Source organism: Triticum aestivum, chromosome 5B (assembly GCF_018294505.1).
Source record: "Triticum aestivum cultivar Chinese Spring chromosome 5B, IWGSC CS RefSeq v2.1, whole genome shotgun sequence".
Classification (NCBI taxonomy): Eukaryota; Viridiplantae; Streptophyta; class Magnoliopsida; order Poales; family Poaceae; genus Triticum; species Triticum aestivum.
In genome coordinates this window covers 152,254,972-152,399,150 of record NC_057807.1, presented here as the reverse complement: position 1 = coordinate 152,399,150, position 144,179 = coordinate 152,254,972, and positions in this window count along the sequence as shown.

Genomic DNA, 144,179 nt, shown 5'->3' with positions numbered 1-144,179 from the left:
AATTAAACACAACTCTGAAGATTGGGGTTCCGGCGATGGTAAGGAGCCAGGTATGACACCTAAGTTCGATTGTGCTAAATCTTTTATGGATACCGATGCTTTTCGTGGATTTAGCTCTAAGTATGGACTTGACTCTGAGATAGTAGCTACTTTCTGTGAATATTTTTCTACTCATGTTGATCTCCCTAAAGAGAAGTGGTTTAAATATAATCCTCCTGTTGAAGTGAAAGTAGTTGCACCTATTTCAGTCGAAGAAAAGACTATTACCTATAGTGATCCTATTGTTCCTACTACTTATGTTGAAAAACCTCCTTTTCCTGTTAGGATAAAGGATCATGCTAAGACTTCGACTGTTGTTCGTAAGAGTAATACTAGGACTTATACACCTCATGAGCAAATTAATGTTGAACCTAGTATTGATATGGTTAAAGATCTCTTGGATGAGGACTTAGATGGGCATGTTATTTCTTTCTTGGGTTAGACTACTAATATTGCTAGACCTGATACTAAGAAACGTAGACCTGTCGTAGGCATGCCTGTTATTTCTGTTAAAATAGGCGATCATTGTTATCATGGATTATGTGATATGGGTGCTAGTGCTCATGCGATACCTTATGAACTATATATAGAAATTATGCACGACATTGCACCCGTTGAATTAGTAGACATTGATGTTACTATTAAGCTTGCTAATAGGGATACCATTAAACCTATTGGGATTATTAGAGATGTCGAAGTTTTGTGCGGGAAGGTTAAATACCCTGCCGATTTTCTTGTTCTTGGTTCCTGACAAGATGATTTTTGTCCCATTATTTTTGGTAGACCCTTCTTGAATACAGCTAGTGCTAAGATTAATTGTGAAAATAATATTGTCACTATTGGCATAGATGGTATGTCTCATGAGTTTAATTTCGCTAAGTTTAGTAGACAACCTCATGAAAGGGAACCACCTAGTAATGATGAAATTATTGGTCTTGCTTCCATTGATGTTCATCCAACTAATCCGTTAGAAAAATATTTTCTAGACCATGAAAACGATATGTTTATGAAGGAAAGGGAGGAAATAGATGAAGTGTTCCTTAAACAGGAACCTATGCTGAAACATAACCTTCCCGTTGAAATTCTTGGGGATCCCCTCCACCCAAGGGTGATCCCGTGTTTGAACTTAAACCCTTAGCTGATAATCTTATAAGCTTATCTTGATGAGAAAGAAATATATCATGTTATTATTAGTGCTAACCTTTCAGAGAAAGAAGAAGAAAGATTATTGAAAACTCTGAAGAAGCACCGAGCAGCTATTGGATATACTCTGGGTGATATTAAGGGCGTTAGTCCCACTTTATGTCAACACAAAATTATATTGGAGGACGATGCCTGCTACGTCTTGAGCTTGCGTTGGTTTTCCTCGAAGAGGAGAGGGTGATGCAGCAAAGTGTAGCGTAAGTATTTCCCTCGGTTTTGAGAACCAAGGTATCAATCCAGTAGGAGGCTCCTCAAAAGTCCCACGCACCTACACAAACAAACTGAGAACTCGCAACCAATGCAATAAATGGGTTGTCAATCCCTTCACGGCCACTTGCGAAAGTGAGATCTAATAAAGATAGTATGATAAGATAGATATATTTTTGGTATTTTATAAGATAGATGCAAAAACTAAAAAAGCAAATAAAGTAGATGGAAAGCAAATATGATAAGAGATAGACCCGGGGGCCATAGGTTTCACTAGAGGCTTCTCTCAAGATAGCATAAATATTACGGTGGGTGAAAAAATTACTGTCGAGCAATTGATAGAAAAGCGCATAGTTATGAGATTATGTAGGCATGATCATGTATATAGGCATCACGTCCATAACAAGTAGACTGACTCCTGCCTGCATCTACTACTATTACTCCACACATCGACGGCTATCCAGCATGCATCTAGAGAATTAAGTTCATAAGAACAGAGTAACGCATTAAGCAAGAAGACATGATGTAGAGGGATAAACACATGCAATATGATATAAACCCCATCTTGTTATCCTCGATGGCAACAATATAATACGTGTCTTACAACCCTTTCTGTCACTGGGTAAGAACACCGCAAGATTGAACCCAAAGATAAGCACTTCTCCCATGGCAAGAAAGACCAATCTAGTAGGCCAAACCAAACTGATAATTCGAAGAGACTTGCAAAGATAACTCAATCATACATAAAAGAATTCATAGAAGATTCAAATGTTATTTATAGATAAACTTGATCATAAACCCACAATTCATCAGATCTCGACAAACACACCGCAAAAAGAGTTTACATCGAATAGATCTCCACAAGAGAGGGGGAGAACATTGTATTGAGATCCAAAAAGAGAGAAGAAGCCATCTAGCTAATAACTATGGACCCGTAGGTCTGTGGTAAACTACTCACAACTCATCGGAGGGGCAAGGATGTTGATGTAGAGGCCCTCCGTGGTTGCTTCCCCCTCCGACAGATTGCCGGCAAGGGATCCAAGATGGGATCTTGTGGATACAGAAGGTTACGGCGGTGGAAATTGTGTTTCGTGGTGCTCCTAGATGTTTTCGGGGTACGTAGGTATATATAGGAGGAAGAAGTACGTCGGTGGCCGCCCGAGGGGCCCACAAGATAGGGGCGCACCCTACAGAGGGGGGGCGCCCTCCTATCTCGTGGGGCCCTCGGAGGCTTCTTGACTTGCACTCCAAGCTCTCCGGATCAGATTTGTTCCAAAAATAATGCTCCCGAAGGTTTTATTCCGTTTGGACTCCGTTTGATATTCCTTTTCTTCGAAATACTGAAATAGGCAAAAAAACAGCAATATGGGCTGGGTCTCCGGTTAGTAGGTTAGTCCCAAAAATGATATAAATGTGTAAAATAAAGCCCATAAACATCCAAAAGGGGTAATATAATACTCCGGCCATTCCTTGATATAAGGTGTATAGATTTTTGAAAAAAAATCCAAAATATTAGGTGTATTGCATTGCAACACTTGTTTGGATAATTTTTTTAGGATTTGATTACAGTTCCTTATATCATGCAAGCTCCTCTATTTTCTCATGTCAATTAGTCAGGTGTAAACTTACCCAAAACTTGTGAAATTTTGCCTTGACGTGCGTTCTTTAATTTTCGTGCCAAAAACTATACACCCTACATTTAGGAACGGAGGGAGTAGCATGGAATAATGAAAAATTATAGATACGTTGGAGACGTATCAAGCATCCCCAAGCTTAATTCCTGCTCGTCCTCGAGTAGGTAAATGATAAAAAAGAAATTTTTCATGTGGAATGCGACCTGGAATAATTCATAATGTAATTTTCTTTATTGTGGCATGAATGTTCAGATCCAAATGAATACAAAATAAAAGTTCATATTGACATAAGAAATAGTAATACTTCAAGCATACTAATCAAAGTAATCATGTCTTCTCAAAATAACATGGCTAAAGAAAGTTATCCCTACAAAATCATATAGTCTGGCTATGCTCTATATTCATCACACAAAGTATTTAATCATGCACAACCCCGATGACTAGCTAAGCAATTGTTTCATACTTTAATAATCTCAAACTTTTTCAACTTTCACGCAATACATGAGCGTGAGCCATGGACATAGCACTATATGTGGAATAGAATGGTGGTTGTGGAGAAGACAAAAAGGAGAAGATAGTCTCACATCAACTAGGCGTATCAATGGGCTATGGAGATGCCCAGTAATAGATATCAATGTGAGTGAGTAGGGATTCCCATGCAACAGATGCACTAGAGCTATAAATATATGAAAGCTCAATAAAAGAAACTAAGTGGAGTGCATCCAACTTGCTCGCTCACGAAGACCTAGGGCACTTTTGAGGAAGCCCATCATTGGAATATACAAGCCAAGTTCTATAATGAAAAATTCCCACTAGTATATGAAAGTGACAACATATGAGACTCTCTATCATGAAGATCATGGTGCTATTTTGAAGCACAAGTGTGGAAAAAGAGATAGTAGCATTGTCCCTTCTCTCTTTTTCTCTCATTTTTTCTGTTTCTTTTTTTTCTTTGGCCTTCTTTTTCCTTTTTTTCTCTTTTTTTCTTTCTGTAAAGTCTGAAGTCTCATCCCGACTTGTGGGGGAATCATAGTCTTCATCATCCTTTCCTCACTAGGACAATGCTCTAATAATGAAGATCATCACACTTTTATGGATTCACAACTCAAATCTAGAACAAGATATGACTCTATATGAATGCCTCCGGCGGTGTACCGGGATAGCAATGAATCAAGAGCGAAATGTATGAAAATTATGAAGGTGGCCTTGCCACAAATACGATGTCAACTATATGATCATGCAAAAAGCAATATGACTAAAGTAATGCATGTGATATGAACGGAACGGTGGAAAGTTGCATGGCAATATATCTCGGAATGGCTATGGAAATGCCATAATAGGTAGGTATGGTAGCTGTTGTGAGGAAGGTAGATGGTGGGTGTATGGCACCGGTGAAAGTTGCGCGGTGCAAGAGAGGCTAGCAATGGTGGAAGGGTGAAACGGCGCCTATAATCCATGGACTCAAGATTAATCAAAAGAACTCATATACTTGTTGCAAAAATTTAGAAGTCATCAAAAACCAAAGTACTACGCGCATGCTCCTAGGGGGATAGATTGGTAGGAAAGACCATTGCTCGTCCCCGACCGCCACCTATAAGGAAGACAATCAATAAATAAAATTGTGCTCCAACTTCATCACAAAGCAGTTCACCATACGTGCTTGTTACGGGAATCACAAGCTTCAAAACAAGCATTCTTTAAATTCATAATCACCCAACTAGCATGACTTTAATATCACTACCTCCATATCTCAAAACAATTATCAAGCATCAAATTGATCATAGCATCCAATTCACTTTCTATGATAGTTTTTATTATAACCAACTTGGATGCTCATCATTCTAAGACCAACTTTATGATCATAGCAAATACCATGCTGTTCTAAAAGACTCTCAAAATGATATAAGTGAAGCATGAGAGACTAGCAATTTCTTCAAAATTAAGACACCACCGTGCTCTAAAAGATATAAGTGAAGCACTAGAGCAAAAACTATCAAGCTCAACAGATATAAGTGAAGCACATAGAGTATTCTAGCAAATTCTAATCAAATAGGCTTCTCCCAAAAGGTGTGTACAGCAAGGATGATTGTGGTAAACTAAAAATCAAATACTAATATAATACACGACGCTCCAAGCAAAACACATATCATGTAGCAAATAAAAATATAGCTCCAACTAAAGTTACCAATGAACGAAGACGAAAGAGGGGGTGCCTTCCCAGGGCATCCCCAAGCTTAGGCTTTTGGCTATTCTTGAATATCTTGGGGTGCCATGGGCATCCCCAATCTTAGGCTCTTGCCACCCTTTATTCCATAGTCCATAAAAGCTTTACCCAAAACTTGGAAACTTCACAACACAAAACTCAACAGGAAATCTTATAAGCTCTGTTAGTGAAAGAAAACAAAACCACCACATAAGGTACTACAATGAACTCATTATTTATTTATATTGGTGTTAAACCTACTGTATTCCAACTTCTTTATGGTTTATAAACTAATTTACTAGCCATAGATGCATTGAAATAAGCAAACAACACACAAAAAACAGAATCTGTCAAAATCAGAACAGTCTGTAGCAATCCGTAACTGACGCAAACTTCTGGAACTCTAAAAATCCTACCAAAATAGGAAGTCCTGGAAAATTTGTTTCTGAACAGAAGAAAAAAGAATCAACGCAAAATCACGTTCCTGTGATTTAACAAAATTATATTCATGCGAGCAAAGTTTCTGTTTTTCAGCAGAATCAAATCAACTATCATCGTAGGTTATCCTATAGGTTCTACTTGGCACAAACACTAATTAAAAGATAAAAACACATCTATACAGAAGGTAGATGCAAGATTTATTACTAAACAGGAGCAAAAACAAAAAAAATATAAATAAAAATTGGGTTGCCTCCCAACTAGCGATATCGTTTAACGCCCCTAGCTAGGCATAAAAACAAAGATAGATCTAACGAGTGCCATCTTTGGCACTAAATTCAAAGTAGCACGCATGATAGATTCATAAGGTAATTTGACTTTCTTTCTTGGAAAGTGCTCCATGCCTTTCTTTAATGGAAATTGGAATCTAATATTCCCTTCCTTCATATCAATATTCGCACCAATCGTTCTAAGGAAAGGTCTACCAAGACTAATAGGGCAAGAAAGATTGCAATCTATATCAAGAACAATAAAATCTACGGGCACCAAATTTCTATTTGCAATAACAAGGACATCATTGATCCTTCCCATAGGCTTTTTAATGGTGGAATCCTCAAGGTGCAAATTTAAAGAGCAATCGTCAAGATCATGGAAACCTAGAATATCACATAAAGTTTTCGGAATCGCGGAAACACTAGCACCCAAATCACACAAAGGAAAACACTCATAATCTTTAACTCTAATCTTTATAGTAGGTTCCCACTCATCATTAAGTTTTCTAGGTATAGAAACTTCCAAATTAAGTTTTTCATTATAAGATTGCATCAAGGCATCAACAATATGTTTGGTAAAAGCTTTATTTTGACTATAAGCATGAGGAGAATTAACCACAGATTGCAACAAGGAAATACAACCTTTGAAAGAGCCATTATCATCATCAAATTCCTTGAAATCTGAGATAGTAAGTTCAATATTATTAGAAGTAGAGGATTCTTCAATCTCACTTCTACCAATTTTTGCATCAAGATCTAAAGACTCCGAATTTTTGGGATGCCTTCTAGGCAAAGTTGATTCATCCTCACTCCCATAATCATCAAAATTCGTATTGCAAAACATAGATCTAATTGGAGACGCATCAATAACTTTAAGATCCTCATCATTATTTTCACGGAGACTAGAAGAACACACTTTTATAAAGCTTTCTCTTTTAGCACGCAATCTAGCGGTTCTTTCCTTGCACTCGTCAATGGAAATTCTCATTACTTTGAGAGACTCATTGATATCATGCTTAGGAGAAGAAGATCCAAGTTTAAGAGAATTAACATCAAGCGAAAGTCTATCAATGTTCCTAGCCAAATCATGAACTTTGAGCAATTTTTCTTCAAGCAAAGCATTAAAATTCTTTTGAGAAATCATAAATTCTTTCACACTAGTCTCAAAATCAGAGGGCATCTTATTAAAATTACCATAAGAATTATTGTAGGAATTTCCATAATTCTTAGAGGGATTACTAGGGAACGGTCTAGCATTAAAATTTCCTCTAAAAGCATTGTTTCCAAAACTGTTCCTACCAACAAAATTCACATCCATAGACTCATTATTATTCTCAATCAAGGAAGACAAAGGCATATCATTGGGATCAAGAGGAGTATTTTCAGTAGCAAACATCTTCATAAGTTCATCCATCTTTCCACTCAAAACATTAATTTCTTCTATAGCATGCACTTTTTTACTAGAAGATCTTTCGGTGTGCCATTGAGAATTATTAGCCATAATATTATCAAGCAATTTTGTAGCATCTCCTAACATAATTTCCATAAACGTGCCTCCCGCGGCCAAATCTATCAGATTTCTAGAAGCAAAGTTCAAACTGGCATAAAATTTTTGTATGATCATCCATAAATTCAAACCATGAGTAGGGCAATTGCGAAGCATCAATTTCATTCTTTCCCAGGATTGGGCCACATGCTCATGATAAAGTTGTTTAAAATGCATCAAATCATTCCTAAGAGTGATGATCTTAGCGGGAGGAAAATACTTAGAGATAAAAGCATCTTTGCACTTGTTCCAAGAATCAATACTATTTTTAGGCAAAGACGAAAACCAAACTTTAGCACGATCTCTAAGTGAAAACGGAAATAACTTCAATTTGACAATATTGTTATCTGTATCTTTCTTCTTTTGCATATCACACAAATCAACAAAATTGTTTAGATGAGTAGCGGCATCTTCACTAGGATGCCCGGCAAATTTATCTTTCATAACAAGATTCAGCAAAGCGGTATTGATTTCACAAGAGCCAACATCATTAAGAGGAGCAATCGGAGTACTAAGGAAATCATTGTTATTGGTATTCGAAAAGTCACACAACTTGGTATTATCTTGTGCCATGGCAACAAGTAATCCAACACACAAGCAAACAGAAAAAAGGCAAGCGAAAGAGAGAGGAGGAGATTGGGAAAGAGATGGCAAATAAAATGGCAAGGGTGAAGTGGGGGAGAGGAAAACGAGAGGCAAATGGAAAATAATGTAAATGCGAGGGAGATGGGTTTGTGATGGGTACTTGGTATGTCTTGACTTGAGGGAAGACTTCCCCCGCAACGGCGCCAGAAATCCTTCTTGCTACGTCTTGAGCTTGCGTTGGTTTTCCTCGAAGAGGAGAGGGTGATGCAACAAAGTGTAGCGTAAGTATTTCCCTCAGTTTTGAGAACCAAGGTATCAATCCAGTAGGAGGCTCCTCAAAAGTACCATGCACCCACACAAATAAACTAAGAACTCGCAACCAACGCAATAAAGGGGTTGTCAATCCCTTCACGGCCACTTGCGAAAGTGAGATCTAATAAAGATAGTATGATAAGATAGATATATTTTTGGTATTTTATAAGATATATGCAAAAATTAAAGATGCAAATAAAGTAGATGGAAAGCAAATATGATAAGAGCTAGACCCGGGGGCCATAGGTTTCACTAGAGGCTTCTCTCAAGATAGCATAAATATTACGGTGGGTGAACAAATTACTGTCGAGCAATTGATAGAAAAGCACATAGTTATGAGATTATCTAGGCATGATCATGTATATAGGCATCACGTTCATAACAAGTATACCGACTCCTGCCTGCATCTACTACTATTACTCCACACATCGACCGCTATCCAGCATGCATCTAGAGTATTAAGTTCATAAGAACAGAGTAACGCATTAAGCAAGAAGACATGATGCAGAGGGATAAACACATGCAATATGATATAAACCCCATCTTGTTATCCTCGATGGCAACAATACAATACGTGTCTTGCAACCCTTTCTGTCACTGGGTAAGAACACTGCAAGATTGAACCCAAAGCTAAGCACTTCTCCCATGGCAAGAAAGACCAATCTAGTAGGCCAAACCAAACTGATAATTCGAAGAGACTTGCAATGATAACTCAATCATACATAAAAGAATTCAGAGAAGATTCAAATATTATTCATAGATAAACTTGATCATAAACCCACAATTCATCGGATCTCGACAAACACACCGCAAAAAGAGTTTACATCGAATAGATCTCCACAAGAGAGGGGGAGAACATTGTATTGAGATCCAAAAAGAGAGAAGAAGCCATCTAGCTAATAACTATGGACCCGTAGGTCTGTGGTAAACTACTCACAACTCATCGGAGGGGCAAGGATGTTGATGTAGAGGCCCTCTGTGGTTGCTTCCCCCTCCGGCAGATTGACGGCAAGTGCTCCAAGATGGGATCTCACGGATACAGAAGGTTACGGTGGTGGAAATTGTGTTTCGTGGTGCTTCTGGATGTTTTCGGGGTACGTAGGTATATATAGGAGGAAGAAGTACGTCGGTGGCCGCTCGAGGGGCCCACGAGACAGGGGGCGCGCCCTACAGGGGGGCGCCCTCCTATCTCGTGGGGCCCTTGGAGGTTTCTTGACTTGCACTCCAAGCTCTCCGGATCAGATTTGTTCCAAAAATAACGCTCCCGAAGGTTTCATTCCGTTTGGACTCCATTTGATATTCTTTTTCTTCGAAATACTGAAATAGGTAAAAAAACAGCAATATGGCCTGGGCCTCCAGTTAGTAGGTTAGTCCCAAAAATGATATAAATGTGTAAAATAAAGCCCATAAACATCCAAAAGAGGTAATATAATAGCATGGAACAATCAAAAATTATAGATACGTTGGAGACGTATCAATGCCAAACCAGTTAGAGATCCTCAAAGACGATTAAATCCCAAGATGAAAGAAGTGGTAAGAAAGGAGATACTAAAGCTCCTTGAGGTAGGTATTATTTATCCCGTTGCTAATAGTGAATGGGTAAGTCCTGTCCATTGTGTTCCTGAAAAGGGAGGTATTACCGTTGTTCCTAATGATAAAGATGAATTGACCCTGCAAAGAATTATTACAGGTTATAGGATGGTAATTGATTTCCGTAAGTTAAATAAAGCTACTAAGAAAGATCATTACCCTTTACCTTTTATTGATCAAATGCTAGAAAGACTATCCAAACACACACATTTCTGCTTTCTAGATGGTTATTCTGGTTTTTCTCAAATACCTGTGTCGGTGAAGGATCAATCTAAAACTACTTTTACTTGCCTTTTGGTACTTTTGCTTATAGACGTATGCCTTTTGGTTTATGTAATGCACCTGCTACCTTTCAAAGATGCATGATGGCTATATTCTCTGATTTTTGTGAAAAGATTTGTGAGGTATTCATGGATGACTTTTCCGTTTATGGATCCTCTTTTGATGATTGTTTGAGCAACCTTGATGGAGTTTTGCAGAGATCAAAGACACTAGTCTCGCCCTGAATTGGGAAAAGTGTCACTTTATGGTTAATGAAGGCATTGTCTTGGGGCACAAGATCTCCGAGAGAGGTATTGAAGTTGATAAAGCCAAAGTTGATGCTATTAAAAAGATTCCATGTCCCAAGGACCTAAAAGGTATAAGGAGTTTCCTTGGTCACGCCGGTTTTTATAGGAGGTTCATTAAGGACTTTTCTAAAATCTCTAGGCCTCTAACTAATTTATTGCAAAAAGATATTCCTTTTGTCTTTGATGATGATTGTGTAGAAGCATTTGAAGTACTTAAGAAAGCTTTGATCACTGCACCTATTGTTCAGCCGCCTGATTGGAATTTACCTTTTGAAATTATGTGCGATGCAAGTGATTATGTTGTAGGTGCTGTTCTAGGGCAAAGAGTCGATAAGAAATTGAATGTTATCCAGAATGCTAGTAAGCCTCTTGATACTGCCCAGAGAAATTATGCGACTACTGAAATAGAGTACTTAGCAGTTGTGTTTGCATGTGATAAGTTTAGACCTTATATTGTTGATTCCAAAGTTACTATTCACACTGATCATGCTGCTATTAAATATCTTATGGAAAAGAAAGATGCTAAGCCTAGACTCATTAGATGGGTTCTCTTGCTCCAAGAATTTGACTTGCATATTATTGATAGAAAGGGAGTGGTACGTCTCCAACGTATCTACTTTTCCAAACACTTTTGCCCTTGTTTTGGACTCTAACTTGCATGATTTGAATGAAACTAACCTGGACTGACACTGTTTTCAGCAGAACTGCCATGATGTTGTTTTATGTGTAGAAAAGAAAAGTTCTCGGAATGTCCTGGAAACCCACAGAGGCACTTTTTGGAATTAATAAGAATTTTTGGCGAAAGAATCAATGCCAGGGGGCCCACAGGCTGTCCACGAGACAGGGGGCGCCCCCCCTAGGGCGCAGCCTCCTATCTCGTGGGCCCCCTGGACCTCCACCGACCTCAACTCCAACTCCATATATTCACGTTCGGGGAGAAAAAAATCAGAGAGAAAGTTTCATCGCGTTTTACGACACGGAGCCGCCGCCAAGCCCTAATCTCTCTCGGGAGGGCTGATCTGGAGTCCGTTCGGGGCTCCGGAGAGGGGGATTCGTCACTGTCGTCATCATCAGCCATCCTCCATCACCAATTTCATGATGCTCACCTCCGTGCGTGAGTAATTCCATCGTATGCTTGCTGGACAGTGATGGGCCGGTGAGAAGAGGTTATTTGATATTAGCTCACTTGATGAATAGAGAACCCAAGCCTATGAGCATGCCAAGATTTTCAAAGAAAAAGTCAAACGCTGGCATGATAAGAGGATACAAAAGCATGAGTTTAATGTAGGAGATTATGTTTTATTATTCAACTCTCGTTTAAGATTTTTTGCAGGAAAACTTCTCTAAAAATGGGAAGATCCCTACGTTATCGAGGAGGTCTATCGTTCTGGTGCCATAAAAATCAACAACTTCGAAGGCACAAATCCGAATGTGGTAAACGGTCAAATAATTAAACACTATATTTCAGGTAATCTTATCAATGTTGAAACCAATATTATTGAAACCATAACCCCTGAGGAATACATAAGGGACACTTTCCAGAACGTTGTGGACTCCGAAAAGGTATAGGTATGTGGTACGGTAAGTAAACCGACTCCAAAACAACTCCAATGGCAATTTTTATCAGTTTTGGAATACTTAAGAATTTTAGGAAGAAAGAAGTAGTTTGAAAGGGACACGAGGCCCCCACGAGAGTGGAGGGTGCGTCCCCCTGTAGGGCGCGCCCCCCTGTCTCGTGGGCACCTCGTGTGCCTCCCAGACTCCGTTTTCTTGCACATTACGTATTTTGGTCGGTTAAAATTCATTATGTATACTCCCGAAGGTTTTGACCACCATATCACGCAAATATCCATTGTTTTCATTTCAAGCTGTTCCTGTTGCAGAATAGAGCAAGATGTCGTCCCAAGATTTGGAGGGGGAGAGCTACATGGTTGATTATATCGCAAACCCAAAAGCATATGGGGATGTGGAACATTATGGCTGGACCGCGGAGGAAGAAGAAGACTATCATCCAAAGGGGAAGGAGGATACAAGCTCCGATGAAGAGGACGATCCACTACCTCAACCTGGTGATATGCATGTGGAGTTCAAGAAGTCAGGCCTCCCTAAGGTCCAATCTATCCCACCACGTTTTTTGGAGGACAACAAGGCAGCACTATGCAAAAAGATAATGAAACTTGAGCTTGAGAATGAGGATCCGAGGGAGGAAAATTTTAGCCTCAGACACAAGCTAGAGAAGAAAAAGGCAACAACTCCACCATCACCACCTCCGAGGACATAATCACATGGGTATGGGCACTCCCCTTGGCAACTGCCAAGCTTGGGGGAGGTGCCCCGGTATTGTATCACCATCACACTCCTATCTTTACCGTTTTATTTAGTTCGATCCTTTTAGTAGTATCTTGATCTAGTAGATTCAAGTTTTGATATCAAGTAGTTTTGAGTTTTGCATTGTGATCTCTTTTTGTAATTGAGTCCTTGAGTTATCTATAATAAAGATTAGTGTTGACTCAAGGGATGTGCTATGTTGCTATGATCTTTAGAAAGTAGAAAGAATAAAAGAGTTCATATTGATCTTATGGATAGTGATAACTTCACACGTAGAAAGTATGAGGCATAAAAATTGTTGAGAGTTGACGAACGTAGCCTTCGTCATCGTTGCAATTAATAGGAAGTGATAAGGAAAGAGGGGTTCACATACAAATACATTATCTTGGACACCTTGTATAATTGTGAAGCACTCATTAAGTATGACATGCTAAAAGAGTTGATGTTGGACAAGGAAGACAACGTAATGGTTTATGTTTTCCGACATCTCAGTTAAAGTATATTGTCATTGACCTTCCAAACATGTTGAGCTTTCCTTTCCCCCTCATGCTAGCCAAATTCCTTGCACCAAGTAGAGATACTACTTGTGCTTCCAAATACCCTTAAACCCAGTTTTGCCATGACAGTCCACCATACCTACCTATGGATTGAATAAGATCCTTCAAGTAAGTTGTCATCGGTGCAAGCAATAAAAATTGCTCTCTAAATATTTATGACTTATTAGTGCAGAGAAAATAAGCTTTGTACGAACTTGTTGTGGAAGTAATAAAAGCGACGGGCTGCATAATAAAGGTCCACATACAAGGGGCAATATAAAGTGACGTTCTTTTGCATTAAGATTTTGTGCATCAACCCTAAACGCGCATGACAACCTCTGCTTCTAGGGCCTATCTTTTACTTTATGTTTTTACTTTATGCTTGAGTCGAGGTGATCCTCACCTTTCCCTTTTTCATTCTATCCTCTGGCAAGCTCTTCGTGTTTGAAAGATCATGATATATATATCCAATTGGATGTAAGTTAGCATGGGCTATTATTGTTGACATCACCTAAAGGTGAATACGCTGGGAGGCAACACAATAAGCCCCTATCTTTCTCAGTGTCCGGCTAAAACTCTATAACCACAAGTACTGCGTGAGTGTTAGCAATTGTAGGATACTACGAGATAGTTGAGTATGTGAGCTTGCTGGAAAGCTCTATTATTGACTCTTTCTGATGTTACGATAAATTGCAATTGCTTCAGTGACTGAGATTATAGTTTCTTAGTTCCCAATGAAGTTCTTGAACCATACTTGACATTGTGAATTGCTTGTTACTTGAGCATAGGAAATCATATGCCAAAATCTATATATGTTGCTGTTATTAGAATGATCATGATGCCCTCATGTCCGTATTTTATTTTTATCGACACCTCTATCTCTAAACATGTGGACATATTTTTTGATTTCGGCTTCCGCTTGAGGACAAGCGAGGTCTAAGCTTGGGGGAGTTGATATGTCCATTTTGCATCATGCTTTTATATCAATATTAATTGCATTATGGGCTGGTATTACACATTATATCTCAATACTTATGGCTATTGTCTCTTATTTTACAAGGTTTACCATGAAGAGGGGGAATTTCGGCAGCTGGAACTCTGGCTGGAAAAGGAGCAAACGTTGGAAACCTATTCTGCACAGCTCCAAAAGTCCTGAAACTCCACGAAACAGCCTTTTGGAATTATTAAGAGTTTCTGAGCGAAAGAAATATGCCAGGGGGCCCACACCCTGTCCAGGAGACAGGGGCACCCCCCTATAGGGCACGCCCCCTATCTCCTGGGCCCCCTGGTGGGCCTCCGGCGACAATCTTCTGCTATATCATTGCTTTTACCCTCGAAAAAATCATGGGCAAGCTTACGGGACGATACTCCGCCACCACGAGGTGGAACCTTGGCGGAACCAATCTAGGGCTCTGGCGAAGCTGTTCTGTCGGGGACACTTCCCTCCGGGAGGGGGAAATCATCACCAACGTCATCACCAACGATCCTCTCATCGGGAGGGGGTCAATCTCCATCAACATCTTCACCAGCACCATCTCCTCTCAAAACCCTAATTCATCTCTTGTATCCAATCTTGTATCAAAACCACAAATTGGTACCTGTGGGTTGCTAGTAGTGTTGATTAATCCTTGTAGTTGATGCTAATTGGTTTACTAGGTGGAAGATCATATATGTTCAGATCCTTTATGCACATTATTACTCCTCTGATTATGAACATGAATATGCTTTGTGAGTAGTTACGTTTGTTCCTGAGTACATGGGTGGAGTCTTGCTATTAGTAGTCATGTGAATTTGGTATTCGTTCGATATTTTGATGAGATGTATGTTGTCTTCTCCTCTAGTGGTGTTATGTGAACATCGACTACATGACACTTCACCATTATTTGGGCCTAGAGGAAGGCATGGGGAAGTAATAAGTAGATGATGGGTTGCTAGAGTGACAGAAGCTTAAACCCTAGTTTATGCGTTGATTCGTTAGGGGCTGATATGGATCCATATGTTTAATGTTGTGGTTAGGTTTACCTTAATACTTCTTTTGTAGTTGCAGACGCTTGCAATAGGGGTTAATCATAAGTGGGATGCTTGTCCAAGTTAGGGCAGTAACCAAGTACCGGTCCACCCACATATCAAATTATCAAAGTACCGAACGCGGATCATATGAACGTGATGAAAACTAGCTTGACGATAATTCCCAATGTGTCCTCGGGAGCTCCTTTATCATTATTAGAAATTGTCTAGGCTTATCCTTTGCTACATAAAGGATTGGGCCACCTTGGTGAACTTTATTTACTTGTTGCTCGTTACCATTTATCTTATCACAAAACTATCTATCACCTACAATTTCAGTGCTTGTAGAGAAAACCTTACTGAAAACCGCTTATCACTTCCTTCTGCTCCTTGTTGGGTTCGACACTCTTACTTATCGAAAGGACTATGATTGATCCCCTACACTTGTGGGTCATCACGCCCGTCAAATTTCGTTCCATTTGGAGGTCGTTTGATGCCCCAACGGTTAACCGAGTTAACCCATAACACCCTTCTCTTTGCATCCTAGCTCCTCTTCACACAGCCCACCTAGCCCATCCAGAACCCCTCCATGCTCTCCGTCGTTGGATCACGATTGTGTGGGCGAAAACCGCACCTCATTTGGACTCTCCTAGCTCCTTCTACCTATAAATATGCCTCCCCCTTCCAAATTTGCGGATGAAACACTAGTCTCCTCCCCATCCCGCAGCCGGGCATGTCCGCCAGATGGCCGAACACGCCCGCCGCCGCGCCCGAACCAATGGGAGGCCGCCACGTCCCCCCCGCAGCTCTATCTCTCTCCTCCGCCACCGGCCCATCCAGGCCCATTGCCGGCCCGCCCCCGGGCCGACCGGGCCGTGCCCCCGCATCACCAGCCGCTCTCCACTGCCGGCGGCCCCGAGCCGCCTCGCCTCCCGCCGCCGCCGTGTGCCCCGCTGCCCGGTGCTACCTACCTCGCCGCAGTCGTAGCCCCGCCGCGCCTCCGACACCATACGCCGCACCGCCCGGCTCCCTCCACCCGCTGCCAGCGGACCCGACCCCGCCGCTGGGAGCCCGCCCTCCGCCGCCGCTCGCCGGTCCCGCCGACCTCGCCACCGGTGCGCCGTCGCCAACTCCGGCCGGATCAGGAGAAATCCAGCCCGGAACCTATAGGGTGGATGAGATCCACCACCATGCTGAACCAAACGCCCCGTCCCACTCCTCTTCGTCCGAGGACCTCTCCGTCCCATTTCTGCGAGGTGAATTTTGGCCAGGTCCCCAGAAAACTCATGATATGTGTGCATCTTTGATTGCTTGTAATTTTTTGCATGTTGCTCCGATTTGCATGTATGATATGTCAAAATGTTCATTGTGAGATGCTCCTCAATTCAGTCCACTGTGGCATGCTTGTTTGAGTTCTTGATCTCTAAATCTTGGTTGCAAAACTGCTAAGTAATATAATCTGCTGGAATCTGCTGATTGTCAACATCATTTGTCCATCTTGTGAGTGCCACAACTTTGTCCCTGTTGATACTATGACGATAATATTGATATGCAAATGTTCTGCTCTTCATTCTCTACACATTAGTGTGCTTTGCGTTCATTTTAGGGTGCATCTTGATATTTTAATCTCTGTTGCAAAAGTGCATGTTGCTGTAAACTACTGAAACCTGCTGTAACTTGCTGATTTGTCATTTTTGTTGCACTTTGTGTGTGCATCCTATGGGCATGATGTCTACATGTTTTAGGAGCTTATTTATACCATCCTAACATAGGTGCAATCCATGTATTTTTATATGCCCTGTAGTGAGTGCATAAAGCTTGTGAAGTGAGCCACTTGCTGTTAACTTTCTGTCCATGCTGAAACTGCTATATCATGTTGCCATGTTTGCTTGATGCTACCAATTAATCCATGCACCTTCTGGAGATGTTATAATTACATGTTTTGAAGTATGCTATGATTAATCTGTTCACATGCCATGCTTGCTAATTTTGGATGTCATATGCCTATGTTCCATGCTTGCAAAAATGCTATTATAATATTGCTGTTTTACACTTGCTGAAACTATTTCAACATTCAATTTTGTCTTGTTGGTTCCCACTGATCCATGAGTCATATGTATAAGATGCCATGGTGTTATTTTCTCTTTGTTCTATGTACATTGAATCCATGCCCCTGGTTGCTATGTTCACTTGCAATAGATTGTCACTTTCTTGCTCTCAAGTTGCCATCATATTAACTCTGATCATGCATATGCTGCTGTGTTATAAAGTTGCATTTTGCATTGATCATATTGGTTTAATATTGATGCATATGTACCTGAACCATTAATGATATTGACGTATGTTATCTGTACATGAAGTGCATGTCAATTTTGTGCTCATTTGCTTCCTGTAGCAGGTTATTTTGATGTTTGCCAAATGCCTACTTGCTGTTTTGGGAAGATTCTTGTTATGTCTTGTTTGCAGTGTATGCTTTGCACCATTGCTCCGTTTTGAGCATGCTCTATATGAAACTTGCTTGATTATGCATTTAGTTTCATCTTATCATGTAGCATCTATGTTTTGGGAGTGTCTGCTTGATGTTTAAATGTATTTTGCATCAATGCCAAGTTTGACTTGTTTTGCTCATATCTTTTAGGCCGTAGCTCTGAATTAAATGAACTTTATTTGGAACTTGACTAGAATTTCGTGTAGATCATCTTGGTGCATTTGACTTGCTATTTAACAACTTCAACTTAAGGTTTATTCAGTTCTGAACCAATTTCGAAATTTGCATATGAGGACTTACCGGATTAGTTGTATGTTGTTTCCGGCCTCATTTAAAATTGCTTTGATGTGTTGCTCTCGTATGCATCATCTCTTGCCAAGAGTAGCATCATATAGCCTTTGTCATGAATCATACTTGGTTGACCATCATATCATGTTTATGTGTTGTGTGTTTACATTGTTGTTTGCTTATTTCCGGTTGTGCTTCTTCTCGATAGTTCTTGTTTCGTTGCGGTCGTGAGGATTCGTTCGACTACGCTTGGTTCTTCTACGCCAATTCGTCTTCTTCATGGACTCGATCTTATTCCTAGTGGGATTTCAAGCAAGATGACCGTCACCCTGGATCTCACTACTATCATTTCTATGCTAGTTGCTTCGTTCTATCGCTATGTTGCGCTACCTATCACTTGTTTATCAAGCCTCCCAAGTTTCCATGTCGTCCTCTAACCTTTTTCACCCTTCGTAGCAAACCGTTGCTTGGCTATTTTACCGCTTTGCTCAGCCCCTCTTATAGCATTGTTAGTTGCAGGTGATGTCGAAGATTGCTCCATGCTGGACAGGATTATGTTGGGATATCACAATATCTATTATTTAATTAATGCATCTATATACTGGGTAAAGGGTGGAAGGCTCGGCCTTATGCCTGGTGTTTTGTTCCACTCTTGCCGCCTTAGTTTCCGTCATACTGGTGTTATGTTCCTTGATTTTGCGTTCCTTACACGGCCGGGTGTATGGGACCCCCTGCATAGTTCGCTTTGAATAAAACTCCTCCACCAAGGCCCAATCTTGGTTTGAACATTTGCCACCTAAGCCTTTTTTCCCTTGGGTTACGCAAACTCAAGGGTCATCTTTATTTTAACCCCCCCCCCCCCGGGCCAGTGCTCCTCTGAGTGTTGGTCCAAACTAGAGCCCTTTGTCGCGCCCCCTCGAGTAAACTTGAGGTCTGGTTTTAGTTGTATGGATTGATCATCCGTTGTGCCCTGAGAACGAGATATGTGCAGCTCCTATCGGGATTTGTCGGCACAGTAGGATGGTCTTGCTGGTCTTGTTTTACCATTGCCGAAATGTCTTATAACCGGGATTCCAAGACTGATCGGGTCTTCCTAGGAGAAGGAATATCCTTCGTTGGTCGTGAGAGCTTATAATGGGCTAAGTTGGGACACCCCTATAGGGTTTGATCTTTCGAAAGCCGTGCCCGCGGTTATGTGGCAGATGGGAGTTTTTAATATCCCGTTGTAGAGAACTTGACATCAAATTTGAATTAAAATACCCAACCGTGTATGTAACCGTGATGGTCTCTTTTTGAGTGGGTGGAGAAGTGAACACGGTTTGTGTTACGTTTCAACGTAAGTAGTTTCAGGATCCCTTCTTGATCACTTCTAGCTTCTCGACCGTTGTGTTGCTTCTCTTATCGCTCTTATTTGCGTATGTTAGCCACCATATATGCTTAGTCGCTGCGGCAACCTCACCACTTATCCTTTCCATACCCTTTAAGCTTTGCTAGTCTTGATACACATGGTAATGGGATTGCTGAGTCCTCGTGGCTCACAGATTACTACAACAACAGTTGCAGGTACAGGTTATGCGATGATCATGACGCGAGAGCGATGTTTACTTGTTTTGGAGTTCTTCTTCTGCTTCTTATTCAATCACGGGATAGGTTCCAGGTCGGCAGCCTGGGCTAGCAGGTTGGATGTCGTTTGAGTTTCTGTTTGTGTTTCATCCATAGTCGGATGATGCTCTTGTGTATGACATTGTTGTATCCGTGTGGCATTGTATGCCTCTTGTATGTATCCCCAACTATTATGTAATGGTATATATAATGATATCCACCTTGGAAAAGCATCTCCAATATGCGCTTCTATCCTTAGTGGGACCTTCGAGTTCCTTTAGGATAGGGTCGCATATTGGGCGTGACAAGTTGGTATCAGAGCCTCGACCGACCATAGGAGCCCCCCCTTGATTGATCGTAGTTGGCCATTGTCGAGTCTAGAAGAAAACTGTTTTCGGAGTCTAGTTGTATCAGAGAGTAGGAATTCTTTTTACTCCTCAGTCCCTTCGTCGCTCTGATGAGGAATCTTGACATAGGTGTTTTAAATTACTACTCTTCCCCTTCAAATTCTTCTTTAGGATCACACGGTTGGTTTTCTGAGCGTTGGTTCTCAGCTCTTTTTATCCGGTGCATTTCTCGTCAAGTTGACTCGAGCCTCTTCATCTTTGTCAAGTTCAATCCTTAGTTGTTTTCTTTTTCCCACCCGCCCACCCCTTTTCTTCTCGGAGCCGGAGTCCGTAATTGAGTATCCATCCTACTCGTGTGAAGCCTTTGCTTTCTTTCAACTGGTGTTTTCTCTTCAAGATATTCGTTGGTTCTCCCTTCCAGGTGCCTTCGTTTTTCCCGCCCAACCACCCTTTTTCTTCCCGGAGTCTGAGTCTCTTTTGATCATCAATTTCATTCGTCACTACAAGAAATATGTCAACTAGTGACCTTTTGTCAGTGACCCCGGAAGAATTAGTCATAGATCTATGACCATTTCAGACCAATTGGTCAAAAGCTGTTCGAGGGGCTCCAAACCCTAAACCATTGCGACCATTTTGGTCAGAAAGGTCATAATTTCCTTACACGAAAAGGTCACAAAGCAAACAGTGCTAGTCCGCTGCCTTATTTCTAGTTGTTAATGACCAATATAGATGGTCATAGCCTTGTAGATTGTGGTGAGTTGTGATGACTAGGCGCCATCTCATCAGTTTTGCCTATGTGTCATGTCCATGTGGCGGTTTTTGCCCTAGGTTGTGAAGCAACCTATATTTCTATTATTCCCAAAATTCCCAACAAATCTCATAAATTCTTTGGGTCATATCTTCATCAAATATGTAAAAACCTTCCATGCCTAGTTCAAAAATAATTCAAAAATATTCATTTTCCTATTCTGATCAGAGCAGCACTTTGTGAAGGAAGTACCACTTTGGCATGTCCAAATGGTATCCATTTTCTACAGTGCTTTCCTATGCCCAAATAACCATCCTCCACCAAATGCCAGCTCAATCCATTCATTATTTTGAGCCCAGCTTCAACATTCGTATTTATGTCCAGTGTGGTAGTTTGTAAAGCAAGTACCACCTAGGCTCCTCCTTTTGAGGTGAAAATTTGTGAAGACGGTCTTCTTAGTAATTGATCATCCTCAGCCAAAACTCACGCCCATTAGCCATGTGCATTTCCCGTACCGCAAATAAAACACTTGGCTGCTAATTCATGTTTGAGCATCGATCGGTCTCCTCGTGAGAATCTTATGTTGTGATTTTCTTCCTAGCACCTACCTGGGGAGTGCCCAACCGACTAGACATGCCTAGGCCGCCCAGAACACATGGAAACGCCACGGTCACGCGGTGACCACGCGGCGGGCATGCGAGCTTACGCGCTCTAGAGTTGGGGCCCTCGGCCACCGTCCAAACCTCGATGTCTCGCCATCAAACAATTTTGCAACAATTATTTGGGAGGTCCTTCACAAAAAAACCTCCTTTTGGGCACTCAAAAAATAAAAAATGGTTTTTTCGTCCAAAGAAAATGAAAACTTCCTTAGGCAACATTGTTTTCCATTCCAATATGCACCTTTGTGCACAATATGAGATCATTTGAACAAACTATGCCATGAATGTGGCCATAAGATTGATCATTTGGTTTGAAAGCCATTGATCTCCATACGTGATAGCTCATTTCTAATAACACTTTTTTAAAATAATTGCCGTATTACAAGTTCGTTATTTTTCCTGTGAACTTGGCCACATATAATGACACAATGCGAAGGTTTTCCAATTTTTTGATTTTTTTGTAATTTTTTACGCCCGTTTCGAAATGCGGTCAAAACGATGGGCTTGACCGTTCCTAGCTAGTGGTTGAATCTTGGTATTTTTTTAGTGTTTCTCTTATTAAAAAGATACTTTTGTACCTAGAAATGATTTTTGGAAAAAATAAAGAGCAAACTACAAGCAGCTATAGTTCAAATTTGACCCGCTTCCAGCTGAATCAGCGGAAATTTGTCTTTTTCACGAGAGGTGGATCAAAACTTTTTACACCCAACCATTTGGTCAATTGTGCATTAAATATGGCCTAGTATTTTATAAAATTGACTTGGTCCAATTTTGCAACAAATATATGGTAGTTCCTTCACAAAAAAAACCTCCTTTTGGGCACTCGAAAAATGGAAAATTGATTTTTCGTCCAAAGAAAATGAAAACTTACTTAGGCAACATTATTTGTCATTCCAATATGCACCCTTGTGCATAATATGAGATAATTTGAACGAACTATGCCATTCCAAAATGCACCCTTGTGCAAAAAACACAAGAGAAACAAATAGAAAAACACAACTACATAAGCTTGAAAAAGTATTTGATGTGCTCCACATGTGCTATGATTGTGAATTATAAAATTTATAAACATATCATTTTGGACACTCGAAAAATGATCCTCTTACAAAAAACTCATATCTTAGAACACTTTTTTTAATGATATTAATAATATTCAAAGTTTGTTATTTTTACTGAAAAGTAGTTCACACTTGGTGACACAATGCGAAGTTTTTTTATTTCCATATTTCTATAAATTTCTTAGGTAGTGAAATAACAGACATGATTCAAAATCTTATTCTCAATCGATTATGACCAATTTAAATGGTCTTAACATCATCAAAGGGGATACTCTATTCTGATTGGTCTAAAATCAGCTCACGCAGATCATGGCTTAAGCACCGTCGGATGCGCCTGGATCCAACGACAGCCCACACCCCCCTCATCGCTCTCACCCCCTCCCGAATCACCCCGTATCCCTCTCATCCTCGTCCACCCACGAAACCCTAGCCCCCTTCTCCCAATTGCCGCCGCCGCCCAGATCCAATCCAAGTCAGAGCCCCCGGCCTCCATCTCCATTCCCGCGCGCGTCGGCCACCTCCTTCCGGCAGAGCTCGACCCCCACCCCCCAAGCGCTGCTGCTCCACCCTCTCTCGCGCCCCTTGATCCCAGATCCCCATCTCCCTCCCTCCCTCCCTCGGATCTCGATCCGCCGCCGCCCACCATCGACAACCCTCACCATAGACGAGATCGAACTCCTCCCTCCCTCCCATTCTCCCCTAGCCTTATCCACTCCGAGCCAACCAACCACTCCAACCTTGGGATTTTGTCGCGCGGCGCCTCGTCTCGCCGGCTCGGCGATCACAGGCAGGAAGTCCACGGCCAGGATGGCGGCGTGCCCTGCCACGACCACGTACGCGCACGACACTCCGCGCCTCCCTTCCCTCTCCTGCGGTTCCTAACATATGCGCTCCTCTCCTCTCCTTGGGTGACATGCAGCGCTCGGGTGGGAGCAGCGCATGACGGAGGCCTCTGGAGGAGAAGCGGGAGGAGCCCGACCGTCCTCGTGCGCCCGACCCATGGCAGGAGCACCACGACGCATGCCTCGGAGCTGCTCCGCGCCCAGCTCGAGGAGCACGACATCGAGGTGATGCCCCATTCCGACCGCCCCTCCCCTGAATCCTCCCAGATTTGGTGCAGTGTCGACAGAAAATTTCTTCACCCCTCATGCTTGCTCGGGCCCCGGATCGGCGCGTTCCGTTGTGGGTGTGGTGCTAGGGCGCTAGATCTCATCCGTCGATGTCGCCTAGGTCGCACGACTTTGGTCGGAGAGCTGTGTCGTGGCCAGCCTGAGTTTTTTTCATGCATTGCAGGAGTTTTTTTCTTAATGGTTATGCATGTTTAGCTAGTTCTTGCAGCGAGGCATATTTGTGATGCTAGTTTAGATCGACGTCCATGGCAGGAGCGCGGTGCTTGCTCAACGTCCATGATGTCCACGCGTACGCATGCACGGTTTACCAAATACTGCTCTCAGGGGCAGCTGGTTTTCTGTTGTGCTTCCCCTCCATTTCAAACTAGCCTCGCCTCGTTGCTTGCTGACGGTGCGTGCTAGCTGCATGCATGTACATGCATCTTCTGGAATAGAGTGATTGGTTTGAATTCAAGTGCAGAATATAGGCAAATGGGTGCTAGCTGTACATATTAATTGCCTCCGTTCAGTGTTGATTTCGTCAGTGTACTACTGCTAGTGTCGATTGATGCATTGGCTTGAGTTTGATTTAGTCAGGCAGGTTTAGTAATTCATTTTTTTGATTAACTTGACATGGGTTTGATGAACTATGTAATACTCCCTTTGTCTCAAAATATAATACGTCTTTTGCTCTAAATATTATCCAGTACTATTGCCTACATGCTTCTAGCGACTGATGCTTTTAATTTTGCTTAGTTTTTATGCTTCAGATCGCTTCCTCCATGACACCCCGATCCGGGCAGCGGCAGCAGCGATGGCGTCGACAATCAAGTGTGCCTAACTCTGCATCTATAACTGGTCTGTCTTCTTTGGACGGTCAGTTGCTTCCTCCCCACATTGAAATCTCGACCCCTTTCTTGTTGATGGACTCGTTGACTGATTCGTACGTGCGCGGATGCAGGGTGCAGCTGCTCTACTACGTGCTACTCCGGACGGGTCACCTGGACAGATGTTCTGGTTGTTTTTGAGCTACTTCCACTTTTTTAGCCGATTTACTACTGGAGTATTTTGTAATGCAATGATGACTACTGCACTGCACCTATATTTGGCTAGATCACTTAGACTGGCTATTCTTCTGCTCTTTTGATGGCATATATATCAACTATCAAGCAATGAAGCAATGCTACCCTTTGCCTTGGCATGTGTGCAAACTGTGTGTTATGTATTTTGTTCTAGCGGTACTATATAAGCCTGCATGTACGGATGTGTATGCCAATGCCTGCATGAACAAAAACTTTAACAAGGTTCTGGTTGCTTTGATAGTACACTGTATGTTCTACATTATATTTCTATATCTATATAATTTAGTTTGAGAAAGTAACTTAAGGATGTGTATCCCTTTTTATAATTCCTCTACACTACTCAATCGCTATCTGCCTCTAATTATTATAGTGACATCACTTATGGGTACAATGCTGAATTCTTGATAACCTGCAGTAATCATCATATTTTTGCTATCTTATTTCTTCTATGTGATGCACATTGTTGGTCTTAATCCACCACCCGCGTTTGGCCACTGTAATATTTACATAGTATTTTTTTGATGTCCTAGTAGTAATGCCACTGTAGTATTTACATAGTAGTTTGTCTATTACTTGTATCCAGATTTTATATCCTGCCCTATGCCCTTGTCGACTTGCTTAGCTACATAATTGTTATGTCTTTCAATCTGGTATTGATGATTGTCAATGTATTCATGTATACCCTTCTAGTGTACCTTGTATGTGACCCTGCTGATTTGTATATCAATGCTTTGTTTCCAATAGATGTATGTTGATGCCTGATTCCTTAAAACTTCACTGTTGCAGTAGCATTTTTCCTTAGTGCATAGATGTATGAGCCGTCACTTATGATTGAAACCTTGCTCTCTTTCCCAGGAACCATCGTGGTCTGCATCACTACTAGGGCGTGTGTATCCGTGGTCAGCACACCAAGACTACCGGTAGGAGAGGGAAGACTGTTGGTGTCTCCAAGAAGCGATAAACTTCTTCACAAAGATCCCCACATAGCTTCACTACTACTGTGTTGGTCCATTTCCAGATTCTTAAGGAATGTTCTTGTTTAGACGATTACCTTGGATGATGCTTTTGCTTGGGGAGAGGCTCAAGAAGTTCAGGTATAAACTCCTCCCCCTCTCATTTGTTTTTGTTTCATACAGTTTGGTGGTTGATACATTACTGTGCAAGTTCTATGGTAGGTGAGTTCTTTTTGTTGCTGCAAGAATTGACACAATATGTCATGTGCAGGGAGCTTTGCATCCGAGTTTCAGCCATCCTCTACAGCAAGGAGCTCTCAACCAAAGGAGCAAGCAGCGCTGCTAGTTCCTTGAGGCCAGATCGAGTAAGATGGCGCACCATGGCGTGTGGTGGCGTATTTTGCTTCCGAGAACAATACTTTTTATTTTCAGTGAGATGTACTTGTCTAGTGCTTGGTAAAAAAATTGAAGGATGAAGTATCATGTACTGTCTATGTTGTAGTGAGCTGTAGTAGGAGTGTAATGAAATTTTATCTGCTGTTGTATGTGCTATTTTCCTGTAATGTGTTGTGTACATTTTACTTGAACAGTAAATTCTCCAGAAAAATGTTCTTACTGGACCTGATTGGGGCCACGTCCCAAATATACTTGTACTATTAAGATGCCATGGCCCAAAATAACCTGAGCTGACAAGCTATTCATAATAACTATAGGCAGGCCTCGACTCAAATAGAAAAGAGAAACGAAAAGGAAACGACTATGTGGAATGGTAAAGGCCCATGATAGAACAGGCCCAAAAACATTCAGGAAAAAAATCATAAATGGGCTGAATTGTTGGGCTAGGCCCATGTAGAAAAACGAATTGGACCGGGCTGAATCTTGTGCCACATCAGCTTGCCACGCTGGATGCCTACGTGGCCTGGGGAGGTTGCTAGTGACCAAAACGCCACAGTAGGAATATTTTGGTCGTAAACATTCACGACCTTCTCACAGAGAAGGTTGCTATAGTCAGTTAACGACCCTCAGCTTTTGACCTTCTGTTTTTTGTCACAAAAAGGTCACAAATGAAAAACAATGACCTTTCAGTGACCAATAGTCAAGGTCACAAGTTGACATATTTCTTGTAGTGCGTGCGGAGCCTCTTTAGTCTTTCGTCAATTGTTTGAACCGGTGAATTCTCGTCTTGTTTGACATTCTTCATCTATTTTTCTTCTCCGGTAGACTCAATTCAAGTTTTTCGGGTTGATCATATTCTTTTCCTTGGATCAAGTGTTTTCCCTGCTCGTTCGCCTCTCGCTATTTAATCATTCTGGAGTGCTCAAGACATGTCAGGAGATTCGTCTGTGTTCAAATTAATTCGAGGTTGTCACCTCATTCAAATATTTCAATTTTCCGGTGCATCATCTATCTCTTCTACAATCCTTTCCAACGGTGTTATCTTTTCAGCGGGCGCTAACCCACAGGTCTTTTCCCACGATCTTACCTGACTCTTCTAATTATTCCGGGGCTATTCCAAATTCTTTTTAGAGTTTGATGTAAGAATGAATTTCATCAGTCAGATGCCATCTCCAAGATCGCTTTCAAATTCTTTTCATCTTTGGTTCAACTTTTCCTCTTTTCATTCTTCCGGAGTGTCTCAACAATTTTTGGTGGTGTTCCTCGTCGCCATTCTCAACTTTTGAAGACCGAAGAAGAGTTTTTCCTCTAAATCTTGCCCGTTCTCTCAAAGATTCGTGGTTCTAGTTTCATGCTACCCTCTCGAATTATTCCATTTGTCAGATATTCCTTTTCTTACCCATCCGGAGTATATCAGGAGTTATTTTCCATTTCTTTTCACCAGAGGCCATCATTCTAGAAGAATTCTTTGTCCTCACATTTCAGCTATCGTTATCCAATTATCCCGACGCTTCATGATCTCTTTGTTCTTTTGCATCTAAATTCCCTCTAGCATATTTCTTCTTCTAATTCTTCCCGGTGATTCATTCTCTTTCATCAGTCATTTTCGAATTCTTATGGTGGTTCCTTCAGATTACTTTTCCTTTGACATCATATTAATTCATTCGGTCTTTTCAATTCCACCGGTGGTTCATGAAGACTTTCTCAAGTTTTGGGCTATATCACCCTTAATCCTTTTCAACAAGAATAAGTAGTATGCAAAATTCGGTTATAATCAATTAAATTTGATGAGGGTAAGCATAACGTAATTCTTATTCTTATTTCATAGTCGTCAAGTAATCCCTTCCTTCGGAGTTTGTTCTTGATGAATAATTTCTAGTTCCAAGTGTTTTCATCTTTTCATTTCCGGACTTCAAATTTTCCTCCGCCACTTCATCGGAACCTCCATCTAAATCACCGCAAGGCTCATCTTATTCTTTCATCCTTCATTCTATCTCATCATCCTTTTGTCACCGGATTTCTTCATGGTGGTTCTTCATGATTTAATTCATTCTTCAAGAGTTCATCAAGATTCTTGATGGAGGAGTTCAAGTATCTTTTCTTCTCGTGTATCGAAGTGCAAATAATTCTACGTATTCTTTTGTAGTGGAGTTTTGCATTTCTTGGTTCTTCTCAGCTATTCAGACATTGGTTGTGGTATAATTTCACCTCATGTTTTGAGTTGTTTTGATAAGTCCACAACAAGCTTATTCTTTCATTGTTGATTTTCTCAACAACTCCGTTCAATCCTTCCTTCTAAGTTCTTTTCATTCCATTCTTTCAATTCTTCCGGAGGCATTGCTTTGTTCATCTCATCAAGTGTCATCCCATCTTGTGAAGTTCATGTTCTATTCCTTCCATTTTCAGTCAGAGTGCTGCCCAAATTATTTTATTCATTCCTTTTCTATCCGGTTCTAACTGGAGTGGTTTCAGAGTCTGTCTTATTCCATGAGCTTTGATTCTCTTCATACTCATCATTCCTCTTTTCTTCCAGAGTTCTCTCGACTTTCTTATTCTTCTTTCTCCTGGTCTTATTTCACCCCTTCCTCTTTCTCTTCCGTCTTGTTCTTAAGATCTCGGGACGAGATCTCTTGTTAGTGGAGGAGAGTTGTACGCTCGAATCCGATGCGTCAGGTGTCTCCCAGTTATTTGCGTCATTGCCATGTCATTTGCTTGCGTGTTGCATTTTGCCATGTCATCATCTGCATTTCATCTGCATGTTTTTCAAAATTTGCATCCGTCTGGATCCTCCCAGTTCTATCCGTTGTCCGTTCTAAGCACAAACGCACTCACCTGCACCCGCGACACCTCCCAGTTCTTGTTTTGTGAGCCACCGAAAAATGTTCTCGGAATGGACCAAGATTTGCTGAGTGGCCTTGGTATATCACCGGTAGACCGCCCGTCAAATTTTGTTCCATTTGGAGGTCGTTTGATGCCCCAACGGTTAACCGAGTTAACCCAAAACCCCCTTCTCTTTGCAGCCTAGCTCCTCTTCACATAGCCCAACTAGCCCATCGAAAACCCCTCCATGCTCTCCGTCGTTGGATCACAATCGTGTGGGCAAAAATGAACCTCATTTAGACTCTCCTAGCTCCTTCTACATACAAATATGCCTCCCCCTACTAAATTTGACGATGAAACCCTAGTCTCCTCCCAATCACGCCGCCAGACATGTCCACCCGACGGCCGGACATGCCCGCTGCCGCGCCCGGACCTATCGGAGGCCGCCACGTCCCCCCGCGGCTCTCTCTCCCTCTCTTCCGCCGCCGCCCCGTCTAGGCCCATCCCCGGCCCGCCCCCGGGATGACCGGGCGCGCCCCCACGTCGCCCGAGATCCGCGCCGCCCGCCGCTCTCCGTCACCAGCGACCACCGCCTGCGCTCCGTGCGAGTCGCCTCGCCTCCCGCCGTCGTGTGCCCCGCCGCCCGGTGCCTCCTCCCTTGCCGGAGCGGTAGCCCCGCCACGCCTCATCCACCGTATGCCGCACCGCCCAGCTCCCTCCACCCGCCACCGGCGACTCGACACCGCCGCCAGGAGCCCGCCCTCCGCCGCCGTTCGCCGGTCCCGCTGACCTCGCCGCCGGTGCGCCGTCGCCAACTCCGGCCGGATCTGGCGAGATCCAGCCCGGAACCTGCAAGGTAGATGAGATCCACCACCATGCCAAACCAAATGCCCTGTCCTGCTCCGCTTCGTCCCGGGACCTCTCTGTCCCGTTTTTGCGAGGTGAATTTTGGCTGTCCCCAGAAAACTCATGATATGTGCGCATCTTTGATTGCTTGTAATTTCTTGCATGTCGCACCGATTTGCATGTATGATATGTCAAAATGTTCATTGTGAGATGCTCTTCATTTCATTCCACTGTGGCATTCTTGTTTGAGTTCATCTTCATGTCTAAATCTTCGTTGCAAAACTGCTAAGTAATATAATCTGCTGGAATATGCAGATTGTCAACATAATTTGTGCATCTTGTCAGTGCCACAACTTTGTCCCTGTTGATGCTATGATGATGATCTTGATATGCACATGTTCTGCTCTGCATTCTCTACATGTTGCTATGCTTTGCGTTCATGTTATTGTGCATCTTGATATTTTAATCCCTGTTGCAGAAGTGTATGTTACTGTTAACTACTGAAAACTATTGTAACTTGCTGATTTGTCATTTTTGTTGCATTTTGTGTGTGCATCCTATGGGCATGATGTCTACATGTTTTAGGAGCGTATTTATACCATATTTATAGTGGTGCAATCCATGTATTTTTATATTCCATGTAGTGACTGAATCAAGCTTGTGAAGTGGGCCATTTGCTGTTAATTCTATCAACGCTGAAACTGCTATATCATGTTGCCATGTTTGCTTGATGCTACCAATTAATCCATGCATCTTATGGAGATATTCCAATTACAAGTTCTGAAGAATGCTATGAGTACTCTGTTCACAGGCCATGCTTGCTAATTTTGGATGTCATATGCCTCTGTTCCGTGCTTGCAAACATGCTATCATAATGTTGATGTTTTACACTTGCTGAAACTGTTTCAACATTCAATCTTGTCTCGTTGGTTCCCACTAATCCATGAGTCATATGTATATGATTCCATGGTGTTATTTGCTATTTGTTCGGTGTACTTTGATTCCATGCCCCTGGTTGCTATGTTCACTAGCTGGTGCTTGTCTCTTTCTTGCTCTCACGTTGCCATCATATTAACTCTGCTCATGCATATGCTGCTGAGTTATAAAGTTGCATTTTGCATTGATCATATTGGTTTAATCCTGATGCCGATGAACCTGAACCTTTAATGATATTGAATTATGTTATCTTTACATGAATTGAATGTCAAGTTTGTGCTCATTTGCTTCCTGTAGCAGGTTATTTTGTTGTTTGCAAAATGCCTACTTGCTGTTTTGGGCAGATTGTTATGTCTTGTTTGGAGTGTATGCTTTGCACCATTTCTCCGTTTTGAGCGTGCTCTATATGAAACTTGCTTGATTATGCATGTAGTTTCATCTTATTATGTTGAATCCATGTTTTGAGAGTTTTTGCTTGATGTTTCAATGTATTTTGCATCAATGCCATGTTTGACTTGTTTTGCTCATATCTTCTAGGTCGTAACTCCGAATTAAATGAACTTTATATGGAACTTGACTAGAATTTCGTGTAGATCATCTTGGTGCATTTTAACTTGCTATTTAACAACTTAAACTTAAGGTTTATTCAGTTCTGGACCAATTTCGAAATTTGCATATGAGGACTTACCGGATTAGTTTTATGTTGTTTCCGGCCTCATTTAAACTTGCTTTGATGTGTTGCTCTTTTATGTATCACCTCTTGCCATGAGTAGCATCATATAGCCTTTGTCATGCATCATACTTTGTTGAGCATCATGTCATGTTTTATGTGTTGTGTGTTTACCTTGTTGTTTGCTTCTTTCCGGTTGTGCTTCTTCTCGATAGTTCCTGTTTCGTTGCGGTCATGAGGATTTGTTCGAATACGCTTGGTTCGTCTACGCCCGTTCGTATTCTTCCTGGACTCGATCTTCTTCCTAGCGGGATTTCAGGCAAGATGACAGTCACCCTGGATCTCACTACTATTATTGCTATTCTAGTTGCTTCATTCTATCGCTATGTTGCGCTACCTATCACTTGTTTATCAAGCCTTCCAAATTGCCATGTCATCCTCTAACCTTTTTCACCTTTCCTTACAAACCGTTGCTTGGCTATGTTACCGCTTTGCTCAGCTCCTCTTATAGCGTTGTTTGTTGCAAGTGAAGTCGAAGATTGCTCCACGTTGGACAGGATTATGTTGGGATATCACAATATCTCTTATATAATTAATGCATCTATATACTGGGTAAAAGGTGGAAGGCTCAGCCTTATGCCTAGTGTTTTGTTCCACTCCTGCCGCCTTAGTTTTCATCATACCGGTGTTATGTTCCTTCATTTTGCGTTCCTTGCGCGGTCGGGTGTATGGGACCCCCTTCACAGTTCGCTTTGAATAAAACTCCTCCAGCATGGCCCAATCTTGGTTTTAACATTTGCCACCTAAGCCTTTTTCCCTTGGGTTCTGCAGACTCAAGGGTCATCTTTATTTTAACCCCCCAGGCCAGTGCTCCTCTGAGTTTTAGTCCAAACTAGAGCCCATTGCAGCGCCCCCTCGAGGAAACTTGAGGTCCAGTTTTAGTTGTATGGATTGCTCATCCGTTGTGCCCTGAGAACGAGATATGTGCAGCTCCTATCGGGATTTGTCGGCACAGTTGGGTGGTCTTGCTGGTCTTGTTTTACCATTGCCGAAATGTCTTGTAACCGGGATTCCGAGACTGATCGGGTCTTCCCGGGAGAAGGAATATCCTTCTTTGGTCGTGAGAGCTTATAATGGGCTAAGTTGGGACACCCCTACAGGGTTTGATCTTTCGAAAGCCATGCCCGTGGTTATGTGGTAGATGGGAGTTTTTATTATCCAGTTGTAGAGAACTTGACATCAAATTCGAATTAAAATACCCAACCGTGTATGTAACCGTGATGGTCTCTTTTCGAGTGCTCGAGAAGTGAACACGGTTTGTGTTATGCTTGAATGTAAGTAGTTTCAGGATCCCTTCTTGATCACTTCTAGATTCTCAACAGTTGCCTTGCTTCTCTTCTCGCTCTTATTTGCGTATGTTAGCCACCATATATGCTTAGTCACTGCTGCAACCTCACCACTTATCATTTCCATACCCTTTAAGCTTTGCTAGTATTGATACCCATGGTAGTGGGTTTGCTGAGTCCTCGTGGCTCACAGATTACTACAACAACACTTACAAGTACAGGTAATGCGATGATCATGACGCGAGAGCGATGTTTACTTGTTTTGGAGTTCTTCTTCTGCTTCTTCTTCGATTAGGGGATAGGTTCCAGGTTGGCAGCCTAGGCTAGTAGGGTGGATGTCGTTTGAGTTTCTGTTTGTGTTTCATCCGTAGTTGGATGATGCTCTTGTGTATGACGTTGTTGTATCCGTGTGGCATTGTATGCCTCTTGTATGTATCCCCAACTATTATGTAATGGTATGATGTAATGATATCCACCTTGCAAAAGCATCTCCAATATGCGCTTATATCCTTAGTGGGACCTTCGAGTTCCTTTAGGATAGGGACGCATATTGGGCGTGACATGCGTCTCTTTGTCTCTTCGAGCTCGTTGTGCTAGGCTTAGGGGGGTCGCGAGTAGGCAAGCTGGGTAGGTTGAGATCTCCGCACGCACCCCAGAGTTCGAACCTCTTAAGGGTTTGGGGAACCCGTAATCTGACAGGGTGTAAGAAACTATGTTATGAATCCGCGCTATGATTACACCTTTCGTGTTAATTTATTCTCCTGTGCGGTCGTTTATTGTTTATATTTCTGAAGGTTGCCAGACGTCGGCTTCTGTCCCTATGTAAATTTTACAAGGGGTTCGTAAATTCATGGCCGCACTTTATCCAACTTCTTGGTCCGTAGAGGAGGCGTCCGCGAGGTGAACTAGGCGATCAGACTATGCGGCTTTATTAGCTTCACTTAGCCATAGGAGTCCATTGGTGGGGCTAAGTACTAACCCATGTTGCATTGTGCGGCCATCCGGATTATGGTGCCTTTGCAACACGGCTGGTCGAAGCCCAGGCCCTCGTGTGACACGGCAAGAATCGCTAACGATTTGTAGTATAACACTAAGTCACCGGGTCGCTGACCAGCTCTCGCTTATCATGATGGTCAGTTTTCGGCTTTCTCTACTGAGGTACTTAACCGGATGAACCAGAAATACAATCGCAGTAGTTCTCCCTTTACTACCTTAGCCGAACTGGCGGAACGTAAGGTGGTAAGCATAGGAGCCGGGCAACCCAACTGTATAGCAAAGACATGAATCGGAACTGATGCATATAATGCAATATCCGGGACGCCGAAGAGTTCCTTATAGGTGCTCAGACTTTAGAATGTGCAAGGCCAAAAACAGCCTTCGAAGTGAAGGTCGGGCTAAAGCACGTACGTCAATCAGAAGAAAGGAGGCAATACAGATGATAATATAACATAAGTACAGAACAAAGGTGGTGGTCATTTGCTTCCTTTATATCCTTATTAATGCATCAAGACGTGTTTAGACACATAATGCCATGAATATTGAGGTCATGCTACATGCCAAAAAATTTACGTAAGGGAAAGGTTTACACAGGGCCTTAAAGTAATGGTTTGAAGATCCCAATGGTGCACAACCGCATGTCTGCGTTGTTTCTCCTTAGTAGTGAATCCTTTGATAGGAGGATTAGATGGTTGTCTGGAAAGAAGAGAAAGAGGGCTCTAGGAGGGAGACCTCATGCAACCGTACAACTGGTATGTTTTCGAAAGAACCTGTAGTAATAGAGAGAGAGAGAGAGAGAAAGGTATATGATGTCCGAATAGGGTCGAATCATACTATGGACCTTTCCCGCAGTGTGCCTCCAGCATTGCCCAAGGTATTTTAAGTGCGTAGTTATGTACGCGCGGTACATATACCGCGGCCTTATGGGGCAGTCGGTGGAAGCAGAACTGCTATTCAAAGTCCAGGTCCACCGGGTTATCTCCATGAGGTGTGGACTGGACTCTTTTGGCAATGGCATTAGTCTTGATGGCCGATGAACTATTCGGCTTGATAAGGCTGCCATGCACCTCGGCTGCTAGGGCCGCGGTGTGCTCTTCAGTACGGAGGGAGCGCTCCATATTTCCATTAACTGTGATGACGCCATGCGGTCCGGGCATTTTAAGCTTCAAATAAGCATTGTGTGGGACCGCATTAAAACGGGTGAAGGCGGTTCATCCGAGCAGTGCATGATAGCCACTGTGGAAAGGGATGATTTCAAAGATCAGTTCTTCGCTAGGGAAGTTGTCTGGAGATCCGAATACCACTTCTATTGTTAATGAGCCCGTACAACGGGCCTCCACACTAGGTATCACTCCTTTAAAGGTAGTGTTACTAGGCTTGATTCTTGACAGGTCGATGCCCATTTTACGGAAGTGTCTTGATAGATCAAGTTAAGACTGCTGCCGCCATCCATGAGGACTCTAGTGAGATGGTATCCGTCGATGATAGGGTCAAGTACCAGGGCGGCCGAACCCCCGTGACGGATACTGGTTGGGTGATCCCTGCGATTAAAGGTGACCGAACAGGCTGACCATGGATTGAATTTTGAGGCGACAGGCTCTACGGCGTAAACGTCCCTTAGCGCGCGCTTGCGCTCTCTTTTGGGTATGTGAGTGACGTAGATCATGTTCACTATTTTCACTTCGGGGAGGGGGGGACTGTTTCTGACCCCCAATGTTCGGCTGACGGGGCTCATCGTCGTCCTTGCTAGGAGGTCCCTTCCCCTTGTGTTCTATATTAAACTTATCGGCCAGTTTAAAAACCCAGTAATTTCTATTTGTGTGGTTGGCAGGTGATACGTCTCCAACGTATTTATAATTTTTTATTGTTCCATGCTATTATATTATCTGTTTTTGATATTTAATGGGCTTTAATATGCTCTTTTATATGATTTTTGGGACTAACCTATTAACCTAGAGCCTAGTGCCAGTTTCTGTTTTTTCCTTGTTTTTGAGTTTTACAGAAAAGAAATACCAAACGGAGTCCAATTGACCTGCAAAATTTTGTGGCTTTTTTATGGACCAAAAGAAGCCCCTGCAGTAAAAGAGTTGGGCCAAAAGAGTCCCGAGCCATCCCCGAGGGTGGAGGGTGTGCCCTACCCCTGGGCGCGCCCCCTATCTCGTGGATGACTCAGAGACCACCCTGATGTGAGACCGATGCCAAAAATTCATATAAATAAATAAACCCTGAAAAGAAACCTAGATCATTAGTTCCACTACCGCAAGCCTTTGTAGCCACAAAAAACCAATCTAGACCCAGTTTCGGCACCCTACCAGAGGGGGGATCCATCATCGGTGGCCATCTTCATCATCCTGGTGCTCTCCATCACGAGGAGGGGGTAATTCACCCTTGGGGCTGAGGGTATGTACTAGTAGCTATGTGTTTGATCTCTCTCTCTCTCCCTCTCTCTCTCTCTCTCTCGTGTTGTCGAAATGGCACGATCATGATGTACAGCAAGCTTTGCTATTATAGTTGGACCTTATGATGTTTCTCCCCCTCTACTCTCTTGTAATGGATTGAGTTTTCCCTTTAAAGTTATCTTATCGGATTGAGTCTTTAAGGATTTGAGAACACATGATGTATGTCTTGCATGGGATACCCGTAGTGACAATAAGCTATTCTATTGATTACCTTGATGTATGTTTTGGTGATCAACTTGCGGGTTTCGTGACCTTGGGAATCTATGCATAGGGATTGCCATAGGTTTTCGTCTTGACTCTCTGGTAGAAACTTTAGGGCACTCTTTGAAGTTCTTTGTGTTGGTTGAATAGATGAACCTGAGATTGTGTGATGCATATCGTATAATCATACCCGTGGATACTTTAGGTGACATTGGACTATCTAGGTGACATTAGGGTTTTGGTTGACTTGTGTCTTAAGGTGTTATTTTACTACGAACTCTAGGGCTGTTTGTGACACTTATAGGAATAGCCCAATGGATTGATCGAAAAGAATAACTTTGAGGTGGTTCCGTACCCTAGAATGATCTTTTCGTTTGTTTTCCGCTATTAGTGACTTTGGAGTGACTCTTTGTTGCATGTTGAGGGATTTTTATATGATCTAATTATGTTATTATTGTTGAGAGAAATTGCACAAGGGAAAGAATGAGCCCTAGGCCTTGTTTCGAGGCATTGCAATACCATTTTCGCTCACTTTTGTTACTTGCTACCTTGTTGTTTTTATAATTTCAGATTACAAAAACCTATATCTACTATCCATATTGCACTTGTATCACCATCTCTTCGCCGAACTAGTGCACCTATACAATTTACCATTTTATTGGGTGTGTTGGGGACACAAGAGAATCTTTGTTATTTGGTTGCAAGGTTGTTTGAGAGAGACCATCTTCATCCTATGCCTCAAATGGATTGATAAACCTTAGGTCATCCATTTCAGGGAAATTTGCTACTGTCCTACAAACCTCTGCACTTGGTGGCCCAACAACGTCTACAAGAAGAAGGTTGTGTAGTAGACATCAAGCTCTTTTCTGGCGCCGTTGCCGGGGAGGTTAGCGCTTGAAGGTATATCTTTAGATCTTGCAATCGAATCTTTTAGTTTCTTGTTTTATCACTAGTTTAGTATATAAAAGAAAACTACAAAAATGGAATTGAGGGTGCCTCATATGCTTCATCTTTTTAATATCTTTCGTGAAAATAACGATTCCGGTAATTGTGCCAAAGTGTTAGAAGAAGAATGCAATAAAATGTTTGGAATACAACCTTTGAATGATGAGCATGATTGCAATGTTGTTAGTGTGAATTCCTTGAATATCCATGATGCTAATGATATGCAAAGCCCCAATCTTGGGGATGCTATGTTTGATGAAGATGATATATTTAGTCCCCCAAGTTTTGATGAGAATATTATTATGATGAAAGCATGCCTCCTATTTATGATGATTATATTGATGAAAGTGGGTTTGGAAGAGTGTCAACTTTAGTAAGCAATGATCCCAATATTTTGGAGGGTGTTGAATCTTATTGTGATAATTATGAAAGTGGATTTGGAGAGGTCATGAATTTATTTAGTGATGAATCCACTACTTCGGAAGAGGTACAAATTGATTATGAGAACAAAGTTTCTATCTATGATGATTATTGTGATGATATGTATGCTATAAAGAATAATGATAACCATGAAACATGTCATCTTGATTTTAATTTTCAATTGGATTATGCCTCACATGATAGTTATTTTGTTGAGTTTGCTCCCACTACTATTCATGAGAAGAAATTTGCTTATGTGTAGAATAATAAAAGTTCTATGCTTGTGCATCATGAAAATAATGCTTTATTTGATAGTTATGTTGTTGAATTCATACATGATGCTACTCAAAATTATCATGAGGGAGTAATATATGCTTGTAGGAATTGCAATAATATCAAGTTTAATCTCTATGTGTTGAAAATCTTGAAGATATGCTTGTTTTGCTTTCCTATGCTAGTTGATTTTTGTTCCCATAAGGTGTCTTCTAACAAAATCCCTATGCATAGGAAGTGGGTTAGACTTAAATGTGTTAGTCATATGCTTCATGATGCTCCCATTGTGTTCCAATTCTTATCTTCTATGTGAGCATCATTGAAATCATCATGCCTAGGTAAAAGGCATTAAAGAAAAGCGCTTGTTGGGAGACAACCCAATATTTACCCCTACTGTTTTTGTGTGTTCACATGATTAAGCTACTGTAGTAATCATGTTTTATAGCTTTTGTTTCAATAAAGTGCGAAGTAAGACCTTTCGGATAGCTTACGGTGATAGTTGTGTTGATCCTACTGAAATTCAAAAACTTTTGCACCCAGTAAATTAGTTTTGGTAATTCACAAAAACGTGTTTTGATATGATTCTTTTTACGATGGATTGGTACACAGATTGCTCAGGTTTTCCTAATTTCGTAGGATTTTTAGAGTTACAGAAGTATTCGAGAATTACAGATTACTACAGACTATTCTGTTTTTGACAGATTCAGTTTCTATGTGTTGTTTGCTTATTTTGATGAATCTATGAGTAGTATCGGAGGGTACGAACCATAGAGAAGTTGGAATACAGTAGATATTACACCAATATGAATTTATAATGAGTTCATAACAGTAGCAAGTTGGTGATTTTATTTTCTTATACTAACGGAGCTTACGAGTTTTCTGTTGAGTTTTGTGTTGTGAAGTTTTCAAGTTTTGGGTAAAGATTTGATGGACTATGGAATAAGGAGTGGCAACAGCCTAAGCTTGGGGATGCCCAAGGCACCCCAAGTTAAAATTCAAGGAAAAACAAAAGCCTAAGCTTGGGGATGCCCCGGATGGCATCCCCTCTTTCGTCTTCGTTCATTGGTAACTTTACTTGGAGCTATACTTTTATTCACCACATGATATGTGTTTTGCTTGGGGCGTCATTTTGTTTTATTTTGTTTTGCTTGCTGTTTAATTAATATCCCAAGATCTGAAATTCTTAAATGTTAGAGATTCTTAACGTAGTTACATAATTATTTGACTACTCATTGATCTTCACTTATATCTTTGGGAGTAGTTTGTCGTTTGCTCTAGTGCTTCACTTATATCCTTTTTAGAGCACGGTGGTGGTTTTATTTTGAAGAAACTAATGAACTCTCATGATTCACTTATATTATTTTGAGAGTCTATAAGAGCATGGTAATTTGCTTTGATTATAAATTTAGTCCTAATATGATGGGCATGGAAGAAGGATATAATAAAAACTTTCATATAAAGTGCATTGAATACTATGAGAAGTTTGATTCTTTATGTTTGTTTTGAGATATGAGGATGGTGATATTAGAGTCATGCTAGTAGAGTAGTTGTGAATTTGAGAGATACTTGTGTTAAAGTTTGTGATTCTCGTAGCATGCACGTATGGTGAACCGTTATGTGATGAAGTTGGAGCATGATTTATTTATTGATTGTCTTCCTTATGACTGGCGGTCGGGGACGAGTGATGGTCTTTTCTTACCAATCTATCCCCCTAGGAGCATGCACGTAGTACTTGTTTCGATAACTAATAGATTTTTGCAATAAGTATGTGAGTTCTTTATGACTAATGTTGAGTCCATGGATTATACGCACTCTCACCCTTCCACCATTGCTAGCCTCTCTAATACCGCACAACTTTCGCCGGTACCATAAACCCACCATTTACTTTCCTCAAAACAGCCACCATACCTACCTAATATTACATTTCCATAGCCATTCTGAGATATATTGCCATGCAACTTTCCATCGTTCGTTTATTATGACACGCTCCATCATTGTCATATTGCTTTGCATGATCATGTAGGTGACATTGTATTTGTGGCAAAGCCACCTTTCATAATTCTTTCATACAAGTCACTCATGATTCATTGCACATCCCGGTATACCGCCAGAGGCATTCATATAGAGTCATACTTTTTCCTAAGTACCGAGTTGTAATTCTTGAGTTGTAAGTAAATAAAAGTGTGATGATATTCATTATTAGAGCATTGTCCTAGTGAGGAAAGGATGCTGGAGACTATGATTCCCCCACAAGTCGGGATGAGACTCCAGACAAAAAATAAAAAAAATAAAAAAAAGAGGCCAAAAAAAGAGAAGGCCCAATAAAAAAAATGAAAAAACAAAAAAATGAGAGAAAATGAGAGAAAAAGAGAGAAGGGGCTATGCTACTATCCTTTTACCACACTTGTGCTTCAAAGCAGCACTATTATCTTCATGATAGAGAGTCTCCTATGTTATCACTTTCATATACTAGTGGGAAATTTTCATTATAGACCTTGTCTTCTATATTCCAATGATGGGCTTCCTCAAATTGCCCTAGGCATTCGTGAGCAAGCAAGTTGGATGCACACCCACTTAGTTTCCTTTTGAGCTTTCATACACTTATAGCTCTAGTGCATCCGTTGCATGGCAATCCCTACCCACTCACATTGATATATGTTGATGGGAATCTCCATAGCCCGTTGATATGCCTAGATGAAGGGAGAGTATCTTCTCCCTTTTTGTCCTCTCCACAACCACCATTCTATTCCACCTATAGTGCTATGACCATGGCTCACGCTCATGTATTGCGTGAAGATTGAAAAAGTTTGAGAACATCAAAAGTATGAAACAATGGCTTGGCTTGTCATCGGGGTTGTGCATGATTAAATACTTTATGTGATGAAGATAGAGCATAGCTAGACTATATGATTTTGTAGGGATAGCTTTCTTTGGCCATGTTATTTTGAAAAGACATGATTGCTTTGTTAGTATGCTTGAAGTATTATTATTTTTATGTCAATATTAAACTTTTGTTTTGAATCTTATGGATCTGAATATTCTTGCCACAATAGAGAAGATTACATGGATAAATATGTTAGGTAGCATTCCACATAAAAAATTCTGTTTTTTATCATTTACCTACTCGAGGACGAGCAGCAATTAAGCTTGGGGATGCTTGATACATCTCCAACGTATTTATAATTTTTGATTGTTCCATGCTATTATATTATCTGTTTTGGATGTTTAATGGGCTTTAGTATGCTGTTTTATATGATTTTTGGGACTAACCTATTAACCTAGAGCCCAGTGCCAGTTTTTGTTTTTTCCATGTTTTTTAGTTTTATAGAAAAGGAATACCAAACGGAGTCCAATTGACCTGCCAATTTGGGTGGAATTTTTAAGGACCAAAAGAAGCCCCCGAAGTAAAAGAGTTGGGCCAGAAGAGTCTCGAGCCATCCACGAGGGTGGAGGGCACACCCTACCCCCATGGGCACGCCCCCTATCTCGTGGATGACTCGGAGACCCCCTGACGTGAGACCGACGCCAAAAATCCTATAAATACTGAAACCCCTAAAAATAAACCTAGATCAGTTGTTCCGCCGCCGCAAGCCTCTGTAGCGACCAAAAATCAATCTAGACCCTGTTCCGGCACCCTGCCGGAGGGGGGATCCATCACCGGTGCCATTCATCATCCCGGTGCTCTCCATGACGAGGAGGGAGTAGTTCACCCTCAGGGCTGAGGGTATGTACCAGTAGATATGTTTTTGATCTCTCTCTCTCTCTCGTGTTCTTGATATGGCATGATCTTGATGTACTGCAAGCTTTGCTATTATAGTTGGATCTTATGATGGTTCTCCCCCTCTACTCTCTTGTAATGCATTGAGTTTTCCCTTTGAAGTTATCTTATCAGATTGAGTCTTTAAGGATTTGAGAACACTTGATGTATGTCTTGCGTGGGATACCCGTGGTGACAATGGGGTATTCTATTTATTCACTTGATGTATGTTTTGGTGATCAACTTGCAGGTTCCGTGTCCTTGGGAATCTATGCATAGGTGTTGGCACACGTTTTTGTCTTGACTCTCCGGTAGAAATTTTGGGGAACTCTTTGAAGTTCTTTGTGTTGGTTGAATAGATGAATCTGAGATTGTGTGATGCATATCATATAATCATACCCGTGGATACTTGAGGTGACATTGGTGTATCTGGGTGACATTAGTGTTTTGGTTGATTTGTGTCTTAAGGTGTTATTTTACTACGAACTCTAGGGCTGTTTGTGATACTTATAGGAATAGCCCAATGGATTGATCGAAAAGAATAACTTTGAGGTAGTTTCGTACCCTACAATGATCTCTTTGTTTGTTCTCCGCTATTAGTGAGTGACTCTTTTTTGCATTTTGAGGGATTGTTATATGATCTAATTATATTATTATTGTTGAGAGAACTTGTACTAGTGAAAGTATGAACCCTAGGCCTTGTTTCGAAGCATTGCAATACCGTTTTCTCTCACTTTTGTTACTTGCTACCTTGCTGTTTTTATAATTTTAGATTACAAAAAACATATATCTACTATCCATATTGCACTTGTATCACCATCTCTTCACCGAACTTGTGCTCCCATACAATTTACCACTGTATTGGGTGTGTTGGGAACACAAGAGACTCTTTGTTATTTGGTGGTAGGGTTGTTTGAGAGAGACCATCTTCATCCTAAGCCTCCCACAGATTGATAAACCTTAGGTCATCCATTTGTGGGAAATTTGCTACTATCCTACAAACCTATAAACTTGTCGGGGTGCCATGAATCTGACAGGTCCTCTCGAGGATTTTGTCCTAATTGGATGGACCATCACTGTTTCCTTTGAAAGGTTTTTTCCGCTGACCGGGTTTAGAACCACCGAATCCGGCGTTAACTGCCATGTCTTCTTTGTCGTCGTTGTTGTTTTTGGTGGTTGTTTTTATTGCAGTGTGGCCTGCTATTGCCGTCGCTGGCCTCAGAGGAGCCGGGGTCGCTGGAACTGTTGCTTCTATGAGCTAGCCCGCTATCCTCGCCTGCACAGAAGCGGGTCATAAGTGTTGTAAGGGTTGCCATGGTTTTCAGCTTTTCTAGTCTGAGGTGTTGGGCGAGCCATTAATCACGGATGTTGTGTTTAAAGGCCGCTAAGGCTTCAGCGTCTGGACAGTCCATGATTGGTTCCTTTTAATGAGGAACCGATTCCAAAGTTTGCGAGCTGACTCTCCGGGTAGCTGGACTATGTGACTTAGGTCATCAGAAACCGATGGTCGGACATAAGTGCCCTGAAAGTTGGCCCAGAATGTGTCATCTAAATCTTCCCAACTCCAAATGGAGTTCTCTCAGAGACTATTCAACCAGTGCCTTGCTGGTCCCTTCAACTTCGATGGGAGGTATCTAATGGGGTGGAGGTCATCTCTACGAGCCATGTGAATGTGGAGAAGAAATCCTCAATCCAGACGGCAGGGTTTCTTGTCCATCGTACTGTTCGATGTTTATGGGTTTAAACCCTTCCGGAAATTGGTGCAGAACCTCGATACTTGGCTACATCGCGATGGAGTTCGGATGACATCTGTGTTCGGTGCTAACCTCGAACTTGATGGTGTTCATTTCCCCAGGTTTGGTGGCCGTCATCTCATGCTGGTGCACGTCCTCTAGATCCGTAGATCGATTTGGTCTGGCCAGCTTTATTGGCCAGGTCCTGACATAACTCATAAGTCACTACAAAAAAAAGACACAACCGTGACATTTTGGGGCGAATGAACAAAAATTATGTCATACTTATGAAACTTCTATGACGATAATTGTGACAAAATCCGGTATCATCAAAATCGGCGGATCTCGGGTAGGGGGCCCCGAACTGTGTGTCTAGGTGGATGGTAACAGGAGACAAGGGACACGATGTTTTTACCCAGGTTCGGGCCCTCTCGATGGAGGTAAAACCCTACTCCTGCTTGATTGATATTGATGATATGGGTAGTACAAGAGTAGATCTACCACGAGATCAGAGAGGCTAAACCCTAGAAGCTAGCCTATGGTATGATTGTTGTTCGTCCTACGGACTAAAACCCTCCGGTTTATATAAGCACCAAAGAGGGTTAGGGTTACACAGAGTCGGTTACAATGGTAGGAGATCTACATATCCGTATCGCCAAGCTTGCCTTCCACGCCAAGGGAAGTCCCATCTGGACACGGGACGGAGTCTTCAATCTTATATCTTCATAGTCCAGGAGTCCGGCCGAAGATGATAGTTCGGCTATCCGGACACCCCCTAGTCCGGGACACCCTGAGTAGCCCCCGAACCAGGCATCAAGGGCGATGAGTTCGGCGCGTAGATTGTCTTCGGCATTGCAAGGCGGGGTCTTCTCCAAATCCTGTGTACCTGTTGAATAGCGTCCGGCTTCCTGTGAATACGGTGCTCCTCGGCTTCCACGCCCAATAATGGCCATCTTCCACATGTTGAACGAATGTGAAAAGCTAGGGTATCTTTACGTTTACCCCCCTAGCTGCGCAAATGAGCTGTCTATAAAAGAGACGAGGATCTAGATCCGAATCACACCATCCTCCCTTCGCGAGCATTCATCAGAGAGCATCTGACAAAAATCCATTCCATCATGGACAGTCGATGTGGCTCCTCCTCTCGCCCTCCCAGCCCTCAGCCTGGAGATTGGGAGAGATGTTCCTTCCCGCATAGTGGGCTGGTGGCACTCCAAACCAAGGGATTTCTTCCCCCAGCCTTCATGGTCCCGGTTCGAGCCGGACTCGCCACCTATAAGGGCGGAAAGCAAGCGGAGAGCGTCCCCAACCCCTCCAAAGGAGAGCGGGTATGCCTTGTCTCTTATTTGATAAGAGGGCTCGGATTTCCAATTCATCCGTTTCTCCGGGGGCTCCTAGAGTTCTATGGCCTCCAGTTGCACAATCTTACGCCTGCCTCCATTTTGCATATCGCGGGCTTCGTGGCCCTTTGCGAGCTGTTTTTGGGCATCGAGCCTCATTTTGCGCTGTGGAAGAAGCTGTTCTGTCTTGTGCCCCGTTCTCAAGAGGGGTCAATATATCAAGTGGGCGAAGCCGAACTATGGTGCATTGCCGGGACCGGATATCTATCCGGTACCCTGAAGAAGGCGTCTGAAGACTGGCCTTCGGCATGGTTTTATATAGAAGACGTCCCTCCGCCGGACCCTGTTCGGGTCGGCCTCCCTGAGTTTACTAATGCTCCTTTGAAGAAATGCCTAAGCTGGCATCCACGGAGCCCTCAGAGGGAAAACGACAGGGACGTCATTTACCTGATGAGCCGGATAAGGTTGTTGGCTCATTCTGGACTGACCATGATCGGAGTCATGGCCATATGCATTATGCGGGGGTGCAGCCGCTTCAGTATAGAGGCCACCCCATGCGGGATTTCAATGGAGAGGACGATGCCACCCACTGCGGCCGCAAGGGGCCTGGATCAGTCGCTGGTCTCACGAAGATCTTGTCCGCATTGTAGAAGGGAGAAGTGGAGGAATTCCTCTGCATCAATCTGCAGAGCGGATTTTCTATGAACAATCCTCCAAGATGGGAAAGTGGACATTCATATTTGCCTATCCGATCCATACTCCCATAGTCAAGTACCTCAATCTGTGATTTTGGCACAGGAACTGCGCCGGGCCGTAAAGGATATAACCAGCCCGCCTCCACAACCCGAGGATCGGGGACGGTTCCTCGATCCGACCTCCCAATAGGATCCGGGCATATCGGTGGAGCTGATCGACGGGGTATTTTACCAACTGAGCATCGATAATGCCTTGGTCGCCATTACGGCCGATTACCCCGGAATACTTCCCGCTTCGCAGGTAACTGAGACCGAAGTCCCAATACTTTGGAAATGGCCCATCCGTGCGTGTTTTTGACCACCGTATACTAATGGTGTTTCGCAGGGGGCGCCCTTGAGGCGGAGGGCCGAGCCCGCGGCGGCTAGCCAACAAGGGGCAACACGGCCCAGCAGGCTAAAAAGAGGTGCGGTCCGGATCGAAACTCCGGTGCAACGGTATGGCGTGTCACCTTACTCCCCGGCTTTATTCCCGGGAGGCATACTAATGTTCGTGCCTTTTCAGGAAGAAGAGCGCTCGCCGGACTGTATCCGGAGAGGTTGCCAATCAGTCCTCCGCTCGCCAGGCTCCAAAGCCAGGTCCATAAGTGGAGGCGAACATGGGGCGTGCGTCAGATATTCCTCCAACAGAGGATGCCGACAGGTTATCTGCCACCAATTCTGAGGTGGAGAGTGCCATGAATCATAGGCGCCGCCGGACAGCTCTTCGTGATGCGTGTTTCTCCCCAGAGGCATTGGATGCCTTTAGTTCGGGAGATGCGCACCTCCGTGCCACTCAAAATGGTCTAGCCAAAGCCAGGAGCAGTATGTAAAATACATACGGGTGAGAAGATTTGACTGTTATATATGCCAGTAGCCCCCGAGACTTGAAATAGTTAGAATAACTGATTTAAGGATCATTTGTTGTGCAGGGTCTTACCGAAAAGAATACCCAACTGTCCCAAGAGCTGGAGGAGTGCAAAGTCCAACTTGAGGCCGCACTAGCCGAAGCGGGGGAAGCCAAGGAGGCCCCCTCTGGGAATATATGCTTCAAAAGACAAGTAATTTGTGAAGTGCGGCATGTGTATAAGTCTGACAATAATATTGCAGATGGCGCCGGGATAGATCTGGACAAGCAACAGCTCATGTGCCGGTTAAAGGCGGCGAGAGTGTTCTTACAAGGGTGAGGCAGGAGAATAATAATCTCCAAGATGCAAACACCCAGCTGGGTGAGGAACTAAAGGATGTTCGTGCCCAGCTATCTGACTCCGTTAAGGAGAATCAGCGACTTCGACGCCGCATTTTTAGTAAGTGCTTGAACGAATTTTGAAAAAGAGTTCGCTGAGGAAGTTGTCTAACAGAGTTATGTCTGTAGGTATGCTCACAGGTCGTCCTGCAGAGGAGATGCCCGGTTCTACGGGTGATCTGCTTCCCGAGCTCTTGCAACTGCACGAACGAGTTCGGCAGGTGATGAAAGGCGTTGCCCAGGCCTTGTGGCCATCTGTCTCCCTGCCTGAAGGCCTTGGAGAGCTTGCAGAGAGGCTTCAGGGATCACGGTAGCGCTTCCGCTTATGGAAGATATCGGCCTGCCATCAAGGCGCAGGGAGGCCTGGGCCATGGTGAAGACGCGGTACACGAAGGCTGCAGACCCAAACCACATGGCCGAGGTCGGACTTGAGGGGCCCGATGGGAACGAGATCCCTGTGAGCTTAGTGTACGGCCAAGTAGAATTGGCCGCAAAGTATTCCCAATAGGACTGTAAACTAGGCAGCCTGCTGGATGGCATTGAAGAGGAATATGCCCAGTCAAGTTGACTATGTAATTTAAGATGACATGTAAAATGCCTTCTAGCCATATTGTAGATCGTTCGTCATACCGGACCTTTTTGCTTCAACCACTAGACCCAATAGTCCGGAGTGTGTCTGAATACCCTCGCGGTTATATAAGAACCGGGGCATGCATGGAGACCAGGCGTAGGGGTCATTAGTTCTTTATCAGACAAGTGCCCAACTAGTTATGTTATATTACATGGTTAGTAAGAAACATCTTCCAGGGAGAATAGTTCCGTTAGGGGTTCCTTTCCCTGGGACGCATGCCCTAAGGTGCATGTCCGGACTGCGAAAAAAGCAGAAAAACATCTGGGGGCAGATGAATAAATAGGTAAGAAATCGTCTTATACTTCACCGACCGAATATTCCCTTAAGAATGCTAGCTTTCGGCTTCACCCAGTCTAAGGAACACATCCGGCTGACCCGACAATAATAATCGCAGAGGCGCTCCCTTTACCGCCTAGCCGAACAATCGGGAACGTAGGGGTAAGCACAGGAGCCAGGTAACCCAGCTTGGCCAAAACATAAGTCATATCGATGCATATAATGGCGAATAAAAGGTACATGCGGAAGTGTGACACATGTGTTGGGCATGAAGCCCTTATAAATAAGCTTCTGTTAAAGAAGCCCCCAGGTATAATGAGCACGGATAGTGCGTTAAGTGTGTGTGAACAATGCACGGACCAGCTTTTAAAGGCTATAATAGAAAAAAAAGAAAGGGGGGAGAAGGAGAAAAAAAAAGACAGCAAATATGTAAAATATAGACGGAGGAAGGAGACGAACTCAGAATCCGGCGCTAGGCGTAGAATCTTCGGAGACGGGCTGTGTTCCATGGGTTCGGCTCGAGTCAGTTATCCGATGCATCTTGCAGACGGTACGCTCCACCGGTCAGGACTTGGTCGATGATAAAGGGACCTTCCCATTTGGCTTGAGTTTGTCCTTTTTCTTGTCCGGCAAGCGTAGAACTAATTCGCCAACATTGTAAGTTTTGGCCCGTACTTCTTTGCTTTGATATCTTCGAGCTTGCTGCTGACAGAATGCGAAAAGAGCTTTTGCCACGTCACGCTCCTCCTCCAATGCATCCAAACTGTCCTGCCGATCGAGCTCGGCTTCTCTTTCTTCGTACATGCGCACGCGAGGTGAGTCATGAATTATGTCACAGGGCAGAACTGCCTCCGCGCCGTATACCATAAAGAATGGTGTAAATCCGGTCGTGCGATTTGGAGTGGTCCGCAGCCCCCAGAGTACAGAGTCGAGCTCCTCTACCCAGTGCATGTTAGATTCCTTGAGGGACCGCACTAGTCTGGGTTTGATGCCGCTCATGATTAGACCATTTGCTCGCTCTACTTGACCGTTAGTTTGAGGGTGATAGACTGAAGCATAGTCGAGCTTGATGCCCATGTTTTTGCACCAGAGTTTGACCTCAACGGCCGTAAAGTTCGTGCCGTTATTAGTGATGATGCTATGGGGGACGCCTTAATGGTGTACGACCCCTGATATGAAGTCTATCACGGTCCGGATTCGGCCGTCTTAACAGGTTTGGCCTCTATCCATTTGGTGAATTTATCCACCATGACCAGAAGGTATTTTTGCTTGTGGGTTCCTCCTTTAAGGGGTCCAGCCATGTCAAGCCCCTAGACCGTGAAGGGCCAGGTTATGGGTATAGTTTTGAGGGCGGTGGGCGGCATGTGGCTTTGATTAGCAAATAGTTGGCAACCGACGCATCATTGGACTAAGTCCTGAGCATCTACCCGGGCCGTTGGCCAATAAAATCCTGTGTGGAAGGCCTTGCCTACAAGGGCCCGGGCTGCGGTGTGGTACCCGCCGAGTCCGGCATGAATTTCAACCAGAAGGTTCCGCCCTTCCTCTTCGAAGATACACCTTTGAAGGACTCCGGTTGTGCTTTTATTGTAAAGCTCTCTCTCATGGACCTTGTAGCCTTTAGATCGCCGCACTATGCAGCGGGCCTCGTTTTGGTCCTTGGGAAGTTCCTGCCTGGTTAGGTAGGCTAGGAATGGTTCCGTCCACGGGGCAATAACTGCCATTATTACGTGGGCTGAGGATGTTACTTCGTTGGCAGAACCGCCGATTGTGTCAGAATGTTCGGTGTCGGGCAGTGCGGTTGGGTCCAGATTATTATTTCCGGATTCCCCTACCGTAGTATGGATGGCTTGAACAGCCTCTCTAGGAAGATATTGGGGGGGGACGGCATCGCGCTTTGCACCAATGCGTGCCAATACGTCGGCTGCCTGGTTGTTATCCCGGGCTATATGGTGAAATTCGAGCCCCTCAAACTGAGCTGACATTTTTAGGACGGCGTTGCGATAAGCTGCCATTTTCGAATCCTTGGCATCAAAATCTCCATTTATTTGGGATATCACGAGGTTCGAATCCCCGCGCACCTCTAGGCGTTGAAGGCCCATGGAGACTGCCATCCGGAGGCCATGTAGAAGGGCCTCGTATTCGGCTGCGTTGTTGGAGTCCGTGTACATTATCTGGAGTATGTATTGAACCGTGTCTCTGGTTGGGGAGTTCAGGACGATGCCAGCCCCCAAACCAGCCAACATTTTAGAGCCGTCGAAGTGCATGATCCAGTTGGAATATGCGCCGTACTCTTTAGGGAGTTCGGCTTCAATCCATTCGGCAATGAAGTCGGCCAAAACTTGCGACTTAATAGCTCGCCGTGGCTTATAAGTTATGTCGAAATAGAGGAGCTCAATGGCCCATTTGGCAATCCGGCCCGTCGCGTAGCGGTTGTTTATAATGTCATTAAGAGGTACTTCGGAGGCTACTATTATCGAACACTCTTGAAAGTAGTGTCGCAGCTTCCGGGATGCCATGAACATCGTGTACGCTATCTTATGATAATGCGGGTACCGTGACTTGCATGGAGTCAGGGCAGTGGACACGTAGTAAACTGGTTTTTGAAGGGGGTACTTGTGCCTGTCCGTTTCTCGTTCGACAACGAGCACCGCGCTCACCACTTGATGAGTTGCCGCGATATATAATAGCATTGGTTCGCCTATGTTGGGCGCGGCCAGGACCGGGTTTGTTGCCAATATGGCTTTTATTTCTTCGAGTCCGGCCGTGGCGGCATCCGTCCACTCGAAGTGTTCGGTGCGTCGGAGGAGGCAATAAAGTGGTAATGCCTTTTCTCCTAAATGGGAGATAAAGCATCTTAAAGCCGCCACGCATCCCATCAATTTTTGTATTTATTTGAGGTCCTTTGGGGTATCCAATTGTGACAGAGCTCGGATCTTGGCTGAGTTTGCTTCAATTCCTCTACCGGATATAATGAAGCCCAAGAGCTTTCCGGCTGGTACGCCGAAAACACATTTTTCCTGGTTAAGCTTAATGTCATATGTTCGGAGATTGTCGAACGTGAGCCTCAAGTCGTCTACTAGAGTTTCGACGTGCTTGGTTTTGACGACCACATCGTCTATGTATGCCTCCACTGTTTTGCCAATCTGGTTTGCCAGACATGTCTAAATCATGTGCTGATATGTTCTGCCAGCATTTTTGAGCCCAAAGGGCATTGTGTTGAAGCAGAATGGGCCGTAAGGGGTGATGAATGTCGTTGCGGCCTGGTCGCGCTCTGGCATCTTAATTTGGTGGTAGCCGGAGTATGCGTCGAGGAAACACAATGAATCGTGTCCTGCGGTAGTGTCGATAATTTGATCGATGCGGGGGAGGGGGAAGGGATCCTTTGGGCAAGCCTTGTTGAGGTCTTTAAAATCAACGCATAGGCGCCAAGATTTGTCCTTCTTTGGTACCATCACCAGGTTTGCTAGCCAGTCCAGATGTTTTATATCTCTGATAAATCCGGCCTCCAATAATTTGCTAGTTCCTCTCCCATGGCCTGTCTCTTGGGTTCGGAAAAATGCCGAAAAGGCTTGAACAGCCAACCACGGAACGATGTGAGGTTCTGCAAACAAGTTAAACAAAGAAGGAGCAGGGAAAGTAATAGTCTCAAGGTGATGTTTATCAAAGTATAATTTATATTTGATTTCCCCATCGCGACTCTTAACAAGAAAGTCATGCGCTATCATACTCTTGTAATCTAAATAAGCATGGGGCAGCGTTGTTTCTTCTTTCTCCGCATGCCTAATAGGTATTTCAAAATGTTCAGCTAGGCGTGAAGCATAAATGCCTCCAAAGATGGGGCCCTTATTACGGTTCAGACTTAACCGTCTAGCAACAATCCACCCATACTAACAGAGTTATTGCGGTATAAAACATGGAGAAAAATAAAATATCAGGAATACTAAGGTTCCCACAGTTCCCGCGTCCAATCAAGCAACGACTAGCAAATAAGCCAAAGTAGCGTAAAACAAGATAATGTATGCTAGTGATCCTTGCATCAGAAACCTTCCTGGTTTATCCCACCGTGATAGTGTTAATAAAAGCTTCTACTTTGTTACGGTGGGGTTCATCTAAGGTGCCCTCAAAGGGTATTCTGCAAACCTCGCAGAATTCAGCTAATGTCATCTCTTTAACAACGTCATATAAATGAAACTCTACTGTTGGAGGTGATTTCTTAGGGAAAAAGTAGAAGTTTTGCACAAAAGTATTTGTGAGTAAGAGATACTGATGACATTGGTCGTGGAGGAAGTCGGTGAGGCCGGCGTTCTCAATCAATAAATAGAAATCCTCATAAATCCCGGCTCTCCTCAAGAAGTCATCGGAGGGCCATTCACACGGCCAGACCTTTGCGGTGCGAGGAAAATTAAATTTGGGCTTCTCCTCTTCTTCTTTTTGTTTTTCCTTGGAGCTTCGGCTCGACGAGCCTCTCAAAAGTCTCTTCACTATTTTTGAAACAATCTGAAAGTTTTAGTAACTTCAAATGAAAGTGAACCAACTTCAATAAGATTGATAGTGACAAATCCCACAAGTGCCTAGGGCCTATATCAAGCATTAGAATTACTTGGAACCATATAAATTTGACATGCAAGCTCAAGAAGAACATGGTCACCTATGCAACACAAATTTGCAATGAATAAAGCACTAGAACAAAAACTAATTGGACCAATGGAGGAGTCACATACCAAGGAACAATCTCCCCAAGCAGTTTTGCGAGAGGTGCTTTGAGCAAGGAGATCAAAAATCACAGCAACGGGGGCTGGAACTCGTGCTTGAGTTGGTTTTTCGCGTTTGTGTGAGGCAGAGGAAGAAGATGGGTGTAGGAATAAGTGGAGGAGGGCCACCATAGGCCCACGAGGCAGGGGGCGCGCTCGGGGGGAGGGCGCGCCCTCCACCCTCATGACCAGGTGGCAGCTCCCCTCGTGGTAATTTTTGCACAGTAAATTCTTAAATATTCCTGAAAAAATCATATTAAATTGGCATGGCATTCCGAGGACTTTTATTTTGGGGGTATTTTTATATTGCACGGATAAGTCAGGAAACAGACAGAAAAATACTATTTTACTTTATTTCTACTAAATAACAGAAAATATAAAGAGGGTACAGAAGGTTGTGCTTCTAGTTTCATTCATCTCGTGATCATCAAAATGAACCAACTGACAAGGTTGATCAAGTATTGTTAACAAACTCATTCCGAATAATCACGGAACCGGAGAAATTTCGAATGACACTAAGTTACCTCAACGGGGATATGAAAATCCCCAACAATAAGAATATCATACTTTTTCTTGACAATAGGGAGAGGAAATTCAAAACCTCCAAATATAATCAATGGAATTTTTCCAATAGAATTGATACTATAAACTTGAGGTTGTTTCCTCGGAAAATGTACCGTGTGCTCATTGCCATTAACATGAAAAGTGACATTGCCTTTGGTGCAATCAATAATAGCCCCTGCAGTATTAAGGAAAGGTCTTCCAAGAATAATAGATGTACTATCATCCTCGGGAATATCAAGAATAACAAAGTCCGTTAAAATAGTAACGTTTGCAACCACAACAAGCACATCCTCACAAATACTGACAGGTATAGCAGTTGATTTATCATCCATTTGCAAAGATATTTCAGTAGGTGTCAACTTATTCAAATCAAGTCTATGATATAAAGAGAGTGGCATAACACTAACACCGGCTCCAAGATCACATAAAGCGGTTTTAACATAACTTCTTTTAATGGAGCATGGTATAGTAGGCACTCCGGGATCTCCAAGTTTCTTTGGTATTCCACCCTTAAAAGTATAATTAGCAAGCATGGTGGAAATTTCAGCTTCAGGTATCTTTCTTTTATTAGTAATAATATCCTTCATATACTTAGCATAAGGATTCGTTTTGAGCACATCAGTTAATCGCATACGCAAAAAGATGGGTCTAATCATTTCAGCAAAGCGCTCAAAATCCTCATCATCCTTTTTCTTGGATGGTTTCGGAGAAAAAGGCGTGGGTTTCTGAACCCATGGTTCTCTTTCTTTACCATGTTTCCTAGCAACGAAGTCTCTTTTATCATAACGTTGATTCCTTGATTGTGGGTTATCAAGATCAACAGCAGGTTCAACTTCTACACCATTATCATTACTAGGTTGAGCATCAACATGAACATTATCGCTAGGTTCATGTTCATCACCTAATTGTGTTTCAACATCAGAAATAGAGATATCATTTGGATTCTCAGGTGGTTCAGCGATAGGTTCACTAGAAGTTTGCAAAGTCCTATCTTTTTTCTTTTTCTTCCTCTTAGAAGAACTAGGTACATCAATATTGTTTCTCTGAGAATCTTGCTCGATTCTCTTAGGGTGGCCTTCAGGATACAAATGTTCCTTAGTCATTCTACCAGTTCTAGTAGCCACTCTAATAGCAAAATCATTTTTCTTACTATTCATTTCATCAAGCACTTCTTTCTGAGCTTTAAGTACTTGTTCTACTTGAGTGGTAACCATAGAAGCATGTTTGCTAACAAGTTTAAGTCCACCTCTAATATCAGCCATATAATCACCCAAGCATTTAATCATAAAGGTATTCTGTTTTAATTGTCTACCAAAATAAGCATTAAAGTCATCTTGCTTAAACATAAAGTCATCAAACTCATCCAAGCACTGGCTAGCAATTTTAGTAGGAGGGACTTCAGCTTTATCATATCTATAGAAAGAATTTACCTTTACTACCTGTGTCGGGATATCGGGAGGTTCTTCATTAAAAAAGTAATTGAGATCATATACTTCTTCAACAGGCGGTAGATTAAGACCATGTATTTCTTCAATAGGAGGTAAATTCTTAACATCTTCAGCTTTAATACCTTTTTCTTTCATAGATTTCTTTGCCTCTTGCATATCTTCGGGACTGAGAAATAGAACACCTCTCTTCTTCGGAGTTTGTTTAGGAATAGGCTCAGTAATTGGCTCAGGAACTGGCTCAGGAGGTAGCTCGGGAGGTGCCCAATTATTTTCATTAGCGAACATATTATTCAATAGAATTTCAGCATCATCTGGTGTTCTTTCCCTGAAAAGAGAACCAACACAACTATCCAGGTAATCTCTGGAAGCATCAGTTAGTCCATTATAAAAGATATCAAATATTTCAAGTTTCTTAAGAGGGTGATCAGGCAAATCATTAAGTAACTTGAGAAGCCTCCCCCAAGCTTGTGGGAGCTCGCTTCTTCAATTTGCACAAAATTGTATATTTCCCTCAAAGCAGCTTGTTTCTTATGAGCAGGGAAATATTTAGCAGAGAAGTAATAAATAATATCCTGGGGACTTTGCACACAACCAGGATCAAGAGAATTATACCATATCTTAGCATCACCCTTTAATGAGAACGGAAATATCTTAAGTAAATAAATGTAGTGCGATCTCTCATTATTAGTAAACAGGGCAGCTATATCATTTAACTTAGTAAGATGTGCCACAACAGTTTCAGATTCATAGCCATAAAAAGGATCAGATTCAACTAAAGTAATTATATCTGGATCAACAGAAAAATCATAATAATCCTGATCAGGAACACAGATAGGTGAAGTAGCAAAAGCAGGGTCGGGTCTCATCCTATCTCTAAAAGATTCTTTACTCCATTTAACTAGCAACCTCTTAAGTTCACGTCTATCCTGGCAAGCAAGAATACCTGCAGAAGATTTAGCATCAAAAAGATAACCCTCAGGGATAGCACGCATAGGGTCATCATCACTAACTTCATCGTGTTCAGGTTCAATAATTTCTCTTTCTCTAGACCTAGCAATTTTCTCATCAAGAAATTCACCAAGTGGCACGGTAGTATCAAGCATAGAAGTAGTTTCATCATAAGTATCATGCATAGCAGAAGTGGCATCATCAATAACATGCGACATATCAGAATCAATAGCAGTAGCAGGTTTATGTGTCACAAACTTACTCATAACAGAAGGAGAATCTAGTGCAAGGCTAGATGGCAATCCCTTACCTCCCCTCGTAGTTGAGGGCAAACTAGTAGTTTGATCATCTTTCAAGTTCTTCATCGTGTCCAGCAGATATAAATCCCAAGTGACTCAAAGAATAGAGCTATACTCCCCGGCAACGGCGCCAGAAAAAGGTCTTGATAACCCATAAGTATAGGGGATCGCAACAGTTTTCGAGGGAAGAGTATTCAACCCAAATTTATTGATTCGACACAAGGGGCGCCAAAGAATATTCTCAAATATTAGCAGCTGAGTTGTCAATTCAACCACACCTGGAAACTTAGTATCTGCAGCAAAGTGTTTAGTAGCAAAGTAATATGATAGTGGTGGTAATGGTAACAAAAGTAAAGACATCAAAAGTAATGTTTTTGGTATTTTGTAGTGATTGTAACAATAGCAACGGAAAAGTAAATAAGCGAGAACCAGTATATGGAAAACTCGTAGGCACCGGATTAGTGATGGATAATTATGCCGGATGCGGTTCGTCATGTAACAGCCATAACATAGGGTGACACAGAACTAGCTCCAGTTCATCAATGTAATGTAGGCATTTATTCCGTATATGGTCATACGTGCTTATGGAAAAGAACTTGCATGACATCTTTTGTCCTACCCTCCCGTGGCAGTGGGGTCCTATTGGAAACTAAGGGATATTAAGGCCTCCTTTTAATAGAGAACCAGAACAAAGCATTAGCACATAGTGAATACATGAACTCCTCAAACTATGGTCAGCACCGGGAGTGGTCCCGATTATTGTCACTTCGGGGTTGCCGGATCATAACACATAGTAGGTGACTATAGACTTACAAGATAGGATCTAGAACACACATATATTCATGAAAACATAATAGGTTCAGATCTGAAATCATGGCACTGGGGCCCTAGTGACAAGCATTAAGCATAGCAAAGTCATAGCAACATCAATCTCAGAACATAATGGATACTAGGGATCAAACCCTAACAAAACTAACTCGATTACATGATAAATCTCATCCAACCCATCACCGTCCAGCAAGCCTACAATGCAATAACTCACGCACGGCAGTGAGCATCATGAAATTGGTGATGGAGGATCGTTGATGATGACGGCGACGAATCCCCCTCTCCGGAGCCCCGAACGGACTCCAGATCAGCCCTCCCAAGAGAGATTAGGGCTTGGCGGCGGCTCTGTATCGTAAAACGTGATGATTTCTTCTCTCCGATTTTTTCTCCCCGAAAGCCAATATATGGAGTTGGAGTTGGCGTCGGAGGGCCACCAGGGGGCCCACGAGGTAGGGGGCGCGCCCGGGGGGGGGGGGGGCCTCGCCCCCCACCCTCGTGAGCAGGGTGTGGCCCCCCTGGTCTTCCTCTTTTGCGAGGATTTTTCTTTATTTTTTCTAAGGTGTTCCGTGGAGTTTCAGGACATTCCGAGAATTTTTATTTTCTGCACAAAAAACAACACCATGGCAGTTCTGCTGAAAACAGCGTCAGTCCGGGTTAGTTCCATTCAAATCATACAAGTTAGAGTCCAAAAAAGGGCAAAAGAGTTTGGAAAAGTAGATACGATGGAGACGTATCACCCGCTCGCGGTTGACGGGAGCCAGCTCATCAAAGACGGCGTCCAATGGCATGAATGGATTCCGGTGACGGAGCCCTGAAAGGATTCGCCCAGCAATGGCAACGGCAACCCGCAACCCCTCCTTGTCCAGCTCCTCCCCCACCATCGCGCGAAGACGGCTCAGCTCCTCGGAGATATAGGTGAAGAAGGAAACCAGGTCAGGAAGCCGCAGCTCGTGGAAGTCGACCGGGTGGTTGAACGGGTTTAGCCCGATGGCTGGCATGGTCGCGCTGGCACGACGGTAGGTATCGCGCAGTCGCAACACGTGTGTGGCAACTTGGTTCACCAAGTGGCTGAGGCGATCCTGGACCTCGTCACGATCGGCCCGCTCGCGCTCCAGCCGCTCCCCTGACAGCCTATGGTATCTCCCACTTTCTGCAGCAAAACCGCCGATTCCTCGAGCATCTTTGTGGTGGACGCCTACCGCTTTTGAAGCTCTGTGAACTCCCGCACATAACGGAGGAGCATGGAACACCTCTCCTCCTTGAGCTCACGAAGCTCCACATCCTTGGCCCAGATCTCCGCATCCTTGGCCTGGAGCTCCTATGTCAGGCGCCTCACCTCGAACTCCGTGATCTGCTGCGCTGCCATGGCACCAGGTAGAAGCAATGGGGAGAGGATGCAAAGGGGGCAAAACCGCTGAAAGGCAATGCAATCTACGGCAAGGCAGAGGGAGCCAGCCGAGGAGCGGGGAATATTTTGGTTTTCACCATGGTAAAACACCAGTTGACAACTTCTCACATTAGGGAATAGTGGGTTTTACAGGCGAAGTCATCGTGACTAATTGCTGCCGCGCCTGCTCCCGTCAATCAAAAAATTAAAAATCCTGCGGCGCCTGCTCCCGTCAATCAAAAAATTAAAAATCCTGCCACGCCCAAACACCAGAGCAACATTGCCATGGATATTTAAATTTACCTGCCAGCAAGTAGATAAAAAAGGGGTGAAAAAACAAATGTGGCGGCGGCCTAGCTAATCGGTCGAACTAGCCCAACTAGCTAGCCACCGTGCTTCACTGATGTACTCGGCGGGAAAGGTTGTCTTTCGTGATTTGATGACTCATTTACTTGCTTCAGCGCTACGACCGAGGAGGACCCAGAAAACGCGCGGTAGGGCGTCCCACGTCAGGAAGAATATATGTGTGCACCACCCGGGAGGACCCTGAAACCACGCGGTAGGGTGTGCCACGTCTCGGCACAGAGGAAAAATCTGTGTGTAAAAATATACTATATCAGACGTAGTACCTATGGTTTGACCTCGGGACCCAGCCAGTCAGTCGAAAACACCCCACTAGCTACACGACTTCATCATGCTAACATGGCACGGAGGATAGGTGTGGTTAGCTCCGTCTCGACCAGCCACAACGTCTCTTGTTCTAGGCGATTCTTCTATTTTCCAACCTTTTTTTAGTTGTAATAACACCATGGTTAGCTAGCGCCGCTCTTTGTGTTTGCCCATGCAAAGGTTAGGCGATGGAGAGAAGAGAGAGATCACAGACCTGGGACCCACCAGTAAGTGAGTCAACGGTCATGCACGTGTTGACGAGACACTCCCTCTACTCTACTCAAAATCAAGTTATGGGACAAAGCCAACAACCGTTGTTGTTTCAGGCTATCGACTTATGCTTTGTAGCCCAGGTTGCCAGTTCGAATCTCGTCTTTCAGATTTGTTAATTTTAGGTCCAAAGTACAAATTTGATTAATGACAAGTGGGACCCCCGCGTGTTGTTCCGATATTTCAGCGTAGGGCGGTTTTTTTGAACAAACACTTTGCACGGTTAGACAAGTAACGAAATGAGTTACACGTATTTTGAAAGTTTATGAGCAAAAATGACAGTGGAATAGAATATCACATCCACCCCGCAGCTTAGATGCTACGATGATACAAGTTTTTACACCGTTGGAAGTGAGATCCAATGGCTTGGGGTAGGCTTTGTAATTATGCGCAATTTCCAAACTCTCCAAAGGTTTTTTTTGCAAATAAAACATTCAGGCCTCGTGTGTGCCACTGCATCTTGGATCCAATGGCTCCCTGTTCCTCATATTAGGTGCTCCCCGTAGCTTAATTACTCGCTACAGTGATATGAGCATCTAGGTCGTATGATCAGTGATCAGATGGCACATGTGTAGTACTTGTACTTTCCGTGCAATTCCCAAACTCTCTCAGTCGTATATTGCAGAAACATTCAAACCTCCTACTGTGGGCTGTTAGTTCTCCGTGAACTAGTATCACCATATTCTCCCATGCGGGAAAACACAAGGTGCTCTCGCAGCTTGGATGCTACGGTGATACGAGCTTTGAGGTTGTTTGATCTAAGATCCAATGGCATCTGAGCAGTATTTGTGCTTGTAAGCAGTGGCCGAACTCTTTGGGGGCTTTTCTACAAAAAACCATTCGAACCACCGAGGAGGTGTTGGGTCATAAATCCAACGGCTCCGAACAGCTTGTATCACCAAAGCATCTAAGGTGTGGTAGCACATGATATTCTTACATATAGGAGAATATGATGTCCTCCTTCATCTTAGATTGTACGGTGATACGAGCTTCAAGGTTGTTTCATGTGAGATCCAATGGCATCTGAGCAGTCTTTGTGCTTGTAAGTAGTGGCCGAACTCTTTGGGGGCTTTTCTGCCAAAAACCATTCGAACCACCGAGGAGGTGTTGGGTCACAAATCCAACGGCTCCGAAGAGCTTGTATCACGAAAGCGTCTAAGGTGTGGTAGCACATGATATTCTTACATACAGGAGAATATGATGTCCTCCTTCATCTTAGATGCTACGGTTATATGAGCTTCGAGGTCGTTGGATATGGGATCCAAGGGCATCTGAGTAGTTTTTGTACAAATTGTGTGCAATTCTCAAACTCATCAAGGTTTCCTGTAAAAATATTAAGACATCATGTGAGCTGCTATATCTCAGATCTACAAGCTCCAAGCAACTCGTATCGGCATATAGCATCTAAGGTATGGGGGCACATGATATTCTCCCGGGAGGAGGGGTGGGGGTGCACAACCAATCGGTGGTTGGGAGGGTGGGGACAAATATAATCTAAACAACCCTAAACAGAGCTTCACAATTTTATCTAAGGTCGAGGGGTTGACCCCCGACAATCATAGCTCCACCTAAACACAACATTTGCATGTACTGTAGTACTAGACTTAATATTCATGTTTCGGTTTCATGTTCATTTAAATAGTGAACTAAGGACCATGCATGTCTTACATTTTACTCCCTTCATTCCTAAATATTAGTCTTTTTAGAGATTTCAAATGGACTGGCACATATGGATGTATATAGACATATTTTAGAGTGTAGATTCACTCACTTTGCTCCGTATGTACTCACTTGTTGAAATCTCTAAAAGACTAATATTCAGGAATAGAAGGAGTATTTTTGAATTCGTGTCATACATGCATGGTTTGGAAAGATAGATGCACTATACTTATTGCATTATTGTTGTGTTCGTGTTTGTGTCTCTTTGTGTGTGTGGTCATATGCTTGATACATACAAAGTTTTGTCACCTCCATATTGTTCATCTTTTAAATTTAAATTTTCATGGAAAACCTTATTAGGGATACCATGAAATGTCAAATCCACGTTGAGATCACTATATCACAAACTCACTCTAATTCAACAACTTGTCATAAATCAATTACCATGTTGAGATTAGTATTTGCAAGGAAAATACGGGCATTGTAATACACATAGATTCTTTCGGCAATTTAAAAGGTTCCTTTCATATTCTCGAATGGTAGGACCCAACGGCGTACCAGCCAGACCTTGGCTTGTGTTGATCCTAAAAAAATAAAAAAAATAAAAAAAACCGAGCTCATGTCCTTTTGGTGGCATGCGTCGTATGCACATTAGGCAACCCCAACCAGTTGAGCCTCAGCGTTTCAAGTCAAAATATCTGGCGGCCAGAATTCCAGCCCTAGGAAATTCCTCTCATGTCCCGGGTCCATAATGACTACCGATGAACAACGGAGGGATGCTTTAGTAACTAGAAAACGTTACCTACCATGCCGAGCACGGTTCAGTTCCCTCGGTCGCCGCTTGCCAAGGTCACCCGTCAACTGCATTGCATAGTACTACTACTACTACACCAGGATGAGCACAGAATTGAGCTCGTTTGTTCGTGCCTAGTACTTGAGTTAATATATCAGGCAATGCACTGGTATTGAGCGATTATCCTTTTACTCTGCATATATAACTTGTCTGAAGTCTAACTAAGCAAAATGTCTGACCAAATCCTTTCTTAAGAAATACGACAGGACAGATGTATGGCTTGAAAATTTATTGCATGATGCAGGTTATGATATTGTTTCGAATCCTGGATCTTAAATTTCAGAAGATCCAAAAGTGACCATAAATTGTTGAAACTGAGCATAGTCACGTGATATGGTACAAATATTACTTCGTAATTTTTTTCTTCAATTTGAGACAAGCTGCTTATGACAAGTTGCACAAATGAAGAGCCAAGGTATTTTGGAACAAAGACCTGTCACGTTAAGGCGAACGCTTTCACTATTGAAACCGTGGGCGTTTACGTGCCGCCACTAGTCCTGCTTCTCATCGGCAGGTGCCGTCCGAGCAAGCGTGTGACTCGACGGGAGGCGTGCGAGCAGATCGCTGCGCCGGCTGACACAGAGGCATGCGAGTAGACCGTTGCGTCGACTGACACGTAGGCGTGTGAGCAGACCGCTATGCAGGCTCACCGGGAGGCGAGCCCTTTGACCGGGCTCTGCCACCCACCTTCGTCCCAACTTCTCCCACTTTTAATGTCACCGCCGCCTCAGTTTAAAATCAACCCGGCACTACCCGGTATTGCTACAATCTTCTCTCTTCCTCTCCGATTCTCCTGTCGTCTACCTCCAACTATCCTGACCTAAACATACGCCATGCCACATCACGATGGTCTGCCCTTAGTGTTCTAGTTTCCTGAGGAAGACACCCAGCCGGAGTCTCAAGAACATAAGGGCGCTTTGGGACGAGCTTGAACTGGCCTTGCGGGAAGACGTCGCGCCTGTCCCTACTCCCATTCCGGCTCCCGTCGCCTCGACTCCGCCAGCACCCATCCTCGTGGCATTGATGGGCTGGGAGCCGCACATTGTCGCCGAGCTTGATGCCACGGGGTTCCACAAGGTCCCCGACGACTTTCACGCCCCATGCACCTTCCAGCGCATGCGCCTACGCGTGCATTGACGCGCACGCCCGTGTCGGTGCCCGTGCACCTGGTAGCGCATGCGCCTGCGCGTGCACTAACATGCATGACCGTGCCGATGCCCGTGCACATGAATGTCTCCGCCGCGCCGTTGACAGCTCCTGTCCCCGCGCAGGTGCCGTCGACCGCTCCCTTGCACCAACGCCAGTCGCCTCCTCCCGCCAGTTGACTCGCTCCGAAGTTCAGAACATTTTGGCCTTCCTTGAAGCTAGGCCAACATCCAGGAGTACGCCAAGAACGGCGCAAGACGCCATTGTCATCGTCGGTCAGTGGCCCGACGGCACATAGAGCATGGCAGAGGAGCCGCTTCCCACTGCAAGACGCCCCCGCCGCCGCCGCGTAATCTAAATTTTCCATGAAAAACATTCGGATTGGGATGCTTAAAATCCGAATGTTTATCATTTCCGTGTATTTTATATCGGAGTCGGACTTAACAAAATCTATGGTTTGATCGATTGAATGTTCTGCTAGAGTCGTATCAAATTAAATATAAAACGTCATCAAGCCACATATATTCCTTGTCATCCATCGACCTGGACTGCTTCAATGTCGAGCGCTCAACACGTTTAGCGTACAGTTAATTTCATGCCAAAAATAGTGCTAATCACATAATAACACGCAAATAATATCCTACTTAATATCCGCATGCACTTAATATACTCCCTCCATTCCTAAATATAAGTATTTCTAGATATCTCAACTAGTGACCACATACGGAGTAAAATGAGTGAACCTACACTTTAAAATATGTCTATGTACATCCATATGTGGAAGTCCATTTGAAATCTCTAAAATGACTTACATTTAGGAAGGGAGGGAGTACTTCCAAATTAACGTGTGTTGCACGTACACACTGACTAGTGCTGCTAGTACGTGAAACTGGTGCCATAACTTGTGAATGCGTCCAGATATGGTCAACGACAACATCACCCGCAAGTTCTTCATGTTTGCCCGTGCGTCGAAACACAGAAGGGCAGGAGAGAGAGAGAGAGCATACATGGAACCCACCAGTAAGTGAAGTCGAATAGTACTAAAAATAAGATTACATCTTATCCATTAAATAGGTTGTGGTAATATAAAAACATTATGTGAACAAAGGGGGGTGCAACAAACATTGATGTTCTACGTATGTTGCCTATTGACGTGCGGCTTGAAGGCCCTGGTCGCATGTTCGATCCTCATCCTTTATTTTTTAATTTGTATATGGGTCCAAATTTGTTTCATGACATGTGGGCCCATCAGTGTGTAGTTTGTAGCACTTTAATTTGTGGGTCGAAATTTATTCCATTCCAAGTGGACTATCGGTGTGTAGTTTTGTAGCTTATTTATAATAATTGAAGGGAACAACAGAGTTTTTTTGCAATAATACCATGGTGCGACGTTGAAGGCGAGAAAGGACGTGCGAGAGAGTGATGAGTGAGCCAAAGGGAAATCAACTAGGGGAATTTCGGGGGTTGCAACGGTGTTTGGAGTAGTTGTGGGACGAATGCTACGAAAATATAATCTAAACCGGCCGGAATAAATGCCTACACAAATTAGTCCAAGGTTGGAGTGCCCCTCGCAATGTAAATAGCTCTGGCTTTGCGAGGGATGGAGTGGTAGCTTCAATGCATGGAAGATACGGCGTGAGAAATTAAGGTCAATCGAGAGACATATAGATAGAGAGACAAAGTGAGCGTGGTCCGACATTCATTGAACAGATGTATATGCTCTAGAGAGATATTGTCCGATTGACCTTTTGGCAAGGGTGAGGGTTGTAAGATAGAGCTTGAGAGATGATCCAGTCATAGACGTGTAGATATATTTTGTGCGTGGGAGGAAGCAAGGTCAATCGATCATATAGGGTCGTCGTGCGATCAAAAGAGTGAGACGGGTTGGAGAGAGTGATCTAGATAGACAATGTGCATGAGAGAGTATAAAATGTGAATAGGTCGAATTGGGCTCAAACATGGTGATATATCGTTTTTGTCCGAGAAAGAGGGAGGGCAATCGAGACATGCAAAGAGAGAGAGAGGGAGAGATTGAGCGAGCGTGGCCCGCCATGAGGTCGAAAGAGTGGGGGCGGCTTGGATGGAATGACCTAGATAGACAATATGCATGGGAGAGTGTAGAGTGTGTCGATCGAGGCTCGAACAGGGAGATATATGATTTTTGTGTGAAAGAAAACGAGGTTAAATGAGACTCAGATAAAGAGAGCGAGATTGAGCGAGTGTGTCCTACCGTGCGGAAGAAAGAGTGAGACAGTCTCGAGGGAGTGACCTAGATAAACAACGTGTGTGCGTGCGCACGAGAGGTTGGGGGGCTAGATAGGCAATGCATGTATTTAGCGCGAGAGGGTGAGAGGGAGAGGGGAGACAGAGATCTCGCCATGGGGTGCAATGGCGGGTGTGTGAGGTAAATACATTTGGTAACAGAGTGGGAAAAGGGGGTTGTGTAGTTGAGAGAGTTAGAGATCAAAACATGGAGAGAAAGAATGAACGAGTGTTGGAAACTGATAGCTTCCTAAGGTGGTTAGAAGAGGAAGATTGACCGATACATGAAGAATGTAGCGTGTGTGCGGCGGGGAGGGGGGCTAAAAACAACATTTGAATGTAGATATACGAGACCTAATATCAATGTTTCAATTCGGTGTACATTGTAAGATTTGAGCTGAGGACCATGCATATGGGTAATTATTTCGAATTCGTGCCATACTAGGTTTCGAAAGTTGATATGACTCGATTTGTTGTGCTATTTTGTACGTCATATGTTTGAATTCATCCAAAAGTTTTCTCACTACCATGGTGTTCATCATATACATATGAATTTGTATTAGAAAGTAGCGTGGATACAGTGAAATGCGAAATCCACGTTAGAATTGGAGATCGCTACGTGACATGCACTCTAATTCAAATAACTAATTATGTGACACACACTCTAATCCACATTAGCGTGGATACCGTTTCGATTTTTTTTTTCAAATAACTCCTCATTAATTAATTTATAGTACTCCCTCCGTTCACTTTTATAAGACCTTGAAGACATTTCAAACAATGTGCAAAACAGTTCATTTAAGTTGTATGAAACGACTTACAAAAGTGTACGGAGAGAGTATCTCGTTTTTAATGACTAATTATTGCAAGGAAAACATGGGCATGGTAATACATACAGATTCATTTGCAAATGAAATAAGATTCGTTTGCATTCTCACATGTAGGCGCACCAGGCAGACCAGGGTCGTGTCGTGGTGGTCGCGTGTGTCCGACAGACGCATAGCACCCAGCCACCCACCCCCTCCCTCCCTCCCCCTCCCCCCAAAAAAGGACGACAACAAAATAAGTTCGCGCTTCCATGTTCTAGATTGAAATATCTGGCGGCCCCAATTCCAGCCCTGCAAAATCTCCCTTCTCCACCGTCCCCTTCCGTGCGCAGATTGCTCAAATCCCTAATTCGCCGCCAACCCAAGCAAAGTTCGAATCACCCCTCGTCTCGTCTCTTTCCCCACCTCTATGCTGGACGATGACGACGAAGACGACAATCGCGCTTCACCACCACACCGGAGGTACCTCATCTATGCCCTCGTCCATCGCACCGGGTGGTCCACCGATAATATCGACTGCCGCAACCGACGTGCCTCACAGACACCGACTTCCACCGCATCAAGTGCGCTTCACCGACGCCGTCTCCCAGCTCACCGGGGCTACTTCACCAAGCACATCATCGCACCTCTGCCCCCCGAGGCCGTTGGGGCTTCACCAACGGTTTTGTCCACCGCATCATAGCGCTCTCCTGCCACTCAAGATCTGCATCCGTGCGCGGCCAGCCAATGTTAGCGCATCACCCTCAATGGCTCTGAAGTGACCCGCACTCTAGCTAGGCGAGCATGCCCAAACGCCGGCCCAAACTAGGTATCCACACATCACGCCCTTGTGCACTGTTCCGACGATGTTTGGATATCCTTTCACTGCTCTCTTAGCTTACACGCCTATGCAACTCTGACTTTAACTCTTATTTCTTCTGGAGATATCATCTGAAACTATCAAACCCATTTTTTAGCGAAGCATGACGGCGCTACGGGATCGGGTACACATCCTGCACACCCGTATAACCTTGTAAGTATCTTTCCTCCAGTACAACATCAAAGTCGATTCCTCTTATTTGATAAACCATTCGCCGTGTCAAAAATGCAGAGGGGGATGCAAGGAGCACAAGGCCTGCACATCCAAGCAAGTGGTAACATGGACTTGTACATGGAACATCCCAAGCGCAAGTAGAGCTACAGTGATCCTGTACAACGAGCTAGCGTAAGTCCCTACATTTCATTTAATTCTTACTGGCATTCGTGTATGATTTGTGTGTAGTGGCGGATCCACGAATTCAAGTTACAAGGGGCGAACATTTAACTTAAAAAATATGAAGGCACTTGCACTCTGGAAATCAACATAACTTGAGAAATGTGAAGCTACATGCACTTTGAAAACCAGCTAATGATCCAAAGTAGTTCAGATTATAAACACTAAATGATGCAAGCACCAAAAAACACAAAATGCAACATGGTGTACAAGGACTACAAACATGGTCTGTACCTACTTGAATTATTCGTTCTCTGGCTGAAAATATCGAAGTGTAATTGCACCGATAACCAGTGCGCTAACTGCATATCAATATATCTATCCTGCACAAGTATGCCAAGAGTTTCAAACAACAGATTAGAAAAGTAGAAAAGTATTTATGCTATGTTGTCATGATACGGGGACTTTTTGGTAGATGGCCTCGACGTTTCCTCAAGCTATGAAAATGCACTATAATTTGCTTATCATCAATGCCTGCAAATCTCTATGTCTCTCTCAACATAGCAGATCTCATTAGACACTAAATCCTTCTATGGGAGCTTGCAAAATGCTTGCATTAGATCCTTCATTAGACACTATATGTTCATCGCCAGGAGCATGTAAAATGTTTGCATCAAATCCTTCATTAGCAGTCTATTCATTAGACTCTTCAGGCTCAAGAACAACATGAGCTTGTATGTTTGCATCGGAAACTTGATTAGATACATCAGATCCAATCAGTTCGGTATTGATTGGGGGAGTTATAGAATAAGTAGAAATTGGTTTCATTTTCTGATAGATTCCCTACATACAAGCAGTTTTACAACACCGTCAGGTTTAACTATTGGCCATCAATTGAAGAGTTGAATTAGATATAGTCAGGGATGTGATGTACCTGCTCGTTGCGCATGCTACTCTTGCAAGCTGCGGCTGTCCGTTTGCGCAAGCTCGATGCCATGCCCATGATGTCACCGCTGCCTCTCATGCAGGCTAAACCCAGGGTTCGATCTTCATCTTCTTGTCCTTCCGTTCGCTTTTAGCCCGGCGACCGCCCTCCAATGAGGGCACGAGGAAGTGTTGTGTCGGTCTGTCCAGCGGCGGCTAGGTTAGGAGCGAACCAGACTTGAGGCTGGAGCGAATGAATTGGGATTTTTCCTGCAGTCGATCGATATCAGAGCCGCTCGTTTGGGCCGCGAGCCTACTATAGGTCCTGCCTTGCACTTATGTTATTGTCCCATCCAAATTGAAACATTTTTCTTCATTTTTTACATTGCCTGCTCGTGCGTTGGGACGAACAAAACTAGCCTGGGCCAACCTGGACGACTCAAACTAGGTGCACAATTTCCAGCCACCCGAGGTGGCCGTCCATACCAGCCCCTATGGTGGTGTCGCCCCTTTTCGCGTGTATGATTGGGGTAGTGAAAAATATTCCAGTGGCGCTTTTGATTTACCCACAGAATGGTTGAATTGCTTGTTTCTATGAACTGAGTTCGCCAATAATGTGAAGGATGCCAGTCTTTTCATCCTATTGTAGATTGCTTAGATCTCGATATGCCAAAAGTAATCGCATGAAATATACAGTAAAAGCCAGTGTAATGTGCATGGATACAACTAGTCTGACTACAGGTCCTCATATAAAATATCAAGGACGCACCATCTTACAAGATTAACCATTCGACTTACCAATGCAGTGTGGGAAGAAATAAGTATTGGGACTGCGTATCCAAGCAATTGATGCCATGGACTCCTTTGTACAACCTTGTAAGCAAAAAAGAAGTTGAAGTGTGCCTGTGAAAAGAACTACCATAAGTTCAGTTACTTGCTTCTCGGAATTATAGTTAGCCAGTATTGTAAAATTGTTCAATTATGTTGCTTGGCTTAATTTAGTTTGCTATTGATTACATAATGCCACAGCCTGTTAATCCTATTATAGACTGCGCCTATCTATGTGTTTGATACTTACTGTTAAGAATTACCTGTTTGCCTGAACTTAAATATCTAGTTGCTTGTTTAACTGCTTTTCTACTGCAACAACGGGTTACAATGATGTTAATAACTACTTTTCGGCATCCAATTGAAACTTTTTAATTCCTTGTTTGTTTTACTGGTTTGCTGTTATAACTCCCAATTGAGATGTTTTGCTAACTTCAACTTTTCTGAAACTAATCAGAACTTTAGTGGCAAAACATGTTAGCCCAAGATCAAAGAGCGAGGTCCCCATGGACGTTGTATCATCCAACAGCAGTGGCACCGGCCCAATCGTGCATTATGATTTGCCGACTGCTGATGCTCTAGAGGCTAAAGTAGTGGTAGAAAGAGATTCTGGTTCTGCACTTAGAGATGAAGTTGACATGTTGAGGAAGCAAACAGCACAATCACAAGCAGTACTCAAGACAACCATTAAATATTTGGTGGATTTCAAAGCGAAGCAAGCTGAGACTGACCACATTGTTAAAGTCCTGAAGGAAAAAAGGAAACTAAATTCCCACTTGGTAAATCATAGGTGAAATGTTCTTTCCATCGTTGAATAACCTTTGTGTTGTTTGTTCATGTAATCGATCAAACCATTTGTTTTAGAGATCATGTAATAATTGTTTTTTGTTTTTTGTTTTTTGGTTTGTAATTTTATTTTAGCACAAGTCTGATTTAATTGATAAGACTCGGAGACATTTCATTTTGATTGTTGCGCCAGACCTACAAATATGCCAATCGGGCTAAATGTGCATTCAGCAATAATAGTAATATAGATGTACCATAAGTGGCACGCATCGGAAAGGGCCAAGATGTTGTAGTAGCTTAGCTAAAAAAAGGATGTTGTTGTAGCAAAAAAAAGTACAGCGGCCTGGCTTATGTATGTTAGTTGATATTATTGATCCATATACAAGTGTTTATATGTCTGTTAGTTCTGTACATTCTTGGTTGATTGACTCGGTATTTGAATCTTGATACATGGCTTGTGTACATATCTAAATGGGAGTACACATTATGTTGCGTGTGACATTTGAGTTGGACATGAAGTGTTCCAAATATTTGAATTCACATTAAACTGGATTCTAGCTTCTGAATTTGAGTATCGACATTTGTAAACCATATTCATATATGACAGTGGAATACATCTTTTGTCGTCTTTTTGAAGATATATAAAAACACATAGAATGATTTATAAAGATTCGTATAGGAATACAAAATGGATTCGAATTTAGTTGCCAGCGTAAATGTGGATGCTTATTGTCCCAAAATTCGAAAGAAGCAGCAAAATGTCCACTCCCACGTCGGTTGCCCTAAGCCAAGTGTTTGGGAGATGGAAATTACTATCTACCCATTACAAGGACAATCCATCAGGCCGATTTCCACTAATCTAAATAGGGGTAGGTTAGTAACTTCAATTAGACGTGACACGACCGCCTCTGAGCCCATTCTAACACGGCGGGTGCCAAACATGGGCGGCAAAACAAATTTGGTTCAAGCTCATCTGAAAGACCTCTGTTTCTCCCTCCATTTCCCCATTCATACACGATGGGCGGCAAAACAAACTCGACTCGGCCGAAATCGATGTAGGCAAATATTTTCAATAGGGGCAGGTTTGTAACTTCACTCAGACGTGACACAACTGCCCTACCTGTCAACCCCGTTCATACATCGTGGGCGCCAACCATGGGCACCAACCACCCTCTCTTCGCTCGAAATGGCTCTGGGCAAATATTGGCGAGATGCGAGATTACTGTCCTATCCCCAACCGACGAGACGTCCAAATTTTAAACGGGGGCTAAGTTTGTAACTTTCCCATATTTCAGACATGTGCATCCGAAAAACATGGTTCCCCGTACCTCTCCCTCCATTTTCCCATTCATACACTGTCCGTGCTAGAATACCATCCCCACACCAGCCTCCGTACGCCAGCCCATCCATCGTCGTCGTCCCGCCGTCCTCCACCACATCCATCGCCACCGTCCTCCACCATGCCGGAGCGCCTACCAAGACCGCGTCCGAAAAACATGGTTCCCCGTACCCTCTTTTGCTAAAAAATATGCTTAGAGTTTCCCCCTTTTATGATCACTATACAATCAGAATACGTGCTTCGTGTCATAATAGCACTGCCCCACCCATCAAGCTAAACAAGTTTAGTTGTTCAAATATGAATCTGATATTATTAAAACAGAGTCGTTTAATTGGTCAGCTAAATGTTCCTAAATTATTTTCGAAAATGCATGTTCACCGCTCGGGTGTGTATCTCTAAAGGGTGCCCATGGTGGGCGGCCCACCCTGGGATTTTGGGTCGTCCCAGGGCCAGATTCCCCTCTGTTTTGCTGCATGCTTTTGATCTCTACTTGCCCCCAGCTGCCTGCCTCGCCGGCGACTTGCCGTCCCCGGACGGCATGACTCTAGGAGGAGACGCCGGACTAACAGGAGGTCAGGAGCCGCTCTCCCAATAGCGTCACCGTTGCCCGGGTGCGCCGCCGTGCCTACCTTCCTAGTCCTTTCAGGGCTCAGGCGTGCAGCACCCACTAAGCCAACCCGATTTATCCTGAGATATGTCCTCAACACTCAGTAGCCACTCCTCATCACCCATTTTCTAATTGATTCATTACTCATTAAGCAGGACTGTCATTAGGGTTTGTTGTGTTCTCAGTGCTACGTACACTTAATGGTTCAGATGTATTTCGGTAATCTTTAGTACCTGTAAAGGTCACAGGGTTTTCAAAATTCCGGCCCTCGAAGGAGACACTAGTTATTTTGGATTGTTGGTCGTAGTGACATTGACCCAGATTACTACTGCAAGCCAGATTTGTTGACAATTTTACTTGTCTTTCTTACTCATTCGATATAATATCCAGTTATTCACGTCGATTAGTTGCAAACGATAAGTGCTAGACAAACTTCTTGATTCAAATTTTGGACGGTCTCTTGCTGCGGTTACAATTCTGCATACTTGTCCTAGTAAGCTCACAAGTAAATGATTGATTCACTACATCAATGCTTGCCTTGTCATATTTGTTGTCAATATTCTTTTAGGGTGGACCACCCTGTTTCTAAATACTGGAACCGTAGACATGAGTGAATAGTATTTCTCTATGTGAGCTCTTCCATCATGTGTGGGCAACGAACACTGCATTGTATAGAAAGAAAGTGTCATTTCTAGCTTTTACACAGGCTTCGATCTTTTACATGGAATACAATCTTCCTACTTGCTTTGTGTCGCACTACCAACACTCCACCCTTGAAGCTAAACATTATGCCACTCATAATTCCCTAGTTTATTAGTTCAAATACGTATTCCATATGATTCTAATGTTCCTACTTCAGTTTTGAAATGTGTGTCTGCCTGTCATACATACATAAGGTGTATGTATTTCTGTGTGTGGTGTGGTCAGCACGGTTGGGGGTGAACTTTGCATATGCAGGGGTTTATAGGGAGACACTCTTCGAGTTGAATCCGCAATGCATTCCATAGATAATCTGACTACTTTTTATGTTTTCATGAATCCCAGATTCTGAACAGCATCATAATGATTATGACCTTGCGCGCATGAAAATAATAAAGCAGAACAATTCCATGGCTGTCAAACTTGGCATTAAGGGACTGAAATCAAGTCTGGGTGCAATGCAATGCAAACGCTCTCCACCTACAGATTCATGCTCAGAATATGATCCTAACAGTGATTCTGAGCTAGAGAGAGACCTAAGTCAATGTAGCTCCCTAGTGGAGGAGTCAGAGGAAGATGCCCTATCTTATTCACCCATCAAGGTGCTTGCTCTAACTTTCCAAGGTTACATTGGTCACACATATCTTGCAACTGATGCTTTGCATTGCTTCTACTTTGTTGAACTGCCATTAGCTTAGTTTACACATCGTGTATGTGAATATGCCCTGCCTATCCATTTTCTATACATATTCCATATGTCATCATACCATATGTCGGCGTCCTGGACTTGGGGGTATCCAGTCCTGCTAGCCTACGGCCCACCACGTGGCTCCATCAATGGCCTGGTACGGCCCAGCTTCAACAACAACACAGCAAGACCCTCGTGAGGGGCCAAGCCTCGCAAGCCGGACGACACCAAGACCCCCGAAGGAGTTGGCCTCCTCAGGAGGGCTCTTGGGGGCGGAGAGATCTATGCAGCTACCTCGTGAGGTTCAACTGACATGAGTCATGACAACCAAGGCCAGGCGGGCACCAAGCGGGCGCAGAGCGTAGGTTTCCTCCTCGGTGCAAGGAAGGCAAGCCATAGGTGTGGAGTCCCAAGGAATCAGCCAAAGGTTTCCATTCTAGTGCAACAAGACTAAGACCGCCAGGATGGAGGTCATCACCGAGCCCACCGCGGCGTCACAGCCAGAGGCTTTTCGCAGGCAAAGACTACTTTTGTCAGGTTAGACTATACTACTTGTCCCCTTTCAAATACCGCTGTTGTGGAATCCCTTCCCACTCATATTTGGGAGGTGGACCAAGGCACTATATATAGGGCTTATCCACCACCAAAGAGGGGGGTCAATTCCTTCGAAAGCAACACACCAGCTCAAGAACACCTCACCTCCTGAGGCTTGTTCGTCCCTGTACTAGTTCATCCATAGCCCCTCGAGGCAATCCACCACACCACACTAGAGTAGGGTGTTACACCACAACGGTGGCCCGAACTAGTATAAATCTTTGTGTCTTTGTGTCTCTATGAGCTCTTTGCGCTAGGCTAGGGAGGATTACGAGTAGGTAGGTTGGGCAGGTTGAGATCTCCGCACGCACCCCAGTGTTCGAACCTCTCACGGGTTGCCAGATCCCTAAATGCGACATTTGGGGCGCCAGGTAGGGGTGCGTCGGGTCCTCTCCTTCGTCGTTCGACTTGTCTCTGCTCCGACATCTCCATGGCCAATGCGCGTAGGGCTCGTGCTGAGCATCGGGCTGCGGTCGCTGCTCGCATTGCTTAGACGGCTCTGGTGGGTGACGGATGCGCACGCCGCACTCCTTCTCCGGTGGCCAACGCCGCCACAGGCCCTGCTGGCCACAAGCAGCAAGCTTTGTCACTGCACCTGTCGGTGCACCGTGATGGCCGCACCGCTACTCCATCGCTCACCCTGACAGCTTCGTCATCCCACGCGCGCCACAGCTAGGTGGACCCACAGGCTGCTCTATTCACGGCGTGGGAGCTCCTTCGCTACCGTCCCGTGGGTGACCTCTATGAGGAGTGGCTCGAGCGCATCGTCGAGCTCATCAGCGTCGCGCACGGGGGCTCCCACGGGCCGGCTCGCTCGCTGCCTCAGCAACCACCTGTAGAGGGCAACGTCACGCACGAGGCCCCTCCTCTGCCTCCAGCCCGGGGAGCCATCATCAACCCAAGTGGTACGGCTCCACGGCGTGACCCGTGGCGCCCGGCGCCAGCTCGGGACGACGTGTGCTGCTAGGTGGTCCAATGTCCCGAAGGAGAAGCGCACATGCTTCCAGCGCCCTAGCACCAGGCCCGCGAGCCTCCATAGGAAGTGGTGGTGCACGTGCATCAAGACTATGTTCCACCCCCTCGAAGACCTCCGGTGGCCACGATAGGATGTCGTGCGTTCACAGCAGACCTCCGCAACGTCGTCTGGCCGAGCAAATTCAAGACTGGCCTACCTCCACGCTACGACGGCACCACAGACCCCGCCGAGTTCCTACAGCTCTATGAGTTGAGCATCGAGGCGGTCAACGGCGACGAGAAGATCATGGCAAACTAGTTACCGATAGCCCTCAAGGATGGCGCACATTCTTGGCTCCTGAACTTGACCGAGGGGTTGGTTTCTTCCTGGGAGGAGATGCGCAGCCACTTCATTCCCAACTTCCAGGGCACTCGCGACTGTCTGTCGGCTGCTGGCGACCTGCGCCGCGTCAAGCAGCAACCTGGAGAGACCCTGCATAAATATATCCAGCATTTCAACAACGTCCGCCTCAAGATTCCCAAGGTGTCGGATGAGGCTATCATCTCTACATTCACTGATGGCATCCGTGATGTCAAGATGAAGGAAGAGAACGCCATCCACGAGGACCTCTGCACTGCTCTGGAGTTGTTCAACATGGCTAACAAGTGCGCGAGGGCTGAGGAGGGACCCCTCTCCCTCCTCGATCTCCCTGACGCCGATCCAGAAGACAAGAAGACCAAGACCAACGACACGAAGCGCAAGGGGCCGGCCGTGCTTGCGGTGGAACCAAATACCAAGCGCGGTTGCGACCACCCCGAGTCATCCAAGGGCAAGCGGCCATTCTGCCCCTTCCACAAACTCTACAGCCACAACACCAGCAACTGCCAGGAGCTCAGGGCTCTCTGCGACAGGTGCCTTGGTCGACGCCCTAAGCGTAACGATCGAGGCTACGCTCGTGGATGCGGCCGAGGCAGAGGTCGCTGGGACGGATGGGACCGCCATCAGAAGTGGTGCGAGCAGCCTCGTGAGGACCCGCTAGTAGGACCAGCCTCGCGAGGGCAACTGGAGGGAGCAGCCTCATGAGGATCGCCCTCAGGGCAATGCTGTCTTGCCTCCTCTGCCTCCACCGCCAAGAAGGAACAAAAATCACCACCAGGACGAGGGGGCTGGGGGCTTCCAAGAGCCACGAGCCATCGCCTGCATGTTGGCCATGCTTGAGGCAACTCGCCCTCTCAAGTGGTCCAAGTGCGCCATCACCTTCGACTCCTCAGACCTGCTCAAGTGCGCGGCCACCGCTGGCGCGCTCCCCATGCTCTGCTCCCCTGTCATTAGCAACGTAACCGTCACCAAGACTCTCCTTGATGGTGGAGCAGGGCTCAATGTTCTCTCTGTTCAGACATTCGACAAACTCCAAGTGCTGTACTGCCAGCTGCACCCCACAAGGCCATTCTCAGGAGTGACCGACGGATCGACACACCCAATCAGGTAGTTTCGCCTCCCGGTCACCTTCGGCGAGCGCAACAATTACCGCACCGAGCTCATCGACTTTGACGTCGCCGACATCCGCCTGCCCTACAACGCCATCCTTGGGTACCCAGCACTGGCCAAGTTCATGGCGGCCATGCACCACCGCTACAACATCCTCGGGATGCCAAGAAGTGGCGTCATCATCACGGTCACCTGTCAGGAGAAGGATGCGATGTGCTCCCTCGAGCGCGCCTTCCAGGCTGCAGTAGTTGAGAACCAAGAAGAGGACGACGGCGCCCTCCCTCCTGAGGTCGCCCCCAAGACAAAGAAGCTGCAACTGAGCCAGGGGTCTCGTGAGGAAGCATCACTTGAGGACGCAGCATTGGGCCTCGTGTCTCCAGAAGCGGCACCTTCACCCATCGCCTAGGGAGGCACGCCTGGCGCCCTACTCAGGCTGGGCTCGGGGGCTCTCCTCTGGAGGGCCTTAGACCTGGCTAGTGTCGTGAGAGCGGCGCTCAGGCACCATGTGGAGGCGCTCTTCAGAGCAAGCTTCCCAGGAGAAGGCAGCAAGCGTGAGGCACCAGGCGTTCAGGAGTTCATCAGCGAGGCGATCGAGGAGATTCAGGAAGGAAGGGTTCTGCAAGGCGATTGTCGCCTGCCGCGAGGTGGAGCTCGCTGCCCTAGAGAGGGTAAGGAGTTCCCCGTCTGCATCGACATCCCTAGGCTCAACACGGCCACGTCTCGGCAGCTCATGTGGCCGTCTCGTGTCGGCCGATGCGAGGGACCGCCTCACAGGTACGTCTGCATGCCTTTCGGCTTAGTGGGCGCGGCTGAGGCATTCTAGCGCTGCATGAGGGATGCTCAGGCGGCTTGCAAAGCTAGGCACCAGGCTATCCTGGCGGAGATGGAGGAGGACCTTCAGGAACCTCCCGGTCCGTCCGAGCCTCCCGAGGCCCGGCACCGGTGAGGCTCGTGAGGAACGGCTTCGGCAGCGCGCTTTTTGGCTACTTCAACAACTCTTCAGCAACGGTATCAGGTGACATCTCCCTAGTTCGTTCAGTTTGGGGCGCCCCTCGGGCGGCATCATCCCCAGGCCGTGTGGGTCTGTCCCCACGACATGTATCCCTTTCACGTTTTATCAAATCCAGTTACAATCCCTTGAAAACTACTTCCAAATTACCAACTGCCTGACCGATGCTTCGTTGCTAAGAACGTCTCGCACCATTGTGAGCCCTCCCATGACCGCCTCATGATTAAGGACTGGCACGGCATCTGTGAACGGGTCCATCCCTGTAGCGTCGCTAAATCCAAGCAGCTGAGCTCTGGCTCACGGACTTGTCTCGTGTACGTCACCTCCCGTGGCTCTTGGTGCCTTGTTCCCGCATGAGATAATGGTGATGGGTAAGCAAGGGCGCGCGACATGGTGCCCCTGTGGCCACGGGAACCGCGCACTGGTTGTTTTTCTTCAGGATCTTTGCATGAGAAGACTAGGCACGACGTCTGTGCTCGGGTCCGTCCCTGCAGCGTCGATAAATCCAGCGGCTGAGCTATGTCTGGCAGGCTCCCATTCACGTCACCTCCTGGGGTTGTTGGTGTATAGCCTTCTCATGCAATAACCTTACGAAACTCATTCAGCACAGGCTGCCTAAACATCTCATAGGATGAATCCAAGCATCCCCAATCAAGACCAGGCGCAACCCGCCTTGAGGTAGGGCCTCGTGAGTCCTGTGCTAGCTCACGGGTGCCCATATACACCTCCTCCAGCCCTGTCGTGCAAGCCACGTGTCAGGGCGGGGTTGTACACGCCCCGGGGGCTCTCCTCGGAGGGAGCCCCCTCGCACACACCAGTGGAAGCACCATGCTCTGTGCTGGCCATCGACACTGCCGAGGAGCGGCTATGCCCGTGCAAGAGTGGAAGCGCTATGCTCCGCACTGGTGATAAACAACAGGGGGTGGCCTCACGGCCGCATTAACCTCAGGGAGCCTCCAGGCTCAGTGACTAGCCTCACCATGCTGCTCTCCCTCAGGAAGGTAGCGTGAGGGGGCTACGCACGGGGGCTATGCTCAGGCCGCGCCTGGCGTACCCCACCTCGGCAGGCCTCATCGGCCTAGTCTTCATGCACCCCTCCCAAGCGAGAGCTCGACGAGGGAAAGGTAGGATGGTCTGTTCGTACGTCAAGGGGTACTCCTGAGCATCGCGACTCAGGAGCCTAACTGGTCCCGTAGCCCCTCACCTCTAGGGCTCGTCCTGGTGATCCGGACGACTCAAAGACGGCTCAGGTATGCGCGGGGACGGGCCCTGCCGATGCAGAACGCCAAGACCTGGTTGTCACCCTTCTCTTTCAAGTCGTTCGTACATCAAGGGGGACTCCTGAGCATCACGACTCAGGAGCCTAACTGGCCACGTAGCCCCTCACCTCTTGGGCTCTTCCTGGTGATCCGGACGACCCAACGATGGCTGAGGTATGCACGGAGCCGGGCTCTGCCGACGTAGAACAATAAAAGCGAACGGAAACGTTGAAGGAGCATAATCTAGTTATTACAAAACACATTGTTCCAAGCAAATAGTTTTAAACGCCTCCCCGAGGCATGTCACATGATGTAGGATAAAAAGGCGAAAGCAGAATCTCTGGGCCATCTCTTCAGACTTGGGCGTCGCCATCGCTCGCTAGTGGAACCTCATCGCCAAGCGCGTCGCTTGTCCCACCAGCTTTGCTTGGAGGGCCAACCACCACATACTTGTTCAGCATGGCGTCCACGAAGCTCTTCACGGCAGTAGCAGCAGCATCCAAGGAGTCGGCGTTCACTAGAGAAAGGAAGGAGGAGAGGTTGAAGCTGGCGTACCGGAGATAAAGTTGGCTGAAGACGCACGTCAGAGCTGAGGAAGAAAGTGAGCACGCCTCGCCTTCCACCAGGGATGTAGACCCGTCGATGGCATCTTCGAGCACAGCCACGACTTCAGGAAGTAGAGCAGTAGGGCTCTCCCTCAGGGTCATCACCAACACCTTTCCTGAGGGGCCGTCTCCAAAGAGCGCCTTCTGGGCCTTGAGGAAGCGTGCCTCGAGGGAGGAGAGTGTGTTGCGCCCCATGATGGCTGGCTTCTTGGCCTCGTTCAGGGTTGCTTAGGCTGCCTCCGCCTCCTCCTTCAACTTCGTCAGGTGGTCGCGCTCTCCAGCCTGCTTTAAGGCCGTCTCCTTCACCTCGGTGTCCCGGCTGGCGATGGCAGCTTCCTGGGCCTTCAGCTTCTCCTCGCGCTCCTGAAGCTGGATGGCCTGGGTGGCCTGCTAGTCTTGGATGGCCTTCAGATCTGCCTCCACCGCACGGCACCGGTTCTCAGCTTTTGTGGCCTCCTTCTGCACCAAGTCGCATGCCGTGGCGGCCATCCCAAGCGCCTTATGGGCCTCCTCCACAGAGTCCCGGGCCGCGCGAACAAACGCGTCGGACCTGAGACAACCAAAGATCAACCCCAGGCGTCCTCGCGCCGAACAACAATCCGGGCCCTGAAGCTCGCCCTGGAGGAGGTCCAACTCTACCCTCGCCTCTTCTAGGGTCCCGGAGGGAGCAGGAACACCATGTCTTGGCCATGCGCTGGGCAGGGGAGGAGACGCCCTCGGCGCCAGGGCAGAAGTAACCTCAGCTTCATGAAGGACCAAGGGCTCCGCAGGCTGGCAGCCCCCAGCAGCCGCGACAAGGCTGGGGGCTAGAGGAGTCAGGCTTGCCAAGGGCATGGGGACCTCCTGAGGACGGGCGTCCGCGCCCTCAAGAGCTGGCGATGCCCCTGGGGCTACGGGGGTCGCGACATTCTTCTTCACTAGAGCTGCGGTGGCCACCCCGCCGCTTGCAGCCATGGCAACCTCCATGCCCTCCTTCTGCTTCTTCGACAACTGCTACCTAACGATAGGAGAATACGCTCAGCACCACTTCAAGAACAAACAAGCAAGGATAAGTGAGGAACTTACTGGTCAACGAAGGCGTATTGCCTCTTCATGCTCAGTAGTAGGACCCGAGGTGGACCAGCTGGCGCCGAGCCCTTGGGAGGTGGGGAGCTTGCGGTTGGCGCCGCCCGGGATGAGGCCGGAGACGGTGGGCTGCTGCTTGGAGAAATCACCGCGGACCTGCTCTTCTTCACAACTGCTTGCTGGTGCTTCTTCAAGGAGGCCACCGCAGACCTCGTGGCGACCCTCTCAGGACGCGGCACCTCCACCACTGGGGGCTCACCATCATCATCGTTGTCTGGCAGATCGCGCTAGAGCTCCCTTTGCTCTGGGGCAGAGGATTAGTCCACGACATCATCTTCAATGGCCACGGAGGATTGGCCGTTTGAGGAGAGGAGCACCAGGGTAGTAGGCGGCAAGGAAGATCCCAGCAGCACAAACCCGAGGTCGTCGAAGACAGGCATGGCTTCAACGACCTCCTTACTGTCGTCGCGGTCGTACAGCGGGAGCCAGCCCTCCGGAGGGTCGCTCGGGTCCTTCCCCATCTGGTAGGTCAGCACCTTGTTTAGCTCCTCCTCGGGAAGGGGATCCTAGCGCAGGCGGATCTCGTCATCACCACCAAGCTTCCACAAGGGATGGGGCGGTCTTGAAGCGGTGCGATGCGCTGCTTCAGGAATTCCCTGATGAGCATGGCCCCCTTCAGCTTCGCGTCCTTCATCTCCATGTCCATCGTGCTCACGAACGACGTCAGGGAAGGGTCGGTGATCTTCTCAGACTTCCACCACTTGTCCGAGACGGGGGATGTGGTCGGCAGCGTCAGCGAGCTCTGGGAGCTCTTGGCATCCATCAACACCCACCTCTTCACGGCGTCCTCCACCTTCTTCCCGGCGCGGGAGATTGCGTTGCCACCCCACGCCGCGATGAAGACGATGGACCCAACTGGGTTATCGCCAGTCTTGCGAAGATAGAAGAAGTGGCGGAATAGGGCAACGGAGGGCAACACGCCCATGAACGCCTCACAATAGAAGGCGAAGAGGGACAGAAGGAGGATGGAGTTGGCATGGATATGGAGCGCATGGAGTCCATACTGGTGAAGGATGGCGAAGAACAAAGTGGAGAATGGAGGCACCAACCCAGAGTAGATGATGGGCATGAAGAAGAGGAAGAAGTTGCTTCCCGCGGGCTCCGGGGCAGCGGTGACGGCCCGGAGTGTGGTCTCCCCCCACTCATTGTCGTCGCTCACCGTCAGGAGGAGCATTGTCTTGAGCTTCTCTCCTGTCACGCAGGGCGCTACCAGCCCTGGCTTGTACCAGGCGACACCGACAGCCGAGGAGGAAGTCGTGGCCTTTTTGGCGGCCATCGGGCAGGAGATTTGGTGGTGAATCGATGGATCTGGTGAGCTCTTCTGCTGCGGGGAGAAGGGGATATGGAGAAAGACGAAGAGGAGCGATGAAAGCCTGGCGGCAGGCGGCACCTCTTTTGTCAGATGAGAGCAGTTGCCGAGGCAGTGTGGGGAAACAGAGTCGCCCACGTCCAATCAATCGCCATGCGTCATCAAGGTCGCAGGCGATTAGGGCCCGCGGCGCTCCGCACTTGCCTCTAGGCTTCACCTGGAAGCCAAGCCCAAGCGCGCCTTCAGCCCGGGGGCTACTGTCGGCGTCCTGGACTTGGGGGTATCCAGTCCTGCCTGCCTGCAGCCCACCACGTGGCTTCATCGACGACCTGGTACGGCCCAGCTTCAACAGCAACACAGCAAGACCCTCCCGAGGGGCCAAGCCTCACGAGGCGGACGACACCAAGACCTCCGATGGAGTTGGCCTCCTCAGGAGGGCTCCTGAGGGGTGGATAGATCTATGCAGCTACCTCGTGAGGTTCAGCTGACGTGAGCCATGACGACCAAGGCCAGGCAGGCGCCCGGCAGGCGCAGAGTGCAGGTTTCCTCTTTGGTGCAAGGAAGGCTAGCCACAGGCGTGGAGTCTCGAGGAATCAGCCAAAGGTTTCCATTCTGGTGCAACAAGACTAAGACTGCCAGGACGGCAGGATGGAGGTCATCACAGAGCCCACCGCGGCGTCACAGCCAGAGGCTTTTTGCAGGCGAAGACTACTTTTGTCAGGATAGACTATACTGCTTGTCCCCTTTCAAATCCCGCCGCTATGGAATCCCTTCCCACTCATATTTGGGAGGAGGACCAAGGCACTATATATATATGGCTTAGCCACCACCACAGAGGGCGATCGATTCCTTCGAAAGCAACACACCAGCTCAAGAACACCTCACCTCCTGAGGCATGTTCGTCCCTGTACTAGTTCATCCATAGCCCCTCGAGGCAATCCACCACACCACACTAGAGTAGGGTATTACACCACAATGGTGGCCCGAACTAGTATAAATCTCTGTGTCTTTGTGTCTCTGTGAGCTCTTTGCGCTAGGCTAGGGAGGATCGCGAGTAGGCAGGCTGGGCAGGTTGAGATCTCCGCATGCACCCCAGTGTTCGAACCACTCACGGGTTGCCGGATCACGAAATCCAACACCATATTTATCCATTCAAATGTTGTTCTTGTGTATCAGACGTTCAAAAGGAAGAGGACGATTGCTGATCGTGGAGGAGCACAAGCAAAGTATTTGGAAAAGGTAGTGGCACTTGATAAATCAAATAGCCCATTAGGTGTAGTTGCAATATCAGCTGACCCAAAAAACACCCCAACTCTAGCAGACTCTAGCCCTACTACACTGGTCATTTCTGATGCCCCAACTCAGCAGACCCCAACTGCAGCGAACAGTATGATTATGCCAGCTGACATAGCACCAGCTCTACGACGCAAAACCCTCATTCCAGCAAAGAGTACACCAAATCCAGTTGCCAAATCCCTTTTCAAACAAGAGAGAGCCCCAATTGCAGCAAATAGGACCCCTGTTCCATTTCTTCCAAGTTTAGAAGACGAAGCTTATATTTTTGTCAGGAACTTTGTGTGTATCTTTCCTTCATGGAAACATTATACCGTAGACACAAAACAATTTCCAGTCTTCCTCCGCAACTTATGGTAAGTAATGTACTAATGTTATGCATGGTCATTACTACATATGTTTTTGCTGACAGAAGACACAGGATTTCATTCTTTTAAATAGGCAAGGAGCAAACTAGATTGTGAAGACGAGAAAGGGTTGGTTGCGCTTTTCAAGCATCATTGACGAAGTATCGTTCCTACCTGAGGCAAGCGCACTTTGATGGCAAGCCTCTAAACAAAATTTCTGTAAAGTCTCCGGTGCTACATTTATCCGACGGTGACTGGAATAATCATGTTACACATTGGTCTCGGCTGTAGCGTAAGGTACTGTCTATGATATCACATCACAATTTGAACTACATTTCTGCATTTGCCTTAACGTCTCACTTTTACGAAAACTATTAGCAGAAGAACATTCATTCTCAAAGGACCATAGAATCTCGCAACTATACTACACACTGCATTGCTCTTGTGAGTACCTCTTGCCCTGTATGACCATACTTACTTTCATAGTTGTTTGATTATGTAGCATCACTGCACATGTTAGCCTCGTTATCGTCCATTTGGTGGACATTATAAGATCCATATGGACTCTTACATAAATTTAGAATCAACCCAATGCTTTTGAAGAGGTTTAGCTCTGTAGTCCTCTTGTAAGGAATGAACGTCGTCTATCACTGTACATACATTAATAGCCACTCCCTCCGTCCCATAATATAAGAATGTTTTGTACAGTACACCAGTGTTCAAAACACTCTTGTATTATGGGAAGAGGGATTGGTTCATTGTGTAGCATTCTGCATCTTATCTCCCTCGCCCAACATTTACTAAAAAAGATCATATCTATATTTAATCTTACCAACAATTAGAATACACAAACAATGCCAGTGCAGAAGTGTAGCCCATTGCTCTTGTTAGTACATTCCTGTAACGCTTGATTTCCAGGGATTGGTAGTTGATTATGTAGCATCAATCTGCATCTTATCTTCATTATCCTCTATCCCTTCCAGTATTATCATATCTATAATTACTCTCTACAAAATGTAGAGTACAGGCAGTGCTTATGAAGAAGATTATATGCTGAAATTCTTGAGTTATCCTTCCCTTGACATGGAGAAGGGAATTATAAAGCCGGTGTTAACTATTAATGTAAGTCAGTCCTTCTAAAGCCTTTATCCTCAACTGTTGTTTAATTTGCTCATACTCCCTATCGTTTACTACTGTTTAGTTTGTTGTTTCTACCAAAATGCATGTCCGCAAGAACCGTAAGTTCTATGTTTTACTTGTAAAACCAAATTCCTTATTTATACCATGCACATTACTCAATACTCCCTATATGTATGCTTGTTTTTGTGGATCTATAATCTAGTGTGTGGTGAAGCAGCCCACGTTTGCACCTTGTCATCTCCTGTTTTATCTTACTGATGGGGCTGATGATATGAACAACAAGCCATGCACGTTAACCAAAATAGAAATAATGATTTTCTTTGCCCTTCATCTATGCTTGTTATGTTGACATGGTAATCTAGTAGTGTGGTGAAGCTCCCCGCGTTATGAACAATGCCAAATTATGCTATTGATATTTTGAACTTACTCTTTATTTTCTAATTTGAAATTGGATGGAATTGACAGCACAATTATCATCTTTGTTTATACACGTGCAAAACATGTCATCTCTCTGCTTTGTTTCAGGGTGATATGCCTGATGGCATGCACAAGTCTGCTGAAGGCTGTGAGACAAACCCAACATATATTGCAACAAAGAAGGCAAAACATCTTGAAGATAGAGAGACAACCCCAAAGTCTTGTCTTGATGCAGTGTTCAAGTTACTTGAGACTAGCAGTCAGACAAGCTCACAAAATTCATTGTCTGAATCAGTTCAAATTCTTCAGTCCCAAGTTCTAGCAGAAAGGCATTCTGCAACTCAACTTCGACTTGAAGTCCTATCTCTAAGAAAGATTGCAGAGAACACCAATGAGAACCTCATCGCTAAACAGCTACACCTGGAAGCTATGACCGACATGATAGGCCGGTCTCACAGCCTTCACTAGAAGAAAACCAGCCATTAGTCCCTGTTCGTAAGGGCCTTTAGTCCCAGTTCATGAACCGGGACTAATGGGTCGTTACTAATACCTCCACCCATTAGTCCCGGTTCAAACCAGAACCGGGACCAATGTGCCTCCACGTGGCCCTGTGCGCCCACCCCAGTCAGGGGGCCTTTTGTCCCGGTTGGTGGCTCCAACCGGGACCAAAAGTCATTTTTTTTAAAAGTGGCTTCTTAATTTAGGGGTTATTTTTAGGTTGTTATTACAGCTAGCTAATAGAGAGAAGTGTCCTCTCTTATATCTTCGTCCTTGGTTTATCAACGTTGCTGCTATGTTCATTGCACCCGCAGATATAAAATGCTCATGCATGCTTGCATCATACATCATCATATATATATAATAACAAGTCCTACTAATCATGCATCATCATATACAACTTCTACTCATTATTAATAATAAGTCATATGATCATCATCCTCATAGTCATCGAACCCAACCCTACATAATTGTTCTTAGCACATGATCATCAGTATCAAGTAGGACCTAAACACCCTTAAGGTAAAGTAGCATAAAACAATATAGACCCTGGCTCTCCATTATGAAGAATGGCGATCATCCTGTCTCCAATTTTTGCCCTTTGCTGAATGTTGCTTCCAAGAAGCTCCTTACGACTGTCCATACATTTTTTCCATTCTTTGATTATCATGTCTCCACTTCTTTTAGAAACCCGGTATGGACAGTTGAGATTCGTAGGACGACCTAGGTGTATGTTCAAAACATGAAGGCTACCCCGTGTATACATCAGATGAGGCACACAATCATTCGGGATTATCTGTTGAAAAACATAGTAATAACTTCGTAGTTAGCAATGATATGATGTACTAGTTTTAGAAGTGTGCAAAAAGATGCACGAATGTTGTAATAGTAAAAAATCATACCAGGGTATCTCCATGGTAGTTACCGTAGTTCAACACGTGCACTAGTGGCACGTATTGACCATAATGTTGAGGAGTTCGATTGTAGACATTGTAATTCTCAAGATCAGTACAAAATCCGACCAGATGATTTTTCTCCTGATAAGTTAGTTCGGAGCCTTCGGTGTAGTAGGTTCTGTCTACCATCTTCCGCACATTCTTTGAAGAATGAAAATAAGCTGTCAATGGAGAATAAGTTGTCAACTATTTTCAAATAAACAATATAAATTACTTAATAACTATGTTAAGCTCACATGGGGGAAGAATTGGAGGTGTATCCACAAGGACGAAAATCGTAGGTCTGTCTTGCTCGACTGTAGGATCACCAAGATCCATGGTAACAAGCATACCCTCATCAAAACCATACATCTTACAAAGTGCTTCCCAATTTTTGCAACCAAAATGGGTTACACTCTGAGCATTGTACAGCTTTACTTGAAAATCCACACCATGATGGGTACTTAGGATAATTTTTTTGGTTTCGAAACATTCATAGTCTTCAAAACCCATCCTCTCCAAGACATAGCGTCTTGCAAAGCATGGGATAAGCTAGTCGAATTGGAAAAGATGAAAAATATTGTCATGATTAAAATAGTTGAAGTCATGAGTAATTACGAAAAAAACTATTATTGTCGGTTGCGTACCGTATGAACATCGAAGGTCTCCTCGAGCGCCGATCTTCGTCCAGCACAATGAACCTGCCGCAGATACCTCGGTCATTGTGGCACCAGTCGCACTCCCCCAGGCGGTTTTCATCGTCCGATGAGTACGACATTTCCGGCCTACGTTCATAATTCAAATATTAAACTAGATCAGTATTATTAATCATGGGTTGATTATCGATGATCGATGTACGTAGCTCCTCCTTTCATTCCCGAATGCATTATTATATCAAATTGTCTAGCACACGGGAATGAAGAACTTATCCAATATGAGCATTCAATAAGCAAAACCAAATCATAAAATAAGCAAAACCAAATCATAAAATAAAGTATAGTATTCAAATTAGCATGCATTCAATAATTATAAGCAAAAGTACATCATCTCTTGGTGTCCGTACATCGTCGAATATTATCACTAATACAACTAGAACCGTAGCGCCCGATGGGTATCGACGCGAGCGGTGGACACCCAAAGATAAGGAACCATCACGGGATCATAGCTCCAGTGAGATCCCTGAAGAACTTGCCAGGTATTGTCGAATCTGTCCTCCAATGCAACCATGTAGCGACGGACGTGCTCGTCCTCCTCGCTAACACGGTGACGTACCACCTCCGTGGTGTCCGGATGCCTTACCACCGTCACTGGCCCACACGACCGCCACCAAACAAGGATCGGGTCAACAACAGGCTGCCTCCTCACCAACCTACGTCCCCCGGAAGGTAGCACCTCCCAATACCAGCCCGGCGGAGCCCAGTCCCGAACATGGCCCTGATCAAGCAGGCCTCCACCGCCGAGTCGACGACGACGAGGATGCGGGATAGGCATCGCCGACGTCGATGCGGCAACTATTTCTATATATAGTTAAATAAAAGTAGTTTTATTAATTAAATCAACTATCTAGTTCAACTACTAAGCACTTACTATAAATAAATAATTAGTACTTACTAAAAACAAACTACTTCTATATATAGTAAAATAAATTAGTTTATTAAATCAACTAGCTAGTTCAACTATATATAAACTACTTCTTATTTTTTTCCTTATTCTAAATACTATGAACGAAAAAATCATTAAAATTCTATGAACAAAATTAATTACTACACATCTAATCTAACAAAAAAATCTAATCTAACAAAAAAAAATCTATGAACTACATATCAAAATTACTACACATCTAATCTAACAAAAAAATCTAATTAATCTGACAAAAAATCTAGCATAATATAAACAAATTAATTACTACACATCTAATCTAACAAAAAAATCTAATCCAACAAAAAAATCTATGAACTACGTATCTAAATTACTACACACATCTAATCTAACAAAAAAATCTAATTAATCTAACAAAAAAATCTAACATAATATAAACAAATTAATTACTACACATCTAATCTAACCAAAAAAATCTAATCTAACAAAAAGATCTATGAACTACATATCTAAATTACTACACACATCTAATCTAACAAAAAAATCTAATTAATCTAACAAAAAAATCTAAATTACTACATATCTAAATTACTACATACGGCCGGCGACGGCGACGGCGAAGGCGACGGCAAGGTGCGGAGCGGGGCGGCGATAGCGACGGCGAAGGCGACGGCGAGGTGCGGAGCGGGCCGGGGCGGCGACGGCGTCGAGGCGGCGCGGGCCGGGGGCGGCGCGACGTCGATCGGGGCGCGGCGCGGGCGGACTGGGCGGGGCGCGCGGGCGGCGACGGCGCGGGGCGGGGCTGGGTGGGGCGGCGACAGCGTCGGGGCGTGGTGGGGCGGGGCGGCGACGGGAGTGGAGCAGGGAGAGATCGAAAACTGCTAAGTCCTGTATATATAGCAAGAGAATCGGTCCCGGTTGGTGGCTCCAACCGGGACTAATGCCCCCTTTAGTCCCGGTTGGTGCCACCAACCGGGACCAAAGGCCTCTTTTCAGCAGCCCAAAGGGCGGGAAACGAAGACCTTTGGTCCCGGTTGGTGGCTCCAACCGGGACTAAAGGGGGGGCATTGGTACCGGTTGGTGCCACGAACCGGTACCAATGCACCCCTTTATTTCCGGTTGGTTCCACCAACCGGGACTAAATGCCATGTGCTGCCCGCGTCGCGGCACGAAAGTTTAGTCCCACCTCGCTAGCTGAGGGAGCTCGAGAGTGGTTTATAAGCCCCAGTCCCGCTGCCCTCTCGACCTCCTCTCAAATGCAGGCTTACGGGCCTAAACGCAGTATATGTGCCTGTGGGCCTATTGGGCCTATTGCGGGCCTGAATCCTGGCCCATTCTTGGGTTTCTAGCCGTATTCAGGTCGTGGTAGCCCTTTAGGTGGCACTTTTTTTATTTTATTTATTTTATTTTGATTCTTCCTGCAGCTGTTTTTTTAGTCCCACCTCGCCAAGCGAGAGGCACTCGCAGCTGTTTATAAGCCCTGAGTGCAGAGACGATGACGAAGAGGCTCAATGCTCCTGCACGTTGGTTAGCTTCAAGCCTTGAGGAATACGGTAGACTGCACAGAGCTATGTGCAGTGCAGTTGACACTATTCCGAAAGGCTTGAAGCAAATTAACAAGCATTGCGCCTCTTTTTTATTTTTAATGACTTATTACAACTGAGAAATAAAAAGGAAACAAATAAATATAGTTGAAAATAAAAAAACTATATAGAAAACTACTCAGAAATGAATTGAAGCAAAAAATAGTTGTGATTAACTGTACTAAAAAAGGAGCATAGATGCTTATTTTTAATGACTTATTACAACTCAGAAATAAAAAGAAAAAAATAAATATAGCAGAAAAGAAAAAAAAATAAAAAGATACTCAGAAATCATTTGAAGCAAAAAATAGTTGTGATTAACTGTACTAAAAAAGGAGCATAGATGCTTATTTTTAATGACTTATTAAAACTCAGAAATAAAAAGAAGAAAAATAGTTGTGATTAACTTTACTAAAATATGAGCATAGATGCTTATTTTTAATGACTTATTACAATTCAAAAATAAATAGAAGAAAAAATAGTTATGATTAACTTTACTAAAAAATGAGCATAGATGGTTATTTTTAATGACTTATTACAACTCGGAAAGAAAAGGAAAAAAAATATAGCAGAAAAGAAAAAAAACTATATAAAAAGCAACTCAGAAATGAGCATAGATGTGCTTATAGAGGAAATTCAAATTAAATTCATAACAAATTTCAAGAGAAATTCGTATGAATTTAGTCTAAATTCCCTATATAAGGGCATCTATTTTCATTTTCAGAGGAGCTCAATAAGGCAGAGAGGGAGGGGCTTATAAACCGGTCTGATTCCCCTCAGGTTGGCGAGGTGGGACTAAAATTTGGCCGCAACGAGGACCAACCGTTTAGTCCCGGTTGGTGGAATGGACCGGGACTAATGGTTGTCCTTTGGTCCCGGTTCAGCCCACCAACCGGGACCAATGGTGGTGTGCCAGGAGCGAGGGCCATTGGTCCCGGTTTGTCCCACCAACCAGGACCAATAGGTCCAGACGAACCGGGACCAACGGCCCACGTGGCCCGGCCGGCCCCTGGGGCTCACAAACCGGGTCCAATGCCCCCATTGGTCCCGGTTCTGGATTGAACCGGGACTAATGGGCTGGACCGGCCTGGACCATTGCCCCCTTTTCTACTAGTGCTTGCTCAGCAGCTTGTGCAGCAGTTCCCCCGCAAAGCTAACCTTTCTTGAACTGTCTTGGAAGTGGTCTCGGTTCAGTATTTTGTTACGCTGCAATGGTGCCCAGTTTTTGTAATCTGGTTCTTCGTTGCACTTTATGATCACTGGTGGTGAACTTCGATGCCTAGTGGATGTAATATACCTTAAATCCTTTATTGTATAGTGTAGGTTTATTCTTAGTTACTATGCCGTAATTTCTTCATTGTATAGAGTAGGTTTGTTCTTAATTACTACTAGTTACTGCCATCATTCGCTATCTGAGAAAAAATTAGATGTAGTCGACCGGGCCAAAGCATTCGACTCTAACGGGCCTGGTTTCTAGCGGGCCACAATTGGGCCGGCCTACGTCTTTCTTGGGCCCGAATGATTGGGGCCTTCACACTTTGCGCCAGGCCCACAACTTACATCGGCATATATTATAGTTGGGCATTTTGTGGACCCAGCGCTTAGTTTGGCCCAGGTAGCATTGGGCCATTAACAGGCTGAATATTGTACTGGTCTGTTACAGCCCAAATGAAACCATGGGCCTTTAGCAGGTCGAAATGCATGTTGGGCCTCAATTTTCACTAGTCGTCAACGGGCCTTCAGCAGGATGAAATGTAGACTGGGTCGTTTTGGGCCCAGTTAGCTCAAGGGCCGTTACCAGGCCGAAACATATCTCGGGCCTTAGTTGGCCCACTGATATCATGGGCCTTTAAGAGGCCGAAAGCTTAGAACAGGCATCAACGGGCCGAATTATGCGATAGGCATATAACAGGCCCAAAGTCACGTTGGACTTAACGGTTGCCACCTTTATCACGGGCAGTTAGTGGGCCCGATGTCCTGTCAGACCATATATGGCCCATGGGCAGCACAGGCCATTCCCAGGCCGAAAGTCACACCGAGCTAAAATGGGCCCATGTCTACATCGGGCCTCTAATAGGCCGAAAGTCACTAGGCTGTAATTGGGCCCAAATATATGGCGGAAAATTAACGGGCCAGATCTAGCTTTGGGCCGTAAATGGGCCCAAATATTCAGCGAACAATTAATGGGCCAGATCTGGCTTCGGGCCGTAAATGGGCCTTTATTAAGCATGTCGTTATTGGGCTGGCGCACTAGTACCTGAGTAAGTAGTACGGGCCTTTAACTGGGCCGGCCTTTTTAACCTATATGGGCCTCTGTTGGGCCCATCCACGTGCCGACGTATCATAGGCATGTCTCCTCCAATGGACGGGCGACATCTGGCCCACTGACGAGCTGACACGTGTTCCCTCCGGCCAATCAGAATTTTACACGCGGAAATTTCCCATTGGTCCCGGCTGTTAACGGATTATCGGATCCAAAACTGGACTCAATAGCTTAATGGCGTTCCGTTACGGTGGATGCCACATGTCGGTCACCCTTGATGAAAGCACTTCTGTGACGCTTGATTTATCGTCATGGAAGTGGACACTTCCGTGATGATAATTTTGGTAATGTCATGGAACACTTCTACAACACCACATGTATGACTATCTTGATTCTGTCATAAAATCGCCATGGATGTACATGCATGACAGAAATGAGACTTACTGTGACAAACACGTATCATCACGGATGTGTATTTTTTTTGTAGTGAGTGTAGTGCGGCGCCGCTATCTCCTTACCTCTACGGCGAGGTGGTGCAGGCTAGTGTTCAGCGTATAGGTCGTTTTGTCCCGTCCACGTGGTGGTCGGTCCAGTTGATCAGCATTATTATATTTCGAAAGAATTGGCTCGAGGGCTTCGTCGTAAAATTGTGGCAGCAACCGGCTCTTGGGGAAACTCTTTACTGGTCGCTCAAGGTCGTACTCTTCGGCGGCTAGGACTTTACTCCATCTATTGTTGAGCGTGTCCTGTTTCAGCTTGAAGTTGCTGATCTTTTTTTTCAGGCTCCGCGCAGTGGTGATGAGTTGTAGCTTGAAGGGTTCTTGTTCGAGGTCTTCATCTGGGATGATGAAACATTCATCACCGAGGCTCACATCCTCTTCGGAGGCAGGTAAGTAGTTGTTGTCTTCTGAGTCCTCATGATCTGTGTGTTTGGGGTTCGACTGACCCTCCTCCCTCTCATCATGTTCGGACATGGGCTCGTCGGGGTGGTCGCGATCTTTGGCATTACCTGGGGTTTCTCCGGTGCCTGTGTTACTATCCTTAGCCCGACGCGATCGTGAGCGGTGCCGCTGACGCTGGCGCTTTGGTGGTTCATCGACGGGCTTTTCCTTGCCTGGATCTTGAACGTCGTCCTTTTCCTCAGGAGTGTCCACCAAGTATACATCGTAAGTAGAATTGGCCGTCCAACGCCCCATAATAGGCGGGTTTTGGCTTTGTTCGGCGTTGACATCATCGTCCATGCCGTTGATGTCTTCGAAGGCGTAGTCTAGCACGTCGTTTAAATCCTAAATAGTGGTGTCACGCCCAATATGCGATACTATCCTAAAGAGAGTCGAAGGTCCCACCAAGGATAGAACCGCATATTGAAACGCTTTTGCAAGGTGGATATCATTACATCAACATTACATATTAGATGGGGATACATACAAGGCATACAAATGCCACAAGAGTACATCAATACAACATACATAAGATCAACATCCGGCTACGGATGAAACACAAACAGAAGCTCAAACAATATCCACCCTGCTAGACCAGGCTGCCGACCTGGAACCTATCCCCTGATCGATGAAGAAGCAGAAGAAGAACTCCAAAACAAGCAAACATCGCTCTCGCGTCATGATCATCACATAACCTATACCTGCAACTGTTGTTGCAGTAATCTGTGAGCCACGAGGACTCAGCAATCCCATTACCATGGGTATCAAGACTAGCAAAGCTTAATGGGTAAGGAAGGGGTAAAGTGGTGAGGTTGCAGCAGCGACTAAGCATATATGGTGGCTAACATACGCAAATAAGAGCGAGAAGAGAAGCAACGGAACGGTCATGAAGCTAGCAATGATCAAGAAGTGATCCTGAACTCCTACTTACGTCAAACATAACCCAAAACCGTGTTCACTTCCCAGACTCCGCCAAAAAGAGACCATCACGGCTACACACGTGGTTGATGCGTTTTAATTCGAATCTGGTGTCAAGTTATGTACAACCGGACATTAACAAATTCCCATCTGCCATGGCTTTCGAAAGTTTATACCCTGCAGGGGTGTCCCAACTTATCCCATCACAAGATCTCACGGTCAACGAAGGATATTCCTTCTCCCAGGAAGACCTGATCAAACTCGGTATCCCGGTTTATAAGACATTTCGACAATGGTAAAACAAGACCAGCAAGACCACCCGACTGTGCCGACAAATCCCGATAAGAGCTGCACATATCTCGTTCACAGGGCACACCGGATAAGCGAAGCGTACAGGTACCGACGTAATCCAAGTTGCCAAGGAATGGTCCTGCACGGTGCTCTAGTTTGGACCAACACTCGGAGGAGCACTGGCCCGGGGGGTAAAATAAAGATGACCCTTGAGTCTGCAGAACCCAAGGGAAAAAGGCTTAGGTGGCAAATGTTAAAACTAATGTTGGGCCTTGCTGGAGGAGTTTTATTCAAAGCGAACTGTCAAGGGGGTCCCATAAATCACCCAACCATGTAAGGAACGCAAAATCAAGGAACATAATACCGGTATGACAGAAACTAGGGCGGCAAGAGTGGAACAAAACACCAGGCATAAGGCCGAGCCTTCCACCCTTTACCAAGTATATAGAAGCATTAATTAAATAAGAGATATTGTGATATCCCAACATAATCCTGTCCACCATGGAGCAATCTTCAACTTCACCTGCAACTAACAACGCTATAAGAGGGGCTAAGCAAAGCGGTAACATAGCCAAGCAACGGTTTGCTAGGAAGGGCGAAAAGGTTAGAGGCTGACATGGCAATTTGGGAGGCTTGAAGAGCAAGTGATAGGTAGCGCAGCAAAGCGATAGAACAAAGCAACTAGCATAGCAATGATAGAAGTGACATCGAGGGTAGTGGTCACCTTGCCTGAGATTCCGCAAGGAAGAAGAACGAGTCCATGAAGGAGACAAACGGATGTAGTCGAACGCATCCTCACAACTCCAAAACGAAACCAAAGCTAACGAGAGAAGCAAACCAGAAAGAAGCAAACAACATGGTAAACAACCATCACATAAGCATGGCATGATGCACAACCAAGTATGATGCATGTCCGGTTCAAATAGGCATGGCATGGCAAAGTGCACAAACAATACTACAAATTAAATGGAGCTCAGTATGCAACGAATTGCATATCGACGAAACACCACATCCATTTATTTAGTTCGCTCTCGTTTAGGAACACAACAATATTACATGTTTTTAAACATGGAAAGGGGTGAAGCATAAGTGAACTACTATTTAGGCGAGTTTAAATGAGGCCGGAAACAACAAACAACAATTCCGGAAAATCCCCATATGTCATTTAGCAATATAATGCAAACACAATTTTAACCATTTAACTGTTGTTAACATGATGCGGATGACATATGCAAGTCTTAAGCAATTTTATGAAAATGTTGACATGAGCATGTTATGAAGCATTTGGTCACCATGGCGGAACAAAACGGGTGCCACGGCAACGAATCCGAAAATGATGCCACGGCAACATATCGGTTCCGGTAACTTGATTGAGATACCGATGCAAACGAGAAGTGTGCAGATGTGTGGAACACACAAGAGATGGGGAGTGATCCCGAATACCGGGTGTCCCACATGTCGGTGGCATGGCAAAAGAGGGGCATCGCAAGCGACAATTTGATCACGGTGCAAACACGGACATCTCATTCAACACATGCATTCGGCGGTCGTCTCGGCTGTTATACCTTCGAAGCGGGTCGAGTTCAACGAAGGAAGTAGTGGTACACGGGCCCTAGTGGAAGTAGTCGTTCTCGCGGCGGTAGTGGAAGTAGTGGTTCACGGACGTCCTTGTCACAGCCCTAGAGTTTGTTTGCAAGTAGTTGCATAATCATCCATGCATCATGTCTAAATTTGTTGTAAACTTGAAATGGGGATACTTAAACCCTAGCACCAAATGAATTCAACTAGGGTCAAAATAAAATCTTTTTCATTGAACTCAAAATGCCCTCTAAAAATGTTCAACATTTCTGGTTTGGGGTGAAAGCATCTACCAAAAATGGTTTATATTTTTGCAGGACATATTGGGCTCTGAATGAAATCATACTCTATTTGCATTTGGGCATTTAAATACTATAAAATATTTTAAATGGTCAAATAATCATAAACTAAAATGTTTATTGTTGGATATATTCTAAACAGTAGCCATGATTAGTTTCATGATTTTTGGATCTGCTTAAGTATTTTAAATAAAGCCCTAAAGATTACAGCAAATAGAAAACAATAAATAAAAGCAGAGAGCAGAGGACTTACCTGGCCGTAGCCCACCTGGCAGCCCACTTGGCAGGCCCAGCACTATGCTGGCCCATGCCAGCCAGCTGCTTCGTCCTCGCCAGGCAGGCACAGAGGTGACACCAACGAGCGCGAGCTCGCCACGGCGCCACCTGCTTGCCGCCCGTGCCCCTGGACGTCTGGACGACCTCCACGCCGTCGCCCCGACCCCCTGGACCCCTCCATTCGCCCCCAACGCCTCTCCCTCGCCCGTTCCCCGCCATGGCCGAAGCCTCCTTGGACGCGCCGCCGTAACCCCGCAGCCGCAGCCAACCCCACGCCTCACCGACGCGGCTACGAGCTCCGCCTCGTCCCTCTCTTCCTCCTCACCGAGCCGCCCGACGCCGGAAGCCCTGGATGCCGCAAGCACCGCCGTTCCCCTCATCGGCTACCGAAGATCGTCGCCGTCGATTTGCCGCCTCCGGTGCCTCCCCGAGCTCACCGAGGCCACCACTGCAACCGCTATGAGCTCCTGTGTCGTTTCCCCCTCTCCCCTGACTCGTTTTCTTCCTCTAACACCGATGTCGTCGCGGCCGAGAGCTTCTCGCCGCCGGCCATGGTGTAGCCGTGGCCACAGGCGCGCAAGCTCGCTACCGAGCGCTTCACCGCACTCGCCGTGTCCCCAGGAGCCCGTAGCACCGCTCCGCACCTCCTGTCGTGCCTCCTAGCGACGACCCCGAGCTCGCCCGAGCTCCGGCAGCCGCCAACGTCGTCGCCGGCGTCTTTTCCGACCACCCCGAGCCCAAACGCCCCCACCACTTGACGCGGTAGCCCCCCAACTTCACGTAGATGCTCCCCGCGCGCCAAATAGGGCCCTGCAGCGAAATCCCGACTCCCTCCGCCGCGGATTTGGTCGCCGGCGACGAGCCGTGGACCAAGTCCGGCGAGGTTGACTCGTTTGACCTGGGGTTTGACCCCCCCCCCCCCAGGGTCACTGACGCGTGGGCCATGCCCCTATTTAGTGTAGGTGTGAGTTTAATTAGCACTAATTAACTTAGTTAATTAGTTGACTCACTGACAAGTGGGCCCAGGCTCTAATTAACCTAGGTTAGCGCTAACCTAACGCTAACTAACTCTATTAGTTAGTTGTTACACTGACATGTGGGTCCCAGCCGTCAGGTTTGACCTAGGCTGGCGCCTTTCACTTGCTGATGTCACCCTAACGCAATGTTGACGTATTAATTCAATTACTAGAATTATTCTTATACAGGAAATTCCAGAAAATAGTACAAACTTCTAAAATTCATAGAAATTCAACCGTAACTCCAAATTAAATAATTTATATATGAAAAATGATCATAAAAATCCAATCTATCCATCTGCATTGTTTTCATGCATGTTAGAACATTTAACCTTGATTTTTAGGTGAAACAAGTTAATGCACTAATATGACCTCTTAAGATGGGTTTGCATTTGAATCTTTTACTCAAATGGACTCATCTCAATCTGTTCTAGCTTGCATTAGCCCAAAACACATTCATATTGCCATGTCATAGCATGCATCATATTATGCATTTCATTGATCCTATTTCTTCTCTGTTTGCCGGTGTTGTTCCCCCTCGGTACACGTTGTACCGACGTTGTGATCATTGACACTGATGAAGACTCAATGCTATCTTCAGAAGTGCCAGGCAAGCAAAACCCCCTTGTTCATTCTGATACAATCCTAATCTCTCGCTCCTGCTCTCTTTTATTGCATTAGGACAACAACGATTCAACTGTTACTTGTTGCGGTAGCTGGACCCCTTTATCCTCTGCATGACTGTTATTGCATTAGGAGTTGTTTGAGCCCTGTTGTGCCTACTCATTCATGCTTGTTTGTCATGCCTGCTACTGCTTAGAGTTGAGTCAGGTCTGATTCATCGGGGATGAGTCAGAGGTGTGTGAACATGTCCTACTGTGTGTGAGCTAAGTGTGTGAACACGATTTGGTAAAGGTATCGATGAGAGGCCATGTAGGAGTACATGGTGGGTTCTCTCATTGAAGCCGTCCTCAGGAACTGAGTTCTATGTTTGTGGTCCATGATTCAGCTACTACCATACATTGGGCCCTGAAATATGACCCCGCTCGACTTCTTCTTCACCCTAGTCCTCTATCCAGGAGTTGCAAGTAGTTTCTGGTGTTTGTAGCCTACTGGAGGTCGTGGACAGCGTTGACCGTGGGGTGGGCTGTGATGCGGTAGGTACGTGGCCGGGTACACCAGGCACCCGTTAGGTGTCTCGGAACCCTGTTCACATCGTTCGGGGCCGTATGTGGAAACCTCGGCCGGACTCCCTGCGGATGGAACCTGAATAGGCGATAAACCTGGACTAGAGACTTGAGTGTTTAGGTAGGTCATGGTCTACACCCACGTCGGCTTTCTCTTGAAGTCTGCTGAGCACATGTCGTGTGTAGACGCTAAGTGGTGGAAACATGTATGAAGAAGTACACCCCTGCAGGGTTAACATCATCTATTCGAATAGCCGTGTCCGCGGTAAAGGACTTCTGGGTTGCCTATAACAGTTCATAGACAAGTGAAAGAGGATACTCTAAAATACGCAAGATAAGCGTGAGTACTATGGATGGCGTTCTCGTAGGGAGACGGGAGCGGATCCATAGTGGTGTATTGATATGGTGAATATGTGGACTCGTGTGCGCCACCTCAAAAGAGTTACTTGCAGTAGTAGTTCAGGATAGCCACCGAGTCAAAGCTGGCTTGCTGTAGTTAAACCCCACCATCCCCTTTGTTGATAATGATGCATATGTAGATAGTTCTGATGTAAGTCTTGCTGGGTACATTTGTACTCACGTTTGCCTATTTTATGTTTTTGTAGAGAGACTTTAGTCTCGCTAGTAGTTCCACGTGGACTTCGACGTTTAGCTTGTTACCTCAGCTATGGTCTTGTGCCCTCGGCAGGCTCTGGTAGATAGTCAGGCTTCTCATCCTTTTTCTTTTGTAGATGTTTGTACTCATACATGTTTGAGCTTCCGCTTGTGCTTGACTTGTATGCTCTGAATGTTGGGTCGTGAGACCCATGTTTGTAATATCTCGCTCTTCGGAGCCTATTGAATAAAATACTTGAGTCGTAGAGTTATGTTGTGATGCCATGTTGTATTTACACATATCGAGCATATTGTGTGTATGTTTGAAATGCTTGGTATGTGTGGGATCTGACTATCTAGTTGTTTATCCTTAGTAGCCTTTCTTACTGGGAAATGTCTCCTAGTGCTTCCACTGAGCCATGGTAGCTTGCTACTGCTCCGGAACACTTAGGCTGGCCGGCATGTGTCCTTCTTTGTTCCCGTGTCTGTCCCTTCGGGGAAATGTCACGCGATGAATACCGGAGTCCTGCTAGCCCAGTGCTACAGCCTGGATTCACTCGCGGATGGCCGACACGTTCGATGCTGGGTCATGGATGCCTGTCCCTGTAAGCCTGTGCCACTTTGGGTTTACGACTAGCCATGTCAGCCCGGCCTCCTTATCATATGGATGCTAGCGACACTATCATATACGTGTGACAAAAGGCGCAAACGGTCCCGGGCATAGGTAAGACGACACCCGTGGGAATACCATGCGTGAGGCCTCAAAGTGATATGAGGTGTTACATGCTAGATCGATGTGGCATTGAGTCGGGGTCCTGACAGCTTTGGTATCAGAGCTTGACTGCCTGTAGGATTACCAAGCCAAACTAGTCGAAGTTGTGTCTAGAAATGCTTTAGTTATGTAAGGGAATTGATTGTGGAAGGTAACGTAAGGCTCTTTTTACTCCTTATACCTCATGGCCTTCTGATGTGAGTCATCCTCTTCTCTTCTACGGGGATTAAGAACTAGTCCTTCTCATCTATATATCAGGATGACGTGTTGCTAATCCATAGACTGATAGAATTGATAGTTTCAAATCTCAGTTTAGCTTTTACTACTTCTGTATGTTCATAGCTGGTCTCAGAACCTTGATTTTGTGATATTGAGTGGTTATGCCACCATTTCTGCAGGACATCTCAAATCTTTTTAAGCATTTACAGCCGTTATGTTATCCGAGTCATCCCAGGTTTCTAAATAGTCTGATGCATTGGCAAATCCTTTCTTTCCATTCTCGATGTCCTTTATGGTCAGAATAAGCACACTAACCGGTGCGTTGAGGTAATTTATTGCCTTGACATATATGTTGCAGCTATTATTATGACCCTAGGTATTTTAGGGAGTCACCTAGTAATCTAGCAATATTTGGTGTTCCCAGTGTGAAGATTCTGGCCATCATTCTCGAAAGCATCTCGTGATGCTACTTAGGAGTTGGTATTCTATTCCTGGGTTCTTGAACCCGAGATTCACCCTTACTTACCTCATGTTGATAGTGTTTGCTCGGTCCTTTAGGTTATTAGTAACCTTTGCATTAGTCCTCCAGGTCCGTGGTATTTCCTCCTTCCAAATACTATGAACCGCTTATGGCAGAATTTCCTTGCTGAAACGAAGGATCACAATCAGCGTACTCTTGAGGAGTTCTCCATTCATAATTGTGAATCTGCCAGTTCTACCCTTTCCGCATGGGTTATCCGGAAGAAATGTTGAGCTTCGCTCGACATACTAATCTTTGCATCCACAACTCAGAAAGTTATATGTTCCTTTGAATTGTTCTCTTTAGTTGTGTCCTGACCCTCGTCTATCAATTGATAGTCAAGAGTAGGCTTGCATTCGTTTATCAATGCCTATTACTCTTGTGGTCCGTCAAGCCATTCTATCCGGAATGACTTGGAGAAACAAACTCCGGTACCTCATCCATATCCAGGATTGGGTCAAAGCAGTTGTAATCCGCAAATCAAATGCGAATCCAGCTTTTGATTCTGTTCTACCTCGGAGTATTACCCCCTTTATGTCAGGATTGTCATGAGAATTGCACCATTTCTCATGAATTCTTGACGTAGTGATACTTCCCGCTATCATTTTTCATTCCTCGGCCCCGTGTTATTGTAACCGGAATGCTAACAAGTGAACTGTGATGTGTGAAATCGATACTTCCAGCAACCTCGTTGCTTGGTAGTAAATGCACAATATTCTCATTCTTAGCGTGTTGGTTATTGAATCATCATCCTAAGATTGATCGTGCTATCTAGTCCTTATTTCTGGTGCACTCTTCAATCAATAGTTAGGATTATTTAGTCCCTTGCATATTTGATCATATTGTCTTGCCTTGAAAAGCAAGATTGTTCTTGAGCTTAGTAAAATACCGGTGGTTCGTGATTTTTCGAATATCTTCTCGGAAGTATCACCAGGTTGTCACCTGACCGCTATGTTGAGTTCGTGATCAAGTTGGTTTCTCATAAACCATCCCCTTCTCCAAGAATCTGTGTTGGATACCCCTGAGCTAGTTGGTTAAGCTAAACAACAACTTGGAGAGTTGGAAGATAAAAGCTCACTTGACTTAGTTCATCTCCAAGGGATATCCTTGTGTGTGTTTGTTGAAGAAAGGTAATATCTTCATTGATTGATCCTCGTGATCAGTTGTTGGACTTATTGTCTTGCCAAAACTTTGATTTGAGTATGGGCTATCCTCAAATCAAGTCAGAACCAACGATGTTCGTAATGTTGTCTTACTCGTGGATTTTCCTCGAGCATACATCATTACATCTTTTGGTCTGACCAATCCTATCACCGTGTTCACATGATGGTGGAAGTACAGTGATATGGAAATTCTGATGAGTTGCTGTTGAGCCCATCAGCAACATCTTGTCCCCCCCCCCTATCGGTGTACTAGAGTAGGGGTACCTTAGTATCCCGAACTTGTGCATGGGCAGTTGCAGCACCCCGTAGCAGGGCCCGCCAGGTCACCGCCAAGACCCTCTGTGGCTCTTCAGAAAACAAGACCCCGGCAAGAGGAGCTTGCCGGGAGGCCATTCAAGAACAAAGTATCCAAGATGAGAAGACAAGGCCCCGGCAAGAGGAGCTTGCCGGGAAGAAGCAAGACCCCGGCAAGAGGAGCTTGCCGGGAAGGCCAACCATGGCACCTCAAGAAACACTTGCCGTGACGCACCACGCGTCCCGGCAAGGCTCGGCGAGCGACAAGCTCCCGGACCCGACAAGGTAGCGCCCGCGGCAAGATACTTGCCGCGATAGGCGGTCGCTGCGCGCCCAGGCTCCAGCACACCCACCAACGTGTCGCTCTGGGACCCTTCCAGGCACGCGTGGCGGGAGGCTGTGTAGCCAGCGGAGCGCGGCGGCAAGCGGCGCTGACACAAAGAAGCCATCATGGCGAACGGTGACGCTCCTAAACGGTCGCTTTCTGCACTATTTAGGCGACCCCGATGGGCATTGAATGCCCTTGTCCCCTGCCGTCAGGGTTAGGTAGGATACACTGTGGCTACAGTAGAAGTAGCTGTACCAACCGCATTCTTTTTCCATTTTTACCCCTCTAGCCTACGTTGCCACTTGTCGGTGACCCCTTGAGCGTATAAAAGGAGGCCCATGCGCAACGTAGAAGGGGTTCGACTCATTCGAAGCTAGCACACTCCCACACTCGGTCTTGTAGCTCACCTCGCTCCCGAGCAAGAACACCTAATACAATCAAGCAGCAGTAGGAGTTTTATCTCTTCGGAGAGCTCCGAAGCTGGGTAAACTACTCGTGTGGACTGCCTCGATCCGCTCTTCGTGCGATCTCCGCCCTCTGCCAAACCGAAAGGGGCTCGATCCCCATAGGTGTCCGTGGATCAGTTTCCCCGACACCCCCCATGATCCATGTGAAACATTAAAGCTAGCATTGGAAACTTTTGTAAGCATTATCTTCGTGCCTCTTCATGAAGAATAGGTTGGATGAAAGAAGTGGCTTCCTCTAGTTCATGTGCATTTGAAGCAAGTTGCCGCCGTGAATTCGAGAAAGTTTGTTTTTGCTTCCTCCGGTACCATCCCAAGTCATTCATGCATGTGCGAAGTATGCTATGGTTTGACAGGCTCGCAACCTTCATTCCATATGTGTCCCTAGCACACCAAGCCACTGACTGATTTGTTCCAAGAAACGGAATTCCTTCATAAGAGCTAATCATACGACTTATGCAAGGACTTCGTTATTCGCACTGATGGTTACCCACCTGAACTTGGTAGTGTTTTATCTTAAGACTACTATGTGGCCATGTTTGTCTGGGACAACGTGTTCACATGTTTGTAGCAGAACCAGCTCATGTTTTGGAGCTTGCTATCGTAGTTCATTCCCCGAGAATCTCGCAATGTCATCTCGTCGACTTGTGTTGCAAACTTTCATTTTACTTTCTAGACTCGATGAGTCTAGATTATTCTGACACCAACCAGATCTGAATCTCAGGCAGATATGATGGTTGGAACGTTTCCCAAGAATTATATTATTGGTCTCTCTGTAACCCGGTAAAGTGGATGCGTGGCCAACACACCTAGCCGGAAGACCTGTTATTGTAATATCTTGATTGAAGAAGTTGGCCACCTCTTCATAAGGACTTCATAGGAATTATTCCCTATTTGTGTGCCTTATGATTTTTGTGCTCCCGAAGTCCGACCTGTTACTTGATGTTCTAGATATCAAACCATATCTATGAATGGGATACGCTAGTACATCAAGGAGAAAATTAGAAGCGGAGTGCTAAATGTCTCTCGGTCGATCATCCAGATTTTGTCCCCTTGGTCTCGCTAAGGTGGAATCTGAGAAAGTGTTATCTTCCTTTGCATCTGCATCATCCATCGCTATTCATCATGGTAGTATGTTGTGTTGTCAGCACCCTTCACATGGATGTTGATAAAACCTTGATGATTATGGAAATGCTCAAGTTCTTGAGAGCACGCTCAAGCTCTAGGTTTTATTGTCGGCATTAATTACATAGTGCTCTCAGTTTCCTAGGTTATGCTATAACCCTTTCAACAGTGGACTCACTCTCTACTGTTGAGCTTTTCCCCAGTTACTAAAATCATCCCTTGTGTTGTTTTCAACAAGGTAATCCACATCATCCATTCTAATCCGGGTATGCCATTCTACCAAACCCCTCTAAACAATCGCTCGAGAATTGCCTTAGGCTGGTATAAAGAGTTTCAATGATCTTTGAATCAAAGGTAATTCTTTGTGCCACTTAAGGGGATATTTCTACGAGTCACCTTCCCTAAAGTGCATCGTTATGGTATCATGGCAACTCAACTGCTCGCTACGTTGACAACCATTCACCACCCTCTTAAGTGTGGAATTGTTGTCTACCTGGTGAACCTTCGCCATCCGTTCCACTCCATCCCTTTGGATGAATGCTTCGTATCTCAGCTCGAGAGATGTTCTTACCTCTCACTCCATGAGTTGATCTTGAATACTCGATCTTCAAGGAGATCGTCTTCTGTAGAGTCTCCTTCTGTCGTCATCGTGTTGGATGAAGACCTTGCAAGCAAAGACGTCAAGATTGTTTTGAGTCAACAGATCAACACCTCGAGAAGACAGTTGGATCTAGGAGCTCATGTTATTAGTTTGTGCCCCCTTTGTCTTCTTACCTCACGCTTTGAATCTCGGGGCGAGACTCTTGTTTAGTGGGGGTGAGTTGTCATAGCCCTAGAGTTTGTTTGCAAGTAGTTGCATAATCATCCATGCATCATGTCTAAATTTATTGGAAACTTGAAATGGGGATGCTTAAACCCTAGCACCAAATGAATTCAACTAGGGTCAAAATAAAATCTTTTTCATTGAACTCAAAATGCCCTCTAAAAATGTTCAACATTTCTGGTTTGGGGTGAAAGCACCTACCAAAAATGGTTTATATTTTTGCAGGACATATTAGGCTCTAAATTAAATCATACTCTATTTGCATTTGGGCATTTAAATACTATAAAATATTTTAATTACTCAAATAATCATAAACTAAAATGTTTACTGTTGGATATATTCTAAACAGTAGCCATGATTAGTTTCATGATTTTTGGATCTGCTTAAGTATTTTAAATAAATCCCTAAAGATTACAGCAAATAGAAAACATTGAATAAAAGCAGAGAGCAGAGGACTTACCTGGCCGCAGCCCACCTGGCAGCCCACTTGGCAGGCCCAGCACTGTGCTGGCCCATGCCAGCCAGCTGCTTCGTCCTTGCCTAGCAAGCACAGAGGTGACGCCAACGAGCGCGAGCTCGCCACGGCGCCACCTGCTTGCCGCCCGTGCCCATGGACGTCTGGACGACCTCCACGTCGTCGCCCCGACCCCTTGGACCCCTCCATTCGCCCCCAACGCCTCTCCCTCGCCCGTTCCCCACCATGGCTGAAGCCTCCTTGGACGCGCCGCCGTAACCCCGCAGCCGCAGCCAACCCCACGCCTCACCGACGCGGCTACGAGCTCCGCCTCGTCCCTCTCTTCCTCCTCACCAAGCCGCCTGACGCTGGAAGCCCCTGGACGCCGCAAGCACCGTCGTTCCCCTCGTCGGCTACCGGAGATCGTCGTCGTCGATTTGCCGCCTCCGGTGCCTCCCCGAGCTCACCGAGGCCACCGCTGCAACCGTTGTGAGCTCCTGTGTCGTTTCCCCCTTTCCCCTGACTCGTTTTCTTCCTCTAACACCAATGTCATCGCGGCCGAGAGCTTCTCGCCGCCGGCCATGGTGTAGCCGTGGCCACAGGCGCGCAAGCTCGCAACCGAGCGCTTCACCGCACTCGTCGTGTCCCCAGGAGCCCGTAGCACCGCTCCGCACCTCCTGCCGTGCCTCCTAGCGACGACACCGAGCTCGCCCGAGCTCCGGCAGCCGCCAACGTTGTCGTCGGCGTCTTTTCTGACCACCCCCAGCTTCACGTAGATGCTCCCCGCGCGCCAAATAGGGCCCTGTAGCGATATCCCGACTCCCTCCGCCGCGGATTTGGTCGCCGGCGACGAGCCGTGGACCAAGTCCGGCGAGGTTGACTCGTTTGACCTGGGGTTTGACCCCCCCCCCAGGGTCACTGATGCGTGGGCCATGCCCCCCCTTAGTTTAGGTGTGAGTTTAATTACCACTAATTAACTTAGTTAATTAGTTGACTCACTGACAAGTGGGCCCAGGCTCTAATTAACCTAGGTTAGTGCTTACCTAACGCTAACTAACTCTGTTAGTTAGTTGTTACACTGACATGTGGGTCCCAGCCGTAAGGTTTGACCTGGGCTGGCGCCTTTGACCTGCTGACGTCACCCTGACGCAATGCTGGCGCATTAATTCAATTACTGGAATTATTCTTATACAGGAAATTCCAGAAAATAGTACAAACTTCTAAAATTCATAGAAATTCAACCGTAACTCCAAATTAAATAATTTATATATGAAAAATGATCAGAAAAATCCAATCTATCCATCTGCACTGTTTTCATGCATGTTAGAACACTTTAACCTTGATGTTTAGGTGAAACAAGTTAATGCACTAATATGACCTCTTAAGATGGGTTTGCATTTGAATCTTTGACTCAAATGGACTCATCTCAATCTGTTCTAGCTTGCATTAGCCCAAAACACATTCATATTGCCATGTCATAGCATGCATCATATTGTGCATTTCATTGATCATATTTCTTCTCTGTTTGCCGGTGTTGTTCCCCCTCGGTAGACGTTGTACCGACATTGTGATCGTTGACACTGATGAAGACTCAATGCTATCTTCAGAAGTGCTAGGCAAGCAAAACCCCCTTGTTCATTCCGATACAATCCTACTCTCTCACTCCTGCTCTCTTTTATTGCATTAGGACAACAACAATTCAACTGTTACTTGTTGCGGTAGCTGAACCCCTTTATCCTCTGCATGACCTGTCATTGCCACAGTAAATAGATGAAACCCACTAGCATGAGTAGGAGTTGTTTGAGCCCTGTTGTGCCTACTCATTCATGCTTGTTTGTCATGCCTGCTATTGCTTAGAGTTGAGTCAGGTCTGATTCATCGGGGATGAGTCAGAGGTGTGTGAACATGTCCTTCTGTGTGTGAGCTAAGTGTGTGAACACGATTTGGTAAAGGTATCGGTGAGAGGCCATGTAGGAGTACATGGTGGGTTGTCTCATTGAAGCCGTCCTCAGGAACTGAGTTCTGTGTTTGTGATCCATGATTCAGCTACTACCATACATTGGGCCCTGAAATATGACCCCGCTCGACTTCTTATTCACCCTAGTTCTCTGTCCAGGAGTTGCAAGTAGTTTCTGGTGTTTGTAGCCTACTGGAGGCCGTGGACAACGCTGACCGTGGGGTGGGCTGTGATGCGGTAGGTACGTGGCCGGGTACACCGGGCACCCGTTAGGTGTCTCGGAACCCTGTTCACATCGTTCGGGGCCATATGTGGAAACCTCGGCCGGACTCCCTGCGGATGGAACCTGAATAGGCGATAAACCTGGACTAGAGACTTGAGTGTTTAGGTAGGTCGTGGTCTACACCCACGTCGGCTTTCGCTTGAAGTCTGCCGAGCACATGTCGTGTGCAGACGCTAAGTGGTGGAAACATGTATGAAGAAGTACACCCCTGCAGGGTTAACATCATCTATTCGAATAGCCATGTCCGCGGTAAAGGACTTCTGGGTTGCCTATAACAGTTCATAGACAAGTGAAAGTGGATACTCTAAAATACGCAAGATAAGCGTGAGTACTATGGATGGCGTTCTCGTAGGGAGACAGGAGCGGATCCATAGTGGTGTATTGATATGGTGAATATGTGGACTCGTGTGCGCCACCTCAAAAGAGTTACTTGCAGTAGTAGTTCAGGATAGCCACCGAGTCAAAGCTGGCTTGCTGCAGTTAAACCCCACCATCCCCTTTGTTGATAATGATGCATATGTAGATAGTTCTGATGTAAGTCTTGCTGGGTACATTTGTACTCACGTTTGCCTATTTTATGTTTTTGCAGAGAGACTTCAGCCTCGCTAGTAGTTCCACGTGCACTTCGACGTTTAGCTTGTTACCTCAGCTATGGTCTTGTGCCCTCGGCAGGATCTGGTAGATAGTCAGGCTTCTCATCCTTTTTCTTTTGTAGATGTCTGTACTCAGACATGTTTGAGCTTCCACTTGTGCTTGACTTGTATGCTCTGAATGTTGGGTCATGAGACGCATGTTTGTAATATCTCGCTCTTCGGAGCCTATTGAATAAAATACTTGAGTCGTAGAGTTATGTTGTCATGCCATGTTGTATTTACACATATCGAGCATATTGCGTGTATGTTTGAAATGCTTGGTATGTGTGGGATCTAACTATCTAGTTGTTTATCCTTAGTAGCCTTTCTTATCGGGAAATGTCTCCTAGTGCTTCCACTGAGCCATGGTAGATTGCTACTGCTCCGGAACACTTAGGCTGGCCGGCATGTGTCCTTCTTCGTTCCTGTGTCTGTCCCTTCGGGGAAATATCACGTGATGAATACCGGAGTCCTGCTAGCCCAGTGCTACAGCCTGGATTCACTCGCTGATGGTCGACACGTTCGATGATGGGTCATGGATGCCTGTCCCTGGAAGTCTGTGCCACTTTGGGTTTATGACTAGCCATGTTAGCCCGGGCTCCTTATCATATGGATGCTAGCGACACTATCATATATGTGTGCCAAAAGGCACAAACGGTTCCGGGCAAAGGTAAGACGACACCCGTGGGAATACCGTGCGTGAGGCCGCAACGTGATATGAGGTGTTACATGCTAGATCGATGTGGCATTGAGTCGGGGTCCTTGGAATTAGTCGTTCACAGCGACGGTAGAGGTACTCGCGATCTTGGCGACGGTAGTTGTTCACGGGTCGTAGACGTTCGGGTATAGGTACTTGGCGCATCGTCGGGGTACTTGGCAAAATCTTGGAGAAGATGCTTGACGGTCCGGGTACGGGTCTTGGCGGTCTTGGCGACTCCAAGTGGCACCAGGCACACGACCACGGTCAACCCCAATGAGTGTACAGAGGCAAAACTTGGTGGTGCTGCACATACGCGGTTGCTAGAAGATGGATGACGCCGGGTCGAGGTTGTGCCTTGGCGGTTCAAAGAGGGTCAAATAGGAGCAGGGCAGAGCTCTTGATGGACGGGGAGCACAGCCTGGAGGCAGCACCAGCGGTTGGTAGCATGTGCGGGCAGCGTGTGGAGGCGGAGCAGGGAACTTGGCGCGGCCGTGGCTTCACCTTGCAGAGGAGGGGCACGGGCGCAGGCGACGGAGGGCCGCCGGAGTTGGCCGACGGGCACCGACCCGGGGAGCTCCTGCTCAAACCCGACCGCGGAGGGAGGCGCGGAGCTATAGGCTCGCGAAGACCATGGCGGCGCCGTTGCCGGCGGTGTCCTTGGCGCGAAGCAGGGGAGGCCGAGCTGAGGAGGGGGCGGAACAGAGGTAGGTCCAGCGTCGATGCGGGAAGGCGGTGGCACGCGCGAAGACGACGTGGAGGCGCAGTGACGACGCGCTCGGGCTCGGGATCGAGGAGGAGGGAGGCTGAGGCCGGGCTGGAGGGAGAGATGGATCAAGGGGAGAGGGAGATCGAGCGTGGGCGAGGGGATCGGGCACTGGCGGCGCAGGAGGAGAACGAAGGGGGAGAGGATCTATAGGTGCACACTAGGTTAAAACAGGGAGCTGGCTGGATTTTGGGCCGGCCTGGGCATAGGTTGTAGCTGGGCTGGGCTCTCTCTCTCTCTCCCCCTCTAAGGAAAAATAGAACAAAACAGAGATAAGAAAGAAAAGAAAGAGAGGTTAGGGGAGGAAGTTGGACACACGGATAATTTTCCCGGACTCGCAAAAAATGTACTTGTTCTGAGAAAATAGAAAAGGCCATGATTGAAAGATTTCAATTCAAACTCATTTGATTTAAAATTCAAATGGTTTGAATAGGAAGTGAGGGTTGGGAAGGTCCAAAAATGTTCGGATTTTTGGTGGAGCTCCGGAATATGATGAAAGAATATATGGCAAGGTTGGAGACCAAGAATTAAGATAACAAAGGCATTTGGATAATTTGCAAGTGTGTTATGGTGATCTCCAAATTAAAGAAATATTTAATATAGCTCCCTAATATTGGGATGATATGTTATAAAGAGAAGTCACCCTTCCCTCGATTTAAATAGATCAACCATCTATGCAATTTATTAGTTGAGTTGAGATGCAAAGATTAATGTCATGATGGCATGATGACATGATGCAATGCAAAAATAAAAGAGCAAGCACAAAAGAAACACACGGTGATCACGAAAATATGGAAGTGTTCTAAAGCGTCGGTCTAGGGGCGTTACAACACTCCACCACTACAAGAGGATCTCGTCTCGAGATCTAGGATGGCACCGGAGAGAAACGGAAGAGGAAGAGAGGAGGTAGAACTAAGTTGCTTCTTCGACAAAATAGTGAAACCAAAGAACCTTGAGAGGTTGAACAAAAGAAAGAAAGAAAACAATGAAGATGAACATAGTTGAAAACACTGCATTAGAAAAGAGGAACAAGGGATACGACGAGTACCAAGAGGTTTAGTGATAAGATAGATATTGAAACCACTCCGGTTAAAACTAGATAGAGAAGGGATAAGATTGATATAATTTGGGCAGCACTCCGATAGAAAGAAGAAGGAAAACTTGATAAGATGAAAAGCACTTGAAGAGATGACACAACACTCCGGTTAAATGGATAAGCACAAAAATAACATGATCCTCAATTCGAGAAGATGAGTAAAGAGAGCAACATCACAATACCTCCGGAAGAAAGAATAGAAGTTAGATCTTTGGGATAAAGGGACGGAGAAGAAAATGAAAACTTTTGCCACAAGTGAACTTGGAAAGCATCCTTGCAAAGAAGAATCGAACGGAGTTGTTGGAAAATCAACAACGAGAACCACAAGCTTGTTGTGGGCTTATGGAAAACATCTCGAGACTATGAGGTGACAACCGGCCACTAATGGAAACCATTGATTTGATTGAGAGCATCAAAGAGATGAAAACTTCTTCCACCAGGAGGATAAAGAGCAAGCTTGGGTCATGCATAATCACCACAAATAGCAACAACCCTTAAGGAAAAGCTTTAGGTGAACTCTGACACAAGATAACTCCAACGAAGAAGTTGATTGGTCAAAAGGATCTCTTGAACAAAGAGAAAATGATGGATTTAAAATACCTCATTCTTGACAACATATGAATCATGAAACATGAAGGAAATTGTCAAGAGTGACATAACACCACCTCAAAAGATAAGGTAGAAAGAATTGCACTTCGAAATGCAAGAAGAAGAATACTTGAACTCCTCCGAAAAAACATGTATTGGGCACCATGTTTAATTTTGAGTATAGCTTGGTGGATCATAACTTCAAGAGAAATCTTAAAGAACAATTGAAGAATGAAAAGAATCCTTGACGATCATGTAGAGCCTCCATGAAGAACTCCGGTAATAAAAGGATGATGAAATGAAAAAGAAGTTGAAAACACAAGGTGAAGCCTTGCAATGATTTAGATGGAGCTTGGCGACAATGTAACCGAGAAAACTTGGAACTCCGAAAAAGGAAAAGATGAAACACAAGAACCGTGAATTACTTCATCAGGAACAATCTCCGGAAGAAAAGAATTGAATCACCTCGAGGAAATAAGAATAAGATTTATTATATGCTTATCCTTCATCAAATTAAATTGATGACAAGCAATGGATTTGGCATACTACTTATTCCTGTAGAAAGGATTAAGAGAGATATAGCGCAGATTTGAGAAGGTATTGATGGAACCACCGGTGGGATTAAAAAGAACGAATGAATTGATATGATAACAAAGGAAGTGAAATCTTGAACGAACCACCGTAAAAATTGCAAAAGAGAGTAGCAAGGGCACAATTCACCGGAAAGAATTTGAAAACGAATGAAGATACTTGAAGGGATTTAGATACATGAGAATGAAGAGATCATGAACTGATTAGAGGGTATTTGAACAATGCACCGGTAACATTTGGAGAATGATAGCTACACGCTGAGAATGAACAATTATGACATGATGGCCTTTGGAGGAAAGAAATGGAAACAACTCATGAAATGCTCCGGATGGTAAGAAAAGAATTGTCACAATCAAAACAATTATGAGGATAGAATGAAGCTAGAACCATGAATATTCAAGAGAATGGACCAAGATTTAAGAGAAATCCTTCTTCGGCCTTCAAATGTTGAGAATGATAATGAGAACCACCATGAATTGTTGAGATACTCTGGGAGAATTAAAAGAGGAAAGGTTGAGCCAAAGATGAAAAGAATTTGAAAACGACCTTGGAGAAGGCATATGTGACTGATGAAAATTCATTCTTACGTCAAAATTGAAAATGAATTTGAGAATCGCTCCTGATAATTCGAAGAGTCAGATAAGATCCTGGGAAAAGACCTATGGGTTAGGGCCCACTCAAAAGAAAACACCGTTGAAAATGATTTTAAAGAGAGATTGCACCGGTTGAATTAAATGGCTTGAATGAGATAACAATCTCCAAATGGCTTGAACGGATTAAGAATGGAAACACAAATCTTCTGAGATATCTTCAACACTCTGGAACAAATGAATAGCAAGAGGTGAGTGATTGAGAGGTGCACCGGCATGAGAAAGCATTTGACACGAGGAAAGGAATATGATCAACACTGAAAACTTGAATTGGATCCACCAGAGAAGAAAAAAGAACGAAGGATGATGAACTTGAAGCTCATGAGCATCTTCACAAGGGATCACCGGATCAGAACATTGATTGAAAAGAGTGAAGTGACTTCACATGAATAAATGGATACTTGATTAAAATAAATGAGTCCTTGAAGAAAAGGGGTGGGAGGGCGGGAAAACAAAGGCAACTTGGGGACGGATGAAACGGATACCGTTGAGAAAAACTTAGAATTGATCTCACAAATGTTGAAATGATCGGATCCACTTGAAGAGAAGCACACCGGTTGGAAAGAATTGACATGACAATCTCGATGATCAAAAGGATTAGTACTCCCATAGAAATATGAGAACACCGCTTGAAAGGTATGGAATCAACACTTGACATTGAAGCAACTCAAATACCACAACTCAAAACAAAACAAAGGATTGGCTTGCAGAAATAAGCCGGAACAAATACATATGATAGAGATTTACCCAATCCCATATCAGGCATCTGTCGGAAAGATATTCTAGGAGCTACTTGAATTCCCACCTGTAAACTCTCGAAACTCTCTGGTTATGCAATCTGGTGTTGGGGATACAGGGGAAGCAATATATCTCACCAAAAATAACAATCCCTACATCCAGTTGTATCCATCCGTCAACACATAACCAAGAAAACTCCGGAAATCGTGTACCTCAACCTTCGAAAAGCATCCGTTATACGAGCTATGGCAATACTCCCGAACTTCCCAGTACTGGGTGGCGTCGAGGTTATCTCACCAACAACTGCATAAAAGAGATTTTCGATGTCGGCAAAACTCAGGTATTCCAGAACTGCAACGATAAAATTATGACGAAAACACCTCGGAGCTCAACTCCTCGGGACACTGCCACAACCCCTAAATGTCAGGAGGCACCAAGAACAATGTTCTCATCACAAGAATATCGGAACGATCCCAAGATACACGCGTGATCCTAAAAAGCATTAGTGAAATTTGAGCAGAGGAAAGACAAAACATCTACGTCAGGAGGCCTCACCAGAGCGACGAAGGGGGCCAAGGAGTAAAAAGAATCCTACTCTCCGATATATATAATCCTAAGACTCAAAATAGTTTTTTTCTAGACTCAACAACGGCCAAGAATCAAGGGGGCTCCTATAGTCGGTCGAGGCTCTGATACCAACTTGTCACGCCCAATATGCGATACTATCCTAAAGAGACTCGAAGGTCCCACCAAGGATAGAACCGCATATTGAAAAGCTTTTGCAAGGTGGATATCATTACATCAACATTACATAATAGATGGGGATACATACAAGGCATACAAATGCCACAAGAGTACATCAATACAACATACATAAGATCAACATCCGGCTACGGATGAAACACAAACAGAAGCTCAAACAATATCCACCCTGCTAGCCTAGGCTGCCGACCTGGAACCTATCCCCTGATCGAACAAGAAGCAGAAGAAGAACTCCAAAACAAGCAAACATCGCTCTCGCGTCATGATCATCGCATAACCTATACCTGCAACTGTTGTTGTAGTAATCTGTGAGCCACGAGGACTCAGCAATCCCATTACCATGGGTATCAAGACTAGCAAAGCTTAATGGGTAAGGAAGGGATAAAGTGGTGAGGTTGCAGCAGCGACTAAGCATATATGGTGGCTAACATACGCAAATAAGAGCGAGAAGAGAAGCAACGGAATGGTCGTGAAGCTAGCAATGATCAAGAAGTGATCCTGAACTCCTACTTACGTCAAACATAACCCAAAACCGTGTTCACTTCCCGGACTCCGCCGAAAAGAGACCATCACGGCTACACATGCGGTTGATGCATTTCAATTCAAATCTGGTGTCAAGTTATCTACAACCGGACATTAACAAATTCCCATCTGCCACATAACCGCGGGCATGGCTTTCAAAAGTTTATACCCTGCAGGGGTGTCCCAACTTAGCCCATCACAAGCTCTCACGGTCAATGAAGGATATTCCTTCTCCCATGAAGACCCGATCAAACTCGGAATCCCGGTTTACAAGACATTTCGACAATGGTAAAACAAGACCAGCAAGACCACCCGACTGTGCCGACAAATCCCGATAGGAGCTGCACATATCTCATTCTCAGGGCACACCGGATAAGCGATGCGTACAGGTACCAACGTAATCCAAGTTGTCAAGGAATGGTCCCGCACGGTGCTCTAGTTTGGACCAACACTCGGAGGAGCACTGGCCCGGGGGGTAAAATAAAGATGACCCTTGAGTCTGCAGAACCCAAGGGAAAAAGGCTTAGATGGCAAATGTTAAAACCAATGTTGGGCCTTGCTGGAGGAGTTTTATTCAAAGCGAACTGTCAAGGGGGTCCCATAAATCACCCAACCGCGTAAGGAATGCAAAATCAAGGAACATAATACCGGTATGACGGAAATTAGGGCGGCAAGAGTGGAACAAAACACCAGGCATAAGGCCGAGCCTTCCACCCTTTACCAAGTATATAGATGCATTAATTAAATAAGAGATATTGTGATATCCCAACATAATCCTGTCCACCATAGAGCAATCTTCAACTTCACCTGCAACTAACAATGCTATAAGAGGGGCTGAGCAAAGCGGTAACATAGCCAAGCAACGGTTTGCTAGGAAGGGTGAAAAGGTTAGAGGCTGACATGACAATTTGGGAGGCTTGAAGAGCAAGTGATAGGTAGCGTAGCAAAGTGATAGAACAAAGCAACTAGCATAGCAATGATAGAAGTGATATTGAGGGTAGTGGTCATCTTGCCTGAGATTCCGCAAGGAAGAAGAACGAGTCCATGAGGAAGACAAACGGACGTAGTCGAATGAATCCTCACAACTCCGAAACGAAACCAAAGCTAACGAGAGAAGCAAACCGGAAAGAACCAAACAACATGGTAAACAACCATCACATAAGCATGGCAGGATGCACAACCAAGTATGATGCATGTCCGGTTCAAATAGGCATGGCATGGCAAAGTGCACAAACAATACTACAAATTAAATGGAGCTCAATATGCAACGAATTGCATATCGACGAAACACCACATCCATTTATTTAGTTCGCTCTCGTTTAGGAACACAACAATATTACATGTTTTTAAACATGGCAAGGGGTGAAGCATAAGTGAACTACTATTTAGGCGAGTTTAAATGAGGCCGGAAACAACAAACAACAATTCCGGAAAATCCCCTTATGTCATTTAGCAATATAATGCAAACACTATTTTAACCATTTGAATGCTGTTAACATGATGCGGATGACATATGCAAGTCTTAAGCAATTTTATGAAAATGTTGACATGAGCATGTTATGAAGCATTTGGTCACCATGGCGGAACAAAACGGGTGCCACGCCAACGAATCCGAAAATGATGCCACGGCAACATATCGGTTCCGGTAACTTGATTGAGATACCGATGCAAACGAGAAGTGTGCGGATGTGTGGAACACGGAAGAGATGGGGAGTGATCCCGGATATCGGGTGTCCCACATGTCGGTGGCATGGCAAAAGAGGGGCATCGCAAGCGACAATTTGATCACGGTGCAAACACGGACATCTCATTCAACACATGCATTCGGCGGTCATCTTGGCTGTTATACCTTTGAAGCATGGGTTTCGAAGCAGGTCGAGTTCAACGAAGGAAGTAGTGGTACACAGGCCGTAGTGGAAGTAGTCGTTCTCGCGGCGGTAGTGGAAGTAGTGGTTCACGAACGTCATGGAAGTAGTCGTTCACGGCGACGGTAGAGGTACTCGCGATCTTGGCGACGGTAGTTGTTCACGGGTCGTAGACGTTCGGGTAGAGGTACTTGGCGCATCGTTGGGGTACTTGGCAAAATCTTGGAGAAGATGCTTGACGTTCAGGGTATGGATCTTGGCGGTCTTGGCGACTCCAAGTGGCACCAGGCACACGACCACGGTCAACCCCAATGAGTGTACAGAGGCAAAAATTGGTGTTGCTGCACATACGCGGTTGCTAGAAGATGGATGACGCCGGGTCGAGGTTGCGTCTTGGCGGTTCAATGAGGGTCAAATAGGAGCAGGGCGGAGCTCGTGATGGACGGGGAGCACAGCCTGGAGGCAGCAGCAACGGTTGGTAGCGTGTGCGAACGGCGTGTGGAGGCAGAGCAGGGAACTTGGCGCGGCCGTGGCTTCACCTTGCAGAGGAGGTCGAGGCAGAGGAGGGGCACGGGCGCAGGCGACGGAGGGCCACCGGAGTTTGCCGACGGGCACCGACTCGGGGAGCTCCTGCTCAAACCCGACCGCGGAGGGAGGCGCGGAGCTGCATGCTCGCGAAGACCATGGCGGCGCCGTTGCCGGCGGTGTCCTTGGCACGAAGCAGGGGAGGCCGAGCTGAGGAGGGGGCGGAACAGAGGGAGGTCGCGGCGTCGATGCGGGAAGGCGGTGGCGTGCGCGAAGATGACGTGGAGGCACAGTGACGACGCGCTTGGGCTCGGGATCGAGGAGGAGGGAGGCTGAGGTCGGGCTGGAGGGAGAGATGGATCAAGGGGAGAGGGAGATCGAGCGTGGGCGAGGGGATCGGGCGCTGGCGGCGCAGGAGGAGAACGAAGGGAGAGAGGATCGATAGGTGCACGCTAGGTTAAAACAGGGAGCTGGCTGGGTTTTGGGCCGGCCTGGGCATAGGTTGTAGCTGGGCTGGGCTCTCTCTCTCCCTCTAAGGATAAATAAAACAAAATAGAGATAAGAAAGAAAAGAAAGAGAGGTTAGGGGAAGAAGTTGGAGACACAGATAATTTTCCCGGACTCGCAAAAATGTACTTGTTCCGAGAAAATAGAAAAGGCCATGATTGAAAGATTTCTATTCAAACTCACTTGATTTAAAATTCAAATGATTTGAATATGAAGTGAGGGTTGGGAAGTTCCAAAAATGTTCGGATTTTTGGTGGAGCTCCGGAATATGATGAAAGAATATATGGCAAGGTTAGAGACCAAGAATTAAGATAACAAAGGCATTTGGATAATTTGCAAGTGTGTTATGGTGATCTCCAAATTAAAGAAATATTTCATATAGCTCCCTAATATTGGGATGATATGTTATAAAGAGAAGTCACCCTTCCCTCGATTTAAATAGATCAACCATCTATGCAATTTATTAGTTGAGTTGAGATGCAAAGATTAATGTCATGATGGCATGATGACATGATGCAATGCAAAAATAAAAGAGCAAGCACAAAAGAAACACACGGTGATCACGAAAATATGGAAGTCTTCTGAAGCGTCGGTCTAGGGGCGTTACAAGTGGCTATTAAGTGGGTGGTGGGTGTGGTGTAAAATTCCCCAACCACAGCCCCCAGCCTGTATTGGGTGTAGTTCGGGGGCAAAGCTTCCGTAATGGCAAGAGATTCTATTAAGCCCAGTGCTTTGTCTAAGAGCGAAAGCTAGATGGGGGTATGTGGATCTACGGGGCCGGGCACTTGATTCAGCCCGATTGGTGCAGACCTAAATAGTTCGGAGGTATCGTCCAGAGGCGAGTCCAGTTCTCCGATGACTGGGAGAGTCCCGTTTGACTCCGGGGTTAACAACGGCGCGATCGCATCTGGGTCTCCGGTTGAGAGTTCCATGATAGGAGAGAGACCGGCGGGGTTGATCCTCCCGTCGTCAGACAACATGATCTATCAAAGACCTAAGGCCGAGGCAGGTGTGAGCATTGACCCCTGGACGGGATCTGATGGTGAATCCAAAGGGCCCTCTTCATGAGGGTGGGGAGTAGCAGTCGGGGCCACAAACCCCTCAAAGATCAGATCCCCTCGGATATCAGCAACGTAATTGAAGTTCCCAAACCTAATCTGGTGACCAGGGGTGTAACACTCGACCTGCTCAAGGTGGTCGGATGAGTCAGTGCGTAGCATGAAGCCTCCGAATGCAAAGACTTGTCCAGGGAGAAAAGTCTCCCTGGACACAGCATCATCGTTGATGAAGAGGTGCGCCATCAGTCATTGTGTTGACAACACAGCACAGCTCTTAATGAAAGCACTAATGTCGGTATTAAAACTGGCAGATCTCAGGTAGGGGGGCCCAAGCTATGCGTCTGAGGATCAATATTAACAATGGACAAAGGGACACATTTCTTACCCAGTTTCGGGTCCTCTTAAAGGCGGTACAACTCTACGCCCTGCTTGATTGTATTCGACGAGTATAGGCGTTACAAGAATTGATCTACCTCGAGATCGTAATGGCTAAACCCTAGCTTGTCTAGCCAATAAATATTATGATCCTGCCTCTGATCTAAACCCTCCGGTTTATATAGACACTAGAGGGGCCTAGGGTTGTAGAGAGTCGGTTTATAGAGAAAGGAAATAGCATATCCGAACATGTAATCTTGTTGTTTACGCATACAGGAGTCCCAACCAGACACGGGAGGTGTTCTTCTTCCTTTATCTTTACAGCCCATCAGTCCAGCAAATATTGAATAGGCCGGATGCGCGAGGACCCCCTAGTCCAGGACTCCCTCAGCGGGCATCACAGATGCTGGGCGCGTGGGCTGGAAGCGTACGTGAAGGTTGTCCACAAGCTTCTTGATGACGGTGAAGTTGTCGAGGAAGCCGACGAGGACCTTGTCGAACAAGGAGACGAAGTTGTCATCCAAGAGGCCTCTTGCCCTGGTGGCCTCAAGCACGACCTGGAGACATTCTCAGTGTCGGGCCGCAGGCCGGCATCGTGGACCATATGGCACAGCTGGCTAATGCTCGCACTCATCACCTCCATGGGTCTAGCTTCTAGTCAACTGATCTTGTGATTGAAGTGATCACTCTTGCCCTTGGTTAGGGTACGTAGGTGTGTACGATTTTGTAGATTGGACTGGCGGGGAGCATTTATATGAGAAGTGTAGACTGCATTGCATTCACTTGTGTGTTGGCCATCTACTCCGCCCTTCCTCCATGCCGGTGCAGTATAGTCATCTCATCGAGACCAAGTTGGGGCAAAACGAGAGAACTTTGATTTTTACTGGTTTATTGGTCCCCTTTGCATTTTGCGCCAAGTTTTGACCTTTGATTTAAGTAATAAAATGTTAATACATGTAACAAAAAATGTTGTGCTAAGGCCCTTCCCAGTGCTCCATGGTGGACAGGTGCTAAGCATGCCACATAGGCAAAAAAATCGCATGGCGCAGTAATTAAGGAGGAGAGAGAGCACTTTTGTGACCCCAGGAACCAATGCCAAGCACGTGAACCTAGGCAAACCACGTAAATGAAAGAAGTTGACCAATGCATGGAAGAGTTTAGGTGCTAAATCATTAAACACTATGAGCTTAGCAACAACAAGTTAAGCACCTATGCATTGGTGATTTGAGTTGCTAAGCTATTTAATGCACTTAGCACCTCTTCTAAGCACCTTTGCATTGGAAGAGGTTTAAGTAGTCTCAAGTCATTGAATGCATACTCATCCCACGTCTCATATTGGGTGATTCCTTTTTTCGTGGCAAAAAACAGGGAACGAGGTGGGTAGTTAATGTACTGCGCCTAAAAGTTTTGGGATTATTTGGTTTTTGTAATGTGACTAATGCACCAGTACGGAGGGAGTACAATAGTGGTCTTTGATTGCAATTTTTTGTTGGTAGCTTACAAAGCTGAGTGCTCGGTCAGAATAATAGTAGTCTGATTGATGAGACTTTAGATTTGAGCCATCTACCGGAAGGGAGAGTGTATAATATCATCGGGAACTACGTTCAAAACAGAATAAAACAATACTCCATGTATTTATTTATAGACGGAGTAGTATATTTTTTGTGACATGCATTACTAGATATTGCTAGTCAAATACTAAATCCAAACGGACGTGCTAGTACTACTAAATCTAGACGGTGGTGCTAGACTAGTAGTAGTACTACCAATGTAGTACTAGTACTATACTACCCGTTTGTCAAATTACTCCTCATAGTGAAGTGACGAGATCCTGCGCCGGAGATGACACCTCAGTGTAGGCGTCGTGTTCGGCATACCAATGTCAGCCTCACTGTGTGCAGTCACTATCATCATGGTTGTAGAGCTAGCCTGCTTACAACTAGCCATGTTAGATAATTTCCCATGCGTTGCCATGAGTATCTCTACTGTTTGCTTATACGAGTAAGATGCCCGTGCATTTCACAGAACACCAAGATTGGGGGTGGACGGCATGGGAAGCGGCCATCGCACCAGATTGTTCCATGCCCTTCTAGATGTGGTGGGAAGGAGATAAGGCTGATTGTGAGAGACAAGGAGTTGTTTGTAAATAGGGAACACGTGTGGGCATCTTTTTGCAAACCTGCAGAAGTTTGCTTTGTATGTGTCAAGTCTAGATCCGACGGCTATTGGTGAAAGATGGAAGCCACACCATCATCACCAACTCAGGACCTCTTTGATTCGCGGGATTTTGAAAACGCAGGAATAGGACACGGCAATGTTACAAGTTTCAAACTGTTATTACAAATGTTAGGAGTAATGCTACACCTACAAAGGGGGAATTATTAGGAAGTTTACGTAAGAACTTTCGTTACTTTAGGTGGATGCAGCATTATCATACAAACTAAAATCCACTGCCCTGACAAGTCACAGATGGGCAAACAAATTTTTGAGTCTCTGGAGACTTGATGTTTCAAAAACAAATTCAGCTTCTGCGAAGACTTTGTCATTTAGGCTTAGACGCTTGTGGTGATCAGCACGCCATTCATTGTTGTGCAAGAGAATGCCAAACCTCATTACCTTGAGCACACTTGCCTCCAGAACAAAGAACCTGGCCAATTTAATCTCAGATGTGCTGCCTCGGTAGTCAATCAAATCAATATCTATAAGATGGAGATCAAGGCATTCGATGAGATTGTTATAGTGTAGCAAATTTTTCACTTTCGGGTCTTTTTTTATCTGCAAAAGAAGACAACATATTAGAGCAGCTGGCTGTATAAGATTGTCGTGTCATCAAGAGGTACCAATATAATTCGCTCATACGATAGGGTTGGCTCTAAGGCTAGTGATATTTTTGCACTCTCTCTCTCTTTCTGTTTCCTCTCATTTACCTAGGAGCACATGAAGAGCTTGGGCATTTGTTGCCTTCCACTATGTGGCCGATGCCATATTTCTCAAATGTATGCCACATAATATGCATCGATGTCAAATCAAAAGATTTTGGCACCCGCTCTAGCGATGTGAGAGAGTCGGCACTGCTGTGCACACAGACTCACACGTATAAACAAATCAATCAAACCAACTACACCAGCCTCTCACTCTCCCAAACAAGTGTTTTTTATTTCCTCAGTCCTCTCCCTCTCCCACGCAAGTGTTGTTTCACTGCGTGAGTTAATTTGGCACCGGAACAAAGTAGGTGATCCAGATTGGGGCACCAGGTGAGCAATGGAGGGGCATCGATGTCAAATGCATCACAAGTGAATTTGGCACGTGTTTTGGCCTACATAGTGGAGGGCCTTTATAGTCCACTTTTTTACTACCTCATATTTAGTGTAAAATTTGGACTGCCGATTTACCTAAGAAAATGCCAATACATGTCACCAAAAATTATACCATTTGAAATTATGTTCAAATATGAATCCAACGATATAATCTTTAGTGACATGAATTACCATTTTGCTAGCTAAATCTATGGTCAAATTTTGATACTACAAAATAGGAAGAGTAAACCAGGATAGAAGTAGTACTTGCTCTTAGGGTAACCATAGAGTACTAGTCTAAGTTACTTGCCACTATGACTAGCCTAGGCTACTAGTATTACAACAAAAAAATGATGTAGGTGATCACGTGAGAAAAAATACTAAGAACATTTCTTTTAGTGTAGTGCGTAGATGCAGTTTTGAACACTACACTTGCCATCATAATTTGGGAAAATTACAAAATAAATTGAGCTACGTTGTGATTACCGTTTACTAATAGGAAAGAAGTTTCTCCTTGATGAGTAGCTTGTCTATGCACGAAAAGCATGTAAGGAATCCAACAACTTGATCCAGATTGGGGCCGATAGATTTTATTGCCAAGATGTTCACTGTGCGCATAGACTGGGTCAAGCTTATGGGAATCATTTTCTGGATGACAATCGTAAATACATCAATAAGAAATTTAACATGTGAATTTCAAGAAGACGGAGAACAAGATGAGTGTTGTACCTGAACGATTACGGATCAAATAAAGAGTTTGTAGAATTTGGCAAACGAGTACACAACGCTGTTAATTTCGGTGCATCAATGACCCTGATTTTTGTTGGACCTTCGAGATCAGGTACAAGCAATCTCTCAAGGAAAGACACATTCCCAATGACCATAACGTGGAATAGCTAGAGTGATCTCTTCCCAATTGATGTCTTGTTGCGGGGCTAGCAAGATACATAAATCCATCGGAGATTCATCGAGGCGATGTGGAGGCTAATGAACCGGTGGATCTGCCGAAGATGAAGCTACTCGACTGCAGTACAGCTACGGAGCAGGTGCTCCATAGCCTTCTTCAAGATGCCAATGTCGAAGAGGTCGAGCTGCTTTAGTTGAGGGAGAAGAAGGGCGGGCGCGGAATTAATCTAGGGAAAATAGCAGGAGCTTCAGCTGGCGCGGTGCAGCGTTGGCGTGAGGTGGAGCGTGGACAGTGGTAGAGAGCGACATCGTCCAGCTTCAAACCTTAGCTCCTCGAGCTGATCTAGGGCGGCGGATAAGAACCACTCATTGAACTTGGCTTGGACCTTGCAATTGGTACTAAACATGCGGATGTCAAGGCGTTTGGTTGGCCCAGGGTGCGATGAAAGGATCTTGGAGACTGCGGCCATGCGTTTGCAATCCCCGTCGCAGAGGCAGCTGTCAACAGTGAGGTTGAGGGGGACACGGCGCCAAAGGAGGCGCCACTGCCGGGAGGGCAGGGTGGTCCGCACGATAGATTTGGTGGGGAGGAGGCCAATGATGACAAGCAGCATGTCGTCGGGGAGGATGCTGATGAAGTTCAGGCTCGCCGAATGCGGTTTTGGCTCGAGCCGCCTCTGCTTCTTGGCTTCCTCGCCGTCCATCTCAGCCAGCGGCGATGCCGGTGTACATGTGCGCTGATGTGTATTGTGTGCTGGGTGTGCACGAGTGCATCCTTGTGTGTATGTCGTTGTGCAGTGGTGAAGTGTGCGCGAGTGCGTCCTTCACGCGGAATAAGTGTGCCCTCAATTTACTAGCGTGCGGGGTGCTACCCTGAGTGGTTTCAACTTTGTTTACTTCACCGTTTGTCAGATGGGCCTTAGTTTACTTATTTTTACCCACTACCACATGGGCCAGCACACGAAGATAGAGAACACGAGCTGACAAGGTAGCATGTGGACTGGTTGACCGGTCAACTAAACAATATACAGAGCTATATGCTGACACAGTGACAGTGTAATCCTTCGGTATAAAGAGTTCGAGTGAGAGGGGAGGCCCGTGAGAGATAGTAGACAGAGAGAAAGAGCTACTCCCTCCGTTCGATAATGTAGTGCCTATTTTTTTAAAAGTCAAACTTTTGAAACTTTGACCAAGTTTATAAAGAAATTACTTATATCTACAATACCTAAGATAAATGATAGTATGAAGTTGTCGATGCAACAAACCCAGGGCCTATTGACCTGACTGTGCACAAGCACGAGATCAAGATTGAAGCACCAGAGCAAGAGACCAAGAGACTCGAAGAGCCAACTAGCAGATCAGAAGGGACCAAGACTAAGACAGAGGAGCCAGATGATATCCAAAGAGAAGCCTCCCTTGCTGGCAGGCGAGCCTGGCGAGGGGCAAGGACATCCCCAGAAAAACAAGACCAAGGCATCCGTGCAGGGCTTGCCGGGACTGGCGAAGACCAGATCACCTCACCGACTACTCCAGAACAACCCACGTCGTTGATCAGTGCGGTGTCAAGACGCAGGATGACTAAGTGGCAGCCATTCGCCACATGGCAGCCACTTCCAACCAAGGAAACCCGCAGATGACACCCATCTAGTGACGTGTCAAGAGAACAGACGTGGAGCTGGCGAATTAGCCCGGCAGGGCTTGCCGGGCAAACAACAACGTGACACTAAGTGGTGCATCAAATGCAGGCTGACAGCCTGCAAAATTAGGTATGATAGCACTATTCGCTATCATATTAGTGTCTAATGACTAAATTGCCATTGTGGTAACCCCTTGGTCTATAAAAGGAGACCCATGGCAACCATAGAAAGGGTTGGAAGTTTAGAAGACTCGCACTCGCATACGCGCGTAGTCGCTACCACCTCGAGGCAACCCCTGTCGGGCAAGTATACTATGCACCACCACCATCTTTCCACCATCAATCCACCAAAGCAGGAGTAGGGTTTTACGCCTCATGGCGGCCCGAACATGGGTAAACTGCATGTGAGATCCCTGCCGTGCTGTCTTGCGTTGGTCTACTCTTTGTGCAATGTGACTCTCCCTGTCGAACCAGCAAGGGGCCGTCCTGGTCCCATGGGTGGCCGTGGTTTCCCACGACAGAAGTAAGTAAATGTTGTGATGAACCTAATGATCCACTACAGGAATCAGGCACTTTGCCGTCAGCTATAGCTGACGACAAAGGCATGGATGGCTGACGGCAAAGACCTTTGCCGTTTGCCAGCAGACGGCAACAGGTCTGGCTATAGGCTATGGCAAAGTCCTCTTTGTCGACTGCTGGCAGACGACAAAGATGAAAAGGGCTTTGCCCTCTGCTAATAGACGGCAAAGAGCCTGGACGGCACACATGGCAGTTCAGGTCCGTTAAGTGGCTAGCGGCGTGCTTTGTCGTCAGCTAGCAGACGGCAAAGATGCAAAGGCCTTTGCCATCACCTGGCTGAAGGCAAATCTGCCAAATAGGCCAGCCCCCTAAACCCCAGGTTGCAGAGGCAGCTGCCACATGGCAGCTTTGCCGTCTGCTAGCGGACAACAAAGACCTTTGCCATCAGCTAGCGGATTGCAAAGTGGCTGTATAGCCCTTGTTTTTCCTGTTTTTTCCTAAATTCATTCAATTTGATAGAATTCCACATATATACAAATACACACATTTCAAAATAATTTCAACAATCATACCGCCAATAAGTTTCCAACAACATATACACATTTCCAACAACAAGAACATATACAAGTTTCCAACAACATTTCCATATATACAAGTTTGCATCAACATATCCAACAAGTTTCGAACAACATATCCAACAAGTTTGCAACAAGTTTCCATAAATAAAAAGGAAGCACAAGCACAAGTAAAAGTTTGCAAAAAGTTTCCATCAATGCTAGCTTCCTCATCTCAAGCAAATCTGCAAATTAGGAAAGATGAAAGTTAGAGGAAGAAGAAGACTAGCTAGAAGAAAAGGAAGAAGAAGAAGAAGAAGAAGAAGAAGAAGAAGTCTTCTTCTTCTTCTTCTTCTAACTAAGTTGGCTAAAAATGCCATTTTTTTAGCTAAGGTAGGTAAAAATGGTAAGTGTGTAGGTCATTTAGAGCTAAGCTAGGTAAATAGGTCATTTTGGAGCTAACCTACATAGTTATGCCATTTTTGAGCTCACTAAGCATATTTATTCATTTTTAGAAAAAATGGTAAGTGTAGATCATTTTAGAGCTATCCTAGTTAAAATCGGTCATTTTGGAGCTAGGTAAGGTTATTTTGTCATTTTGGAGGAAAAGAAACTAATTATATGGTAGTTTGGAGCTAAACCAAGGTTATTATGCCATTTTTTACCTAAGTGCGCTAATTATGTTATAAATGAAGTAGCTAAGCTAATTATAGATCATTACTGAGCTATCCTAGGTTGTTATGCCATTTTTTACCTAAGTGAGCTAATTATGTCATAAATGAACTAGCTAAGCTAGCTATAGATCATTATTGAGCTATCCTTGGTTGTTATGCCATTTTCTAGCTAACAAAGCATTTGTTAAGCAAAACACTTGGGAAAACTTACCATAATCCGGGAGGTGAAGGACCGGTCGGCCATGCGCCACCGTGAGACGGAGAAGGATCGATCGATCCTTTCTGGGAGGCATGTTGGATGAAAGATCATTTGCAATGTTTAGTTAGCATGATGCAACTAAAATGTGAATACTAGTAACTAATGACCATTCAAATGAAACTCATCGTGTCCGCTATAGAAATCTAGGGCATTGGCGGTGGGGCCTGGCCAGTTTTCTCACACATGGACTGCACATTTTGTTTTCACAAGTCAGTCATATTAGTTAGTAATGAAACCAACATTACGTGCATGATTTGGCTAGTATGCGGGACAAAATTACCACGAGAATCTCGTATAGGGCCCTGTGACCCGTGTCGTTCCGGTTCCGCTCCGCCTCCAATAGATTAGCCGTCCTCTCCTCCATCTCCCTCACCTTCTCCTCCGCCAGCCTGGTTGCCTCCGCCGCAAGCTCCTGGGCCCTAGCCTTGATAGCGAGATCCATTGGCCGTGGTCGAGGCCTCATCTCGGGAAGAGACTTCGTCTAGAGCTTCTTGATCTCCGGAAGACTTCTAGGACAACGTATGAGTCCATGCCCAATGGCTACATGGCCAGGTTTCCTCCCCTCACCAGATAGCATCATGAGCTCAGGATCAAAAGGACTCTGGCTCGGGTTGAAGTCCTCACCTTTCATCTGCCTCCCCCAGTCTCTGTACCTCACAAGCTTGTCGTGGGAGGAGATGTTGGTGAAGTTCTCTGGATGATCAAGGTCATGCTCTGAGAATGCCTTGGCCTTCTTGTACGGGGCACTATGGGCCATGGCATAGAGGTCGTACAACGGTGGAACCTCCTTCTTGTTGTGTCAGGCCTGAAAGAGAGGAACGGGGTAAATTAGTGATTAAAGCTAACATGAAGAATAAAAATGCATGAATCATTAAGGGCTCCAACCACATGCTTCGTGATTGACGTACTCAAACAGGTTGGAGCTCCCTTGATGGTGCGGCACACCTTGCATCTGAGCATGCTTGGCCTGGCCTTGTTGTGGACGGCTAGCCATTGGGGAGAGCACCACTCATCCACCAACCTCTCCCAATAGTCCATCTTATCCGCACACCATCTCGGGGGCACCTAAGTTAGATAAAGAGAAATTTCAGCGCTACGCCCAAGGAAACTTGTACAAGGCCTTAATTAAGAATAGGTAATTACCTTCATGTACTTGTCCTTACTAAGATACTTGACACGTCACTTCTTCTTCTGCCTCCTGATGTTAGTTGAGGCGTAATAGTCTCGGACAGCCTGCACCTGAGCCTCGTGCTGTGTGTTCTGAAGTAGGCGCTTGCACTCGGCTTCAAGAACCATAGCTGCATCCACCTTGTGTTCCTCAAGACACATGTAGAAGGTCTGCACTCAAACAAGACAACACTAATCATTAGTACAATCACTAGGTACTGATGATTTTTTATACTGTAAAGGAGAAATTACCCAAAACTGTCGTCTCACAATGTCGGCCACCATCTCACACACGACATTGTCGACCATCTCCCCCGATGGGGCCGGGGTAGCCTCGTACAGCTCCCAGGTCAGTGCTAGCTGTGGAATCTCACCCTCACCGGGCAACATGACCCACCCCGGTACTAGAGTACCAAGGACCTAGGTGGGCCTACCAACACCATTTGCGTGTATCCAACCCATGCAGTATGACAAGGCCAACACATTAGATATTAATTTTAACAAACATGAAGGCAAAAGTTTAAAAAAGAGTAAATGCACTTACTTCTCCCCATTAGGATGAATCAACCACCTTCGGTCGCGGGTCGCCAACACGGACGGTAGCTTAGTACCACCACACTGGTAGACCTTCTTGCCCTCCTCAACCGCTTGCTCTCACTGTAGCTATCCTCAGATAAGGTCTCATCGACACCATCATCATGGTCTCTAGTCTCCGGAGTCATGTGTGACAAAGACTATGGGACCTCGAGTCTCCTGGGAGGAAGACTATGGGACCCGAGTCTCCTGGGAGGAAGACACTGGGAACCGAGGCTCGGCGACCAGAGGCTCGTCGACCCGAGGCTCGGCGACCAGAGGCTCGTCGACCCAAGCATCGTGGACTGGAGTCCGACACGGGTCCAGGTCAGACGGGTCCACCTGAGATGGAGCAGTCCGGTGGTCCGAAGACTCAGCAGGGAGTGGCGGCGAGGAAGGCAGAACAACCATCCTACCTCTCCCAGTGCCCCGTCTGCCTCTACCTGCACCCCTCTTGTTCCCCCGACCTCCTCTCCCGGCCGAAGAAGAAGCGCCCGCTGAAGGTGCTGTGGGTGTCTGCATGCTTCCTACCAGCACTCTTCGAAGGTTCTGGGGGTGCAATAACAACACCCCTCCCACGCGCCAAGGTAGGAGGCTTAGAGCGCTCTCGACCCAAGCCCACCATATGTCAACACCTGCAATGACAAAGAGTAAACGAAATTAGTACAACATAAACATAATAAAAAAAATTAGTGTGTATCATCATCATGAACATAATAAACATTTGAATACATAATAACATAAACTAATTAATATCAGGGTGTCGGTGTCGAGGGTGCCGTGTCGGGATCTCGGGGTGTCGTGTCGTGGGTCGGGGTGTCGGGGGTGTTGTGTCGGGGTGCTGTGTCAGGGTTGGGTGCCCCTCGGCAACCCTCACCATCGGCAACCCTCGGGGGTTAGGGTTTCGTGTCAGGGGTCGGGGTGTCGGTGGTGTCATGTCGAGGGTCGAGGGGTCGGGGTGTCGGGGTGTCGTGTCAAGGGTCAAGGGGTTGGGGTGTCGGGGTTAGGAGGTCGGGGTGTCGTGGTCGGCATGGAAAATCCTCAACCCCACGACCCTCGACACGACACCCCGACCCCTCGACCCTCGACACGACACCCCGACACCTCTTCTTCTTCTTCCTCTTCTTCTTTTACTTCTTTTTTTCACCCCGACACCGCGATGACCGGGCAGGAGGGGATGACGACGGGGCGGCAATGAAGAGGTGGTGGGCCGGTGGGACGGCAGGGTGGTGGGGCGACGGGGCGGTGGCGGTGGCGGTGCTGGTCGGGCGGAGAGGAGAGGAGAGGAGAAAGAGAGAGGGTGACGTCGGGGCTGCGGGTCGTTAACTTATTTTGATGCTTTGTCGTCTGTGTCGCCTTTGCCGTCTGCAAGCTGAGGGCAACGGACGCTTTGCCGTTTGCTGGTGGACGGCAAATAGGGGGCCCTTTAGGGCTTAACAGCCAGTGGGCCAAACACCCTCTTTGCCATCAACTAGCGGGCGGGAAAGAAGGTTTGCCGTCAGCTAGCAGACGGCAAAATGTTGGCTCATGGCAAAGCCTTCCTTTGATGTCCGCTACCTCATTGTCATCTGCTTTTTGGTGGCTGATGGCAAAGGCATTCTTTGCCGTCTGCTAGCTGACGGCAAAGAGGGAGCAGACGGCAAATCTTTTGATTCCAGTAGTGATCTTTTCCCGATGTAAATGTTTTTCTCCACATATACCTGGTCAAGCTTTTCTGAGGTTTGACTTTTCAAAACATCCATATGCTTATGGACGTGAGAGAGTACCTAACTAGAGAGAGAGAGAATTTGTGTGTGAAATAGAAAGAGTGCGTGAACAAAGTGTGTGTGCATGTGTGAAAGAGACATGGACAACACACGATAAAGTAGAGAAAAAGCATGTGTGTCTTATGCAAACATATCACACATGCATCTTCGACACCGGAAGCGAGGTGAGGAGATAGTGTGTTGTTGTTTGCAATCAAGAGAGAAAGACCCCTAGCATGTGGCCAAGAGAGGTCTGACAAACAAGGGAGAGAGGTCGAGAGAGACATATGGAGAAAATGCAGACAAGGGGAGGAGAGAGTGTATGTTTGTGACAAAGAGATCCCCTGGATGTCATGATGGGACTACATGGGTGGGAGATCGAGTGACAAGGTGTGTGCGCGATAGAAGATACCCTGAGAGATATCGAGATAGACGTATGGATGGAAGGATACAATATGTGTGTTCCTGATGGCTAGTGAGAGATACTCATACTTAGGGGGGAGTGTGTGCGCCTATGATGGAGCGAGGAATTATGGTACTTAGGGGGGGGTGTCACATAGAGAGAGAGAACAAGGGCGGAGAGTGTTAGATGGGTCTATGTAGCATGAGCGAGATATGTGTATGTGTGAACCAGGGAGATATAAAGTTTGAGAGAGATAGTGGAGCCCCGATACGGCTGAGTGGTGCGTCAGATAGCTCAGACGGGGAAAGAGATATTCCATCCGGTCGATAATGCAGTGCATATAAATTTTTTAGAAGTCGAACTTTGGAAACTTTGACCAGGTTTATGCAAATATTATTTATATCTAAAATACCAAAGATACATCACACGAAACTACATCTCATGATGAATCAAATGATATATGTTTGCCGTTCTAGATGTAAATATTTTTCTCCATGTACATGGTCAAACTTCGTGATGTTTGAATTTTCAATAAATCTATAAGCTATGGACCGAAGAGAGTGCCTAAGTCAAGAGAGATCAATTGCGTGTGAAGGAGAATGGGTGAGTGTGCTAAACGAGTGTGTGCGTGAAAGAGAAAGGGACAACAAACGATAAATTAGAGAGAGTGTGTGTGTGTGTGTATGTGTGTGTGTGTGTTGGTGTCTTATGCAAACATATTAGCATGCATCTCCAAGATAGAAAAGTGAGGCGAGGAGATACACGACGATGGATAGTGCGTGATTGTTTGCAACGGGAAGAGACACCCCTAGCACATGTCCAGTAGAGGTCTAGCCAACAAGGGACAAAGGTTGAGAGGGACGTATGGAGAAGATGGACGCACGGGGAGGGAGAGAGGGTCTCTTTGTGATAGAGAGATCCCCTCGAGATTGTGAAGGGACTATATGGGTGGGAGATCGAGGGACGAGGTGCGTGTGCGATAGAAAGATGCCTCGAGAGAAATCAAGATAGACCATGCACATGTTTGTGATGGAGACTAAGAATGAGCTAGTCATATACATATAGGGGGGACCGCTTGTGCCTACAATTGAGTGAGAGACCATCATAATTGGCTAGGCGTGAGATTGTGTGTCTGTGCGTGTGAGATGGAGAGAGAACGAGGGAGAGAGAGAGAATTTTATATGGGTCTATCGAGTGCGAGTGAGATATGCATGTGTATGTGTGACCCAGGGAGATGGAGAGTTTGAGAGAGAGAGGGAAGAGCTCCGAGACGACAGAGTGGTGCATGAGAGAGTTACGAGAAACAAGAGAGGGAATTTTTGTGCGTACGATGAGTGCACCCAAGATATTTAGCTTGGACTAGAGAATCATACATAGTGTGCGAGAGAGACCTATACATGGAGTGTGCATGCGAACTAGAAAGACCCCCCTACACACACAGAGAGATAGAGATAGAGAGAGAGGGAGAGGGGCCAACAAGGTTTGTGTTTGGATGCGTGCAATAGAATTGAAGATTGTCGGTGGGAGAGAGAGAGCAGGAGTCCGAGATAGAGGGAGGTTGCATTTTATGCATCAAAGACTGATATAAACCATGTTTAGATATAAACTTGCATCCAAATATTTGAATTGGAGAACATGTTGTCTACAATCCACACATGAACGGAGATATTCATATCAAACAAGTTCATTAATTTGACTTTCAACATGTTCATGGAGTACTATAATACTGTACAACATGCTACTCGATTGAGTTGTTCAATTTTGGATTAAGTTCACTATTTTGACCTGGTGAACGAGCTATTTCGTTGAATCGAGATATTTCATTTTGCTTTTGATTCCTGTTTTGAGTGGGTCAACTATTTGTAGCGACCCAACATCAGACAGTCAAGTCTCTGTGATTAAGTGTCATCCCGGGATCGGTATGCTGACACACAGTAGTCGAGGATTTATAATAGAGGTAAATCACATGTATAAAGTAACGTAAATAAAATTACCTCAATCCATAAAGCGGAAGAAACGACAAGGTTGTGGATTCCCATCAACACCAATGGCAAAGTTGAGTGTAGAAATCATAACCCTAATGTATCACTTACTCGTCGAAGATTCCTGCAACATGAGACGTTGCAGCCATGTAGGTCAGTACATTGAATGTACTGGCAAATTCACACCATAGGATAAATGATGAATAATAACTATCACTACATGCATATTTGGCTAGTGGAAAGCTCTAAGTTTATTTTTGCATAAAGCCAGTTTTTCCCTACAACAAAGGAATATATTTTATTTAACTACAAAGTTTGTTGAAAACATTGAGAAGGTTCCTCCAACTCAATCCCAAATTAATAATCATCAACCCAACAAATTATTTAATTAACGTGATGAGATCAACATGATAATCCAAGAACTAGATACTCAAAACGTCCATAGCCGGGGAAACAACTAACCATGATTAGTTTGTACACTCTGTAGAGGTTTGCGCACTTTTCCCCACAAGACTCGATCGCCTCCGTTGGATTTCTCGCACTACAAGGTGTTTGAGAAATGGATGACCGAGACACAGTCTTTCAGAAGCACTTACTCTCTACTCTGGGCGGACCGGTACACCTACAATCCCCCTACATCTGCTAGTCCACCTCTTCAAGAGCTCACGCAACTTACTCAACTATGCTAGAGCCCATAATGGCTTGTGGCCGCACACGGAAGTTTCTCGCATGAATAATCTTATGATCCCTTTGAGCCTAGGTGGCATTCCATAGGGTAATCACACGGGTCCTCCGGGATTCCCTTGGGCAAGCACTGGGTTCTCTAGGTACCCGGGCAAACCACTGGGTACTCCAGGGTGCCCCAACCATTCCACCTAGATGTGTATTGAAGTAATCACCTTAAGTTAACCATTAATAATAACTCTCACATCTGTCATGAATCACTCAAACCAAACAACGTCTATGAGCATAGCATAGAAGTATAACCATAACGTAGAAGTAACTCCCAAGGTTTGAATGCAGGACAATAGGTTCCTACCTCATCAACTGCTTCCCAATACCCACATGTTATCATCTCCTAACCATGCAATGTTTGAAGGTGAAACTAATGCATAAAAAACTGGGTATGACAGGGATATGATCAAAGTGTGAACTTGCCTGTACTATTGATGAAGATGCCTCGCACTCAATACTCCTGATAGTTCTACTCGTCACACTCTGTTCAATCTACCGTAAGCAAACAATAGTAACCACACATAAGCAATCACTCAAAAACATCGGAAAGAATGAAGAAAACAATTCGGAAATCTTCAAAACCAAGCAAATAACTCTTGCAACATAAAACAATTTCTAACAGTACCAAAATTAAGTGAATATGGCCTTATCAGAAAGTTTAGGTCAAGAGCTTCGATTTGCAAAAAGAATCAACTAAATTGGAGTTACAAAACTCAAGTTACAGATGAAACAAGACCGAATGCTAATCTGAACTAAATGCAAAGTTTAAATTATCAAAACATGTTTAAGTTGTTTATCTGGATAGAGGTGATCATAACAAAGAAGTGGGCGTTGGTTTCGTTCGATTTGGATACACGAGTAAAAAGTAGTGAACGTTTAAAGGTTAGGGACTAATCTGTGAAGAAACTAATTACATGCGGGTCCCTGGCCGAATTATACAGAAGAAGAAAAAAAACTATCTAACGAACGTTCACTGCCGAACGCTAACTAAGGAAAACTGTTCGCTAAAGAACCCTAACTAACGATCATTCACACAATAACTAGACTAAAAGAAAAACCGGTTTTCTGAAGAAAAAACACAACCGATCGGTCTTTGCGGTTTTACCGGCCGGGGCGGTTTTCCGATGAAAAACCAGTGGCGGGCGGTTTGCAACGGGTGGAGGAGCGGATCCGGCCGGCGGCCAACTCCGGCGCGGCCGTTGGGGCGGCGGCGAAATCCGGCGATGCGGGGCGAGACGGCGACGGCTTGCGCATTGCGGTGAACGGCGGCGTCCAGGTGCGGCGGCGGAGCCATGGCGGAGCAGCGGCGGCTGTCGGTGTCAAAACCGGTGGATCTTGGGTAGGGGGTCCCGAACTGTGCGTCTAAGGCTAATGGTAACAGGAGAGGGGGACACAATGTTTTAGCCAAGTTCGGGCCCTCTCTATGGAGGTAATACCCTACTTCTTGCTTGATTGATCTTGATGATATGAGTATTACAAGAGTTGATCTACCACGAGATCGTAGAGGCTAAACCCTAGAAGCTAGCCTATGATTATGATTGTTCTTGTCCTACGGACTAAACCCTCCGGTTTATATAGACACCGGAGGGAGCTAGGGTTACACAGAGTCGGTTACAGAGAAGGAAATCAACATATCCCAATAGCCAAGCTTGCCTTCCACGCAAAGGAGAGTCCCACCCGGACATGGGATGAAGTCTTCCATCTTGTATCTTCATAGTCCAATAGTCCGGCAGAAGTACATTGTCCGACTGTCTGAGGACCCCCCTAATCCAGGACTCCCTCAGTAGCTCCTGAACCAGGCTTCAATGACGACGAGTGCAGCACGCAGATTTTCTTCGGCATTGCAAGGTGGGTTCTTCTCCAAAATCGCCGAGTACCTATTTTAACAAGCTTTGTCCGGCTTCCCATTAATGTTGCACTCCTCGGCTTCTGTACCTTAATAATGGAAGTCTCCATGTGTCCAGCGAATGCGAGAAGTCGGGGCATTTTTACACGTGCCACCCTAACCATGTAAATAAATCGTCTATTAAATGGAAGGGGATCCTCAGATCCATAGCACACCATCTTCCCAAGCGAGGATTCATCAGAGCGCGCCCGAAAAAGCCATCCCATCATGGCCGGCCGCCGCAGCTCCTCCTCTCGCTCCCACAGCGTTAGGCCAGGTGATTGGGAGAAGTATACCGTATCTCATGGACAATTGGTGGAGTTGTAGACCCAGTGGTTTCTTCCACCTGCAGACCTTGTCCCCGTCCGAGCCGGACTGGCCACTTACGATGGCAGGGAGAAAGCAGAGAGTTCCCCCAACCCATCTAGGGGGGAGCGAGTATGCCTTGTCCCTTACTTGCTGAGGGGCCTCGGATTACCAATCCATCCGTTCCTCCGCGGGCTCCTGGAGTATTACGGCCTCCAGCTACATAACCTCACTCCTGCCTCCATAGTGCACATCCCAGGTTATGTCGCCCTTTGTGAGTTATTTCTGGGCTACGAAGCTCATTTCGAGCTATGGAAGAGGCTATTCTGCCTCATCCCTCGCAATCAGGAGGGATCAATATACCAAGTGGGTGGAGCTGAAATATGGCGCATCGCCGGGACCGGATACCTATCCGGCACTCCGAAGAAGACATCCGAAGACTGCCCTTTGGAGTGATTTTATATAGAGGACGTCCCCCTTCCGGACCCTATCCGGATAAGCCTTCTTGAGTTTACCAATGCCCAACAGAAGAAACGCCGTAGTCGGCGTCCCCCGGGACCCCCGGGAGGAAGATAACAGAGAGGTCCTTTATCTGATGGGCAGGATAAAAACGCTAGCCAAATCAGGATTGACAATAATCGAGGTTATGTCAATATGCATAATGCTGGGGGTGCAGCCACTCTAGTACCAGGGGAATCCCATGTGGCACTTCAATGGAGAAGACGACGCCACCCGCTGCGGTCGTAAAGGTCCAAACTCCGCCACCGCTCTGGCGAAAATATTGTCCGATTTGTATAAAGGAGAAGAGGAGTTCATCCGCATTAAGCCACGGGATGGGTTTTCCATGTACAACCCCCATAGCTGGGTGAGTTGCTATCTTTTACTCAACTCTATTCATTCCCGCAGTCTTTCATCACAAATATTTACCTTGCTAATTCATAGCAGGAACTGCGAAAAGCTGTGAGGGAGGTCCACAGCCCGTCTCCATAGCCATAGGACCCCAACCGGGCCCTCGACCCCGGACTTGAAGAAGATCCGGCCATATTTGCGGAGCTCATCGACAGGACGTTTTACCAGGCAAGTTGTGACGGTGCCTTAGTGGCTATCATAGCCGACTATCCTGGCTTACTCCCTGCATCACATGTAAGTAAGACCGGAGTCCTAACTTCCGACAAGGATCCCTTCTTTACTCCTTACCCACTGCACACATATTGCGCTTTATAGGGAAGGCCATCGGGGCACCGTGCCGAACCCGCGGTGACTCACCAACAAGGGGCACCAAAGCCGGGTAGGCTTTAAAGGATGGCGGTCAGGACCGAGATGCCATTTCAGAGGTATGATTAGAAACCTGCTCCGTGATTATCGTCTTTAAAATATAACAATGTCCATTTTCCCCTGGCAGAAAAAGCACTCGTCGGACTATGTCTGAAGATCCTGCCGGCCAGGCCTCCACCAGCCGGACTCCAGAGCCGGACTCAAGGGCGAAGGCTAATGTTGGGACAACGCCGGACGGTCCTCCTACAGAGGATGCGGATAGTATATCCGCTACAAATTCCAAAGTGGAGAGCACTATGAATCACAAGCGTCGACGGGCCATACTCCACGACCCTAATTTCTCCAAAGAGGCACTCAATGCCTTCAACTCGGGAGACGCGTACATACGAGCTGCTCAAGGTGGGCTTGCTAGAGCCACAGACCAGTATTTAAAGGATATATGGGTAAGAAAAATCTGATAGTTATATATATATCAGTAGCCCCTGAGACTTGAAATAGTTGGTATAACTGATTTAAGGATCATTTTATGCATAGGTTCTTACAGAGAATAACACCCATTTGTCTCAAGAGCTGGAGGAGTGCAAAGCCCAGCTAAGGGCCGCAGTTGCCGGAATGGAGGAATCCAAGAAGGCCTCATTTGGTAATACTTGTCCCGATGAAAAAGAATGTAATTATGTGTACTAGTGAGTATTCGGCATGCTCGCAAATCTAACGGTAGATTCTGCAGACAATCCCGGAGTGGATCCGGAGATCGTACAAGAGGCTAGGGGCTGGCGAGCGCGTGCTTACACGGGTTAGGCAAGAGAAAAACGATCTCCAGGATGCCAATACCCGGCTGGGCGTTGAATTGGAAGATGTTCGGGCCCAGCTTGCTGACTCCGTGAAGGAGAATAAGAGGCTTCGACGCAACATTTTTAGTATGTGCTCAAAGGAACCTTTATACAGTTCGGCGAAGAAACAGGCTAACAGAGTTATGTCTGTAGGTATGCTGATGGGTCGTCCCAAAGAGGAGATGCCCGGCTCCGCAAGCGATCTTCTGCAAGAGCTTTCACAACTGCACGAACAAGTTCGGCAGGTGATGCCGGGTATTGCCCAAGCCTTGTGGCTGTCTGCCTCCCTGCTAGGAAGCATGGGGGAACTTGTAGAGCTGCTCAAGGGAGCACGGCAGTGCTTCCATTTGTGGAAGATATCGGCCTGCCGACAAGGTGCGAGGGAAGCCTGAGCGATGGTAAAAACGCGGTACACCAAGAGTGATCCGAAGCACATGGCCCTGGTCGGACCTCTAGGGTCAGATAGGAAAGAGATTCCCGTTAGTCTGGTATATGACTAGGTAGAATTAGCCACAAAGTATTCCCAATAGGATTGTAGGGTAGACAGCCTGTTGGATGATATAGAAGAAGAAATTAGCCAGTCTAAGTGACTGTGTACTTCAATTAACATATTTTGTTCCTAGCCGGATTGTAAATCATTTGTCATGGCAGACCTTTTTCGCTTCAACCTCCGGACCCGACAGTCCAGAGTGTATCTGAATACCCACTCAGTTATGTAAACCGGGGTACGCGTGGGAACCAGGCGTAGGGGTCATAAGTGCTTCAACAGAGAAGTACCCAACTAGCTATGTTATATTACATGGATAGTAAGAAACATCTTCCAGGGAGAATAGTTCCGTTAAGGGTTCCTTTCCCTGGGTACGCATGCATTAATGTGCATGTCCAAACTGCGAACAGAGATGCATGATATGATACATCTGGGGGTTTATATTGTAATAGGTAAGAAACATATTTTGTTCACCGACCTTATATTCCCTTAAGAACGCTAGCTTTTGGCTTCACGCAGTCTGAGGTACACGTCCGGCGGACCCGGCAGTAACAATCGCAGAGGTGCTCCCCTTATGCCCTAGCCGAACTAACGGGAATGTAGGGCATAAACATAGGAGCCAGGCAACCCAGCTTGGCCAAAACGTAAGTCATATCGATGCATATAATGGCGAAGAAAAGGTACATATGGAAAAAGACACATATGTAATGGGCATAAAGCCGGGAATATAATTATATTAAGCTTCTGTATAAGAAGCCCCCAAGTATAATGAGTGCGCATAGCGTGTCAAGATTGTGTAGTCGAGTCACAATTAAAGCTTTTTATGGCCATAAGGATAAAAAGAAAGAAAGAAAGAAAGAAAGAAAGAAAGAAAGAAAGAGTACATAATTTAAAAAGTGTGGAGGAGTTCGGCGCTAAGCGTAGAATCTTTGGAGTCTGGCCGCGTTCCATGGGTTTGGCTCGAGTCGATGATCTGATGCATCACGCAGGAGGTACGCTCCTCCGGTGAGAACTTTATCAATGATGAAGGGACCCTCCCACTTGGGCTTGAGCTTGTCCTTTTTCTTCTCCGGTAGGCGTAGAACGAGTTCGCCAATGTTATAAGTTTTGATACCTTCGAGCTTGTTGCTGATAGAATGTGGAACGGGCTTTTGCAACGTTGTGCTCCTCCTCCAGGGCATCTAGATTGTCCTGCCGATCAAGCTCGGCTTCTCTTTCTTCATACATGCGCACTCGAGGTGAGTCATGAATGATATCACAGAGCAATACCGCCTCTTCGCCATACACCATGAAGAATGGTGTGTATCCGGTAGTGCGATTCGGCATGGTCCGTAGTCCCCATAATATGGAGTCGAACTCCTCGACCCAGTGCGTATCTGATTCCTTCAAGGATCGCACTAGTCTGGGTTGGATGTCCCTCATAATAAGACTGTTTGCTCGTTCGACTTGACCGTTTGTTTGGGGGTGATAGACGGAGGTGTAATCGAGCTTAATGCCCATATTGCCGCACCAAGTTTTGACCTCGTCGGCTGTGAAGTTGGAGCCATTATCGGTGATGATGCTGTGGGGGACATCGTAACGGTGTACAACCCCTGATATGAAGTCTATCACTGGTCCGGATTTGGTCGTTTTAACTGGGTTGGCCTCTATCCATTTGGTGAATTTATCCACCATGACCAATAGGTATTTTTTCTTATGGCTTCCTCCTTTAAGGGGTCCAACCATATTGAGCACCCAGACCGCAAAGGGCCAAGTTATGGGGATTGTTTGGAGTGAGGTAGGTGGCATATGGCTTTGATTTGCAAAGAGCTGGCAACCGACACAACGTTGGACGAGGTCCTGTGTGTCTGCTCGGGCTGTCGGCCAGTAGAAACCTATGCGGAAGGCCTTGCTTACAAGGGCCCGAGCTGCGGCGTGGTGGCCGCCGAGTCCAGCATGAATTTCGGCTAAAAGATGCCGCCCTTCATCTTCAGAGATGCACCTTTGGAGTACTCCAGTAGCGCTTTTCTTATAAAGCTCTCCCTCGTGGACCATGTAGGCTTTAGAGCGCTGCACAATGCAACGTGCCTCATTTTGGTCCTCGGGGAGTTCTTGCCAATTTAGGTAGGCCAAGAAGGGTTCTATCCACGGGGCGATGACAGCCATGATCACGTGGGCCGAGGGTGTTATTTCGGTGGCGGAGCCTCCGATTATGTCAGTGTGTTCGGGATCTGGGGTTGTGGTCTGATCCGGACTAGTATTGCCGGTCTCTCCTTGCCACACCACGGATGGCTTGAACAGCCTTTCCAAGAAGATATTAGGTGGGACGGGGTCACGCTTAGCACCAATGTGGGCGATGATATCCGCCGCTTGATTGTTTTCTCGAACCACATGATGGAATTCGAGCCCCTCGAACCGAGCTGACATCTTGAGGACGGCATTGCGGTAAGCCGCCATTTTCGGTTCCTTGGCATCAAAGTCTCCATTTATTTGAGATATTGCGAGGTTCGAATCCCCCCGCACTTCTAGGCGTTGAATGCCCATGGAGACTGCCATCCAAAGACCATGCAACAGAGCCTCGTATTCGACTGCATTGTTGGAGTCTGTGTATAATATTTGGAGTACATATTGTACTGTATCTCCGGTGGGGGATGTCAGGACAACGCCCGCTCCCACTCCGGCCAGCATCTTAGAGCCGTCAAAGTGCATGATCCCGTTGGAGTATGCGCCATACTCTTTAGGGAGTTCGGCTTCTGTCCATTCGGCGATGAAGTCAGCCAGTACTTGCGACTTAATTGCTCGCCGTGGTTTGTATATGATGTCGAATGGGTGGAGCTCGATGGCCCACTTAGCAATCCGGCGTGTGGCATCGTGGTTATTTATTATATCATTGAGTGGTCCTTCGGAGGCCACGTGATTGAACACTCTTGAAAGTAGTGTCATAGTTTCCGGGATGCCATGAAGACCGTGTATGCTATCTTTTGATAATGTGGGTACCGTAACTTGCATGGTGTGAGGACAGTGGATACATAGTATACCGGCTTTTGAAGCAGGAACTTATGTCCGTCCTCCTCTCGTTTGACGACGAGCACTGCGCTTACAACTTGGTGCGTTGCAACTATATATAATAGCATGGGTTCGCCAATGTTTGGTGCGGCCAGGATTGGGTTGCTGGGCAAGAGGGCCTTTATTTCTTCCAGTCAGGTCGTGGCCGCATCCGTCCACTCGAAGTGTTCGGTGCGTCGGAGAAGGCGATAGAGAGGTAGTGCCTTTTCTCCCAATCGGGAGATAAAGCGGCTTAAGGCAGCCACACATCCAGTTAATTTCTGGATTTGCTTGAGGTCTGTTGGGGTAGCCAACTGTGACAAAGCTCGGATTTTGGCCGGATTTGCTTCAATTCCTCTATTGGAAACGATGAAACCCAGTAGCTTTCCGGCAGAAACGCCGAAAACGCATTTTTCCGGATCGAGCTTGATGTCATATGTTCGGAGATTGTCGAAAATAAGCCTTAGGTCGTCTATTAAAGATTCGACGTGTTTGGTCTTGATGACCACGTCGTCTACGTATGCCTCAACTGTTTTGCCGATTTGTTTTTCCAGGCATGTCTGAATTATGCGTTGATAGGTTGCGCCGGCATTTTTGAGCCCGAAAGGCATGGTGTTGAAACAGAAGGGGCCGTATGGAGTGATGAATGCCGTTGCGGCTTGATCGGACTCCGCCATCTTGATTTGATGGTATCCGGAGTATGCGTCGAGGAAGCATAATGAGTCGTGTCCTCCGGTAGCGTTGATGATTTGATCGATGCGGCGGAGAGGGAAGGGATCCTTGGGGCAAGCCTTATTGAGGTCCTTGAAATCGACACATAGGCGCCAGGATTTGTCCTTCTTTGGTACCATCACCAGGTTTCCTAGCCAGTCCGGGAGTTTTATTTCTCTGATGAATCCGTCTTCGAGTAACTTGGTTAGCTCCTCCCCCATGGCTTGTCGTTTAGGTTCTGAAAATCGCCGAAGAGTCTACATGACCAGCTTGTATCCCTTTAGTATGTTTAGGCTATGCTTGGCCATCCTGCGTGGGATGCCTGGCATGTCTGAAGGGTGCCAGGCAAAGATGTCCCAATTCTCGCGCAAGAACGCCAGCAGTGTGGCATCTATTGTGGGGTTCAGCTATGCCCTGATGGATGCTGTTTTTGTAGAGTCTGTTGGGTGGACTTGCAATTTGACTATTTCCTCCGCTGGTTTGAAAGAGGTGGACTTGGATCGTTTGACGAGTATCACGTCGTCCCTGTCCACTATGGAGTGCAGCGCAGTTAGTTCTTAGGCCACGAGGACTTCGGATAATGCCTCAAGGGCCAGGGCAGCGGTTTTATTATCAGCACGGAGTGCTACTTCCGGATCACTGGCTAGAGTGATGATTCCATTGGGCCCAGGCATCTTGAGCTTCATGTACCCGTAATGGGATATAGCTTGGAAGCTCGCGAATGCATCCCGCCCTAAAAGGGCGTGGTATCCGCTGCTGAACGAGGCCACTTAGAATGTTATCTCCTCGGAACTGTAATTCTCCGGCATGCCAAATACCACATCGAGTGTGAGTTTTCCCGCGCATCGTGCCTCTCGACTAGGGATGATTCCTCTGAAAGTCGTGCAGCTTTGCTCAATGCGGCTCTTGTCTATTTCCATTTTGTTGAGAGTTTCCTCGTAGATGAGATTTAATCCGCTGCCATCGCCCATGAGCACTTTAGTGAGCCGGAAACCGTCCACAATTGGGCTAAGGACCAAAGCGGCTGGTGCTAGGACATTTCAGAATTGAGGTTCGTCACTGGCATTGAAGGTTATGGCCGTGTTGCTCCATGGATTTATTGCTGCAACATGGCAGACTTCGGCCAGGCTGCTCCATGGATTTATTGAAGGTTATAGCCGTGTCGCTCCATGCCCGGAATCTTAAAGGCAGGGGTAGAACTGTAACCCCCCCCCACACACACACACACATTTTAGACAAATGCGTCTGTAAGACATGGTTCCCCCTCCCAAATCCCCACTCATACCTCGCGGGCACCTAATCACCTCCCCGGAAGCTCCCTTCTCCCCAGCCGGGAAACCTCAGCCCCTCCTCCATTTTCCCCCACGCACCAAATTCACAGCCACCCTCCTCCCCAATGCAGAAGACGTTGTCCATTTGCCGTCGTGCACTGTGTCGTGTGCCTCTTACTCCGTGTTGCCAGAGTTGCGTCGACGATGGCCGCGTGAACCGTACCGGAGCCGATTCACCCCCGCCGTTGTCCACGGCACCGGAGAGGCTCCAACTTCATATGCGTCCAGGGCACCGGTGCTGCTTCCCCGTAGCTGTCGACCATCGCGACATCCTTGCTTTCCTGCCCCTGGTAGCCACCGCAACCGCGCTGGCCTCACTAACTCAACAGCTGGAGCTGCCTAATTCATCGGGACACAAGATAGGTCATACACTCATCTCAAATCACTTTATTTAGGCGTCAGTTGTCTGAATTTTTATTTTGGGCCAATTGATTCCCAATGGGAAGCATCACCCCTCGAGGTGGCGGAGCTCCTAGGCCACCGGTTAGCTACTGACTAACGGAAGGGTGCGGGGGTGCAAGTTCACCGCGGAAGTAGCGCTTAGATGGCTATCTTAGTGTTGCGTGGATTGAAGGTACTGCCGCCGCTGGATTTGGATGGCGGCGAGTCTTTGTGGATTCGCTGGGGGCAGTGCAACCACGGTAGTGCGGTGGGCTAGGGAGCGGGGTTTTGGTCTAAGCTTCATGACCACGGACGGCGCAGGTAGGCTGCTGCCGATGGTCGTTGGCTCTTCGGTGAAGATTCTGAACAGTGTCAGCCGGGAGGCACAAGATGGCCATCAAGCCATTTGGCGTTGACCAGACAGTACCAAAATAAAATAAAATCATGTGACCCCAATTTAGTCTTCAGCCAAAAGACGTGTGACCACTCTCGTACCTTACTGTTGATCTCTTAGGGTATTTCTTCAGATCAGAGACATGTGTCGTTCATAACATTATGTGTTTTCTGCATCTTCAGCCACACCATCTTCCTTCACACCGCAGCTACTCCAACAAGGGAAGCATACACCATAAGGGAGCTATAGTCCCCACTCAACAGTTCCCTGCATCGAATGCACGTGCCCGACATGGGCAGACACAACAACTGCAGGGCCATCGACAAGTCAGCACATGACGCTCACTCCTATGGATGGCAGCTAGATAGGTTGTACCGTCATCTTACTTGTGTGCAACATTTATGGATTTGTTATTCATCTAAGCATGGAAAGTAGATTATCACATTTCACTGTATATTTATGTTGATCTCTTACGAGTCTTATTCAGGAGTTAACGTTGTTCCATAGTTCAGCGAAGAGACCTGTTCTTTTGGTAATGTTGTTCCATAGTTATCATCCATCAGCCAATGCTATCCCACAGGCTGGTAATTATAGTATTATACCACTTCTAGTATTACCTATGTTGTTCATTAATACTTTTGTGTGCCATCTAGTTACTCTCGAGTACAAACGATACATATTCTGTAGCTTTCATCTATGTTCTCCCTTTAGTTTTTGAGACCTGTTGCTGCTAGTTAACCTCAGTCCTACTACTTATGTCGTCTCCTACAGACACTCATTACATAAATCTAACAACTAGTTGTCTTCCATGCATGTCAGATATAATTGCACACACTGATATGTCCACAAGAACCTTGTGGAGCAATGTAAACTTGACGTCAATGATACCCAATATGATGGAACATGTAAAGGTAGTTCTTCAGAAGACATGCAGAAAGATATATCTACTCTGTTGCAATGCCATGTGCTTAGCCTGCTGATCATGCACGTAAATATGTCATACCTTCCTATTTTC